The 144179-nt window shown below is 38.3% G+C and overlaps 2 protein-coding genes and 1 non-coding gene across 9 annotated transcripts; 1 reads left to right on the top strand and 2 right to left on the bottom strand.

Annotated features, from left to right (window-relative positions):
- Positions 1-28605: 28605 nt before the first annotated feature.
- On the bottom strand, positions 28606-116659 carry GMPS (guanine monophosphate synthase). Of its 5 annotated transcripts, none has more exons than XM_039236046.1 (16): positions 116479-116659; positions 77754-77935; positions 73695-73809; positions 66789-66886; positions 62058-62161; positions 56689-56882; positions 56282-56447; positions 49458-49609; positions 48802-48975; positions 46442-46547; positions 44347-44462; positions 41598-41723; positions 35083-35198; positions 30946-31076; positions 29806-29978; positions 28606-28728 (listed from the first exon to the last, which is right to left on the bottom strand). In XM_039236046.1, exons 1-16 carry the CDS (start codon positions 116482-116484, stop codon positions 28627-28629), a joined length of 2061 nt encoding a protein of 686 aa, XP_039091977.1. In that variant the 5' UTR covers positions 116485-116659; the 3' UTR covers positions 28606-28626. The 5 variants fall into 5 exon arrangements, with proteins under 5 accessions (XP_039091977.1, XP_039091973.1, XP_039091976.1 ...); XM_039236042.1 differs by lacking the exon at positions 116479-116659 and adding an exon at positions 102992-103081; XM_039236045.1 differs by lacking the exon at positions 116479-116659 and adding an exon at positions 101203-101586.
- Positions 84919-85020, bottom strand: LOC120234283. Its single transcript, XR_005529046.1, has one exon. It is a non-coding gene; the product is annotated as a U6 spliceosomal RNA (small nuclear RNA).
- Positions 116660-122920: 6261 nt separating the features above from the next.
- SLC33A1 (solute carrier family 33 member 1) lies at positions 122921-142499 on the top strand. 3 transcript variants are annotated; one of them, XM_039236053.1, is made up of 7 exons: positions 122932-124388; positions 133011-133201; positions 135594-135778; positions 136055-136172; positions 139182-139397; positions 140650-140845; positions 142199-142499. In XM_039236053.1, the coding sequence occupies exons 1-6, from the start codon at positions 123614-123616 to the stop codon at positions 140815-140817; spliced, it is 1653 nt and encodes a 550-aa protein (XP_039091984.1). In that variant the 5' UTR covers positions 122932-123613; the 3' UTR covers positions 140818-140845; positions 142199-142499. The 3 variants fall into 3 exon arrangements, with proteins under 3 accessions (XP_039091985.1, XP_039091984.1, XP_039091983.1); XM_039236052.1 differs by having other exon boundaries at positions 122933-124388; positions 140650-142499; XM_039236054.1 differs by lacking the exons at positions 133011-133201; positions 136055-136172 and having other exon boundaries at positions 122921-124388; positions 140650-142499.
- Positions 142500-144179: the final 1680 nt, after the last annotated feature.

Here is a 144179-nt window from a genome sequence, read left to right as displayed (position 1 = left end):
TATATGAGGGCCTAACCTACTAAGGAAAGGGAAATAGCCAACCTTGGCCACCCTAGCCTTTCTGTCCCAGCTAAGGTAGGGAGCAGTAGATCTGATACTAAAAAGAACTTGCCATGTTCTCAGCCCAGGGCTACAGGCTCACTTCACGTCCAATCATAGGACTGTAGGACACCTTTCTTACCCCCACACCTCCTATCACCTCACCACCCTATCACTAAAGGCTTATTTGTTGGCATTCTTTTCACTCAGTTCATCATATCTGGCCTTCAACAAAATTATGAGGCATACCCAAAGGCAAACAACACAATTTGAAAATATAGACCGTCAGAACCAGACTCGGATATGGCAAGGGTGTTCAAATTATCAGACCATGAATTTAAAACAAATGTGACTAATATGCGGAGGGCTCTAATGGAAAAAGTAGACAACATGCAAGAACAGATGGGTAAAGTAAGCACAGACATGGAAATTCCAAAAAAGGAATGAAAAAGTAATGCTGAAGACCAAACACAGTAACAGAATGAATAAGCCTTTGATAAGCTTGTTAGTAGACTAGACATGCTTGAGGAAAAAAACTGCTGAGCTTCAAGATACGGCAAGGGTTCTATTATTTAGGGCTTTAAATATAAAAATGTAAATTTTAAGAAAACATAGAAACATCTCTATTTGTATTCTTCGAGTTTCATAGTGTTAGTTTTAGAGGACAGCTTTCATTTGGGCACCATTTAAGAGATGGAAGAATCTGGAAAAAAAAACAAAACAAATACAGCTACAAGGACATTGACATCTTTACCTGCCAGAAGAGAAGTGAGGTTTCCCTTTGCTACTGGATTTGTCACCATCTGGGGTAAAGTAAAGGAGCCAGCAGCACAGTGAAAATGAAGCAGTGAAACACTAGTAAAGTATCTTATTATATTATCCCCAACATCCATTTAGTCCTGAAGCTGAGGATGGACCTGCCAATTAAAGAAGGTTGGGTTCCTCTTAGACAGGTAAAGAAATTCAGGGTATTCACAAGGGAAGTCCGTGTAAATATCTGGAGGTTTCTTTCTTCTGTTCTTATTTCTGAAAACTCTTCCTTACTTCCCATCTGGCTTCCTGGGGAGAAAGGGAGTCCTATGGGCATCTAGTTGTTATAATAAGTATTTTAGCATTCCATAGCTATTTTATCAGGATACTGGATCATGTCCACATTTTGACACTGACATTTCTAAGGTTTATAATATTCAATTGTGCTGAAAGTGGAACACTGAGAAAATATAACTGAGATCATAGCCTGTAATATCATTCAACAGTAAGTAGCACCTGGTTATTGAAAACTTAAAAGGTTTTTTTTCTAGCTCTTAACTTAAAAGACCTTATCATTTGAAGACTTCTGAAAATTGTTTGAGTTTGGGTAATACTGGTCTATTGGCTGCATCACAAACTCATTCTCATAGTACCTAAGAATTATAGCTATGTGACCTATCAACACATAGATATTAGCAACACATCTATCTAACAAAGAATCAATACCAAGAATCACTAAAGAACTCCTACAAATCAATAAAAAAGGACGCAGTAGAAAAATGTGCAATAGACATAAGTAGATATTCAAGGAAGAGGAAGCAAGAATGGTGAATATAAATACAGAAAGATGTTCAATCTTCTCAAGAAAATAAAGTAAAATCACACCAAGACACCATTGTATACCCCCTCATTGACTGCCAGTAGCAAGTATTGGGAAGGAAGTAGACTGAAAATCCTATACCCCTATATGAATATGAGTAGATATACTACATATGCCCCTATACACTATGTGAAACTACAAATTGGTACCAAAAACTATACAAGGTAATTTGACATTATTTTGTAAAGGTAAGCATGTGTGTATCTTACAAACCAGCAATCCCCCCTCTTGGTATATACCCAAGAGAAATTCTTACACAAATGTACCAGGAGACATGTACAACTACTTTGCATATAAGTAGTGTTAATGATAGCAAAAAACTAGGAACACCCAAAGAACCACTGACAAAAGAATGGATAAGTAAATTGTGTATTCATGTTATGGTATACTATACAGCAGTGGAAATGAGTCCTGATTCAGTCAACATGGATGAATCTTAGAAACATAAAGTTGACTGAAAAAAGCATGTTTTAAAACAATAAATATAGTACAAAAACAAAAATATGATTGTTTTATATATATGTATATATATAATAAAAAAATTTTTTTTAAAGCAAGAGTAATAAATTACAATATAGGATACTGTCTACCTCTGAAGGGACAGGCAGAGGGCTAGAATAGAGGAGGTTAAATGGCACGCCGAAGCTTTAGCACTCACATTGGCTTCTGGATTCATCAGTGTTCTTATTATTATGCCTTACAACTTGCATCTATGTTGTACATGTTTGTATATAAATGTTAGTTTAAATAAAATTTTAATTATTAAACTGACTTCTGATTGGCAGTAGCCTTAAGTTCTAGAAGATCTGCATGAAGCATGGCAGCTCCTTAGTCTTTCACCATATAAGACTCTCTAACAGTCTTAACATGTCCTGAGAGTCTTAACTCTTGAATATGTCTTAAATAAGACATGTCATATACTACCTCTAATCTGAATTTTGATTGCTGAGGTTAAGTTCTACTGCTAGGATAAGAAGTTCTAACATTTTCTTTGAAAATTCTACTTCTATTATTGAGATTTTCATGGATATTGTCAACATTTTCTCTTTTTGTGTTCAGATTTTGATACATCTACTTTATAAAGCAGTGTAGTCTATCACACATGCTCTACTGATTTGAGAATATATTGCTTGATTAGCGGCTCCCTCTGGTTTTTGCTTTTTCTACTAGAAGAATAGCTCTTAAAATATGGTTTATATACCTCTGAGAGGGCCAAGACCCTTTCAAGAATTTCATAAGTTCAGGGTGCCTGCGTGGCTCAGTCAGTTAAGCTTCTGACTTCAGCTCAGATCATGATCTCACGGTTCGTGTCCTGACAGCTCACAGCCTGGAGCATGCTTGAATTGTCTTCGCTCTCCCTTTGCCTCATCCAAACACCACCCCCTCCCCCCCACCCCCGCCCACTGGCCCTCTGTCTCTCTCTCTCAAAAATAAATATTTTTTTAAAAAATTTTTAAGAATTTCGTGAGGTCGAAACTAGTTCCATAATAACATTAAAACACTGCATTTTTTCAAATTTGTGTTAACACTAGCAGTGATGGTACAAAAGCCACAGTGAATAAAACTGTTGGCTCTTTAGCATGGATCAGAATAGTGGCACCAAACTACACTAGTAGTCATTGCATTCATCACCAGCAGCAGGTGAAGGCGTGTGGAGAGGAGCTGGTTACAACTACAAATGTCTTTGAGGAAGGAGTTAGATACAATTACATTTTATAGTATCTCATTTCTGAAGTATTATCTCTTACGTACTCTTTGGCATAGAGGTCTTCTGCATCATACCCAAGTTTGATAGTTTTTTCCAGGGAAAACCCTTGTGCATCGGTTTGATTTGCAAGCTGAGCTGCTTTTCACATGGAATACCATTTTTATTTGAAAGGACAGCTGATAGATAAAGTAGGCTTTTCTGATTTGGGTTTGGTAGACATTTCACCAAAAATGAACAGTGAGCCTGTCACTTTGAGACAAACAACTGACAGTTTTGTTGCAAATAATAAAATTCAAGTTTCAAAGATGAAATTTGGACTTTTGAAAACTTGTGATCACAAGTGATCAGAAACTTGACAGTTTCTTAATCCCAAAGACTCTTCTGATGAGATCAGTGGTGATACTAAGAAATGTGACTTTCTTTTATTTTATAATAATGTGCCACATTTGGAAGATCTTCTAAGAACAAGCCGCTATTTTCCAAATGACCAAGGCAGGAGCTTATAAAATGATGCATGAAGAAAAGCTCAATGAAAATTGCAAAGCAGATTAATTAACTGTTTAAATTCATCAAAATAATACCTTAAACAATAAGAAAGGGTATTTCCATTTTACTGGCGGAAATGGAGAAAGTGATAAACAGATTTCACTTAATAAAAATGAAATAAGGAGCATGGAGAATTTTTCTTTCCTGGACCCAGTGGTCCATCTTGGAGGTAGTATATACATAATGGCTAGAAGTTCAGATGCTGGAAATGCAGTCCTAAACCTGAAACCTGGCATTGCCACATACTATTTGTGTGAACTTGGGCAGGTTACTTATTCTTAGCTTCACTTTCTTCATCTGTGAAATGAGAATCAACATAGCACCTACCTCTTTATTTTAAGAAGGTAACATGCATAAAGTGCCCAGACCATACTAAATGCTCAATAACATTAGTATTTACTTTACTGAATATTTAGACACCTGATTGCCTCATGCATATTCCCTTAGATACTTTTATGGGTTGAACTGCGTCCCCCTCAAAAATATGTTGAAGTCCTGACTCTCTGAATATGACCCAGTTTGGAAAGAGAGTCGTTAGAGAGGTAATCAAGTTAATAGGAGGTCATTTTAGAAGTAGGCATTATGACTGATCTCCTTATAAAAAGGAGAGATTTGGACACAAATGCAGACACATACACAGGGAGAATGGCATGTGAACGGAAAGGCAGAGATCAGGATGACGTATCTACAATGTAAGGAACACAAAGTTTGCCAGAACACCAGAAGCTGGAGGAGAGGCCTAGCACAGCTTCTTCCTCACAGCCTCAGAAGGAGCCCACCCTGGCGACACCGTGATCTTAGACATCAGCTTCCAGAATGGGGAGACCACAAATGTCTCTCATTTAAGTCACTTGGTTTGTGGTATTGTTACAGGAGCCCTGACAAAGTAATAAAAATGCTAACTGTGTAAACGCCAGTTTATTATTAACTCAGGTCATCAACTAACTGAAAGAAACTATACAACGTGAACAAAAATGAGTCACTCACTGCAGACAACGAAGGAGCAAAGGAGAGGTACAGAGAGGAGAAAGAGGAAAGGAAAGGTTCAGAAAGAACACAGAAACAATGAGTGGGGCTCCAAGGCAGAAACGGAAATGCTGAGAAGGAAGTCTGCAGTAAGAAGAGGACAGCGCCTGGCTGGCTCAGCCAGTAGAGCTTTCGATTCTTAATCCTGGGGTCCTGAGTTTAAGCCCCACACTGGGCACAGAGCTCACTAAAACACAAGCAAACAGGTGTGCCTCGGTGGCTCAGTTGGTAAAGCATCCAACTTCAGCTCAGATCATGATCTCATGATTTGTGAGTTCGGGGAGATCATGATCTCATGATTTGTGAGTTCGAGGCCCGCATTGGGCTCTGTGCTGACAGTGACTATATATTTTCTCATTTACTTGTTGCTAGTCTCTTACTATTAAAATGCAGGACTTTCATACTTCAGATTCTGTGTTTCCCTCTTTCTCTGCCCCTCCCCCACTCGCACCTCTTTCTCTCTGAAAAGTAAACATTAAAAAAAAATTTTTTTTAAAAAGGGAACCGAGTTTGTGATAGATGTTGGGGAAGATGTGAAGAAAGTTTTGTTCTGGATTCTGTCCTCTCAGGTGGTAGGGGCAATTCTATACTTGGATATTTTGATAATGTGTCTAGGAGGCAGGAGGAACAGAGCAGTGGTCACTCATGGGAGCCATGGGAGGAGATATCTGATATTTTGATACCATGTCCTTATTTTTGTATGTGCTCAGACATGATCACACAGTCTTGTTTTTGTCTTCCTTCATCATGGATGCAGGATGACTTTGACAGACACTGCTGTTTTATAAAGCAATTATATTGTATGTTTTGTATAAATGAAAATTGTAATCACAAAAAGAAAACAAATTTGTAGCACACAATCACTTACAAACCCACCTAAACACACCAAGCAGATCGGTTTCATATTCCCTTCCAGATTTGGTCTATAAGCACTCACATTTTTATCGAGGCATGATGATAAATATAATTTTGAAATTTGCTTTCATTTAATGCTAAATTTTGTAATTTTCCCAATTACAAAACTACATAGCATAATGAAGAACAGCTTTGAATAACAAAGTGTGTCCTTTCAAAGCATCCACTCACTTTGGGTGGCTGTCATTGGGATTCCACACCTAGTATGAAAAAACTGAGGCAGAATTGTAATAGGCCTAGTGGGCTGGGCTAAGTAGGGCTGGTGACTGGCTGAATGACCTCCTCCACATTTCCATACTTCAGAGATCACTATAGATCTTAAGATTCCATAATTGTTTCCTTGAGCTCTACCCTGTGGACCCTGGAACACCTCGATGGGAATCTAAATGCTACCTAGAGGCAAAGATAATCTGAGGATCTTTTCTTCTCTCTCAGAAAACAGCACAAATGCGTGTATGCGTGCACACACACACACACACACAACCAAACACAGAAACAAGACAAAACAACTTAAAGGGAAACCTAAAAGATGATTTCTTCCTTGATAGCAACCAAGAAGAGACTGAATATACTCTGAAGGAGACTGGACTAGGACCACTGGCAGGGAACTCATTTAGGAGCTGCCTCAGCCATGTGAAGGTCAAAATGGAATACAGAATTGTGGGGTCTGTGGGAACCCGGACGCAGAGAAACACTGGCCCCTGGGAACTGAAGACAGGTCTGTGTTTTGGAAATCAACTTCTCAAGAGAATGTCTCCTAGAGGGAACTGTGAGGTGTTTGGGAGCGGATACCATGTCTCCTAATCATCTTCCAGAACTGACTTGTTAGGGTCCCGTTAAATGTTTGCTGAATGAATGCAACTGACCCAACTGGCTGAGGAAAGCACCACTAAGGGCAGGCCCAAAATTAGCTTGCCTGAAGAAGGAGCTGCTGCTCTCCAGCGCCACTTGCGGAAACCCTTGGGAACTCTGACAGAAAGCCCTTGGTCCCCTGCCTAGAAACTCTGACAGGAAGTCTTGCAATCCCTGCCTGGAAGCAGCTCTTAGACCCTGCCGGACAGCTTAGACCCTGCTCAGAAGCTAGGAGGAACAGAGCAGGGGGCTACTGATATAAATGGTAAAGGAACAGAGCAGTGGTCACTCATGGGAGCCAGGTGAGGGGATATTTGATATTTTTGCACCATTTTTGTCTGTGCTATGATTACACAGTGGCCTTGTAATCATGACAAATTACTGACGGGCAGAATACTACAGGCTTTGGGGCTGAAGCAGGGCAGAACTTGTTATCTCTGGTGAGGTTCCTAGTTGTATTTCCCATTGGGATAATAGAAAAGGTAGAATTGATTCTTTTTAACCAATAGATAATGGTAGGGAGGAGGTAGGCAGCATATCCAACTAAGAAATTTTTAAGGAGTCTGGGCTGATAAAGGTGATTGGAAAACTAGATGCAGCATGGGGGCAACCCAGACCCACAGAGTACCATGAAGACTGTTTTAGGGGGAAGGAGGTTCATGGAAAGTATTGAATTCATTGTGATATGTCCTAATATGTTTGCTTCATATTCTGGATGTGTATATACTGGCCACTTTGGCTCTGGCTGCTATGAAAGATATTTACCTTTGTTTGAGATCTGAGATTTCTAGGTGCTTCCCTATGCAGGAAAGAAAAATCCTGAGGGCTGAGCTGGGTAATGAGACACAGAACAGGGGGAAGTTCAAAAAGTTCTCTCTCCCTAGAAGGGAAAGTATTGCCAGTCATGGAACAGGCCAAAGGGGCTTGGTGCTCCAGATTCTTGGGGCTTCTTGTTTTTTAATGTTATATTTTATTTTAGAGTTCGGGTATCTTCTTCAGGCAGAGCTTCTCAAGTGTCTGAGGTAGCTGTATGGAATGGAAAGGCCACAGGACCATTGCAAATTCAGCCAAGTAGGCTGGGCAGGGCAGGAAGATGGAGTGTTGGTTTCTTACTTGTTCATGATAAAGACAAGGTAAAAGGGACAGGGGAGACACATGGCCGTCAAAACCATAAGAAACAGTGGAAGCATGAAACAGTCCAAGACTAACTATTGGAAACATGGCCACTTCCTATTCCAAGGCTGGGACCAGAACATGAGGAACTGGTCTGTTGAATTTGAGGAGAATGGCACTTGTTTTACTCTAATGACTTTCTCTAGTGTCACTTCTAAAACCATGAAGACAAAGGAGGGACAGAGATGAGAAGAGCAGAAAGCAATGAAATGGGATATGAGGGCACAAGGAAAAGGAGAAGCTGCCAGTCAATGGATATTTAACCAGGGTCCTAGTGTTACCCCTTACTGAGTATCACCTAGGGAGCTATTGGGAGGACGTCCAGACATAACGAGATCTGGGAACACTGGACTGGTAAGTGTCAGTACTGGTGAGTGTAGGACAGAAGCTGAGGTCTTAGAAAGGGAGTCTTCCAAGATAGAGAACTAGCCTCTTAATTAGGAAAGAATTGGGTCCCAGAGCTGCTTCTTTATTAGTGTGCTTGAATCCAGAGAGCCAAGTGAGGCCCACATTAGTGAGCACTGAACCCCAGAAAATGTTGGCTTCCCTGCTAATGATAACTACAAGAGTGAAGGAGAAACTACAGACAGATGTAGATTGAGATTGTGGTAGGACAAAGCACATATGACCAATCTTAGTTAACAAAGACGACCCCGGCAGTGTTCACACTGGGTGAGGAACTGGTGCTGGAAAATGTTAGCTCCTTTGCTCATGGTAATTAGAAGTGCTTTACAGTCACCATACAGGAGCCTACAGTGAAACAGATAAAACTTAGCCAAATTTTTTATTCATAGAGACAATCCTACTTTGTAGGCAATTCAATTCAATGTCTACTTTGTAGACAATGTCTACATTGAATGAGGAACAGGGTACAGGAAAACGTTGGTTCCTTTGTTGATGGTAATTAGAAGAGCTTCAGGGTGACTAATGAGATTGGAGTCAAATGGTAAGGCAAAACTTGGATGGCTAGTTATTCATAGGACCAGCTAATCAGTGCCCAAGATTGCAGAGGATCTGGGCCCCTGAAAATGTTAGTTCCTTTGTTGACAGTAACTTGAAGGGCTTTAGGATGAATAAACAGGAAGCCAATGAGAAACTGGTTTAGGATAACACCTAGAAGGCTAAGTTGGAACCAGGTCAAGATTGGGAAAGATTTAATTGCTTAAAACTATTGATTGGGTCAGTGGCCCTGCCCTGCAGGTGGTCAAATGAGAAGGCTTCCCATGAGGTCTGATTCTTTTAATTAAAAAAAAAAAAAATTTTTTTTTAAGACAACAGGGTGAGACAGACCAAAAGTCTGTCGCACAAAAAGCAGCTTCAAAGACAGTTGAAGTTGACATTGAGAATAAAAAGAAATGTAGATACGGGGAAAGAGATGGAGAAAGATGCATACTAGAAGGAAGATCAATGGTATGGAAAATGAAATGAGAAAGGACAAGGAGGCAAGAGGAAAGTACAGGGACACATGGAGGAGAGGCAAAGAAATTAAATTTTTCCTTCCTCCTTTCTCATTCATTCCTGCCTTTGTTTTCCTCTTCTCACAATTAAGAAATGCCTATGATATGTCAGGCTAAGTACTAGAGACAAAACAGAAGACTACACCTCTGCTCCAGGTCATTGCTTGGGAGATTCCAACAGTAAGTTGCTAGTAAAGTGGACTCAAGCTTTTAAGAGGAATTAAGGACTGACATAGTGAGGACAGATTGTATATCCAAGAATTTGGCTACTGGGGATCCTATCCTGTAGATGGAAAAGTGAGCCTGCTGCAGAGAACAGGCAAGGTGAAAAGGATAGGTGGGTAGCTATGAAAGCCACTTCCCAGGGCCCAAAAGCTCTGATGGGCCACAGACTCGCCCTCCCACACTCATCTCACACTCCAAGATCAGTTTTCCAATGGCTGCTATTCCTGGAGTAAACAAATTGGATGGCCCATGCTCCGACACCTGGCCACCAACCTTCCATCATCACAGGAGCAACTGACTCACATCATTCTGCATCTGGTGGCTTGACTACCTCAGGCAGATGCTGCCATCCAAATGCCTTTAGTCAAGGGGATCATTCAACATTGCAGGGTGTGAGGGCAAAAAAGGAGATGCTATATCTGTATTTGTGTCTGGAGTTTGGATTGGGCCAACTAGAGTTATCACCAAGCAAACATTTATGTTACATGAAATTAAGTAGATTATGAAAAATTCGTATTTTTAAGCATTACCAGCTAATACATGGTTACTCTTCAACATATTATTGAAGGATGCTTTGCTTCCAAAGGATTTTGAGGTTGTTTTTTTGTTGGTACCACATTCCCATTTTCACTTAATAGGAAGGAAAACTCCCCAAGAAAGAGAGAAATTTTAATGGGAACAAATGCAGAGACTGAATATTAACATCACAATGGAGTCTCTTCAGAAGTTACGACTAGGCTACTGAAGAAGTGGAGCCCATGTGCTGAGAAAGAAGAATGGGAAAAGGATTTCAAGAGGAAGAAAACTGCTCTTCAGATATCTGCAATATTCCACCCATCTACACAAAATGTAAAAATTATTAAATCCCTAATATGGACTTAAATAATAATACAGAAATAGAAATAATACATAAATTTATTCTCTTTAAAGATTCTAGCATACAGAATACAGATTAAAATGCTGAAACCCCAATTTCCCCCCTCCACTGACCTATCCCAAAGGTAACTAATTTAGACAATTTACAGTTCTTTTTATGCACTTACATAATTGTATTTTTTCAACATAAGCATCACTAAGCTATATATGTTTTTCCTATCAGCACATAGAGCTTTGTATTCTTTTAACAGCTACATGAATACTAGATTATGCATGAACCCTATTTTGTTTGACATCTTCTGGGTGGACAATGAGTTTTTTCCTATCTTATATTAAGTACATTTTACCAAGATAATCCTTATATAAGGATCTATTTGCCATGAGTTATTACATAAACTGAAATATAATTAAAGTCAACTTAAATAGTTTTCCTTTATAAGGAGAATTGTGAAATGTTCCAATAGAATTAAAGCCAAAAAAATAAAAAAAGAAATTAAGACCAAAAAGCACAATTTTTATTAAATATATGTAATTTTAAAAATAAGTGCCATTTCTTTAGCATGCATAGGGAAGAGTTGTGAGGGAGAAAGGAAAGAGACAGGTAAAATCCTTACTCTTTCTGAAGCTCAATGGGCAAGGTATTAATAACACACATAACACATTTTCGAAAACAAAGTTTCTCAGCTTTCGAAAATTTAAAGATATGAATTTGCCAAGTATAAGAATTCCTACTTAAACTATAAAAGCAAAAACTTTCCTCAAATCTCCTATCTTCCTAGTTTTCAAAGAAAAAAAAAAATACCACTGTGGACCAAAGAAAATGGCTTTACAGATTTTAGGAACCAGAAGTTAAATTTCACAGAATAACATCCTTGTCTCACAATCCCCTAAATTCTAGAATATTTTTAGAAAATACTTTGGAAAGTGCATTTTTGTCTGTATAGACAGACCAGCTCATATTAAGCAAAAGTAGAGATCACATGGAGGACAGTTTATCCTCTTCTCTGCTGCAGTCCTAGTCACCAAGCTCGGAATTCTTTTAAGACTGTATTTATTGTGACACCTGGAGGGGGGTGGTGCTCAGTTGGTTAAGGGCCTGACTTCGGCTCAGGTCACGATATCAGGGTTTGTAAGTTGGGGACCCCCATTGGACTCTGCAGTGACAGCGCAGAGCCTGCCTGGGATTCTCTGTCCCTCTCTCTCTGCCCCTCCCTCACACTCTCGCTCTCTTAAAATAAACTTAAAAAAAAAAAACTGTATCAAGAATGTGTAGTATCAAGTGATCAAGAAGCAACTGAAGAACTGGATTTAATTATTAGTCTAGACAACAACTTGACATTAATCATCTTTGATTTCTCAGAGGCTGAAGATTCAAAAACAGACAAGGTCACAGAACATGGTCTTTCAGTCTCCTTTTAATGTATGTATTTATTTAACCAACTCATACAGAACTTCCTATAGTTTACCTCTAAGTTCTTTACACTCTGTCTGTTCCTCATCTATAACCTAGGGGTAATAATATCTACTTTATGGAGTGGTCAGGAGGTTACATTAGGTTAAGTAACTTGTCTGAGGCCATTTATCTAAGGCCATGCTTCATCTCCTTTACAACTGGTTCAACATCTGCTTCCCTTCACTACTGGTTCACTCATTCTACCAATTTATTGCAAAGAATTACACAGGTAGGACATGAGCTAAATGTTCTATTCAATCCCTTTTACTCATCTGCAAGTTTTTAGTACTTGTTCTTAATGGCTGCTCAGTTGAAATTTATGATATAGGAAAACATTTTTAAATATTCGTTTAAATCTTGGCTTAAAATCTCATCATAAATACAAAATCTAAATGACTAAGAAATTTTTTAGTACTTTTGAGAAATTATGAAATCTTCTTTTAACTGTTATCTGACAACAAAATCTGACATTTGGAATAGAAAAGGAATTTGTCCAGGCTTTGGTTGTTTTGGTTGAATGGTAAGCCAGTCTGTGCTTTCCTAAATAAACTTCCCTGGTCTGGGCAATTACTAACCACACATTAGTGATAGCGATCCAACATTAAAAATCAAGAAACAAAGTAACCAAAGACAAAAATTGCATTTCCAAATTATGCATTATGTATTAGCCTCTCATATTAATTCCTCTCTTTACGTGCAACTTCCAGGAGCCACTGTTTTTACCTTCTATGAAATGGCCTGAGCAGCATCTCCCACAGGTGGATGATTCAGGGCTCTCCCCTTTCTAATCCAAGCCCCCAGTTGTACAGCTTCGAGCTGTGGATTTACATTTAAACAAATTATTTAACAGGGAGCTCATTTCACCTTATAGGATGCCCAGGTTCCATAGGCATACTTAGTTTCAAAGACCCGGTTCAATGAGAGCATCAGGCCAAACCACAGGCTGGAGGTTTCCTGTTAGGCAATTGCTTTTCTGTAATGTTCCACCCCCCTGACCGCCCCCCCCCGTTTGTTTGTTTTTTTTTTGGACTTTCTTTGCAACTTATTCCCTTGCAAAGTATCAGCAAGTTTTGCTTTTGGTGTGCCTGAGTGGCTCAGTCAGTTAAGCATCTGACTTCGGCTCAGGACATGATCTCACAGTTCGTGGGTTCGAGCCCCGCGTCAGGCTCTGTGCTGACAGCTAGCTCAGAGCCTGGAGCCTGCATCAGATTCTGTGTCTCCCTCTCTCTCTGACCCTCCCCTACTCATGCTGTCTCTCTCTCTCTCTCAAATAAATAAAACATTAAAAAAAAAGTTTTGCTTTTATCATGACTTGTCCTTTCTCCTATTTAGATTGAAAATCACTTTTAATCCATTAATCTCATTTAAAAGTCCTATTCCTGGTTTCTTTAGTTAATGGCTAAGCAAAGTTACAGTCTAATTAAAGCATTATTAGGCCTTTCTCTAATAAGAGTATCTACTTTTGGGGAGAACTTTTTTCTTACATGCAAGTAGCATGTGTTAAGTAGCATGTGAAGAATTTAGAAAATTCAAACAAAAAGTAGGGAACCAAATCCCCTCTAATCTAACTATCCTGAGTTAACACACTAATAACATTTTAGTGAATATCCTTATAATTTTTCCATATGCATATTCTTTGAAGAAATAGTTCCTTTAGTAATGTTTTATATACAAAAGTATTTTTTAAATTCTTATTGCAATTTTATGTAACACCAATTTTAGTATTCACATGGATGTGCTTCAGTTCATGTAACCAGTGGTGCTTGGAAGAGAATGAACAACCAGAGACCCTGAGAAAAGAAGCCACATGGTATGATGAGAGTTGTCTTCTGATGGGTAGGAAAATACTGCATTTGTGGTTAAATGTGGGGCAGTAATTATTAGGTAGAGGAATCTTTACCACTGTTTCCCCTCTGAAACAAATGGTTCTATGTGACACTAAGCAGCCATAATGTTTAAACATTAAATCTCGCTTGAGGTGTTTACTCATCTCACAGTACATTTCTTTAAAAGTGATCTTCAACAAATATCATATGACTTCACGCATATGAGGACTTTAAGATACAAAGCAGATGAACCTAAGGGAAGGGAAGCAAAAGGAATATAAAAATAGGGAGGGAGACAAAACACAAGAGACTTTCTATATAGAGAACAAACAGAGGGTTGCTGGAGGGATTGTGGAAGGGGGGGATGGGCTAAATGGGTAAGGGGCTTAAGGAATCTACTCCTGAAATCATTGTGGCACCATGTGCTAACTTGGATGTAAATTAGAAAAAAATAAGTAAATTATAGGGAAAAAAAGTGATCTTCAAAGTCATGCTCAGCATTAGACACAGATACCAAAATAATTACAGACACATGTATATATGTGGGCTAAATGGCATATACTTATTTCCTAGTTTTGTACACTGAGAGAACCTAGAAATAGCAACACACACCCCAATAGCAACAAGCACACTCAGCACCCGGATCTGGGTTTCTAATATCTTTCTCCAATAAAATAAACTAGGCTCCTTAAAGAAATGGCTCATTCTAGAGCTGATTTTTGAGGGTGATGAAAATGTTCTAAATCTGACTTTGAAAATGGTTGTACAACTTAGTGGATATATGTAAAGCCATTGAATTGTATACTTTAAATGGTTGGATTTCATATTATGTGAATTCTACAATAAAGCCAGTATTTTTAATGTTTTATTTATTATTATTTTTAATGTTTTATTTATTTCTAGGAGAGAGAGAGAAAGACAGCGTGAGCAGGGGAGGGTCAGAGAGAGAGGGAGTCACAGACTGAAACAGGCTCCAGGCTCTGAGCTGGCAGTCAGCACAGAGCCCGACGCGGGGCTCGAACCCACGAACCGCGAGATCATGACCTAAGCAAAAGTTGGACGCTTAACCAACTAAGCCACCCAAGCGCCCCAAAGCCAGTATTTTTAAAAATGGAGGTATGTTCAACAAAATACCTCATCAGTATGCCTCAAAATCAAGGTAATCCAAAACAGTCTTACATACTGTCACAGATAAGAGGCAGCTGAGGAAACATGAAACTGTATGTACAGTGGTATCTTGGATAGGATCTTAGAACAGAAAAAGGACATTAGGGACAAACCAGTGAAATATGAGTAAAAGACGTTCATAGCAATATACCAATGTTTGTTCCTTAGTTGTGATAAATGTAGCATATAGTAATCCCTCAAGTTTGACTCCAGTCTGGTGTTTTTAACCACTGAACATCCGGTCTCTCTTGTAGCCCTTACTTAAGGGAGCTGAGGCTTGTTCCTGCCTGAGTGCTGCTTCAGTCTAGCATCGCCTCCCATTTTGAGGTTGGGATTCATGGACATGTGGAGATTGGAGATAGCCCTAAACCATGTTAGGTATACTCAGCCAGGCCCTCACAGTGGAAGCTTATCTGTCTCATCCAGGCTTACCACTGAGATACCAGGAGACATCTTGAAAAAAGCTGGACAAGTTTAAAACATAAATATCACTTTTTTCATAGCTCTATCCAGAGATAGATTAAAATATAGAGCAGAATCAAAGTATCTGAGAACCATGTTATGATTCTCTTCTGTTCAAGTAATGAGATGATTCACCATGGAGCAGGCATTCAAATGTTCAATAAATAATTGAACTAATTAGCTTTCAAAGGCATTAAATATCTTTTCTTCAAACATTTAAAAAGTTAAAATCTGCTTTCCCAAAAGACCTCCGAAGATTGAAAACTCACTGTCTATAATCTGATACAAAATATCTTGAAAGAGGAAAAGATCTTGCAAATGGTGGTTCTCTCTCTACTAGAACTCTGGTCCTGCTTCCAAGAAGCACAGTGTGCTTCTAGTTTAAAACTAAATTTGACAGGGATGCCCCAAACATTACTTTTGTGACTCAAGATATAGACAAGACTAATGGGAAGAGGCACTGGCTGTCAAGTGTGGCGGTTCAGGGGTCACAGGTGTGTGGGGGTATGGTTTATCCCTGACCATTAGTATCTGCAGGGTTGAAAGGCAGTCAGTAGCTATGAAGAGAAGTGCCCCCAAAGTGAACTTCTCCACCTTTAACCAGGTGTGCAAACTTCCCACTGCTGGAGCCTGAGCTGCACTTTGGGATTAAACACAACTGTTTCCCCCAGGTCCTTACTGATTCTCATTTTCTACAAACTGAAATGAACCAGAGAGAAGTCTCAAATAACCTTGAGGCCAACAGTACTTCCTCCCCCACTAAACTTCTTCATAGGCTCAAGTTATGAAGCAATAAAATTAACTAGCTTGCGTTTCTATGCCTTTCCCTCTTCTTTCCTTCCCAATGACCAAGATGATAACAAGCAGTTCAGTAGCTGTAGAGTCAGGCGGTAAGAAGACAGGAAGCAGAAAGCATAAATAATTAGGCTTGCATAAAGATGGATAGGGATCAATAAGTATTTTCAACTTAAATTATAATTGTACCAAGTCACGCTACACAAGCTCCGACAGTCTACACCCACCAATTTATATACCCTATTTTTATTTTTCCTAGAGACCAAAAAGCTCCAGAGATAAAACAACTGATAATTGCTTATAAAACAAATTAAAACTGACTTCACATCATTTTGTCCCTAGACATCTGGTTGCAAATGTATTTGAGACAGGGTGACTTCTGGTGCTGAAGAATGAAAAGAGAAAGGAACCAATTAAAATAGGAACTCTTTTCCAGGCTGAGTCAGAAACCTATCTGGTAAAGAAGGGCTGTGCCTCATCTTGGGTGTTGGGAGGAGGGAGAGGAGAGATGGGAGATTCAGGGATTTACTGTGCAAAGAGGACCCTTAGTAAATCTTAACGTTATTTCTGAACTATTAGACCAGAATGGATGGATTGTATTAGACCACAGTTTCATTGCCTAAACTGCAAAACTGAACTAAGATTTCCCCCTTTTGTTCAAATTTTCAACACAGGTAGCATTTAACTTCAGTTGTAAATGGCATAGTCTGTGGACTCCTGCTCTGGTTCAGTTCTTCTGGCTCCTAATGCCAAGCTCCTATCCGACACAGGAGTCATGAGTGTGATCTACCAGCCCAGTGACTTGTACCCTTGTGCCACAGGTGACATTTGAGCCTCCCAGGGAGAACAGACTACCCCTGTCATGCCTCTCCAGTGCAGAAAGGACCTAGAGTGCTGGGAGCAAGTGGACCTAGGGATCACGTTGCAGACAATTCCTCAGTAACTCCCTGTCTGGAGAACCACACCAGGCATCAATTGTGCAGGTACTGTGTGAACCTGCCTGACCAGCTAGAGGATAGGACCTAACAGCCATTAAGCCACATACCACACGACTTGTGTGGCACACCTCTTGTCTTGTGTGGCAACATGCAGAGGGTCACTCATACTTTCCAGAAAGCTATGAAGAGCTACTCAGAACTGAGCTGACATCTCATTCCCAGCATCCCTCCCTGACTGCTGCCCCAGTACAGTATTCCTGCTCCTTTCTGTGTATCCACCTTCTCCTGGCTGCTCGTAACTGCAGCCTCGCACAGGGCCAACACAGCCTCTCAGAATCCAACTTTATTTTACCTTAACTTCCCATGTCCCTACATAACTCATTCTTTTAGAATCGCCTAGCATAATCTACAGCAGGAAATAACGATCCACTATCTAGGAGAAGCCCTTCACGCTTGGACGTGTCTCAGGTCACTGGCCAGCATTTGAACAGGTTGCCCGGCTCTGTTCCTGTCAGTTGCAGCGTGGAACCGGTAAGGTGACATGAGACAAAACCAGTCTACTGAAGCAGCAGAGGCTGCGGGCGGAACAGGCAATGTGTACACATGAGCATTTGCCGGAAAACTGTTATGGGGCAGCATTGCATTGAGTGCTTCATTTCAAATACCTTATTTAGTCTTTATAACAATCCTAGTAGGCAGATATTTTCATTTCACTACAACCAAGGGAAAAGGTTCAGAAAGATTAAGAAACTTCAAGATTATACAGCTGATCACAAATGATGCTGGAGAAATAGTCTCAAGAAATCTCCCTACTCTGCTGCTGACCTGCTTGTCACGTACAAACCACCTCTGACCTGCTTTACCTGACTTTTTAAGTTTGGATGATGAGAGTCTGGTTTCTCTTTCGAGCACAGATAACCGTAATTTATGAAAACTAAGCCAAACAGCAAGAAATTAGAAACACATATAAAGCATAGAATACAACTGAGCACCTGTTACAGGTCAAGCGTCATTACGGGCATTGATGGGACACAAAAATCAAAACCCATTCCCTCCCCTCACAAAGTTTACAACTAAGTATGGGAAATAAGCAAACAACTGCAAATCACAGTAAATAGAAAAATGCCACAGAACACATGTACATAATGTGCTACAGGAATGTAGAGGAGAGCGCTAATGCTCTGACTTAAAGAAACCAAGGGAGGCTTCTAGGAGGTAACTTGAGCTGGGCCCTAAAGCATGAGCTGGCTGCATGTGCCTGGGTACAGCACAGCCTGGACACTCACAGAGAAGGAGAAAGATGCCTCAAGGTTGGGGAATGGCTAGAGATAGTTTTAGAACATAAATCTGGAAATAATTATGTGTAAAGCAGCCAGGATGTTGTTCTGTGAACAGAGGAGGTTATTGATGTCTTCTGAACAAATAAGGCGACCAGAATGTTCTGAGTCCATCATCTGGGTTTTGAAATGGAGGTACTCATTTGGAGAGGGAAGAAACAAAGTGTAGAGAATATTGCTGTCACTGTAATAGCACAGTTCAGAGACAACAGAAGGCCTGGACTGTGGCATCAGCTGGGAATGGGAAGGAGCAGACTGAAGGGCCATCCAGGAAGCAGGAAGCAAACTGGATGTGTGTGTGGAGGGCCGGCCATGGTGAGGAGCCAGAGCAATAGAGCACGACATGACATCCCCGAGGTCTGCAGCCTTGTTCTTGGGAGTCTAGAACAGTGCTGGGCACAGAGCAGTGCTCAATGATTACTGCCACGAATGAACTCACATCTGCTTGGAGGACAGTAAGTCTCAAGTTACATACATCTTCCTCTTATGAAATAAATACAAAAGGTTTAGAGGAATTATGATGGGTAATAAATGTCTCTCACTCTTCTATCATTGAACTACAAACAAATGCAGCCCATGGCTGCCTCATGTTTGCCAAGGCCACACAGCAGCACTGATAAACCCTGTAAGATAAATATCATTCTTTATTTTTGTTGGATAATGAACTAGTGTTCCATGCTACAGCAAAAAGGTGAAAAACACTGAAATCCTAAGACTTGTCTAAACTTTTCTCCAACTCTGCTTTTATCTTTGTCAAGAAGAGTACTTACAAGGTGTCTAAAGAAGAGCTAAAGGGGAGGACAGGTTTCTGAGAGAAACCTGAACTGTCAGTTGGCCAGTCTCACCTTAAGCACCATGGGAACTGCCTAGGCCACCTGACGTCAGGACTACCACCCCACTTTCAATTCTGTGGTTTTCTGCTTACCATACTACCATAACCACCCAACCTCATTAACAGAAAAGACTGAACAAATCCCTAATAACTGCATGTTCTCTAAGCATTGACATTTTAATTTACAATTCAAACAATATGTCAATGAACCACTGTCTGCCGAAAGTTAAAATAGTAATTTTTAAAAGCACAGCAACCTCACTTAGGGTTATAACACAAAATAGCTGAAGCTACACGTAGGTTAGAACATAAGTGGTTTCCCATTTGGTGATTTCAAGTTATGCAGGCGAGGTTACCTGGCTGGGCTTAGTTTCTTCACTTAGGTGTCTGATGCTTGGAATTCTACTATTAGACATTTATTCCTTCGGCATGCCTTGTCCTCTTGCAGGACTTTAAAACGCATTCCATTTTTACACTTTATGAACCAGGCTCTAAAAGTTCAAAGATGAGTAAATTGCTGATCCTATAAACCAAGAAGTTTATAGTCTGAAGAAGTTTTACTCCTAAAACAGAAATAAGAAATAAAATAAACAGCCATGAAATTCCTCAACAGTAGTGGGAGCGGAGAGGAGTACTCCATACTACAGACATGAGGAAATAAGAAGTTTTCATACAGGAAACCTTCACAAATATTGAAAGCTGACTTAATGTTTGCAGAGTGGGGCATGAGGACCCTGGGACTGGCGCTCCAGGCCACAAGAGCAGAAGGGGTCAAGGTGAGAAGTGGAACAGCAAGGGAGGTGAGGCCCCCATAAGGGGATCAGCCTGCCTGCAGAAGGCAGTTTGGCCAGATTGGTGGGCAAGAGTGAGGCTGTGTCTAGCCTCAAACCTACAGCATGTCACTTGAGCCATACAAACAGCATGGGAAAAGTCTACATGACTGACTAGCTTATCATAGATGTTATATACAGCAAAGGAAAAGGGCTGGTGTGACTCTCTCACAAAGTAGCCGGGCCACCACCGAGTGGAGCTTTCTAGTGCTCCTGGCTTATCCAGGGCACACTCCTAACTGGACACAATTCAATCCCTTGGTTGAATCATAGTCCTCCACAATTTTGCACCAACTCTCCAGTTTTACCTTCCCAAACAACCCATGCTAGTCCAAGTTTATTCATCTGGGGGTCCTCCAGTCACCTGGAATACCTCCTACCTCTCAGGAGCCTATCACCAAGACTCAGCTCCAGTCCAGGGGGTGACATAAAGCACTTGAACATCACATGAGCTTGACATATTCTCCCTCACCTCTCAACATTTTATGGAAGGCATTCCCTGAATATTTAATTCTGCAATTATTCACATGCTGACTTATCACTTCCATTTTGTTCCAAACTCCTTTACCCCAACTATGAGATTGAGAGGACAAATGTTTCATTATTGCATACACTACTTGAATCAAAACAGAAAGAAAACTAAGAAAACTAGACACACAATTTGTGTAGTTTTCAAGTGCAAGGTTGGAGATTAGGGGAGACAGTTCTGCTCCCTCTTAGTTAATATCAAGGGACATAAATTCCGCTTAGATGCATACATTCATAGCCATGCCATAGTTGAAAACGGGTTATCCCATCCCACCCCACCCACCCCACCCTGAAAATCTGGAGATCTGACATGGTATAAATTTATCTTGGATTGTTCCAGCTAAATGAGCACAATGGGATTATTAATCCCATATCATTTGTTACATCTGCACTGCTATCTGTTTTAAATAACTGACTGCTTACACCAGCATTTTACAGAGAAGGCGTATTCTCATAAAGCATTCACTTTCCTACATTTTGTCACTTGACCAACCAGGTAAAATATTATTCCTACATCACATTTGAGTTAACCATTGCCCAGGAGACTGCTGCCTTGCCCAAGGCAGCACAGCTACATGGAGTCAGAAATATATCAAGTTTATTAGACTTCAGCTAATGTTTTATCAGCAGAATTAGGAAGAAATATTTCTAAAATAAATTCCTAAAATAACACCTAACAATTGAACTAGGAATCTTACTCTAGGTCATTAATATTTTAAGATTTCATGATAGATTCCTATTCCCGATTCTCAGACGATTTTATTTTTTCTACAATGGTTCCCTTCTGTCACACAAAGGTGAAACTGTATATAAGATAGCTATGCTTTTTCAGTAAGCTTTAAATTTATTCTCAAACTGTAATGAATGTTAATTCCCTCTTTGTGTCTTGATAAGCTTTAAAAATATTCAAGGGATGGCCATCACTGTGTACTTAACAAAAAGATTTGAGTGTTATTTGATTGTTTCCCCTTGTTTTACAAAGAGAAATCAATATAGTAACTAATGTGTACATAGCATATTTGGCACAGTGTAAATCCAGTAAATAAAATATTCACTTTTATACAGTATAAACGGTGTCTAGTCTACATCCTAAAAAGTACAGGATAGTTTTAAGTCTCTGTAGTAACAACTGTTACCAAACAAAGCAAAGCTCCAAAGTGAGTGCAAGTATACATTAAACTTGGATCCAGGCAAATTCTATACATGTTTACTTTATGTAGCATGGTATATCTGTTTTTCTGCTGTGTTAAGATTTTTAAATATCTCTATTTTTGCAAAATATTCCGACTCTTAACATCAAAACCAAGAAAGACAACTTTCTATATTAAGGATACAAGTATATTTTAGATTTATCCTTTGATGTGCAGAAAGAAAGGGAGAAAAAAATCAAAATACTAGACTCCATGGTTCTCAAACTATTCCAAGGCACTCCAAGCCACTGTAGCAAACTCACATACACGCAAGGTGAACTACTAGCTTGTGGTAGGTCCTTTTCAACATAGCAGCATGATGCGTTACTTTTAATGTCTTATCTTTGCAAAGCTAAGTATTCAGTGGCTGCTGTGATAAAAAGTACTGTGCAAAAATCAGCATGGACTAGAAAACGGAGATGACAGTGTTCAATCCATACCAGAGTTTACGAAGGTGCAGTCCCCAACAGATGCATACACCCAATTAGTAATTAACTCCAGTTATTCAAGAATGAAATGTATGGTTTCTTTCAATGTATATGTAATATTTTTTCAAGTGGCTACTACGTTATTAGGGCATAAATATTTTTCAAGTTGTTTCACATTACTATCACTTAAAAAATGGAACCTTGGGTACCTATTTTGCTTTAGGGTCGCTATAAAAAAATCACTAATGGAACTATGAATGGAAAGCATGAAAAACTCTGTACTAAATTCACATCAGTTACTTTTAGAACCTGATGGGGGGGGGGGTGGAGATCTTCCAAAATGGTATTCAATGGTAAATCATTAAATTTCTATTTAAGCAAAAATCTGAAAACAGGCTAGGATGGCAACATAACACTGAACTATTCCAAGATACCACATTTACTTAAAAATCTCTGGGTACTGTAACAAGTTTGGGGAAATTTCAACTATGTGCTATATGGTTTATTCAATAACTAAGGAAAGGCACTATTTTCATTTTTGAATCAGAGTAGATAAGGATATGTAGAGGGTACTATCTGCACGATTTCACTTTTGTGTATGCTTGAAAATTTTTAAGGAGATTCTTGAGCACAAAATGGTCATGATATACATCATTCTTGGCACTCTTTCCTCCAAAACAATAAGCACCATGAACAAGTTCAATTCATTACATTCTCAGCATCCAAAGTGTAAGAGAAGTTGCTTTTGAAAAGAATCAAAAGGTGAAACATTTCTAAATATTTTTTAGTGTGTTCAAACTTTTTTTTTTTTTTTGAGTAATCTCTGCACCCAACAAGGGTCTCAAATTCACAACCCTGAGAGATCAAGAGTTGCACACTACCAACTGAGCCAGCCAGGCGCCCCAGAAGCTTTTTTCTTATTAAGAACAAGTCAATCATATCACAGCAGTGTAGCTACCTGAAAGCAATTACTTAAATCAGTTTCTGAACATGGTTATTTCCCTTAATCATATTAGTGACTCAATACATTTACTTTCATGGCTTTGATCAACTCTCATGGTTCTAAACAAACAGGATCCAACTTTTGCATCAAATTAATAAAGGTAATATATCTTTTAAATAATTGAAAACAGAGTTGATTAAATATAAGTATGAAAGAATTCAAATAAGAGAGAGAGAGAGAGAGAGTGTGTGTGTGTGTGTGTGTATTGGACTTTAATTTTCAAAACATAGACACACTTAACTATTCATTTAAAAAGCCACCTAATATTTTGTCTATCATGTCCACAGCAAAACCCTGATACCCTCCTATACATATACGTATATATATGTGAGTGTACACAGACGTACATATATATATATATATATATGCGACATCAAATTACCCAGAAACTCAACAGAATATGCAATTTATTTCCCATATCCTGATAACATCTGTCCTCTTTGTTCTTCCTTTACTCTCTCATAAACACTGATGTTTAATGACGAATTATGAAAGTCACCATTTCCTCCTTTATGAAGTGTATTGAAAACAAAAAGCATTGAAGTCATGTCATATTAATTTAGCAAAGCTATTTTATGCCAACATTACCACAACATACAAGGTATTCCAATATACCATGAACAATTCACAACTATACTACTTACTCCAATTAACAAAATATTTTATAAAAAAATCTGTTCAAAAGGTTACATTCACTTCTTCATTTAATACCATAAGGTTTTAACAATGTCACAGTAGGTTCAAAGACAGAAAATTACTTACCTTAAATATCTATATTCTCCAAAGGCAATACTTCACTTGGATTATTTAAGGTTCAGGCTTCCTGAACAACTCAGAACATTTTGGAGCTACTGAACCTAGTATACCCAATAAATAACCAAACTCTCCCCGAAGTCTCACAATTTTGCTAATCAAAGAGCCCTTAACAAGGTAAAAAGATGCCACAGGATCCACCAGTAAACAAAGACACTAATGGACAGGTAACTTGAAATGGAGCTGCTCAAAAAGTCCTTCTTCAAGGAACTTAGGTTACAGGTAGGTAATCTCTAGCTAATGAATTATATCCAAAAGACAAAGCTCCAGAAGGATTTCAGTGGGTGCAGTAATAGCTCAGTCTGTTTCATGATCTAGCTCAAGTCAGATTTAGAGAGGTGGCTACAGCATTGGGGTGGATTTCTCCTTTGACAAAAAGCAAAAGCAGTCGTCGAGATCCTAGTTCTGAAGTAATTTAGGTATGAGGTCTTCAGTAAGACACGATCTGTGGCCTTCTCTTAGCATTTCTCTTATAGATTTGACTAAGATTTTAAGCCATAACTAGACAGGCCAGATATGTCCTTCAGCAATACTTTTTTCCAGCGGAGATTTAAAACTATCAATAATGGGGGCCTGCCAAGATTCTATTTCAATTGATTTGATTGTGGGGTGTAGACATTATACAGATTTAATTCCTCAGGTTGAGACTTAATTCCTCTCGAGGGTTGAGAAACACAAAGGGTCCGAGCTGGGTGGAATAGCTGGGCCTCTTTAATATAAAAGATTAAGGTTGAGAGCTGGCATTCTGGTATTCTTTGGGGGATCCCAAATTCTTTTCACTATGTCATTAAATGGTCAGAAACAGAAAAGCCAAGGATACCACCATTACTGCTGTCATAGCCCTACCGTGGTCAAAAAAGATACTCTGGTTCCCTATATTACCTGAATGGCTAAACTACCACAGTGAGAACAAAGGGGGTGCTTTCTAAGGGTAGAGACATCTAGCTTATATTTAATTCCCTATTACTTTCTGATTTGAGCCAATGAAAGGAGTACCCATTAGCTAAGTCGTGTCCTTACCACATTCTAGTGAGAATTCAGGAAACAGTGGGAAAGAGGAGGGTATGGAGAGTGGTAGACAGGAGTAACATGGAATAAAAAACAGAGGTATAACACTGGTCGTGACACAAACTAACCATTCTATTATCATAAGGAGATGATTTACACTTTGTGAATACATTTATCCCTGATGGTCAATTATACGCTGAGAACCTCCTGTTAAGCCTTGCCTTGAAGGGCCTTAGAGCATTACCTCTTCAATACAGAGAAGAGAAAGTCTGGATTCTAGCTCCAGCTCTGCCAACAACTAGCTGTATATAATCGATTATGGGAAACTTATCATTGTCTCGAAGCCAAAGCATATTCCTGGTCAACTTTTCCAGAAACACACAGGGAAGAGACTGCTACCAGGAACATACTAGTGGATAGTTTCCAAGTGTCGTGGTCACAACAGAAGATTCTTAAGTGGTCAAACCTTGCTGATCTATACTACAGCTTTAAAAAACAAGGTAATTAATATTTGATTTTACAATATATTTTGATGTTTACCTATGACGGGGGTAAGGTCATATCTGATGTTAAAAGAACTTAAAAAAAAAAAGGCTCACATTTCTCCATCTGTCTCCTGCTATGGGTTTTTTATTATTATTTATGAAATAAAAATTTATGGCTGGATTTTATTTAAATTTAATCCAACTGCCTCATCTTACAGATAAAGAGGCAGAAATTACTTAACCAAGTTCACACAGCTATTTAATGACAGGACAAAGCATTAAAGATGGACTATCCCACCTGCCTAATTTGAATGCCTTCATTCTCAAAGGGTTTGATTCAATTATTTAGTACAACAGGCTATCAGTGAAGAAGCCAAAACACAGTGAGGAAACAAACTTTTATCATGCTTGTTTGGCTACATGCTAGCAGCTACCACAGGATGAAGAGGCAGCAAAAGATGGGTAAGCCGTTTAACCCTACCTCCCAGATACACATCTAAAGACCTACCTTCAGATATTATGCCAGGCTGTTATTCCCTGCATACTTGACGATTATAAATGGCATCATTAAGGTGAAACTGGGTACCTGAAAATTCTTTTGTGTCTGCCAAATTGGGGAATAAATGATGTTTCCACTGATATGCCTTCCTATGCCTAATCAGTACAAATAAACAAAACATTTAATTAAATAGAAAGGTATCTGAGGCAGGTGGTAAGTGATGGGAATGGAGTCATAATCTACCAAGGTTCATATTTCATTCTGAACTTCACTAGGTAACCATCACTAGGTTGAGCTGGTTTCCCAAATGTAAAATGGACCATAAATCTTAACTTTTCCCGGCTGCCTGGATGAGACTGTGAAGATGCAGAGTAATACTGTACAGCAAAAAGTGCTTTGCAAAGGAAAAGAGGGTACAAAATATCAGGGGATTTCTCAATTCCAAAAAAAAATTAATTTTTTACTTTATCATATCAGGATGTGTTTTGGAGAGACCACTTTTTCCAGTATTAAGAATTATAAAAAGGGTTTAGCAGACAATATCAGGAAAACATGAGGTTAAAGGTTTAAGAACTGCTTTTAACAGCCAAAGTTCTCAGAAATTTGAACATAATGTATACCATGACTTTCCAAGAAAGGACAAGTGAACAGCACCTTCCCAACTGGTATGACCACCTAACCCTTTTGACAAGGTTCATCTTAGTGAGCAGTGTTCCACAGAATGTACATTAGAAAGAAAGCACTCTTATTATATATTCTTCCTAGTTTCCCATTTTGCTTGAATACAAAATCATAAGACACTTCTGCTACAAGAAGAATTTTTTCACACAAATGTAAATGTTTGAAAGCCTTTTGGAAGTTGTCTATTCCTGCTCTAAGATAACATAAGTCCAAATTTGTTAAGGCCAGATCACTTACATTTCCTCTTTCCAAAAGGCCAGTATGAATACCTCAACATCAGGACAGAAAATGAACCCTTCAAGTTCTGTAGAAGTCAAATACTCCTTTGTTTTGGAGAGAGATCTGTTACAATAGACAGAAGTTCTTCCCTTGCGGGTCTGGCAATACAGTTTTCTTGTCCTCTGGGCCAGCCAGAATAAAAAGCAGACTTCTGCCATACATAATTTTACTATTTACCCAACCACTGAATCCCAAAAAAAATTTTGTACCTGACTGATACAAAGGATCTTGAAAAGAAGAGGCAGCAACCTGAAATGGGTTTAGTATGCCAACAGAAACTAATCTAGTATAGTTCAGTTATACCTCAATTAAAAAAAAAAAAAAAAAACAACAGAGGGCACGTGGGATGAGCACTGGGTGTTATCTGGAAACCAACCTGACAAACTATGAAAGAAAAAAATAGAACAAAAACTAATGGTCTTAAATAGTAAGATCAGCTGAATTATTAAGAAATGGTTGCAGAATTTAAGTCTAGTACTATTTTTATAGTGCTTATATGGATGTTATAAAGGATCTGGTAGAAACCAGTGGCAATGGCAACGAGTCCTACACAAGTTCTTGAATCTTTTCTTAGGAATGGCAGAGGATTATAATATTTGGCAATATCTTGCATGGAGCAAGACTGGTCACAAGTCTTCTGAGCAGTGGGTGATAATAAATCCACCTACAGATTACATCTAAGAGTTCCCTTTACAACTCTTTACTAGATGATACAAGCTGTGGGCATGCGTGATGGTTTCTGTAGTCTCAGAGCTGGCCCTCTGACCAAATGAGATTAAAATGCTCAGACTTTATCGATGCTACACCAGAGACAGCCTCTCCTGGGAAAAAGAACAGAAACTTCCTCAGCCAGGCTATGGGAGCTGGCAACACTGGGGTGGGGGCGGAGGGGATAAAGCTCCTAATGAACAGGTTGACGGTGAACACCAAGGCATCTATGTGGAACAGAATTTGAAAACAATTTAAATTGAGACCATTCATAGCTTCTTTCTCCCATGGCCTCCCATGACTGCGATATCATAAAATTCTAAAGTACTTCAACAAATCCCTGGTGTTTTCCATCTGAAGGCAGCTTACATTTGATAGCCCCAGTGTTCTGCAAAAGGGGCTGAAACAACCCACCTACACCTTTCTCTGATATGTTCATCCCTTATCCCCACCTTTGGAGGAGTAAGGTTACTCACAGGGAAATTCAGATTCTCTGAAAGACATACATACTAAGTCACACTGGTAAATAATGGGTGTTTTCTAACAGCTCTTCGAAACTGGAAAGGGGACGGAGGCCCATTACTAACTCCAAACTCACCCACCTTCATACATCTTCATTGACAGAGACATTAATAGCAACAGTGAGTTTATACATAAAGAACAAGTGAGGCAAAGGCAAAAGCAGTGTCAATCTGTCTGAGTGTAGGCAATGGTGCTTTGATTATACCCGTACAAACTCTTCAGTCCCTTTTAGTTATCCCCAACTCAGCTCTTAAAGCCGTAGATATTTGCTGTAGAGAACTCAGATGTGATGTAGCCGCTCCAGTAACTCTTTTCACAGTACCGCATGTCAATACTGGGAATGGTTTCTAATCAATTTAAACTGAACACAATACTTTAATAGAACAAGAAGTTTATTACTCCCACTCGGTAGTTCCTGGGGGCTTTGATGTTAAGTCATACATAATTCGAGAAATACCAGGAATCTTCTTAATCTCAGTGACCATCTTTAACACCACCTGTTATAAAACAAAGATCATAAATAGAAGAACCAGGATCCAGTGCATGTCCAACAGACCTAAAAGGCTTGCATTTACAATTAAAATGTGATCAATCTAATATTACCACCTTCTGTGTATACGGCATGGTCTCTCATTAATTTTATGTGGTGAACCTAATTTCCCTCTGTAGACTGAAGTGACTTAACTCATTACTACTCAAAGTGCAATTGCCAGTCTGCAAGTTATGTTTGTTACTTGTCCATAACAAGTGTTTAGAAACAATGATAGCAATTTGACATTGCTGTGACATCCAAGCACGTGGTGGCTTTATATGTTAATGCCAAGGTGTCACAAATTATGTGTGACTGAAACAAACACCTTGGAGGCCACCAAGGTGGCACATGATGCACTGTAATAATAACCACTACCAAGTGTACATGAGGAGATGAAAGCCTGGTCACTTGAAAGAACGGAGATTTGGCAAATGTGAGCCTAATGGAAAACAGCCACACTCCCCAGCCTAGCTATCCAGCTATAATCAGAGCCTTGCATTAGAGTACGGGTGCAGCGGTCCACCTAATAAAAGTTTCACTTTGGTTCTCATTTGCTATTATGCAAATAGCTGCTTTGGAATACTCCAGTGGAGAGACAGATAACAAGAGAAGAAGATGGTGATTAAAAATAGAGTCAGTAATTAAGTAGACCACGAAGCAATTTATGGGTGTCTAGCCATCATGGCGTCAAATCTCATCCTTATTTCTAATAAATTCTTGACTCCCAGGGCTTTCACCTTTTCTTGGAAAATAATATTTATAAATATTATTATTGACAAGATTAGACAGAATTACATGTTAGAGGTGGATACTCTCCACATAGTAATCAGACATCTGAAGGGGTATAATAAATTTAAGGTCTTTTCTACTATGGTACATTAAAGAATTATGTGGAAATTGAAAAAAATAAATAAAAGCCTTTCTTATAAACAGAAAACCAACCCAAGTAATACCAATTTTGGCACAGCCTATTCCATTCACCTTATTATAAAATGTAAGAGATAGTAAAAATGTGTATGAGAAAAAAATATATATAAATTACCTCTACAGGGATTTCATTGCCAGGTGTTGCAGGAATACCAGTCATAAAATCACTAGTAATAAAGGTTCGAATAACCACAGATCTCTGGCATGAAGGCTGCTTCTGAAGTGGGTCTCGATCAAAATGTAATGGTGTCAAAATCACTGGCATCTGGCTAATTTTCCCAGCATACCCTAGAGAAAGAAGTTAACATGCAGAACTAATCACCATACCATGGAAAAAGCCCTCTAACCTAGTTCCATTAAATCTTCCCAGACAGTATCTAAAATCACACACATAAGCATCACAGTTAAGACTGTCATCATGCATTGTTCTCAACTACTCATATAATATTGTAAGTAAACACAATCACAAATACAAACAATAGAATTTGATGATTATACTGATGTTACAGTGATACGATTTTATATATATGTAAAGTCCATTCTTGTTACTTAAGGTAGTTATGGTCTATTCTGCAAACACTGAATTAGTGAATACTAAATCACTGTCCCTAGAGGAAATACAGAGTTAGGTTCCTGTAAGCCTCTGATCACAACATTTTCATCAACCAATCAATACATAACCTTGTTTTACATGTTTCTGTTTAAAGACACCTTATTTAATATTATTATTTAATATTTATTATTCATTAACATTGAACTCATAGCCAAGTACAGTGTAATTCACACATGAACAAAGCTTATCTAACCCATCCATGTATTTTCTCCATAAGGCACATGACAGTCATTCTGTGCTTAGAAACCCAGACAGCGCCTCAGCACTAAGCTTAGGGGACATTTCAAATAGTAAAATCAGAAACAAAAAGCACAGAAGAGCAAAAAATATGGTACCAAGTAGACTACAAAAGACACTTTACAGAATGAAGTGAAACAAAAAAGGTATCACCTTTCTTAACATAAACTGGGAAACCAGGAGTCAGGCAACTCAAACTTTTTGTCCCTATGTACATGTTTCACAAATGACTCTAAAGGTGAATAATTTTGTATAGCAGGCAACATCACAGAACAATCCACAGAAATGAGTAATAAATATAGAGGCATCTAAAAATTCAAATTTGCATCCTCCTCTAGAAATCATAACGCTACGCTTCCAAATTCTAGTTAGATCATGTAGTGATAAACAAAATGAGCAACTTACCAGACTCCCTGAGAATGTTATGTGCCTCAAAGTCAGCTTGGCGTAAAGTACTGAGTACCCCTGTTGTCAAGAAAGTGGGAGTAACATCTGTAGGAGGTTCTTTAACAGGTGGGCCAAATATATATACAACTCTAGAAGGGGAGGAAATGAAAATGATAGAGAAATTACATTTTAGTAGGAGAAGCAAGGCAAACAGAATATCATTCTTTCCATTTAGAAAGATTTCCATTTAGGGTCCTTTTGGGACCCTAAAAAGGTCCTTCTCCTGCCTACTTCCAGTCACCACGTGGGTAGGACAGGATGTAAGATAATAGAAGGGTCTATGTTCTATGTACCTTCCTGAAAGTGTATTCTTTGGAATAACAGTATCTCAGAACGTACAAAGATATATGGAATTATCACAGTTCTCTTTTCATATAAGGTACTGGATAGATGCGTATCCCCCAAACCTCACAGGGCCTGGAATCTACAGGTGAAAATAGGGTCCCAGCAGATGTAATCAAGTTAAGGGAAGGTCATAATTATCAGGGGTAAGCATTAATCCATGAAGGTGTCCTTCTGAGAAGAGGGAAATTTAGAAACAGACACACACAGAAAAGAGAAGGCCATCAAGGCAAAGACGATTGGAGTTATACTGCCACAAGCCAAGGACTGCCAGTAAATACTAGAAACTAGTAAGAGGCAAGGAAGGATGCTCTTCCAGAGCCCTATGTCATAGGGAGCACAGCCTTGCTACCTCACTGACTTCAAATTTCTAGCCTCCAGAACTGTGAGTGAATAAATTTGTTTTAAGCCTCCGAGTGTATGATAATGTGTTGTAGTACCCCTAAGAAATCAATCCACAGAAGTCTGAGGAAACACTGAATCGAACTAATAAATAGGCTGTTTTATGACAAAACTTCAGAAACTGCACTATGCTAATATGCACTAGAAACCTCCAAGATAAGTTTGGGAAATATACTGTAGCTTTACCTGACTACTCAATTTTTTTTCCATACTTTGGGAAGCACTGATCCCAAAGATTCTCATTTCCCCATTATTAAAGGTGTGACCAGGGGCGCCTGGGTGGCTCAGTTGGTTAAGCGTCCGACTTCGGCTCAGGTCATGACCTCGTGGTTCATGGGTTCGAGCCCCGTGTCGGGCTCTGTGCTGACTATTAGCTCAGAGCCTGGAGCCTGTTTCAGAGTCTGTGACTCCCTCTCTCTCTGACCCTCCCCTGCTCACCCTGTCTCTCTCTCTCTCAGAAATAAATAAAACATTAAAAAAAATGTTTTAAATAAACAAAGGTGTGACCGAAATAGAACCTAGCATCCTACTATTCCCTGCCAAAAGGACTAGCTCACTACTTCTTTAAGTATCTGTTTAAAAGATAGGAAGATATACAGTGCCTATACACTTAAGTTTTATTAACACTTAATAACAGTGCTAATAAAAGTAGCTTATAATAAAAGGAGCAAGGCTTAAGGAAATTAGCATCAGGTAAGTACAACCTGCAGCGTCTTACCACTGGTGGGGAGGATCTCTTCCACAGCCTTCGCCACAGAAACAAGGGCAGTCAGGACATGGACATGAACACATCCTAGCTCTCCCCACTCTGACTTCAGCCAGCACACACTGCCTCTCTTCCCTAGCCCTACCCATCTTCACCGAAGAAAATAAATATCTCTTGGCAACTTCCACGGTGAAGTTTAATATTTTTTTTTCTTAATAAGTACTTGGAATAAAAACAGAGAAGAAAAGAGCATCACATCAAAACCGCCACTACCACCAATTGATTGCCTCCTCCCAAACATATGATAGCAAGCAGGTTTTTGTCCCATGTGTAAAAGCTACACTTCTACTAAACAACATAGTCCTTACAGTTCATAAGTGATCCCTGAGGAAAAAGCAACTAGGAAAAATAATTCCATTTGCTCTTTTCATCTTATTTCTTACAAACAAGAGTGTTCACAGAATGTACAGGAATAGGTGGTCTTTTCCACTGTACAGAACAGTGAAACTGTAGCAGTCCCTCCCTGCACAAAGATTCCATAATGTGAATTAGGAAAATATTTGGCAAAAATAGAAAAAAAAAATGTTTTTAATTATTTAAATTCCAATTCCCAAAAAGTACCCTGGCAAAAAAATCTAAAAGTCACCAAGACTCTCTTGAGGGCTTATGATTCATATTTTAAAAGCTATTTTGGGGGTGCCTGTGTGGCTCAATCAGTTAAGCAAACGACTCTTGATTTCAGTCATGATCTCATGGTTCTTGAGTTTAACTCTTGCATTGGATTCTGTGCTGATAGTACAGAGCCTCCTTGGCAGTCTCTCTCTCTCTCCTCCTCTGTCTTCCTCTATCTCATCCTCTCTCTCTCTCTCAAAATAAACTTTAAAAAACAAAATCTGTTTTTTTGTTTGTTGTTTGATAGACTTTATTTTTTGAGGGGGTGGGGGAAATGTTTGGGAAAGGACGGAGAAACATATGACGAAAGAAGAAGACAGGCAGAGAAACAAGCATACAAAAGACCAGAGATAAAGTTTATAAAGGGTGAGTGCCCTTTAGCAAAAGAAATATAGAGCGAGAGCTAAAACTTAAGAATGCTGTGAAATGAAAACCAAAAACAGTTGCATCAAACTCAGGGAAAGGAAATTTTCTGTATGAGCTAAAAAATTTATTTAGGCATTACATATTCTCCAGAAGATGGATTATGAACAATTATTTTAATCAGGATAATTATCTCAATTCAAAATAGGGAACTACAAATTTACTATTATTTATTAGTTCTTTTCAGTAAGTGCTTCTGTATTTGCAGGCCTTAGATCCACTGCAATAACAGACCTTTTTAGTAAAACGCTGGCTTCCCTGTGACTCCTGCCCATCTCAGCAGGAAATTCTAGAGCTATACACACCCTGCCGGGTGAACACCAAAGGGGAGGTTCTTAATTACTGCAGCAAACTTGAGTAAACTGAAACCTCCAGAATTCTTTTTGGTTGTGAACTGCTTCATATTCATGCAGAAAACAAAAAAGAGTACCCAAGAGCAAAACTGAAACATCTAATCAGCAACCTGGTACTAAAGAAGTGATACTTTTTGAACTTTATAGGAGACAATGCAATTGGGTATTACACATAGATCATAAATCAGCTGTTGGTACACCCAACATAAGAAATTACTATGCAAACGCAAATTACTGTGCAAAAGAAAAACTGATCTGAAAAAACCAAAATCAACATAAATTTTACATGTAATTTTAGTGATAATCTGTCCAACATATGCCTATTTGTGCTCTTTGATTTCCCCTGGGATTATAATTAATAAAGTCTCTATTGGAAATTGTATAACCTGTACATATTCCTTCCAGTAGAAGAAACCCTGGGAGAAATCCTGGAAGAAAACATATTATCATAAACCAAGAGCTAATAAGCTGCTAATATGGAAGACAGGTTTTCTTTTCAAGTTTATTTTGATAGACAGTGTGAGTGCAAGTGGAGTGGGGGGTGGGAATGGAGGGAGGGAGGGAGCAAGAGCAAATCCCAAACAGGCTCCACACTGTCAGCACAGAGCCCAGTGCAGGCCTTGAACTCACAAACCATGAGCTCATGACCTGAGCTGAGATCAAGAATCAGCCACAATCAACTGAGTTACCCAGCTGCCCCTGGAACACAAGTGTTAAAAGTGCCTTTACTATTTTATATTAGATAAAAAATCCTTCCCTAATTTTCCTTTTTTTTTTTAATGTATTTTATTTTGAGAGACAGAGACAGAGAGCAAGCCGGGGAGGGGCAGAGAGCGAGGGAGACACAGAATCTGAAGCAGACTCCAGGCTCTGAGCTGTCAGCACAGAGCCTGACACAGGGCTCGAACCCACAGACTGTGAGATCATGACCTGAGCCAAATTGGACACTTAACCGACTAAGCCACCCAGGCACCCCCTCTAATTTTCCTTTAAACAACAATATAAAGCTTTTTAATAAGCCAATGACTATACTGTGATGAAGGAACAAAATACAAGGTATTATTAGTATCTGTTCAATTGTTATCTGTGTGCATGCCTGGAACTATATTTTGAGTCTTTCGGTCTCTCAATAGTAAGAAGATCTTAAAAAGCACATCTTCCCATTTCACCTCACTGCCTGTCCCCTGCAGAACATACCTGTTAATGTTGTGACACATGCGAGGTATCAGTCTAGCCAGGAAAATAAGAGATTCCCAGTCAGGCTCATCTTTACTGGAGATTCCACACACGTAACTGTAGGAACGACAGTCACCCTGAAAATAAAAATACAATCAATAATTTTTAATGGTTTTACAGAAGTCAAAAGATGATTGGAAAATATTTTTGGAAATATTGGAAAAACAAAAACAAAAAATTGGAAAACAATCATTTTCTTGTCTTTTTTTAAACGAAAACATGCTTGAATAAAAGCAGATTTAGATATTTCTCTAATGATATAAATAAATCCTAAATTGGGGCGCCTGGGTGGCTTAGTCGGTTAAGCGTCCGACTTTCGCTTGGGTCATGATCTTGCGGTTCGTGGGTTCGAGCCCCGCATTGGGCTCTGTGCTGACTGCCAGCTCAGAGCCTGGAGCCTGTTTCAGTCTGTGACTCCCTCTCTCTCTGACCCTCCCCTGCTCACGCTGTCTCTTTCTCTCTCTAGAAATAAAAAAAACCTTAAAAAAAAAAATTTAAAAAAAAATAAAAAATAAAAAAATAAATCCTAAATTAAAATCCCATATTAACTTCTACCTCAATCAACTCAGACAAAGTATCTTGGTAATTTTAAAAATTCATTCAACGCAGGGGCACCTGGGTGGCTCAGTTGGTTGAACATCTGACTCTTGATTCTGGCTCAGGTCATGATCTCAAGATTCATGAGATCAAACCCCACATCCTACTTCAGATTCTCTCTTTCCCTCTTTCCCCTCCCCTGCTTAAGCCCTCTCTCAAAATAAATAAATAAGTATTAAAAAATAATTATTCAACACATGCCAGAGGCCCACTAGGATTTCATTCCAAATATCTGCCCACCTGTATATAACCAGCATACTTAATCTGGCAGACAAGATTTGCCCATGTTTTACCTCAACATAATAAAGGCCATATATGGAAAAACCTCAGCTAACATCATCCTCAATGGTGAAAAACTAACAGCTTTTCCTATAAGAGTAGGAACAAGACAAGTATGTCCACTCTCACCACTTTTTTTCAACATAGTACTAGAAGCCCTGACCACAGCAATCAGAGAGGGTAAAAAAATGTTGTCAATATTGGTAAAGAAGTTAAGCTGTCTAGTGACACGTGTCTGAAGACAACGTGATGCTATACATAGAAAATCCTAAGGACTCCATCAAATAACTACTAAAAGTAATAAATGAATTCAGTAAAGTTGCAGGATTCAAATTAATGCCCAGAAATTAGTAGCATTTCTATACACTTCCAATGAAATAGCATCAAGAGAAATTAAGAAATTACAATTAAGAATTGTAAGCAACACTTACAATTATACCAAAAAGAATTAAACACCTATGGATAAACTTAAAGGGGTGAAACACCTAGCTCTGAAATCTATAAAATACTCATGAAAGAAACTGAAGATGACATAGATAAACAGGATTCCATGTCATGAACTAAAGAATTACTATTGTTAAAATGTCCATACTACCCAGAAATATCTCCACATTCAATGCAATTCTTTTCAAGGTGCCAACAGTATTTTTCCACAGGACTAGAACAAGTAATACTAGAATTTGTATGGAAACACAAAAGACCCTGGATAACTAAAACAATCTTGAGAAAGAAGAACAAGGTATTACAATTCCAGATTGCAAGATATACTACAAAGCTATAGTAATCAAAACAGTACGATACTGGCACAAAAACAGACACACAGATCAGTGGAAAAGAAATGAGGCTAGAAATAAACCCACACTTATATGAACAATTAACCATGACAAAGGAGGCACAAAGGAAAAGACAGTCTTTTCAATTAATGGCGACGCAAAAACTGGACAGCTACATGGAAAAGAATAAAACTGGGTCACTAACACCATTTGCAAAAAGGAATTCAAAAAGGATTAAAGACCTACCTAAATGTGAGACCTGAAAACCCTAGAAGAGAACACAGGCAGTAATATCTCTGGTATTGGCCACAGCAACATTTTTCTAGACATATCTCCTGAGGCAAGGAAAACAAAAGCAAAAATAAACTACTGGGACTACACTGAAATAAAAAGCTTTTGCACAGTTAAGAAAACTGACAAAAAACCACAAAAGGCAACCTACTGAATGGGAGAAGATATTTGCAAACAATATATTCAGTAAGGGGTGAATATCCAAAATATGTAAAGAACTCATACAACTCAACACCAAAAACACCAAATAATCCAATTAAAACATGGGCAGAGGACCTCAACAGTTATTTTTTCAAAGATCTACAGATGGCAATAGACACATGAAAAGATGCATCACTAACCAGTAGGGAAATACAAATCAAAACCACAATAAGATATCCCCTATGCCTGGTCAGAATGGCTATAATCAAAAAGAAAAATAAAAGTGTTGGCAAAGATGTGGAGAAAAAGGAACCCTCATGCCCCACTGGTGGGAATGTAAATTGATAGAGTCAATGTGGAAAACAGGTCCTCAAAAAATTTAAAATGGAAATGCCGTATGATCCAATAATTCTAATGGGTATTTACCCAAAGAAAATGAAAACAATTTAAAAAGATATACACCTCGATGTTTACAGCAGCATTATTTACAATCAACAAGATACAGAAGAAACCTAAGAGTCCATCAAAAGACAAACAGATAAGGAAGATGTGGTATCTACATGTACACACACACACAGAGAATATTATGTAGCCATAAAAAAGAGTGAGATTTTGCCGTTTGCAAAACATGGATAGGCCTAAAGGATATTTTGGAGGTGGGGAATAGACCTAGAGGTTATTTTGCTAAGCAAAGTCAGTCTGAGAAAGACAAATACCATATGATTTCACTCATCTGTGAATCTGAAAAACAAATAAGACAGCAGAATCAGACCTATGAATACAGGAACAAACTGATGATTGCCAGAGGGAAGGGTAGTGGGAGGATGGGCAAAATGGGTGAAGGGAGAGTGGGATACAAGCTTTCCAGTTAGAAAGAATAAATCACAGGAATAAGAAGCCCAGGATAGGGAATATAGTTAATGATATTATTACAGGGATATATAGTGACACATAGTAGCCACATTTGTAATGAGCATAGCATAGCATATAGAGAAGTTGAATCACTATGCTGTACACCTGAAAATAATATAATGTTGTGTGTCAACTATACTCTCCCCAAAAAAAACCATTAAAAAAATCTGCCCATTAGGTGGATAAAGCATTCCTAAGTCAGAGATAAAAGCAAGTTCTTAAACATTTACTATCAACGAGAGAGAGAGAGAGAGAGAGGGAGAGAGAGAGAGAGAGAGAGAGGGAGAATCTTAAGCAGGTTCCACACTTGGCACACCCCCTGATGTGGGCTGGGACCATGGGATCATGACCTGAGCCAAAATCAAGAGTTGGACACTCAAATGACTGAGCCACTGGGTTGAGCATCCAACTCTTGGTTTCAGCTTAGATAATGATCTCACGGTTCATGGGTTTGAGCCCCGCATCAGGCTCTTTGCTGTCAGGGCAGAGGAGCCAGCATGGGATTTTTTTCTCTCCCTCTGGCCCTCCCTGCAGACTCTCTCTCCCTCTCTCTCAAAATAAATGAATAAACTTAAAGAAAATTAAAAAAAAAAAATTAAGGGGCGCCTGGCTGGCTCAGTCAGAAGAGTATGTAACTCTTGATCTTGGAGTCGTTGAGTTCGAGCCCCATGCTGAGGGTAGAGATTACTAAAAAAATAAACAAAACTTTAAAAAATTTAAACTAATATAAACAATTTAAAAAAATTCATCAACTAACTACCTATGAGCCAGTATACTGAGAATATGAGAATTCTGACTACATGACGGCTAATTTGATAGTATTATCAAAGTTCAAAACGTACATGCTCTTTAATCTAAACCATGATCCTATAGAAGCATGAATAACTGCTTAAAAATTATAATACTTGCTGAAATCAATATTATAATGAAAAACTGAAACAGTTTAAATGTCCACTGGTAGGGGGATGATTAAATTATGGTATGGCCATACATGAAATGCAAGGCAATAGTTAAGAATAATCATCTACCTAGGGGTGCCTGGGTGGCTCAGTCGGTTAAGCAGCCGACTTCGGCTCAGGTCATGATCTCATGGTCTGCTCTGTGCTAACAGCTCAGAACCTAGAGCTGCGTCCGATTCTATGTCTCCCTCTCTCTGTCCATCCCCTGCTTGTGCCCTCTCTCTCTCTCTCAAAATAAACATTAAAAAAAAAAGAAAATAAAGAACAGTAATCTACAAGGGGGTCCTGTGTGGCTAAGTTGGTTGAGTGTCTGACTCTGGCTCAGGTCATGATCTCACAGTTCATGAGTTTGAGTCCTGCACTGGACTCTCCACTGTCAGTGCAGAGACCACTCTGGATCCTCTGTCCTCTCTCTCTGCACCTCCCCTGCTCCTGCTCTCTCTGAAATAAACATTTCTAAAAATGTTTTAAAAAGAATAATAATCTACTTGTAATGACATGTAATAAGAAGTCCATGATGTCAAGTTAAAGGGAAAAAGGTGACAAACAATGTGCGCCTATAATTCCCTTTTACTTTTTAAAATAAATGTTTCTGTAAGAACGCATACAATGCAACTGGAGAAAAGGAGGAGGGAAAATTACTCTCTAATGTACTGCATTTTGACCTTTTTGTTTTTTACAAGTATGGTTCATTTTGGTATTTAGAAAATAAACTTCATTGCTGTAGTAACTATGAATTATGATTTTTATCTAGTCTTCCAGGGGTTTCATCTTCAAAAACATAAAACACTAAAATAAAGTAAGATATCTAACAAAAGAAACTTTTATTTTGATGGAAAAAGTAGTGGAACCTGAATAAGCTTCATTTTTAAAAAAGAATTCATCCAACAAACTGCCTCAAACATCTATTCATATAACAGTATATCTAAATGCTTATCTAAAAGCAGTAGTAGTGAACTAATTCAATTCATCTTCCTGCCTAGCAGGAGTTAGTATACAGAGACAGAAATTCTCTGTAAGAGATCCACTTAGGACTGGAAAAACTTTTACAAATGAATTAACTTGTCTGTTGTTTTTGTTTTTTATTTAATAGTAGGGCAACAGCTGACTGAAGTATCAAAACATAAATTTCAAAATCAATCTGTAGGGGCGCCTGGGTGGCTCAGTCGGTTAAGTATCTGACTTTGGCTCAGATCATGATCTTGTGATTCGTGAGTTCAAGCCCTGCATCGGGCTCTGTGCTAACAGCTCAGAGCCTGGAGCCTGCTTTGGATCCTGTGTCTCCCTCTCTCTCTGCCCCTGCCCCGCTCACATGGTCTCTCTCTCTCCTTAAAAAATAAACATTAAAAAAAAAAAAGAATCTGTTTATGATAAGATAACCAAACACCACTGAAGGAAAATTATTTCTATAATTCCAGAAAGGGTTATTTTAATAGTGATTTTTTAAAACATATATATATATATATATATATATATGCTTTATATATAAATATATATATATATCTTACAGATATAGCCTTTAAAAAGAGGGGAAGAGGGAACAAGGTGGGTGAGAGAACAAGTTCAAAATAACTGGACCAATCATTTGAATGAACTAAAACATTTTAAGGGCAACAAATTTTTACTGTCGCATTTACAAACAGAGCTATATGGATTCAAGAGAATAAAGAATTTAAACTGATGATTCAGATTCATGTACTTCACAAAAAGTATACTTCCTAGTTTTAGATGAATAATCTATAAAACAGTTAATTTCATTCCATACCCAATGGCCCCAAAACTGGCACTCAAACCATTTTGAGTTGAACTACTGACACCTTTTCTACTTCTCACTTAACCACAAACCCTAACCGAAAAGAAACTTCCCTCTACTCTACCCTCCCAAGCTTTTCCCCAGAAACTCACTTGAGGATCATAAAAAGAAGAACTTAATAGAATTTATTTATCAGTAGCATTTTAAAAGTGAAAACTAGGAGCACCTGGCGGCTCAGTCTGTTATGTGTCCAACTCTTGATTTCAGCTCCGGTCATGATCTCACAGTTTGTAAGTTCAAGCCCCCCAGTCAGGCTCTGTGCCTACAGTGTGGAGCCGGACTGGAATTCTTGCTCTCTCTCTCTCTCTGCTTCTCCCCTGCTCACTCGCTCTCTCTCTCAAAAAAATAAATAAAACATTAAAATACATAAAAATGTATTTCCACACATTTCCACACCAAGAAGCATACAGGGCGACATGACTTCCTGGTACCTGCCCTTCAAGGCAGAAGCAAGCAAGCCAACTGGATAGCAAATCACTGTTCAAAGTTTTACTTTTAGTTGGAGAGGGCAGATGTTCCTAAACTACAAAATCTCAGCCTGAATTTCTACTTCCTATAACATTATTTACTCCATAAACATTTACATTTCTAAATTTGATGTATAAACTTACTTACATATTTCTTTTTCCTAAGTCATTCCTATTTCAGTAACAATGGAAAGAACAAACTGCAGAAAGTTTTGTCACAGGTCAGTGGATCCACACAACTCACCTGCACACCTACAGTTTTAATTGGCAGCAGGAAGGCATTCAACGAATGCATACTTGTTATCTGCATCAGCTTCTCCTGATCCTCTTCTGTTGTACAAGCTTTGACTCTTTGTAATAGCGTATGTGGCTGAGAAAAACAAAATAGATTATTTCTTAGAGTTTCAAGAAATAAGGTATTCTTTTGGTATCTATTACTCGCTTATGTATCTACACCTGCTGGTTTACAGCAATAGATCCTATTTGATATTTCTCTTTGACCTGTGTGTGTCATACAATATATCAGAATTCCACTCCTAAGGGCCAGGGCTGTGAAAAGTTAAGTATCAGGGTGAGAAATACAGAGTATATACTTTGAGGATTTAATCTTCATCATCAGCCAAGGGACATACCTCACGTGACTCAAACTTTTTCCTCATATTAAAACTTTTTACCATAGTTACTTTTGCCTAAAATTAGTATTATCTTCACCTGTTTCCTTTTTGGGTGTATTTGCCTGGTATATGCTCCTTCATTCTTTTACTTTCATTCCTTCTATCTCTAAGTAAATAGACTATAATTAGATTTTACTTCTCAATCTAGTTTGACAATCTATATCATAACTAGAAATGTTAGTCCTTTTAACTGTGGGTTAAAAACATGGTTGGATTTCATTCTACCATTTTATTTAGTAATTTCCATTTGTCCCACTCTTTCTTCTTTCTTACATTTTTCTAAACTATTTCCCCCACCTATTTCTCTTTCCTGGTTTTGAAGTTATCTCCCATATTTTTATTCTTTTAGCAGTTCCCCTTAAGTGTTAACATGGATACTTAACAAAAGAGAATCAATCTCTCTGTCCTAGCACAATACAAGCATCTTTGAATGCTTTAATTCAAATCCCTAGGGCTTATATGCTATTTTAGATGTATACTGTTATAGTATCTTTAAACAAACAACAGGGGCGCCTGGGTGGTTCAGTCGGTTGGGCGTCCAACTTCGGCTCAGGACATGATCTCACAGTCTGTGGGTTCGTGCCCTGCGTTGGGCTCTGTGCCGACAGCCGGCTCAGAGCCTGGAGCCTGTTTCGGATTCTGTGTCTCCCTCTCTCTTTGACCCTCCCCTGCTCACGCTGTCTGTCTGTCTGTCTCTCTCTCTCAGAAATAAATAAGACATTAAAAAAAATTAAACAACAAAAATTAGAGACCATTATTTTTATTATATAGCCTATGTTTATTTCAGGTTGAGAAGCAATGCTTTTAGTTCCTTAAGTAACGGACTGTTAGTAGTAAATTCATTTTATATAAAAATGTCTTTATGTTGCCCTAGTTCTTAGAAGACAGGTCATCTTGGGGCGCCTGGGTGGCTTAGTCGGTTAAGTGTCCGACTTTCGCTTAGGTCATGATCTCGTGGTTCGTGGGTTCGAGCCCCGCTTCGGGCTCTGTGCTGACTGCTAGCTCAGAGCCTGGAGCCTGCTTTGGATTCTGTGTCTCCCTCTCTCTGACCCTCCCCTGCTCACGCTGTCTCTCTCTCCTAGAAATAAATAAAACATTTAAAAAAAAAAAAAAAAAAGAAGAAGAAGACAGCTCATCTGTTCACTATTCAGGATTATTTTCTCTTGGCACTTTGAAATCTTCTTGCTGTTACCATTACTTTCAGTGTAAGCCTTTACATTTGAGGGTAATCCATCTTTTCTCTATAGCTGCTCTGTCTTTGGCAGACTGCTGTTTTGCTAGATATGTCTATGAAGTATCAGGTTTTCTTCCCATTATTCTAATTGAGATGTGTTACATTTCCTCAAACTGAGGCATGGGGTCTTCCACCAGTGTGGAGGAATTCAAATACTTTCATCTATTATCTCCTCCTTGGACATATGTTCAAGTTGACCTTCTCATTCTATTTTAACCTCTTCTATCCATATTTTCTCTTTGATACTCTGTTCTAATTTCTGGACAATTTCTTAACATCGGTCTTTGAGTTCATGACTTCTTTCTTTAGGTGTTTTTAATTTCAGTTATTTTCATTCCTAGAAATTAATTTTTTTTCAAAGCTGCCCAGTCATTTATCATATACCTTATTCTTATTATTCTGTGCTTCTTTCAATTCTACATATTTTACACTATCTACAAACACCAGTATCCAAACAGTGTTTGAAAGTCTTGTTCTGGCAGTTATTTCCACTAGCTTTCATTTATGTTGCCTTACTTTGATATATACTTTGCAATTTTAAAAAATTTTAAGTTCATATATATTTGTTGGAACTATATATGCATCAATCTTTTAAGGTCCAGTTGAAGACACTGCAAAGAGAATTTATGCTAAGCCTGACACCTGGAAGCACGAGCAATCAAGCTTCACTTTAAATTGGAATTCTTGCCTGCAGTTTTTCAGACCACACAGATTATGATTTGAGGCACCAAATCTATGGAAGGACTGGGAGACTTAGTCTCAGTTTGGAGTTAAAATGTCTTTCCGTATTTTCTTGTACTATGTATAAAACATTTTTAAACACCCTCTTATATCTAGCAGGTATAGCGATTCAAGCTGTCTAATCTGTTATATGGCTGAACAGAGAAGTCTGCATTTGAGAGTCTCTGTAGAATATTTTCTTTAGAGTCACTTAACATTTTAAATTACTCTGAATTTTCAAAAAATGAAACTAACAAATTCACTGTAATTACCACAGTACTGTGAGAATCCATCCAATTCCTTATACTGATTAGCTGTGTCTATTTAAAACTCCTATAATATAGAAACTCAATGCAAATTATTACCTTCTTAACACTTGCAGAAAAATCAGCTACTATTTTCAAAATATTGTTGGTTTCAGGAAAATCCTTACAAATATAAGGTTCTTCAGCACATATTACTCTGATTGCCAAGCCAGGACCTAAAGACAATAGTAACAGTGGCATTTAATATAAATTTTATTTTATATAAATATTTAATATAAAAATATCAGTTCTAATATAAAATCCTTCCAAATATTAAAATCCATTGGCCATTGTTTTTTCGAAATTTACTGAATTATAACTGACATATAACCACAGTTTAGTTTTTTTAAAGTGTTTAATTTCAAATGTGACTATGAAGTTCCCATCCAACTCATCATTTTTTAGAACGCTTCAATTCTCTTTACATCAAGGATTTTTATCTATTTTTGATAGTCCACTATTGTCATAATAATCTCCAATGAAAATTTTTAATTCACAGTGTATGTGCCAATCTTTTTTTATAAACTTATTAGAAATTTTTTAAACATACAAAAATAAAGAGTAGTGTGTAATGAACCACCTTATTACTCATCACCCAGGTTCAACTACCAATCTACTTTTAGGAAGAAGAGTATGTTGTTTAAAAAAAAAAAAGTACAACAGAGTGTTTAATTACAAAAATGTGAACTGGTGTTTCTATTTCATCAAATACTTAAAAGGATAAAAACAAAGTATGCATTTTTTTTATAGCAGCACAATATTTTTTACTAAAGAAATCTTACATAATAAAAAAATTCCAATATATAAAATAGATTTTTACAAGTCAAGTGAATCTATGGGGCGCCTGGGTGGCTCAGTCAGTTAAGCATTCAACTCTTCATCTCAGTTCAGGTCATGATCTCACAGTTCATGGGTTCAAGCCCTTGGGTCAGGCTCTGTACTATCAGCAAGGAGCCTGTTTGGGATTCTCATTCTCTCTCTCTCTCTCTCTCTCTCTCTCTCGCCAATTGTATGCTCTCTCTCTCAAAAAAAATAAATAAACTTAAAAATAAAAAAGTCAAGTGAATCTAATGAAATGATAACCAAGGACACAGGACCACTTGGCCTCCCTCCATTACATTCATACATAATCCTTTGCCAACACAAAGGTTAGGAGCTGAGCATCTGGAATTCCTAGATTTGAAGTTTATTGACACAAACAACATGAATTACCACAGGAGTTATACCTCTGTCACACAGTTTATGGGACCACTGTGGTATTCAAAAGTACAAGCTCTGAGGCGAGGCCATCGGGGCTAGAATCCTGGCTCCACACCTAATCTGTATTAACTTTGGGCAAACTGGGCTCTGCCCCTAAAATTTCCTCCTTTATGAAAAAGAATAATGGTGGTTTCTATTGTGAGGATCAAATGAGACAGTATATGTAAATTATTTAGCAGAATGCCTAGCACTCACTAGTATTTAAGAAATGTTAACCTTTACTGTCTTTTTTAATTTGACTATCTTGTAACTCATCACCTAATAACTATTATAATGAGCCAGAAACTGAGGTACAAGACTTACCCAAGGTCAAGAACTTATAACAAAAACAGTTTAAGACTCTCTGTCCTAAATTTAAACAAATACCACCTCTAATTAGTTATTTTTCTATGTGACAGCAGCAAATGGCTATTTAAACAATGTACTTTTTATTTGGTCACAGATTAGTTACATACAGCACTATGCAAAGAAGTAACTCATCCATTCAGCCATAGAATTAGGATTTAAGAGAACCACATTTTAACCTTTAAATGATGAGTTTAATACATCATGGTACAGTAGAAAGAACATATAAATTGCAGCTCTTGTGTGGCAATGTTATTAAAATATCTCTATGCCTTGTATTTCTCATCTGATGGCAACATCATAGGCCAGACTCATTGGGCTGGTGCAATATATATAAATACAATGGAAAATGATTATGTAAGAACATGAAGTATATACAATAGATACTAAGAAGAATTTTATTCCCTACACACCCTTTCCTTTCTCTAAAGTTACATATTCCCTGAGATGATAAATTATTTCAAAATTGTCTGAATTGATCTTTCTTCAACATGAAGGTCTAATGGCAAATTGAGAAATTCAAGTGTCTTTTTTTTGTTGTTTTTTTTACCTGGAAATGGATGCCTGGAAACTAACTCTTCTGGAAGTCCAAGTTCTCTGCCTAAAATTCTTACTTCATCTTTATGAAAGTCTTTCAGAGGTTCTATTACTTTTCCCTACAGAAGCAGAAAGCCAATTAATACAAATTAGTAACCAAAATGACATGGAAAATAAGGAGTGACAAATTATTGGCCTTTCCTGTTGTCTTTTACATTAGATTAAAATATCATCTAAAATTTCATATTTTAAAGGGTCTCCTCCCATATGCTTATAAGAAAACAGATGAATATTCTACTGATCTTTAAAACACATTTTAAACATAAAACTTGCAAATATAAATAAATCAGAGCAGTCCTACCCACCATCTCTGATCTAGTTCTCATTACCAAGCTGGGGCGCCTGAGTGGCTCAGTAGGTTAAGCATCCGACTTCGGCTCAGGTCATGATCCCACAGTTCATGAGCCCGTGCGTCGGGCTCTGTGCTGACAATTCAGGGCCTGGAGCCTGCTTCGGATTTTGTGTCTCCCTCTCTCTCTGCCCCTCACCCTCTCATGCTGTCTCTCACTCTCAAAAATAAACATTAAAAAAAAAATTTAACGGGCGCCTGGGTGGCTCAGTCAGTTGAGCATCTGACTTCAGCTCAGATCACGATCTCACGGTTTGTGAGTCTAAGCCCTGCGTCAGGCTCTGTGCTGCTGACAGCTTGGAGCCTGGAGCCTGTTTCAGATTCTGTATCTCCTTCTCTCTCTGCCCCTCCTCTGCTCATGCTCTGTCTCTATCACCTAAGAATAAACAAACATTAAAAAAAATTTTTTTAATAAAAAACAAAAATACATTACTAGTGTTTCAAAATTAAAGTTCTCCAAATGATACTATCAAGTAAGTGAAAAGACAACCTAATCATACCTGACAAAGGATCTACAATTAGAGTGCATAAAGAACACTTACAATTCAGTAATAAAAAGACAAACCAATTAAAAGTGTGCAGAAGATCTGGGGGAACCTGGATGGCTCAGTAATTTAAGCTCAGATCATGATCTCACGGTTTGTGCGACTGAGCCCTGCTTGTGATTCTTTCTCTGTCCTTCCATTATTCACATTCATGTGCATGCGCATGCTCTCTCTCTCTCTCAAAAATAAACTTTTGGGGCACCTGCACTGCTCCATCAGTTAAATGCCTGATTCTCAATTTCAGCTCAGGTCATAATCTCATGGTTCATGAGTTCAAGCCCCACACTGGACTCTGTGCTGTCAGCTTGGGATTCTCTCTGTCCCTTCCCTGGTCACTTTCTCTCAAAATGAATATATAAACTTTAAAAAAAATAAATAAATAAACAAACTTTTTAAAAAATGTGCAAAAGTTCTGGATATTTCTCCTAAGAAGACATACAAATATCTAGTAAGCACATAAAAAGATGCTTAACATCATTAGTTATTAAGAAAATACAAATCAAAATCACAATGAGATACCACTTCTCATCCACTAAAATGACTAAAATAAAGAGAGATAATAGCCATCTTAATAGTATGAATTATCAAAATAAAAAGCAGGGAGAATAACAATTGTTGACAACTCTGTGGGTTAAATAGAAACACTTATGCACTGGTGGTGGATTATAATATGGTGTAACTGTCATGGAACTATTACGAAGTTCCTTTTAAAAATTAAAAAAAAGAACAATGGAGCACTTAGCTGGCTCACTTAGCAGAGCATGCAACTCTTGATTTTAGGGTCAGAAGTTCAAGCCCCATGATGGGGTTAGATATCACTTAAAAATAACGTCTTTAGAAAAATAGAGCTACTATGATCCAGCACTTCTTGTATATAGCCAAAACTACTGAAAGCAGGGTCTCCAAGAGATATTTGCCAACTCATGTGCATAGCAGCACAATTCACAATAGCCAAAAAGTGGAAGCAACCCAAATGTCCATTGACAGCTAAATGAACAAAATGTGTTAAATGAACAAAATGTGTACACATACAATAAAATGTTATTTAGCCTTAAAAAGGAAAGAAATTCTGTCACATGCTACAACACAGATGAACCCTGAGGACGCAAGCTAAATGAAATAAGCCAGCTACAAAAAGACAAATACTATATGATTTCACTTAGATGGAGTATCTAAAGCAGTCAGATTTATGGAGACGGGAAGTAGAATGGTTGATTACCAGGTGTTGGGAAGAGGAAGAAGAGGGTAGCTGTTGTTCAGTGGGTATATAAAGTTTCAGTTTTACAAGATGAAAACATTATGGAGCTCTGTCTCACAACAATGCAAATATACTTAATATTACTGAGCTGTACAATTAAAAATGATTCGGGGAGGGGTGAGGGAGAAAGGCTTTATGGTAAAGTTCTCAGAAGCTCTTACCTCTTCTCTCAACTTTCTGATAAGCTCTGTGTCATTGTGATGAGTTTTGATGAGTTCAGCTTTACCACTTGCAACAAGGGAAGCACTTTCAATTAAATCAGGCCGTAAAGTACCTTGGGCAAGGAAAACCTCCTCTGGTTTCAGGTTCATTTCTCCAATCACTTCATTGGCAATCTATAACGAAGAAGAGAAAAACAGCCTTTTAAGAGACAAATCTTTTAAAAAGGTAGCAGTCTTTTTTATCCTTTCAGCAAAATTCCTCAGAGTCCTTTTGCAATCCTGACCAAGAAATAAAATCCATACCAACTCTCAAAAGTAAATTAAGAACATCTGCTTTAGAAAGATTCAAAACATCAGGCATTCAAAAGCCTAAAAAGTAGCCACTGAAATATCCAAAGAACAAAAGTCCAGTATCAGTTGAAAATATCTATTCGTAAATAGTTAAAATAATAGCCTGGCAACATAAGTATACATGTTTCTTAAGACATAAAATAATTTCTACCAGTCAGTAGAACAGCAACACGCACTAAAATTCTTAACCTAAAAAATAAATAAAATTAGGTAGTAAACTTGATTATTTGATGTAATAACAAGGAAAAACAAATACGAAAATTCACACCAAAATTAGTATACAATGTGGATATTAAAAAAACTACCTTAACAAAAGTATCTCCAATAATCTTTCTTTTCTCTTCAGGACTTGTAGTCATATTTAACGTTTTGCTAATTCTTTTTCGTGGAGTTCTATCTTCATCTGATATTGGTAGAGTTGTTGTTCCGTTGTAGAAAGAATGAGCAGCATTTATCACTGAAGGAGAAGGGAGAAGCACGTATTAAAATAGAACATTTTAAAAAACATAAATAACAGGTCAAACTACAGAAAGAAAACCTAGGTGGATCTTTTGATCACCCTTACACCCTGCCTCCATATTACAAAACTACCAACAAACCATGATTAACAGTGTCTAGACACAGGCACTCATTAAATTTTGTTCTTTTGAGAATCTTGTGCCATTTAAAAATCTAAGGTGATGACTTTATAAATTATGCTGGCTGCTTTCTCTGTATTCAATGCCCCATCAGAGCAACATGGAAATGCTAAAGGAAAAAGCACAGCCCCAAGGGAATTGAAAGCAATGGTTCACATACGGGGATCAAAGTCCTCAGGACTGCACACTGAATTAACTAGTCTCTTGAAATACTGATGTTTATCAACATATATGTAACAATCTCTGGTTGTCCTTCTATTTTTAAAGAGCAAGCTACTTAAAAATTAACTAAGATCTCATTTGGAAGGCTGAACAATTGGTGAGCTTCACTGAAATACAACTGGCTATTTCACTGGGACACAGCCATGAATTTGCAGCTCTGTCTCTTAAACTGGTCAATTACCCCAAAAAGACACCCCCAATCTCCTATCAGCATTCTGACAACAGAACATAGAAAGTGGCAAGGAGAGAGAGTAGCCATTCAGTATACAGATTTTTGCTTAACCTTACTGTTTGTTATGTAGAATCTTACTTCTACCCTCAACTATGCCTGGAATTGATATGCCCAAATCTAAAGTGTCTTTTATTTAGCCTCTCTAAAGAATAAATCCAGTCTTCTGATGCAGAAAAATAGCAGCAGTTTATTCCTATGTAAAGGAAAAGGATCTCCTTCTCAGATTTTCAACCAATCTGTTTTAGGATCACCCAGAAAACTACACCACACAGGGAAGTCAAATCCTGAGCCTCCCCACAACTCTCACCTTTATTAGCTTCCTCCCCTGTGCTGTGCTAACAGCTCAGAGCCTGGAGCCTGCTTCTGATTCTGTGTTTCCCTCTCTCTCTAATGACCCTTCCCTGCTCACACTCTTTCTCTCAAAAACAAGTAAACATTAAAAAAAATTTTTTTTAAAGAAAATCAGTAACACTAAGGTATTTTTTAAAATCACAAGGATGGCTAACACAAACTTAACCACACACAAAACACAAAAATTATTACAAATCACATTTATGCCACTAAACCCAAAGTAAATGTGTCCAACTGAACTTTTTCTTAGCCTAATTCCAAAATTCCTGCAGTCACTTCGACACCACCAAAAAAGCTCCAGTTAGGGTGGAAAGACAAAATGAATTTAATTAATAACAAATTATTAAAAGATCTTACTTGCATCTTTCACAACAATATAAGACTATGTGAAGACACTACTAGGATCCATTCCAGCGTTTTGGAAAAAGCTTGGCTAGTGAGGGATCCTGGTTAAGGACCAGTAGTTTATCAGAGAAAATCCACATTATCCATCTGCTTTCCACCTTCCAAATTTTGTTACACCAGGAGACTGCTATCACCTCCACTATTCCTTGCCCTGTGGCATTATATTTGTTTTATGCCTATAATGTTATTTTAGTGAAGTTTCAAAAGAAAAAGAAATAGGGGCGCCTGGGTGGCTTAGTCGGTTAAGCGTCCAACTTTCGCTTAGGTCATGATCTTGCGGTTCGTGGGTTCGAGCCCCGTGTCGGGCTCTGAGCTGACTGCCAGCTCAGAGCCTGGAGCCTGTTTCAGAGTCTGTGTCTCCCTCTCTCTCTGACCCTCCCCTGCTCACGCTCTCTCTCTCTCTCCTAGAAATAAATAAAAATATTAAAAAAAAAAAAAAAGAGAAAGAAATAGACTCATCTACACTTCATGTTTAACTACAAGTTTTCGTTTTACATTCAACCTTCTAGCATCAATTTCAACTAATTCAATAATATGCATGGTTTGTATCATTGAAGTATGGACTTGATTCCAATGTAACTATTGATTACACCCTGTTTTTAAAAAGTATTAAGGGGCGCCTGGGTGGCTTAGTCGGTTAAGCATCCGACTTTCCGACTTTCGCTTGGGTCATGATCTCGCGGTTTGTGGGTTCAAGCCCCGCGTTAAGCTCTGTGCTGACTGCCAGCTCAGAGCCTGGAGCCTGTTTCAGTCTGTGACTCCCTCTCTCTCTGACCCTCCCCTGCTCACGCTGTCTCTCTCTCCTAGAAATAAATAAAACATTTTAAAAAAATAAATAAAAAAATAAAAAAAAATAAATAAATAAAAAGTATTAAAGACAGGGGCTCCTGGGTGGCTCAGCTGGTGAAGCCTCTGACTTCAGCTCACGTCATGATCTCAACAGTTCATAGGTTTGAGGCCCGCATAGGGCTCTGTGCTGACAGCTCAGAGCCTGGAACCTGCTTCAGATTCTGTGTCTCCTTCTTTCTCTGCCCTTCCCCTGCTCATGTTCACTTGTGCTCTCGCTCGCTCTATCTTTCTCTCTCTCAAAAATAAACATTAAAAAAATTTTTTTAAGTATTAAAGATAGCCACAAATGTAAATGCAGTCAAGACTTAAAAAGTTTAGGGTGTCTCAGTCAGTTAAACATTGGACTTCGGGTCACAATTGGATGATCTCCAGCCCCGCGTCAGCTCTGTGCTGACAGCTCAGAGCCTGGAGCCTGCTTCAGATTCTGTCTTCCCCTCTCTCTGCCCCTCCCCCACTCATGCTCACTCGTGCTCTCCCTCTCTCTCAAAACAAATAAGCATTAAAAAAAATTTTATTTAGAAGTTTACTAGTGGACTTAAAAAAGTGACTAGGTTTCTCAAAAAGTTAAAAACAGAACTACCCTAAGACCCAGCAACTGCACTACTAGGTATTTACCCAAAGGATATAGGTATACTGTTTTGAAGGGGCATATGCAGTCCAGTGTTTACAGCAGCACTATCAACAATAGCCAAAGTATGGAAAGAGCTCAAATGCTCATTGATGGATAAATGGATAAAGATGATGTGGTATACATATACACAACTGAGTATTACTCGCCAATCAAAAAGAATGAAATCTTGCCATTTGCAACTACGTGGATGGAACCAGAAGGTATTACCCTAAATGAAATTAGTCAGAGAAAGACAAATATCATATGACTTCACTCACGTGAGGACTTTAAGATACAAAACAGATTAATATAAGGGAAGGAAAGCAAAAATAATATAAAAACAGGGAGGGGACAAAACATAAGAGACTCTTAAATACAGAGAACAAACTGGGGGTTACTGGAGGGGTGGTGGGGGGATGGGCTAAATGGGCAAGGAGCATTAAGGAGGACACTTGTTGGGATGAGCACTGGGTGTTACACATAGGGGATGAATCACTGGAATCTGTTCAATCTGGAAACCATTATAGCAGTATGCTAACTTAGATGTAAATTTTAAAAATAAAAAAAAATTAAAAGTGACTATACTCTTAACAAATTAGGCACAGGAGTTAACATATCTCACCATAACAAAGGCCACATACAACAAGTCCACAGTTATATCATACTCAATGGTGTTAAGTTAAGCTTTCCCTCTAATACCAGGAACAAGACAAGGGTGCCCACTCTCACCAATCCTATTCAATGTAAGTACTACAAGTCCTAGCTAGAAAAGTCAGTCAAGAAAAGGAAATAAAAGGTATCAGAATTGGAAAGGGGAAAAACAAACTGTCAGGATTTGCAGATGACAGGACTTTATACTGAGAAAACCCTAAAGATTCAACCAAAAAACTATTACAAAGGATCACTGAACTCAGTAAAGTTGCGAGATACAAAACTAACATACAAAAATCGGTAGTTTCTATACATTAACAAATTTTCCAAAAAAAAAAAAAAGAAACCATACAGAAATCAATCCCACTTACAACAGTATCAAAAACAATAATTCTTTTTTTTTTTTTAAATTTTTTTTAATGGTTTATTTATTTCTAGGAGAGAGAGAGAGAGAGAGAGAGACAGTGTGAGCAGGGGAGGGTCAGAGAGAGGGAGTCACAGACTCTGAAACAGGCTCCAGGCCCTGAGCTGGCAGTCAGCACAGAGCCCGACGCGGGGCTTGAACCCACGAACCGCGAGATCATGACCTGAGCGAAAGTCGGACGCTTAACCGACTAAGCCACCCGGGCGCCCCTCAAAAACAATAATTCTTAGAAGTAAATTTAAGAAAGCAAAAAATCTCTACTATGAAATCTACAAGATACTGATAATAAGAAATCAAAGGAGACACAAAGAAATGGAAAAATAATGGATAAATGGGTTAGAAAAATACTGTTAAAATGTCAATACTACCAAAAGCCATCTATGGCTTCACTGCAACCCTTACCAAGAATTCAATAGGATTTTTTTTAAACAGAACTAGAATATATGTGTAACCTAAAATATATGTGTAACCACAAAAGACCCCAAATAGCTAAAGAAATCCTGAGAAAGAAGAGCAAAGGAGGAAGTATCACACTTCCTGATTTCTAGCTATACTATAAAACTATAATCATCCAAACAGTATGGTATTGGCATAAACAGACAAATGTAACAGAATCAAGAGTCCAGAAATAAACCCAAGCATAGTCAACTAATATTTGATAAGGGAGCCAACAACACTCAACAGAGAAAAGACAGTCTGTTCAATAAATGGTGATAGACTAAATGGTGATGGAATATATAAATGTAAAAATAAGAAACTGGACCCCTACCTTTCACTACTCAGAAAAGTTAACTCAACATAGATTAAAAACCTCAATATAAGACCTGAAATCATGAAAGCCCTAGGAAAAAACACAGAAATAAAGTTCTTTTCCTGCGTCTTGTTAATGAATTTTTGGACAGGACCCTTAAAGCACAAGCAACAGATAAAAAACGAACAGGTGGGGCAACATCCAACTAAGAGCTTCTGCACAGAAAAAGAAATCCATCAATAAAGTAAAAGCACAACTAACAGGGGTTTCTGGGTGGCTCAGTCAGTTAACCATCCAACTCAACTTGGCTCAGGTAATTATCTCACCGTTGTGAGATCGAGCCCCACAGCTTGGTTCCATGCGGAGCAGAGATTTATGCTGTTTGGGATTCTCTGTCTTCCCCACTTTCTCTCTACCTCTCCGTGGCTCATGCTCACTCACTCTCTCAAAATAAATAAATAAACATTATTAAAAAAGAAAAAAAAGACAATCTACAAAATGGGAAAAAATGTTTGCAAACCATTTAAGTGATAAGGGGTTAATAACCAAAATATATAAAGAACTTCTACAACTCAACAGCAAAAACACAAGAAGTTCAATCAAAAAATGGACAGAGGATCTGAATGGACATTTCTCCAAAAAAGATATACAAAAGGCCAACAGGTACATAGAAAGAAGCTCAGTGTCACCAGCTATTAGATTAATGCTAATTAAAATGACAATGAGGTATCACCTCATTCCTGTCAGAACGGCCATCATCAAAAAGATAAGAGATAGCAAATGTGAGGGTGTGGAGAAAAGGGAATCCTTGTGTAATGCTGGTAGAATTGTAAATTGGTATAGCGCGATATAAAAGAGTTTGGAGGATCCTCAAAAAATTAAAAATAAAACTGTCATGTGATCCAGGAATTCCATTTCTGGGAATATATCCAAAGGAAATGTAAGCACTCAAAAGGTTATCTGAATTCCCATGTTCACAGCAGCATTAATTCCAATAGCTAAGATATGAAGACAACCAAAGTGTCCATCAATGAGTGAATAATAAAAATGTGGTGTATATATATATATATATATATATATATATATATATACACACACACAATGGAAATTATTCTTCCATAAAAAAATCCTACCATATGTGACAACATGCGTGGACCCTAAAGGTATTAACATTAAGAGAAATAAGTCAGATAGAGAAAGACAAATACAGTATGATCTCACTTATATGTAGAATCTAAAAAACCAAACCCAAAGAAAAAGAGATCAGACTTACTATCAGAGGTGGAGAGTGGGGAGAAGGGGAATTGGACGAAGGTGGTTAAAAGATACAAACTTCCAGTTACAAGATGAGTAAGGCTATACTATACAACATGACCAATATAGCTAATACTGCTAACTAATACACAGAGTAGTTAAAAAAGTAAATCCTAGGAGTTCACATCATAAAAATTTTTCCCTTTTATTTTAATGTCCCTATATGAGAAGATGGATATAAACTGGAACTACTGTGATAATCTTGTCAAGATGTATATAAAATCATCATGCTATAGTTTTATACAGTGATGTATATCAATTATTTCTCAATAAAACTAGGAAAAAAGTTGACTACAGACTCTTCACTCCTCTATATAAGTCTTTCAGTTTGTAAAATAATCTGTATATCCATACTTTTAGAAACACTTGGAAATTTTCATCCATAAATAATATTATAGATGGGAAAAGATAACTCAAAAAGAGATATGAACAGAAGAGAACAAAACGGTAGCTGGAATTTTAGTTATTTGTATATAACACTAGGAATAATCAAGTTTTAAAATTTATACTGGGAACCCTCTTGAAACAGGTAATTATAATGTAAAAGTAAAAAATGTCCTCATAAGCTTACTGGGGAAACCTGTACTTAGTTAAGGCAATGAGCTCACTCATACCATAAGGCTAGTTTGATTTGATAATAAGTCCTTACATATATATTAACTCTTCTGGGGTTCATCAATACCTTTGACCTGGATCCCAAGCTTTTTGAGGGCCTCTTCTACAGACTGGCTTTCTCGTTTTCTCATAAAGCCATTATCAATGTGCACAGCAATGACTTGATCTTGGTTCAAAGCACGATTCAGCAAAGCTGTACAAACTGTCGAGTCAACTCCACCACTGAGTAAAACCTACAAGGTGAGATTAAAAGAAAAATCAAATTGAGTAGAAAAAAACCTATCACCTTAAATCATTACCTTTAAAAACAGTTTTTAGCACAATGTATGTATGGTCATTGAAAAAGCACTCTGAACCAGCTCAACTCACAAAGCACCCAATCATCCAGGCAACATTTAAGGGCTGTGGTGAGAAGCCAGCTCTGAGTTCTATTATCGACATAAATTTGTTGACTTTCAGATGTAAATTCCTTACCAAAACTTTTGATGTGCCTACTCTCTCTTTGATCTCTCGAATGCACTCAAGCTCTCTGTTCTGCACAGTGAAGGTCCCACTGCAGCCAGCTATATCATAGAGGAAGTTCTTCAGTATTACTTTCCCATTTTCTGTAAGGCCAACTTCAGGATGGAACTGTGCTCCATATAATTTTTTAGACTCGTTTGCTATACCTTTAAAGAGAAAATAATCACAAATTAAAATTTTTTCATGTTGAAGACTCAACTAAGTACCCATAGTTTTCTTCATAATATCTTCCTCTATAAATATGAAAACTGATACAAAATTACTGCATTTTTAGCTACAGGGGGAAAAAACACATAAAACAAAAACTACACTGCCATAATTCTTAAAAGGTCTTTATTTGTGACAGTGAAAAATCCTAGAGATTATTTCATAGTACCTTCAACTTCACCCAGATTATTTTGTCTACTTCATACAATAACAACTCAATTTTGGCTCTCAGATGCAATGTGCAGCTACCAATTTTATGTGTTAAAAAAAATTCATGTATTAGGCCTGTGAGAATATTCTAACTACTCCTTTCTTAGATACTATTAACCACAGATGTAACTTCACTGATTTGGCTAATGTGTTTCTGAAATTATTGATTACCTACTAAGCAACAGGCATTAGGCTAAATGTTTTCCATGGACAAGTATTACTCCTGTTTACGGCTCTGAGATATCAAGAAACGTACACCTAGTTAAGTAGTTAAATCAGGCCTAGCAAGCTAACTCATACTTGTTCTACTACACCAAGGAACCACACATTTTTTTTAAATTTATTCAGTTTTGAGAGAGACAGAGACAGAGCCTGAGCAGGGGAGGGAAAGAGAGGGAGGGAGACAGAATCCAAAGCAGCCTCCAGGCTCTGAGCTGTCAGCACAGAGCCCAATGCGGATCTTGAACTCACAAACCCTGAGATCATGACCCGAGCCGAAGTCAGACGCTTAACCACGTGAGCCACCCAGGCTCCCCAGAACCTCACACCTTCTTTGCTTGGGTTCTATTCCACGACACCATTCTCTCGTGGTTCATTACTTATTTCACTGCTCCTTCTCAATCTTTGTTGGTTCCTCCTCATCTTATCCGTTTCTACACATGAAAGCTGCCCAGTACCCAGCACTTAAATCTCTTCTCTATACATGGAGTGATCTATCACTCATGGCTTTAAATTCTACCCATATGATGGTACACCACCAAATTTATACCTCCAGCCCAATTTTCTACTCTATAGTCTAGATTTACATATATACAACTGTTTACTCATATCTTTATTTCTATGATTAATAAGGCATCTTGAATTTAATACACAAATCCACATGACTGCATTCTTACCCATCAGGTAAACAAAAAACTTGCCTTTCTGGATGCTCAGACCATACATAAAACTTGGGAGTTAAAGCCCAATTATACCCTTTGTTCCCCACTTCACATGCAATCCAACAGCAATTCCTTTGTCTCTCCTTTCAAAACCTATCAGAATCCAGTCTCACTTCCAGTATCCAGTCCAGCACGTAAGAACCTAAAGGACATTGCTATGTCCTAACAATAAACGGAAAGCTAACCACTGCCCTTGGAGAGACTGCAGATGAGCACAGAGAATTCATAACTTACCCATGAGTGCAAACATCCACAGGAACCACTGCTGAGGTAGGGAAACTTGACCTATAATCAGTGAATTGCTAGAGGTTTAGTGTAAAAATCTGAGAGATAAAAATTCCAGGATGACCCAGTCATCACGGGCCCCCCACACCTTTGTGAATTTTACCTACAGGAGATCAACCAAGTTCTCACAGTAAATATCAGGGAGAGGGGAAAAGGAACCATTTTGAAACATACCAGGACATTCAGTTCTTCTTAACTAAGTCTACTCTCAGGAGAAACTATTTCATCTATTTAACCTGCTAGCCTTCTATCAGAGCCCACTGACCTGTGAGAAGGGAAATATCCTAATCTAGCCCACTCTAGTCATCACATTCCATCTAACAGGGAGAAAAATGTTCCATAGCTCAGGGACACAGATTTACTAAAAAACTGAGAGCTGCTCTTCCTACCCCACACCTTACTATCTCATACTAAGTCTATTTACAACAATTCCTTTTAACAAGTACATCATGTATGACGATCAAAAAGAAAAAAAAAGTTACAAGGCATCCTAAAGGCAAAGAACACAGTTTGAAGAGATAAAGCAAGCATCAGAACCAGATTAAGATATTGCAGAGATGTTGGCATGATCAGATAAGGGATTTAAAGCAACTATGATTGGGATACCTGGGTAACTCAGTCGGTTAAGCATCTGACTTCAGCTCAGGTTATGATCTCATAGTTTTTGAGTTCTAGCCCAACATCTGGCTCTGTCTCCCTCTCTCTGCTCCTCCCTCACTCGTTCTTTCTCCCAAACATAAACATTTTTAAAAAACTATGATTAAGCCGCTAAGACTCTAATGGATAAAGCAGACAGCATTCAAAAAAAAAAAAAAAAAAAACAAAAAACAGGCAATGGAAGCAAAGGAATGGAAAGTCTAAGAAGGGATCAAAAAGAAATGCCTTTGATGGGCTCATTAGTAGACTGGACAGAGCTGAGGAAAGAAGCTCTCAGCTACAGGGTATCTCAACAGAAATAACCAAAACTGAAAACCAATGACAAAAAACACTGTAAAAAACACTATGGAAATAAAAAGGATACAGGTTAAGAAAGAAGAAATAAAAAGGATACAGGTTAAGAAAGAAGAAATAAAACGGTCTTTGTTCTCAGATGAAATGATCATCTATACAGAAAATCTAAAAAAAAACATCAACAGAAAAACTCTAGGAAGTAATAAGTGATTATAGCAGGGTTGCAGAATCTAAGGGTAATACACAAAAGTTCACTGCTTTCCTATATACCAGCAATGAACATGTGGAATTTGAAACTGAAAATAGAATTAGCACCCAAATAAATGAAATACTTCGGTATAAATCTAACAAAATATGTACAAAATCTATATGAGAAACCAGTAACTTATGACCACTTGTACCTCTATCACACTATACCTTACACTGTTCTCTCCTCTTGCTGCAATAGATTCCTAACTGATCTCCATACTTCTACATTTGACCCTTTCCTCTTTTCTCTTCATTGCTGCCAAGGTAATCCTGAAATTAAATTTATCCTTTGTTCAAAACTCTACCTCACTACAAGTAAAGCCAACAATTTCATAGTGGCCTCAAAGGACCTGTGTTCTGGCCCCCAAAACCTCCCTAACCTCATCTTCTACCACTCTCCCCCAGGCTTATTCTGCTGCAACCACATAGTCTCCCTGCTGTTCCTCAAACATGGTCCCATTCCAGGAGCTTTGTACTGCTATTTCCTCTTCCCTCTTCATGCCCCATAACATTTTATAGGAATGCCTTCCCTGAATATCCTATATATAAATAGTAACCACCTTAATCACACATATCTGCAACACTCCTCTTCTCCCTGTATTTTTTTTCAATGCACTCAAACACTAACACTTGACATAGTCTGTATTTGTGTTATGTCTGTCCCATTCCTCCTTCTAACTAGAATGTTAAACAGAGACTTTTCTCCAGTTTGTTCATCACTCTATCTTTGGCACCTAGATCTGTGACTGTCACAAAGTAGGTATACGAATATTTGCTGAAAGAATAAAAATACATAAGCCATCTACCACTGTTGATCTTTCAGATTAAATAAAAACATTCCAAGATGAAAACCATTCTCAACCATTCCTTTGTTAATGTACTAGTCTATTAAGTAATTGCAGGCAGATTACTCCATTCAGTTTATCCATGACAAATCTTTTTTTCAACTTATTGTGTAGGTGTGGCATTTCAAACAAAAATAACTTTATTGATAAATCTACTTTCTTCTACTGACTTCCAGGATTATTGATAATTCAACTAATCGAGTAAGCATGTCAAAAATCACAAACTTCCAGAAAATCAATTACTCTTCCTCAAAAAAGTCAAGAATAAAAATGGATTTAAAGCAAGGATTGGCAAATTTCTACAAAGGGCTAAACAGTAAAAATTTTAGGCCCTGATGGACACATACATACATGGGACACAGTACCTGTCTTTTATTATAACTCCTTAATAACATAAACCTCATTTAGCTCCTGAACACCCACAGAAACTGGCTATAGGACACAGTCTGCCAATCCTGCCTCAGAGAAATATCCTAAGTGCTTAGACTGGTATTTTGCAAATGTCCAAGATACATGCCCATATATACCTAAGGAAGGCATTTAAAAACCCAATTATGAAAAAAGCACAATAAACAAAATAGACCATTCTCAAATTTTTCCTGAGCTCTAAAAGCAGTGTCTTGCATCTGGAGAACTTTTAATGCTTGACATCACTCATCATCAGAGAAATACAAATCAAAACCACAATGAGATACCACCTCACACCTGTCAGAATGGCTACCATTAACAACTCAAGCAACAGATATTGGAGAGAATGCAGAGAAAAAGGATCTCTTTCGCACTCCTGGTGGAAATGCAAACTGGTGCAGCCACTCTGGAAAACAGCATGGAGGTACCTCAAAAAATTAAAAATAGAACTACCCTACAACCCAGTAATTGCCCTATTAGGTATTTACCCAAGGGATACAGGTGTGCTGTTTCAAAGGACACAGGCACCCCACTGTTTATAGCAGCACTATCAACAATAACCAAAGTATGGAAAGAGCCCAAATGTCCATTGATGAATGAATGGATAAAGAAGATGTGGTCTATATATACAATGGAGTTATTACTTGGCAATCAAAAAGAATGAAATCTTGCCATTTGCAACTACATGGATGGAACTAGAGGGTATTATGTTAAGCGAAATTAGTCAGAGAAACACAAATATCATAGGACTTCACTCCTATGAGGGCATTAAAATACTAAACAGATGAACATAAGGAAAGGGAAGCAAAAGGAATATAAAAACATGGAGGGGGACAAAATATAAGAGACTCTTATATACAGAAAACAGAGGGTTACTGGAGGGGTTGTGGGACAGGAGATGAGCTAAATGGGTAAGGGGCATTAAGGAATCTACTCCTGAAATCACTGTTGCACTATATGCGAACTAAATTGGATGTAAATTAAACAGTAAGTAAATTTTAAAATTTTAAAATAAATAAAAGAGAAAAAAATGAAAATTTTTTAAGTATTTCAGAGCAAACCAGTGACTTCTAAATAATCTAATATTGAATTCTTCATAAATTAATATTCAATCTTACATTTACAATAACTCTTAAAAAAATTTTAAGTGCCTTATACAGAAACATATTCTTAGACTTCAGATAAAGTTTTTTAAAATGAGATCTGCAAAGGTTAAAATTTTCACCTGCCACAATGTTTCCAGAACGTGCCACAACCTTGAATCCATCAGCTACTTTGTCTACACTATCTCCATGGGTAAGCAAAACAATTTCTTCCTTCTGAAGGCCCCTAAACATACAAAAAATAAAACACAACACACAGATATCTTAATTAAAGCTATGATCAATGGGATTTTATGCTTTATTTTCCAGCTTTATTGAAATGTAATTGACATATAACATTGTGTAAGTTAAAGATGTACAACCTGATGATTTGATATATATATGTATTATGACATAATTACCACAATAAAGTTAGTTAACACATATCACTTCACATAGTTACCATTCTTTTTTATCTATGGTGAAAACATTTGAGATCTACTCTCTTAGCAACTTTCAAGTATACAATACAGTGTTAAGTGTAGTCACCATCTCTGAACATTAGACCCCCAGAACTTACTCATCTTATCACTAAAGTTTGTTTTTTTTCCTTTAGAAATACTAGCTCACCATACATTTAAATCAAAACATTCAGAAACAAGTATGTAACTGTGCAACAGTGCTGAATTTAAGTTTATTCTATGCATTATAAAAAAAAAAGCCAAGAGCATTAAATCTCATAAAAGGTACTCTCTTGGGGCGCTGAGGTGGTACAGTCGGTTAAGTGTCTGACTTCAGCTCAGGTCATAGTATCACGGTTCATGGATTTGAGCCCTGCATCTGGCTCCATGCTGACAGCTCAGAGCCTGGAACCTGCTTTGGATTCTGTGTCCCCCCCTCTCTCTGCCCCTCACCTGCTCATCCTGTCTCTCAAAAAAATAAATGTAAAAAAACGTCAATTTGTAAAATTAATTTTTTTAAATTTTTTTAATGTTAATTTATTCTTGGTAGACAGAGAGAACACAAGCAGGAGAGAAGACAGAGGGGGAGAAGCAGAATCTGAAGCAGGCCTCAGGCTCTGAGCTATCAGCACAGAGCCCGATGCGGGGCTCGAACCCACAGACCATGAGATCATGACCTGAGCTGAAGTCAGACGGCCAACCGACTGAGCCACCCAGGCACCACATCAATCTGTAAAATTCAAAAACTGAAAAGAATAAAGAGAAAACTTGGTGATATAACCACATACATAAAAAATAATTTCAAGAAGCTACAAATTAGGAATTTCAAAATTTAACCTATTAGGATTTATCTTAAGAACAATAGGCATTTCAGAGCACTAAATATTCAGTAGTTTTATATCAAAAAGTAATAGTACTAATACTGATAGTGTTATCAGCTATACAGAGTATACATACATATCATAGGTTAAAACAAATATTAAATAATTAATATAATTAGTAATTGAGATTTTCAGCCTCAGAGTAAGGAGATATAAAATCAAAGGAGTTAGATAAAAACTCTATACACTTTCATTTTAATTGGAAATGAAAGTGTACACTGATTTTGCTTTTTCTAAAAGAATACATTTGACTAACTTCGTTCATTGAAAAGGCCTAGAAACAAAGACAATCCAGTAGCAATGTGGATCTCTACTTCTCATGCCAAACAAATTAAAGGCACGGATTAATGAAGATGTCACATTTATCAAATGCAACACGTAGACTTTCTCTGACCCTGATTCAGACAACTATAAAAAGACATTTTTTTTATATTATAAGAAAACCTGAAAGAGGATTGAATATTAAGAAGTAAAAAAAAAAAAATAAATTAAAAATAAAGCAAAAAGATAAACTATATTAAAGCCAAAACAATGTTTTGAGTTTACTAACTGCTGTCATCATTGTTGTTTACTATTAACGGAGGTGAGTTCCAGAATTTTAGAACTAGGAAGGCAGACAGAAAAACTAAACAGATCTTTAGATTTAAAACTTCTTGCAGAATCATACAGCATCATGATTCCTAAAATGGTTCTCAAGACTAGTCACTTGAGATACAGATGAATGTAAGCAATCTCTCCATTATGAAGTAGATAAGCAATGGATTTAAAATGTATTTTGGCATTGAATAGCTTCAGTTCGTAAAATTATTTTGAGCCACCTTCACTGTTTTATTAATCTTATTTTGAAAAATGAGGATCTTTGAACAGATACACTTATTTTTGCTCTTCCTCAAAATTAAAGAGGAGCCAGCCACAGCCAGTTTCATGTATAAATTGGGATTATGTCTCTATTTTAGATAAAAATAAGTTTGTAACTTGGATTTTAAAGTTTCTGATCTGTCCAATTTGGAGAACACTATTAAGAATTAATTGAGGCACAAATCAATGGAGCCTTTAAAAACATTATACACATTATGATCAAAAAGAATGAAATCTTACCATTTGCAACAACATGGACGGAACTACAGTGTATTATGCTAAGCGAAATAAGTCAGAGAAAAATAAATACTGTATGATTTCACTCATATGTGGAATTTAAAAAACAAATCAGATGAACATAGGGGAAGTAAGAATAAAGTAAGATAAAAATAGAGGGAAGCAAACCCTAAGAGACTCTTAAATACAGAGAACAAACTGAGGGTTACTGGAGGGGAGGGCTAAATGGGTGATGGGAATTAAGGAGAGTACTTGTGACAAGCACTGCGTGTTACATGTAAGTGATGAATCACTGGATTCTACTCCTGAAATCAATACTACACTATATGTTAACTAACTCAAATTCAAATTTAAAAAAAAAAAAAAAAGAACCTTATATGTTAATAAACAAAACAAACCCATAACTAAAAATAGTTAGCAGATAAAAGAAATGATAATAAGGAGCACCTGGGTGGCTCAGTCAGTACCTAAGCAACTGACTTCCGCTCAGGTCATGATCTTCTGGCTCCTGAATTGAAGCCCCTAGTGGGGCTCTGTTCATAGCTCAGAGCCTGGAGCCTGCTTAGGATTCTGGGTCTCCCTCCCTCTCTGCCCTCCCTCATTCATGCTCTCTCAAAAATAAATTAAAAAAGAAAGAACAGGGGCGCCTGGGTGGTTTAGTCGGTTAAGCGTCCGACTTTCACTTAGGTCATGATCTCGCGGTTCGTGGGTTCGAGCCCCGCGTCGGGCTCTGTGCTGACTGCCAGCTCTGAGCCTGGAGCCTGTTTCATTCTGTGTCTCCCTCTCTCTCTGACCCTCCCCTGCTCACGCTTTCTCTCTCTCTCTCTCTCTCTCTCTCTCTCTCTCCTATAAATAAATAAAAACATTAAAAAAAATAAAAAATAAAAAAATAAAAAAGAAAGAACAAAGGAAGGAAGGAAGGAAGGACGGACGGAAATGTAATTAAGTACTGCATCATGGATAGACTTGTACACAAATATATGTTGTACACTTGGAACTAATGTAACATTGTGTCAACTACACCTCAATTATAAATAAAAATAGACTTAATGGATATGCCAGAAAAAAAGGGGGGACACCTGGGTCTGACTCCAGCCCAGGTCATGATCTCAAGGTTCATGAGTTTGAACCCCACATCTGGCTCTGCGCTGACAGCTCTGAGTCTGGAACCTGCTTCCAATTCTGTCTCCATCGCTCTCTGCCCCACCCCCTCTCCTGCTGTCTCTGTCTCAAAAATAAATAAAACATTTTAAAAAAAGATTATATCTCAGTAAAGATATAGTAAAGATATAAGTAAAGTCTCTCTCAAAAATAAACAAGCATTAAAAAAAAAATCTTTTAAAAGGTAACTCTGTTAATTGACATCAGCCTGCACTTTACAGATTTAATGCAGTAAGGGGGAAATGGCATTTTAAAGTAAAAATGAAATTTAAGGGGCGCCTGACTGGCTCAGTCAGTAAAGCATGTATGTAACTCTGGATCTCAGGGTTGTTAAGTTTGAGCCTCATGATGGGTGTAGAGATTACCTAAAATCTTTAAGGAAATAGATAAATAAGAATAAAAATGAAATTTAAGTCAAAATGAAGTTAAGTGAGAGGGGCCCCTGGCTGGCTCAGTCTGTGGAGCATGCAACTCTTGATTTTGGAGTCATGAGTTTGAGACCCACACTGGGTATAGAGATGACTTTAAAAAAATGAAGCAAGTAAGTAACACTATTAATAGTCTACCAAAGTGAGCTTTACCCAAAACATGAAAAAAAACCCAAAAAAGGAAAGTTTCTAGTCTTTTAGAAAACTGAATGAAAACTCAATAATTTTTTTTAACACAAGCAGAAGATAAATGATTATAGGAAGTTATGAATAGCTCATTCACCTATCTTATAATAGATTAGAGCTTTAGCACCTTATCTATTATCACCTAGCAACAAAATCAGTTAATACATTCACTATATTAAAAGACAGTACACTAGGTACAGTTACGCTCAACACAGAGAAAGAGAGGAGGAAAACATAACACATAGTTAGTAATGAGTCCAACAATTTGGCTGTTTGTTAAGTACCCAGCAAAAAACATGAGGGAAGAGCGATACAAACACATTTGGTAGATACAAGATAGTTTAAAACATCATCGATTTGCCACACTTGGCACTAGTGTTTAAAATCAAACTCCAAAAAGTAAAAAAAGAAAACCCAGAAATGCACAGGTGTCTCTAAATTAGGTCGTAAGTGCCTGCCTTGTTCCTAATTAGCCTCACCACCACCGTCTGCTGTCCTGACACTCAAATGGAAAACCAATATGACAATTACACTGATGGCCACTAGTATGGCCTCATTATGATTAAGAATTACAGATTTTCTAATTCTGAAGAATAACAATCCCAACTTTAAATTAGGTGCTCTACTAACCGTTCTTATTCATCTAAAAATAGCTATAATACCTGAACAACGAGCATGTGTTGTCCACACTAATACTGAAGACTCCATCTTCTCTAACACTTTTTTTGTGCACAGTACCTCCAAATACCTTATTCATCATCTGTTCAAAAAAGAATAAATTGACATTAATGTAAATCAAAAGAAAATTACCCAGTCATTTTCTTATGCTAATTTAGTAATTTTTATTTCTTATTTTCAGGATATCTGCTTTGTGCCCCCAAAAATCAAAGAGTTAGATAAATATAGATAACTTGGTATTATCATATGAAATTATACAGTTATTAAGAAGAATAGTTATAAAACAAAACTAGATTAAAAATCTGATCTGAGGTTAATTTCTATTAAATGCAGATTTTCCATTTACTGTACTTTAATTCATCTGTTAAAAATGGAGATTTAATACTTACATCTGAGTTTAATTTAAAAGCATTTCATAAGGTACTTTGAGCTTAGAAAAAGAGCAGACAATAGGAGAGCTGTGGTATTAAAACTAGACAGGTATAAATTTTGCCAAGTGGTTGAATCTTTGGCCCCAAAGGAATAGTCTGAAAGCCTGCAGAAGGCTATGGTGTGGAGACAGCATAAGCAAGAATATCTGGTCTTTCAATTAAATGCATTTGTACAAATCCCATACACCTACAGACTCTTATTTCAAATGGTCTCTTCATTCTGCCCCTCCTTGTGTCAGTCTTCTAATTTGTCATTCACGTTTGCCCAACCTCCTCCCCAACACCAAATAAATACACAGATTCTTACAAGCACTATTTCTGACTGATGTAACCACTACAACTCATCTGGGTTTGTCTGTTCCAGAACAGGTGTCATAAGATATATGTAACCAAGCAGGTTACAGGGTGACCCAGCTCCCAACACAAAAGCAGGCAGAGGGCTAAATAAATGTTCGTTCTTATAGTGCACAGTGGAATATTCCTCAAAATCATCAACAAATGCTGCCCTCTTCATTCTCCTCTGAAGACATTTAAAATAAAACTTCCTAAAATAAAGGTTTGGGTTAAGCCCAGAAGGAAAAATTTGTTAACCCATTTAGTCCAGTATTTCCCAAACTAAAAACCCACATATTAAACACTTTCTGGAGCGCATTAACTACCATATAGTTTAGGAAACACTGCTACAGTCTAACCAGTCTCCTTGCCTCTAGTCTTGCCCACCTTTCAGCCTATATTCTAGAGATCTACCATTGTCAGCTATGATTGTGTTTGTCCATGATTAATTTCTTCAATGGCTCTCTACCATCTACAGCAGAGTTGGTAAACTTTTCCTGTAAAAAGTAGGTATTTTAGTCTTTGCAGGTCCTGCTGCCTCTGAAGCAACTAGGCAATTCTTGCCATTATTGTAGCACAAAAGCTATAGATCCACAGACAACATTTAAAGAAATGGATACGGCTATGTTCCAATAAAACTTTCTTCACAGACACTGAAATCTGATTTCATTTAATTTTCACATCACAAAGTGTAATTCTCTTTAAAAAAAAAAAAAAAATTATTCCAGGGCACCTGGGTGGCTCAGTCGGTTAAGCATCCAACTCTTGGTTTCGGCTCAGGTCATGACTTCACAGTTCATGAGACAGAGCCCCAAGTAGGGCTCTGTGCCGAAAGTACGGAGCTTGCTTGGAATTCTCTCTCCCCCTCTCTCCCTGTCCCCTCCCCAAATAAATAAACATTAAAATAAACACAGTTTAGAAAATTTATTTCAAGTCTTTAAAACAGTAAAAACTGGAGTGCTAGGGTGACTCAGTTGATTGAGCAACTGACTCCTGATTTCAGCTCAGGTCATGATCCCAGGATCATGAGATCAGCCTTGGCATTGGGGCTCTGTGCTGAGCATGGAGTCTTCTTGAGGCTCTATCTCTGTCCCTCTCCCTGGCTTACACTAAAATAAATAAAAATGAAAAATAAAAAATAAACACAACTATTCTTAGGTTGCAGGTCATACAAAAAGAGGCAATGGGCCAGATTTGGAGGCAGGCTATAGTTTGCTGACCCTCTGTCTACAGGATAAAGGCCAAGTCACTTATATTAATAAAAGCTTTCATTACATGGTCCCTATCTAATATCACCTCTTTTCCCCACCTCCCACCCCCAATTCTCTACTCCAGTCATTCAAACAAGTGTAACTGCCAAAAGAGACCATGTTCTCTCCCTCATATCTTCAGATTTCCTCACAGTCCCAGAGGCCTAATAAATCATGTGGCCCAAAGTAGTCATTAAAATTTGCTGAATGAAAAATAAATGCTTTCTTTTATATACTCAGTGAAACTTGTGCTCCTCTACCTCCTTTAATTTGCTATTCTTAATTAAAAGACAGCTGAATGATCAAGAAAACTAAAGTTGTTGAAACTTAACACAACTTAAAAGTCCACAAAATCTAAATTAAATGCTTTAACATAGCCAAAGGCATGCCCTAAAATTTGAAGTTATCTTACCTGTTGAGGCAGCTTTCATGTGGTTTGTTTTTTTGGGGGTTTTTTGGCACGGGGTTGGGGGGGCAAGGGGGCAGGGTGTTCTTGATTATGCTACTTAAGGTTGAAATGCAAAGAGCTGACAACCAGTTAAGCTTGTGTTTGTGAGAAGAAGGGATAACTTTACCTATCGTAAAACAATTGGCTTTCTTGTTAAATTCTTGTTTTAATATTCTATTTTGACTTAAGGAAAGGATTTTCAGTATGGATTCCTCATAACCCCAATGTCCCAAATACTTCAAAAGAAACTCAGGCAGTACTCCAGATCTACCACCCAATCAGATCAGCATCTGTCTTATTTAACCAGTTTTACAACAAGGTTTAGATTTGGGAGGAAGAAAGGGAAGGAAATTCCCTTTTAATAAAAGTAATTTGACAACACCTCATCGACGTGTGTAAAGAAACCAAACACTTATAATAAAGATGTTTCTTGGGATTAAAAAAGAAAAGAAAAAAAAAAAAAACAAAAAAACGGAAACCAAGTGAAATTACAACAGTGAAGAGCCAAGTCACAATCTAGAAGGTATCTGCTATATATAATTGGCTAATGTTTAGTATCCAACATATACAAACACAGTAAAATAAAACAATGTAATAGAAATATGGGCAAAAATCATTAACATGCTTCTATACTAAAGCAGATACTACTGGCAAGTAAACATACAAATCTTACAATAATAAAGAAAATGAACGCTAAGGCTACAATGTGATCCCATTTAATGCCTCTTCAGATAGGCAAATCAAAAAAGAAATCTGACAATGTTAAAGGCCTGGCAGGAATATAGAGCACAAGGAATATAGAGCAGCAGTATATGCTGCTACAGGAATGAAAACTGGAGGGAAATATTACTAGTAAAGCTGAGATTCAGCATTTCAATTCAGTTACCCTAGAGAAAAGTTAGAGTATGTAGAATGCCAGAAGACAAGTACAAAAATATTCATGGCAGTATAATCTGTAAGAGCAAAAAACTGGAAAAAGATCAGCAATACTAATAGTGAAATGTATAATTAATCTGTACTATTCAAACAAAAAATTCAGTAGTGAAAATGAGTAACTTACAATTAAATGTATTAACATGCAAAATTTCACGTATATAAAGATCAAGAGGCAAACTAAATAACATTATTTAAAGATATAAGCTTATGCATAAAGCTGTAAGGAAAAGAGAATGAATAATAAAATTCAGGAAAAGTGCTGCCTCTGGTAGGAAAAGAGAAGAGTATGCATGGAGAAAAGTATAAAGAGAGTTTCAAAAGTTGTACTAATATTTCTTATGCTGAGCAGAGGGTAATAGAGATAAATGGAGCAATGAGCAGGACAAACTTTTTTCTTCTAAAGAAAAGAATTACCAGAAAGCAATTAGAAAGGCTCTGACAAGAGAATCCCATGAATGGGAAAAGATGGGACACAAGACACTGAAATTAGTAAAATTTCAGAATGCTATTGGGGGCAAAAGTACACCCCACAGTAAGACTTTTAGTGCTAATCTTACCCAACTAACAGCCACTAAGAAATAGAAGTCAGTCCTTTATAGACAACATTATTAGCTAGATGTGTCACCTACACCAACATTTTATGGAAAGACAATTTTTGTCTAAAGGACCACGATCAGCCTATTCCATTGTCCTACTATGTAAGTTTAGAGGACAAAAAGGCAATCTGCTGTACACATTGAACCTGAGCAGGCCTGGCTCTGGCTACAATAAGATCTCTACTAAATAACAGAAAAATTAGGCCTTACAGTTATATGGAGGACTGGCATAAGGGAGAAACAACCACTAGCACTTAAATTAAGGCAACACTTTCCACATGTATTTCACTGTAAGTGGGTCCTGAGAAAAGGTATCTGTGAGAGTCTTCCTTACAGAATGTTATAATGCCTCTCAATCTACTAAAAACCATTGAACTTAAGTTGTGCTATATGATTAATATTGACTACACTAGCATGGGAAATCAATCATGTAAATACATTACATCCTAGTGTGAAGATTATATTAAAAAAAAAAAAGAGTCATCCAAATATCAACTAAATCAAGATGCAGGCTCTTCTAAGAAAATGCATTCATTAGAATACTATATAAGAAAATCTAAAAATAAGTTATTATCCAAGTCAAATTCATAATCACCAGTTGGCATTTCAGAGAACATTAACAGGGGAAAAAGAGCCTTTTGCTGAAAAATGCTTGTTGCCTAGAGAAGAAAGTAACTATTGTTGTAGCTTCTGTACCTTGTACGTCACATATTTTTAGTGATCAGTGTTTCCTCTAAATCAAAGTGGAAAACTATAACAAACAATTAGCAAGAAACGAAATCTGGTAAAGCTGTTTTATAGACCAATGATTCCTAATATTCTGCTCTTGTAATCAAGCACTGGAATAAAATATATTCACATTCTTTGCTTGAATAATTTATTTTTTAACTTATATCCAAGTTAGTTAGAATATATTCACATTCTTATGTGTTGATTCATATTTTTTTACTTTGCTAAATGCTCCAGAGGTAGCTTAAAGAAAATATACTGGTCTGCTCACCTTCTACCTTTTACACATTAGCCTCCTTCTGTATAAAATTCATATTAAAGTACAAAGGATTCAACCAGATTGTTTAAAAAAAAAAAAAGACTCCCTCTGTTTTGCCCACTTACTAAAATTTCAAATTATCTTCAATCCAAAAACTTAAAACAACTCAGTCATTGGAAGAAAGAACACATCATCTTAATTATTAAGCTACACAGGCAAGTAATCAAAAATTAATAGGCATTCTCAATAATCAATTAGGAAGGAACAGAGTATCATGGGTAAGTAAAAAGTATCTGAATTAACACCAATTCCGTCTAGTTAATCAAGATCTTGCAATTAGATTAATTCCCCTTGTATCCTGACCCTCTCCTCCCTTCCACTTTAGTACATGCTAAAGCCAAAAGGTGGGCAAATGGAAAAAGAGATCAAGACAATCCACAAGCAAGTGAAGCTAGTCACCGTATTTATTTGGCTATTCTCATCATAGCAGAGAATTCTAAGTATAACAAAAAGTATCTTGCTTCTGACATTACAAAAGTCAAAATACTGTAACATGTTCCTTAGTAATTACTATTACTCAGGGAATATCTTCCTAGCTAATTTTAAGATGACATGGTTATATAAGACACATTGTTAAAAATTATCTCAATTAGAAAATCATTTCGCTTACAAGCACTAGGGGTAACTTTTCCTAAATGTATTTATTTCTATTTCCACCTCCTTAGTAAATAGATCTTACTAAACAAATCATTCTAAGTTAACAGCAGGTTACTGGTTCAGTATTATCTTCCCCATTATCGTATTCAGTAATCACATTCTACTAGTCTAATAAACTTAATACTACTTAAAAATAAAGTAACCAAGAAAGTATCAAAACAGCCAAAATAGATTTCTAAACACCTAACTTATATAAGAATAGCTAATATCTAGACCTCAGTCCCTATTTATTCTTGGTTTTGATATAATTCCAAGATGTATATACTTATTAACAATACAGTAGAGACACTCGGCAGACACCAACTTAACAAAATAATCAAAATTAACACTGTCTGTAATGGTACACACAGACATCGCGTGCCTCCTAACTAGATGCTCTGAGGAGAACACAGCATCACTTCTGTGGTACTCCTGCCAAAAAACAACAACAACAACAACAACAAAAAACAAAAAACTAAATCTAACAATGAGGAAATAGCAAACAAACCAAAATTGTAGGATAATCTACAAAGAGCTAGAATATCTTTTTTTTTTTTTTTTTTTTTTTTTTCAAACTGTCAAGGTCATGAAAGAAGGAAAAGACTGAGGAATGGTTCCAAAGTAAAGGTCTGATAATAAAGAGACATGACAACTAAATACACATGGTCCTGGACTGGATCCAGGACTTATAAGGGGCATTATTAATGAGAAAAACAGTACAATGTAAAGTCACTCTGTGGATTAGAAGCAAAAGTGAATCAGTGTTAACTTCCTGATTTTGTTATTTGTACTGTGGTTACACAGGAGAGAGCCCTAGCCCTTAAGAAATACAACAAGTAACAGGACATCATGTGTGCAACTTACTCTCAAAGGTTAAAAGTGTCAATAAGGGAACTGAATGAAAATATACAGAAGCTCTGTGTACTATTTCTATAACATGTAAATCTGAATGTCTAAGTTTTTTCTTTTTGTTTTTTTTACAATGGGTGGTGTTAATGTATGCAGTAATACAGTTATTTTTTCTACAAAGTGATTTCCACTCAGGTCAGTTCTGCCATGCTATTGTAGCAATTTGTTAACAGTTGTAATATGCACAAATTAGCTCATACAACTAAATATCCTACACACTCTAAAGACAGAAAATACTAATATAGTACGAGTCACAAACAGGATAAAATTAAATCAACTCTTAAGGCAAATTCACAGATGTACCTGCATGCCATAGCAAATTCCAAGAACAGGCTTGCCAATAGTGAATATTGCTGGATCAAACCAGGGAGCATCTTCTGCATACACAGAATTAGGGCCTCCAGAGATGATAATCGCACTGTGGATTTAAGGTGGAGAGTCAGTGAAGAATCTCTAACAGCTGATTATTTTTATTTTATTTTATTTTATTGAGAGAGAGAGAGAGAGAGAGAGAGAGAGAGAGAGAAAGTGCATGAGCGGAGGAAAGAGGCAGAGGGAGAAAGACAATCTCAAGCAGGCTCCACACTCAGTACAGAGCCTGATGATGGGCTTCATCCCACAACCCTGGGATCATGACCTGAGCCATGGGTCATGATCTCTGGTGTCAAATCAGATGGTCAGCCAACTAAGCCACCCAGGCACCCTCTAACCACTAATTTTTATGCAAAGTCTATAGTCTCTCTCCTTTGAAGCACTGAGAGAGACTCAATACAGATTCAGGGATTCTGCTGTTTCCAATATATTATAGCAAATCCAACCTCCTACACAGCTTAATCATTTTTACTCTATTGCAATGTGTGAAAGTCTATTCATTCAATATTCAGTTATTAATAAGTACAAACGTCTAATACAAAAACGCTAATGTTTCTATCTGTGAAGATTTAGGGTGAATTTGTTTTGTCTTCTTCATTCACAAAGTAAATGAGAATGCTAAAGGGAGGAGGAAAAATACAGACCTTCTGGGACACAAAGGAGTAAAGCACGTCACAGAAAGACCCTGGATGACTCAAAGCAAGATACATCAAAGGATGACAGAATATGAATAATAACCTAACTTTTGGCTGAAGACCTGTTCCAACATTCCCAACTGTTTTACCTAAGATAGGGAACTAACATATGACTTTTGCCCATATGGCATTCTCTCAGAACCCAGTCAATATTACATCTTCGCTATATCACAATTTACAGAGCATTCTATGGGTTAACTTGGGAGTCCAACTGTTATTATGAAAAAGGCTGCAAACTGAGGCCTATGCTCCTCACATGGCCACTGATAAATCCAATTTGGCCTTCAGAATTCATTCAAAAAATTTAGAACATTTTAATATTGAAAATTTTACATAAAAATCTACATTTTGGGTTTTCTTTAGGAAGGGGGCGGGGGAATCTGGCATCACCTGAACTTCACTCTCACATGGCTACAAATACCAGAATCACAGAGACCTGCACCTCCAGTAAAGATTTAATTGTATAAGAAGCTGCTAAAGGGGTGACTGGGTGGCTCAGTCGGTTAAATGTCCGACTTCTGCTCTGGTCATGAACTCATGGTACGCTGGGTTCAAGCCCCACATTGGGCTCTGTGCTGACAGCTAAGGGCCTGGAGCCTGATTCAGATTCTGTGTCTCCCTTGCTCTCTGCCCCTCCCTTGTCTCTCCCCTGCTTCATATTCTGTCTCTCTCAAGAATAAACATTAAAAAATTTATTTTAATTCCTAAGCTAAAACTCTATAAAATATACTCAATAATCAAGACCCTAAAATTGCAGTATACTTAGTTTTATAAAATATAACCACTGCGGGACTGCTCAGCATCCTTCAATAATCTGCTAAACAACTCAGGACTGTAAGATTTTTTTTCCTCATGTTTGCTTATTTTTGAGAAAAAGAGAGACAGTGTTAGCAAGGGCAGGGGCAGCAGAGAGAGAGGGAGACACAGAATCCAAAGTAGGCTCCAGGCTCTGAGCTGTCAGCACAGACCCCAACACGGGGCTCAAACTCATAAGCTGTGAGATCATGGCCTGAGTAAAGTTGGCCACTTAATGGACTGAGCCACCCAGGTGCTCCAGGACTGTAAGATTCTTTTTTTTTTTTTTTTAAACTTTTTTTAAATATATTTTTTATTTATTTCTAGGAGAGAGAGAGAGAGAGAGAGAGAGCGTGAGCAGGGGAGGGTCAGAGAGAGAGGGAGTCACAGACTGAAACAGGCTCCAGGCTCTGAGCTGGCAGTCAGCACAGAGCCCGACGCGGGGCTCGAACCCACGAACCGCGAGATCATGACCTAAGCGAAAGTCGGACGCTTAACCGACTAAGCCACCCAGGCGCCCCTAGGACTGTAAGATTCTTAATACTATTAACAAGAATAGACAATGGACTTAGTCAAAGATGAAACACAAGGAGTATTTAAGCCAATTATGAAAATTCTTATCTCAATAACTCTCAAGAAGAGCTAATCATTCTGAGTCTTAAATTTCTACCCTGCAATTATTTTGAAACTAACTTGCAATTACAAAGCCCAATAAACCATAAGGCATTCCAGATACCAATTTTATGTATCAAGCAGGTCTAGCTTACAAAAACAAGAAGGTTAAGAGGTCTCCTCTGTCACAGTACTAACATTCTAGGAAAAGGGTGATCAAATAGATCTCTCAGCAGACAGGATTACAGTAATCAAAGCCACAGTGCTATAGTTCCTATACTCCTACAAAGAAAGAACCTCTGGACATAAGCAAGACTTAGGAATCGCTTGTGATCAGGGGGCAGGAAAAACAATTAACATTCTATTGCCAAGGATTTGGCTATCATATTTTTAAACTAAGACTAGGTTAGCTTGTTGGAGATTTTTTTGTTTGTTTTGGGTGAAGGGAATGAAGGAGCCTAGTTAGATATGACAGAGAATTCAGAATTCTTGCACCATTTTTTTTGATTCCCTAAAACTGGTTCTCACTGGCATACAGAGACTGTTCCATTAGATAAACTCAAGGGTCCCTTCTTAATCTAAAAATTCTACAGTTTAAAATATAGTTTTATCTATATTCTAAGACTAGTACAGAGTTAAATTTAAACCTGTCTATTCTGATGTCCAATTCATTCTATTTCAGAAATAAAAATCACAGGAATAACATATCTGTGAAGTCTTTAAAAGTTAAACATTTCTCTCATGGAAAAAATGTTTTTAAGATAAATTAAACATCTTGTATTTTGGAGGAAACATAGCAATCATGTTTTAGAGCCGATTAAGGTTACAAATTGCAGTTCCTTGCTTCTGGCAACACTTTTAATAAGGGAAAAAAACATTAATTACATGAGAAAAGGCATAGCATTAACCAGAAATTGTTAAAAGGAAGAGACTATAGAGAAGCTGGCTGTCATTTTGACTAGTTCTGAGCATATAAGCTGTTGAGCCAGACCTTATATTAGACTTGAGAAATCTTCATATTTTAGAAACTTAAGTCTTTTGGGATAGGAAGCAAGAGAGACTCATTGGACACAGAATTCTTCTCATTTAGGTATTCTAGCCACAGTATACATTCCTTTGATCAAATGCTCTGGGATGAATGAAAGAATGACCATAATAGCCAAATACAAGTATGACCCCAAAATCCTATAAAATATAAAATATTCTAAGGAAAAGTTCTTGTAACTATGCAATTAAAATTAAGGCAATCTTTGGGGCATCTGGGTGGCTCAGTCAGTTGAGCATCTGACTTTGGCTCAGGTCATGATCTCACGGTTTGTGAGTTCGAGGCCCGAATCGGGCTCTGTGCGGACAGCTCAGAGTCTGGAGCCTGCTTCAGATTGTGTCTCCCTCTCACTGTGTCTTCCCATGATCATGCTCTGTCTCTGTCTCTCGATGGTAAATAAACGTTAAAGAATAATAATAAAAAAAATAAATTAAGGCAATCTTTTTAACTAAAAAAGAAAATTAAGGTGACTTAGTCAGTAAAGCATCCAACTTTGCATCTGGTCATGATTTCATGGATTGTGAGTTTGAGCCCCACACTGGGCTCTCTGCTGTCAACACAGAGCCAGCTTTGAATCCTCTGTCCCCTTCTCTCCGTCCCTCCCCTACCTCTGCACGCGCTCTCTCAAAAATAAACATTAAAAATAAATAAAAATAAAATACAAATATGGTTTTTCAAAGAAAAATTTCCTTTAATTTTTTAAAAATCAGAACCATGGAAAATTTCTTGTAAAACCACTGCATGTCTTATATTCATTCAAAAAATTCACTGCCTAAGCAAATTAATAAAAATCTCCTACAATCTAAGCTCAATCTCCTTAGAAAACATAAGTGAAAAGTCTACCGGAATCCTTGCTCTTTTATAGCAAATGCTGGTGTTTCCAAGGGGAAGATTTCCGACTGCACGAACAGTTCTCGCACTCTTCGGTCTATGACTTTCCCGTACTGGGCACCAGCATCCAGAATGACAACAGCTCCTTCATAGTGGTGGCGGCCGTCCTTAAGGTCTCCTCCAGCATTCTCCAGCTGCAATTATTAAGACAAAGGTCTGCTTAATTATGAAAAGTAGAGCTACCTTTAAAACCAAGGGTCACTGTCAGCTCCAAAAACAGAAACAAAAAATTTAGGGCTTTGCCAATTCAAAGCACTTTTTTTTTTTATTTTTTTTAATGTTTTATTTATTTCTGAGAGAGAGAGCGAGAGAGAGCGCGAATGTGAGCAGGGGAGGGGCAGAGAGAGAGGGAGATACAGAATCTGAAGCAGGCTCCAGGCTCTAAGCTAGCTGTCAGCACAGAGCCCGACGTGGGGCTCAAACCCACGAACCGAACCGTGAAATCATGACCTGAGCTTAACTGACTGAGCCACTCAGGTGGCCCTCAAAGCACTTTTTTTAAAGGGAAGATTTTTAAGGTCGCCTAGGTGGCTCAGTAGGTTAAACGTCCGACTTTGGCTCAGGTCATCTCACAGTTCTTGAGTTCAAGCTCCACATCGGGCTCTGCACAGACAGCCTAGAGCCTAGAGCCTGCTTCAGATTCTGTCTCCTGCTCTTTCTGCCCCGCCCCCTTTCTCTCTCTCAAATAAAACATAAAAAAAAATTTAAGGGGAAGATTTTTATACATATCCATACATGGGCACACATAAACACTTTAATAGAGGCTACCATTTATTGGCTACCTGATATAACCACTTTACATATAAATGTATTAAGTGTGTTGTTATCTAATACAGTGGGCATACAACTCAGCTGTGCCAAAATACAGTCCTGGTTTATGCCTGTTACACTGGTATTATTAGGAGTGCCTTCTTTGAATCTCAAAAGCATCCTAGCTTGAACAATAAATAATTATATGGTCACCCTATCTAACAGTCACAGCAGTCCTATGAGGGATTTTCTGATGAGGAACTGAAAGTTTGCTGCCAGAGTACAACATGCTCAAACTCACTTCATCAGGACTTTTTTTGTATTACCTGAGGAAATGCTATATATGTACATCTAGCCCTTAACAATAAAATTGTGTTAAGTTTTTTAACCTTATGTCTATCAAGTATACATTGATTACACTTTTCTAGAAAGCAACCTGGCAAAATGTAAAATTTTTAACTATATCTGCTGAAATAGTTACGTGGAACTGGCTTCAAATAATGCAGGAGTAGGTGGGTATGCACGAAACAAGACTGCCTATGCACTGAAATCATTGAAGTTAGATGATAAGTACACAGTGTTCATTTTAGTCCAGTCTCTATTCTGTTTTTGTACATTTCACATAAGAAAAAACTAAAAGCTGTGTTTTTACTCTGGAAATCCACTTGTAGGAAGCATATTAAAATGTTTTTTTAATCCCATTTTAAAATACTTTATCAAGTAAAAGAATGTTATGTGCATGTATGAAAAAGAACATATGAACATAATAGGGACAGCTTTACACAAAAATATTAACAGAGGTTATATCTGAGTAATGAGCAATAGTGACTTAAAATTTTATTTCCTGGGGTGCCTCAGTGGTTCAGTCAGTTAAGTGAAATCCTGATTTCAGCTCAGGTCATGATCTCAAGATTCCTGAGATCGAGCCCCACAACACATTCTGCTCAAAGTGAAGAGCCTGCTTGGGGTTCTCTCTCTCTTCCTCTCTCTCTGCCCCTCCCCTGCTTGCATGCGTGCTCTCTTAAAACTTTAAAAATAATAAAATTTTTCTTATAACTCTTCAGTACATTTTAAAGGTTTATAATAAACATTTTTGGAGTTTTCCCACCTCCAGTTGTAAAATTTTCACATAAAAAAGCATAAGCCAGTCCTTCAGACACTTCTGTAATCCTTTCCATCTCTCTTCCTTTTCCATTTATGTGAAAAAATAAATGCAGACCTCACAACTTCACCAACACTTCCACTGCAGTAATGAAAAAAGCAACAATCGCAGCCATCTACAAAAGACTTGAGAAGGACCAAACCACAGGCCAGAAAGGATTATTCAGATCACAAAATGGATATTTTAATCATATGAATACTAACAACGTAGAAAAATCAGATCACACAAAGAAGTTTATAGACTATACTAGAATAAAAGAAGTGCTAAAACTTTTTCCTTCCAGACTTTTGCCCTTAGTCAGATTATACACATGCAGGTGCATACACGCTACCCCTTAAAGAATTTGTCTAAATGAAGTGCCTGGGTGGCTCAGTCAGTTGAGCATCAGACTTCGGCTCAGGTCATGATCTCTCGGTTTGTGAGTTCAAGCCCCACATCAGGATCACTGTGTCAGTACAGAGCCGACTTCAGGTCCTGACTCTCCCTCTCTCTGTCACCCCGCTCCCCCAGTCTCAAATATAAATAAACATTTAAAAAAATTTTTTTAAGAATTTGTCTAAAATTCCTTAATCTTAATTGGGGCGCCTGGGTGGCTAGGTTGGCTGAGCGTCCCAACTTTGGCTAAGATAATGATCTCACGGTTCGTGAGTTCGAGCCCCACGGTAGAACATCTGCTGTCACCACAGAGTCCACTTTAGATCCTCTGTTCCCCTCTCTTAACCTAATTTTTTAAAATGTTTTATTTATTTCTAATAGAAACTGCATGAGCAGGGATGGTCAGAGAGGGCGACAGAATCCGAAGCAGGCTCCAGGCTCCGAGGTAGCCGTCAGCACAGAGCCCGACACCACGTTGGAACCCACAAACCATGTGATCATGACCTGAGCCGAAGTTGAACACTTAACCGACTGAGCCACCCAGGCGCCCCAACCTAATTTTTATAAAGAATAGAAAGTGTTTTTGAATGACCACTTTGTTACTGTGTAAATTTCTCAGATTTCAGTCCTCTTATCACAGTCATAATTTTTATCAAATCCAAGTACTAACCTGTTTTTTTACATTGCAGGCAGAGTTCTCCCTTTGCATGATTCAGACATGTACGAATCCACCATTGTTTATATCAAAGTTCAGTTAATTAACACCAGTTTGCAACAACATGGCTCAAATTTCAGTTACCATATATTAACTGTGAGTAATTATACAAAGCACAAACTTCATTGCCAGCTCTTCAATCCACAAGTTATCACATAAAGAACAAATATTATGATGAGTTACCGATATGTCCCTTCTTTCAAAGTTTATTAGCAACTGGTCACTGCAAAACAAAACAGCTAGAGTACAGTTGTGTTACTGCCTTGTTGCCCAGTGATAAATCCACATGACATTTTACTCCTATGGGGATAATCCAAAGAGGGGACTGACCAATAAAGATGAAAGTGCAGCAGGGGCACCTGGGTGGCTAAGTCGGTTCAGCGTCCAATTTTTGGTTTTGGCTCGGACCATGATCTCATGGTTCATGGGTTCAAGCCCTGCACCAGGTTCCACACTAGCAGCACAAAGCCTGCTTTGGATTCTCTTTTCTTTTCTCCTCCTCTCTCTGGCCCTCCTCCCCCTCAAAATAAACAAACATTTTTTTTTTAATTTTTTTAAATGTTTTTATTTATTTCTAGGAGAGATAGAGAGAGACAGCGTGAGCAGGGGAGGGTCAGAGAGAGAGGGAGTCACAGACTGAAACAGGCTCCAGGCTCTGAGCTGGCAGTCAGCACAGAGCCCGACGCGGGGCCCGAACCCACGAACCGCGAGATCATGACCTAAGCGAAAGTCGGACGCTTAACCGACTAAGCCACCCAGGCGCCCCAATAAATAAACATTTTTTAAAAAGTGTGGCAAAGAAATGGAAAGTGATACTCTGGAAGTGAAATATGAATTCAATGTAAATGAAGGTGTGGAAGAAATTAGTGGCCATTGCCGTGTTGACGCTGCTGTGGTTCGAGCGCCTCTTGGTTAGATGTGTGGCCAGAAGAACTTGGTGAAGGTGGACTTACCAACATTGATGAGCACTGTGATGTAAAGGATGACAGGACTTACTAACACTGATGAGGACTATGATGAAAAGGATGACAATGTACCAGAGAAAGTGACCCATTAAAGAAACTCTTGGAGATACTTCATGACATTTCAAAGTGTGAAGGGTAAAATATTGAAAGCCATCAAGGCATAGAAAAGATGCAAAGAGAAGCACTGTTTATTTTTTTTTAATATTTTTATTTATTTCTAGGAGAGAGAGAGAAACAGCATGAGCAGGGGAGGGTCAGAGAGAGAGGGAGTCACAGACTGAAACAGGCTCCAGGCTCTGAGCTGGCAGTCACCACAGAGCCCGACGCGGGGCCCGAACCCACGAACCGCGAGATCATGACCTAAGTGAAAGTCAGACGCTTAACCGACTAAGCCACCCAGGCGCCCCGAGAAGCACTGTTTAAACTACTCTTAATCAGTATTTACAAAAAAAAAATTCTCACTGTATCTAGTATTTTAAGTTCTACTAAAGAGCAGTTTCAGGGGCGCCTGGGTGGCTCAGTCGGTTAAACATCCAACTTCAGCTCAGGTCATGATCTCACGGTTCATGAGTTTGAGCCCCGTGCTGAGTTCTGTGCTGACAGCTCAGAGCCTGGAGCCTGTTTCAGATTCTGTGTCTCCCTCTCTCTCTACCCCTTCCCCACCCATTCTGTTTCTCTCTTTCTCAATAATAAATTTTAAAAAAACATTGAAAAAAGCAGTTTCAGTATTTTATTTCTCAATACTTCTACAATGGTTAAGATTAATGTTTTGACAAAATATTTCAAAGGTTACAAACCACTGTAATCTCCCCATTGATTAAACTGCTTTGCATAATCTCAGCTTGCACATTTTTACGGTCGTTTTACTATTATACAGTGAGGACTGTCTGTACGTCTTTAAATCAACTAATGTTTACTTAAATGCATTTTAAAAGAAAAATGTATACTGTTTTCTTATCAACTTTTGAAAATGTTCAATCATACGTCATCAGAGGTCACTGAGGAAAATACTGAATCCTTGCCTCATTTCTTTCTACCTTGGCTATCAATCTGTCTATATCCAGTATAAAGCTGCAACAACTCAGGGAAAGCAAAAAAGACCACAAGAAATGAAAGCAAAAGTTCCTTTCTCTCAAAACCTTGAACCTCATTACTCCTATTTCACACAGAGTTGTAAAGTTTGATAATCAAACTTCCAAAGCTTAAGAGATTAGAAAAAAGGACCCTAATGAGAAAAGAAGCTATCAGTCACATCAACAGTAGAGTCAAATGAAATTCAACACTACACAACAGAAAAATTACGCCTATTTGTAAAATCTATTAAAAAGTAAATACAAAAGCCTGAAAGCTTAATACCCCTTTTAACTCACCTGAGGTCTGTCATTTTATTTTATTATGACACCTTTTAAAACATAAATAAAACAATACTAAGGAAAAGACCAAATCATATCAGTACCCTAACTTAACATTAAGACAAAAAAATCTAGAGATTCTCATAAGATAGAGATGGTTATCATTTTTGTATCATCCTAAATTCCCATCTATCAATGAACAACTAGGTAGCAAAACTAAACAGTAAATGACAAGATATTCCCCCCAAGAACTCCAAAATACAAGCTTGTGGGACAAACTACAATAGTCACAAACTGTGGTGTTACAGCATTTGTGTGGGAAACAACCTAGCTTCAGTGAAGATCTTGAGAATTCTAGAATAGTCAACAAGTAGAAGGCACAGGGCCAATACGAGAACAGCAGCTACACTGGGAGGTGTGTGGACTCCATCCAATAGTGCACGGGTAGCAGGAGAACCAAGGTAAGGCTTAAAGGAATGGAAGTAATTTAATACCCATGAACCTTCTAAACTAATGGGCCAAGGCTCCCTTGTAGGACAAGGTTCACAAATGAGGAGCAACTGCTGGGAGCAGAATCAAAATTAAGCAGGACAAAAAAAGATGAGGAAGGAAAATAGAAGGGTCAAACTAAAGTAGTGGGAGGGATCAGAGCAAGGACTCCAGAGAAAACAAGCTGCCATAATTTTAACAGAAGGAGCTCTATAAAGTTACAAAAGTTATATAAACAAAGATTCCTTCTAAAAACTCAGGAAAATTAAATTCACATAAAAGAGAAACAGAAATTATACAATCAAATCCCATACAAAGTTACTAAAAGTAAAAAAGAGATAAGGAATAAAACAATATCCCTACAAGAGCAAGCCGAAAAGAAAAACAGATCAAAACTGGGAAGTACTAATTTTTTTTAATTTATTAAAAATGTTTATTTATGGGGCACCTAGGTGGCTCAGTCAGTTGAATGTCCAACTTCGGCGCAGGCCATGATCTCATGGTTCGTGGGTTCAAGCCCCGCATAGGGCTCTGTGCTGACAGCTAGCTCAGAGCCTGGAGCCTGTTTCAGATTCTGTGTTTCCCTCTCTCTCTCTGATCCTCCCCTGTCCACGCTGTCTGTCTCTCTCAGAAATAAATAAAAACGTTTAAAATTAAAAAATTTTTTTAAATGTTTATTTATTTTTGAAAGAGCAGGGAAGGGGCAGAGAGAGAGAAAGACAGAGGATCTGAGGCTGGCTCTGCCTTAACAACAGAAGGGCCAATGTGGGGCTTGAACTCACAAACCATGAGATCATGACCTGAGCTAAAGTTGGAAGCTTCACTGAGTCACCCAGGCACCCCTGGAAAGTACTGTTTCTAAAGGAACTAAAAAATATTAAGAAAATTATACAGGACATAAAAGAATATGAATCAAAATTAGACTCTGAACCCAGAATGACCAATCTCAACACATATTCTTTTTTTATTTAAATTCCAGTTAGCATACAATGTAAAATTCGCCTCAGGTATACAATACAGTGATTCAACACTTCCATACAACACACAGTGCTTATTACCGTAAGTGCACTCCTTAATCGCTATCACCTATTTCACCCATCCCTCACTTATGTACCCATTGGTAACCATCTGTTTGTTCTCTATATAATTAAGAGTCTGTCTCTCGGTTTGCCTTTTTTTTTCCGCTTTGCTCCTTTGTTTTGTTCTTTAAATTCCATCTATGAGTGAAATCAAATGGTATTTGTTTTTCTCTGATTATTTTGCTTATTAGCACAATACTCTCTAGCTCCATCCACATCGTTGCAAATGGAAAAACATGGACCACTTCACACATTTGTGTGTCATCCTTGCAAAGGAGCCATGATAATCTGCTCTGTATGAACACATGTGCATAACAAAATTATATGACTTTAAAGAAAAGAAACTTTCGGGGCACCTGGGTGGCTCAGTCAGTTAAGCGTCCGACTTCGGCTCTGGTCATGATCTCACGGTTCGTGGGTTCAAGCCCCGCATCGGGCTCTGTGCTGACAGCCAACTCAAGCCTGATGAAGCCTGTTTCAGATTCTGTATCTCCCTCTCTCTCTGACCCTCCCCTGCTCATGCTGTCTGTCTGTCTCTCTCTCTCTCAGAAATAAATGAAACGTTAAAAAATTTTTTTAAAAAAAGAAAAAACTTTCAATATTTTGAATAAAAAGCACACAATTTATATAATTCATTCAACTATACATTTGTTGTATGTAGTTTTCTGTGCCCATGTTTTATTTTACAATAAGTTTTTTAATTTTTTCATTGTTTATTTTTGAGAGAGAGAGAGAGAGAGAACGCAAATATGAGTAGGGGAAGGGCAGAGAGACAGAGACACAGAATCCAAAGCAGGCTCCAGGCTCTGAGCTGTCAGCACTGAGCCCGATGTGGGGCCTCAACCCACGAGCAGTAAGATCATGACCTGAGCCAAGGTCGGATGCTTAACCGACTAAGCCACCCAGGCACCCCAATAAGATTTTTTTAAATAAAACAAAGGGGAACTAGCATTTACTTTGCACCTAGTATTTCATGTGCTTTACATGTTTTCTTATTCATAATGTTCTATGTTTCTATTTTACAGATGGAAGAATGAGATTCAGCTACTATGTCACTTGCCTAGGGAAAAAATGGCAAAAGCAGGATGTAAATGTAGTATTTTTAAACCAAAAAACAATCAGCACTATAGAAGGAAAGTGGGTAAATATGCATGGTATTTTTGGAAGACTACTTTCATTTTATTTTTGAATATTTTGGTACTTAAAGGAAGTAAGCTTTATTACTTTAGAAAGATTGCTTTCATGAATGAAATAATGGTCCACTGATACCTAAGAAAAGTAGTATTATACCTTATAAATGATTTTGGAAACTGGATTTTTGTTAAGTACTAAACTTACTCAGGAGTTGCTCTTCAAAAAGACATTTTAGGGGGCACCTGGATAACTCAGTGAATTAAGCGTCCAACTTCAGCTGAGGTCATGATCTCACAGTTCTTGAGTTTGAGCCCCACACAGGACTCTATGCTGGCAGCTTGGAGCCTGGAATTGGCTTCAGATTCTATGTCTCTCTCTCTCTCTCTCTCTGACCCTCCCTGACTTGCACACTGTGTCTGTCTGTCTCTCTCTTCAAAAAAAAAGAAAGAAAATAAAAAAGACATTTTAGGATCCTTCAGTTTCCAAAATAAAAGTTTTAGGGTTAAAGAGATTTTAAACACTCCCCCCCCACCAACACACACACACACACACACACACACACACACACACACACACACACACACATTTTAGTCATCTGGGATACTCGATTACCCAGAATAATCCTTTCATTACCCAAAGGCTACTGGAAGTTTGAGCATATTTACTTACTGAATCTCACTACACCTATACTCTGGAAAAATTGTACATCATCTTCACAAAATTATCCAACACCTTAGGTACTTTAGAAATGCCAACAGACTTTACTACAACTAAAGGGTTAAAGAGAGAGATCTTCTAGCTGTTGACCTTATCATATGCTTGTTCTACCCTCCTTTTCTTTTTGAAAACTTTTAAACCTACAGAAAGGATGCAAATATGGCACAAGGATACTTGTCCAGCTCAAAGGAGCATGCAACTCTTGATCTCAGGGTCTTGAGTTCAAGCTCCACACTGGGTGTCAGATAAACTTAAAAAAAAATAAAAATGGCAAAATAAAATACCACTCTCTACATAAATTCAACAATTAGTAACATTTTGCCACATTTGGATTATTCCTATCTATATATACTTCTTCCCCTGAACCACTGGGAAAAAAATTATAGACATTTCTCTCCTCCAAAAACTTTTCAGCATGTACTTCCTACCAACAGGGACATTCTCCTACATAACTACACATAACTGCTATATTATCACACCCAAAAAATTTAACTCTGATAGTATCTACACACAAATTTCCCCAAATGTCACCAAATAATGTCTTATATGGCTTTTTTTAAATTTCCAGAACCCTATCTAAAGCCACACACTTTGCACTCACATTCTCATGTCACTGTCTCCTTTAATCAGTAACTATGTATCTATTCACCTTTTTATGATCTTTTATGACTGACATTTTTTAAAAGTTCAGATCAGCTTTTTGTAGAACATGCCTCAAGCAGGATCTACGTGTTGTCTTGTGATTCCAGATAAATATTTTTTGGCAACAATCCTACACTGGTGATGTAATCATGCCTCTTCCTGATAGAACACTGTGGCAAGGACACAATGTCATTTTGTTCCATTACCAGTGATACTGACTTTGATCAGGTGGTTAACAAGCCTGGGTGCTTGAAAGGAAAGAAATCGGATTTAAGTCCTCCTCCTGCTTAAAATCCAATAGTGACTTTCCCTTAGAATAAAGGTCACTTAAGTCCAAAATACCTTCCAAGCCCTATAAGGAAGGCCTTGACCGACTCTTTAAACTCTCCATGGTCCCACAGAGTGGTATACCATGTCTTCTTTGGCTGAAAACTCCCAACATGGATAAATCAATCTCAGACATGCCAAACGAAAGCCAGACATCTCGAAAATCACACACTATCTTAAATTTTGCATTAGCTCAATGACACAGCTGTCACTGCCTTGGTCATAGTTATGTACAATTTGACATAAAATCCCTTAAGGGAAAGAAATTCCCTGGAGTCTCTTAGAAAATTTCCTTCAGGCAGAAAAATGCCCCAAGGATTCAGCAAAAGGAAAATGGCTGAACTTGGCTGAAATTTCTAAGATTTCATTATCCAAAACTAGGATAGACATTCTGGAGCTTTATGTAATTCACCAATTACATCATTGCTCTATGTTTTCTATAAACACTTGAGTAAGGCCTCTGGAAAGTGCAGTGGCTTATTACTCCTAGTAGTATCTTTGGACAAGGTTTCAACCCCTTAACATTTGGTCAGCAAAACATTTGAAGAACTGAGTCCTTGTTATTACCTGAAAAACTTCCATTGACATCTTCTGGTAAGATCAAGGAAGTACCAGCATTAAAACTTGCAGAATGAGTTGTTAATGGCCTTGAAAAAAATCCCAGAAGTAATTGAGCACTCAAGAAATGCTGAATTATCACAATTCTTGATGGCATGGAAGATGTGCGGAAAAACAATTCCTGGACAACTCAAGTCAAAAAGTAATTTCTTAGAGGAATCAGACTGAACATGAAGAAAGTTTAGCAATACTAAAACTAATTTATTTGATATACATATATTTTTATCTGTATGTAAGTGCTATAGGCTTCTCAAAAAAGCCTCTCTAAATAAATCTCTAATGAAATATATAAAAAGTTCTAGGTGCAATTATTGAATACAGGTGACAGTTATGCAGTTCATTTTATGTAACAAATGTATAAAATGCCCTCAGGAAATGGCTTTACATCTGAGAAAAATCTACAAGTCCTAGGACATCCCAATATGATAATATACAATACTGCATTTACATTTAGTTGTACATGCAATGCTTACCAAGCTTCTGCTTCGTGTTGCTTAAATTATGATTACTGACTTTGTTCTATTTATCTTAGAATTTCTCATGTGCAGGTATTAAGCATCGTGAACAAAAATTATGATCACTCAGTTAACTGGCGTTCGTTTTTATCTATCTCCCTTAATCTATGTAACCTATAAGCTTATACTGGAATTCCCTCAATAAATTACTACATTTTTTAAGTTTTCAATGTTCAACAGGTCTGGGAAATACAAGGCCCTAGAGACATAAATTTTTTGTCTTAGCATTTTACTGCTCTTGGTTTGCCAATAATTTCGTACACTGAGAAAATTCTTTCCCCTAATGAAATTTCAAGCACTTACTAGGTATATTCATCACTCCTGCTTTATTTCTACATGTTAGATAAGGACCAAGCCACCACCATCTCCATATTGTTTTTTTTCTCCTTTACCGAATCAATTTGTACTTCTGACCCAAACTTCATCTTCTTTTGAATAACCAACTATGTCTCTGGATTCTTCAAAATCATTACAAATCTTCTTCTACCCTATATTTACGGTGCCAACAGCTCCTTTCAAGTTCAAGAGCATCACTGCTAAACATAATGAACACAGTCTGAATGAACTACCTAAAATCAATGAATTAAAAAATAAAAAGCAGGTAAGCTTGGACTCTACTACTACTTCCAGCATCCACTTAAACACTGTCAGACTCCCATATATAAACCCTAACCACAGGAATAGTTGAGGAAGTTCATCTTCTCAGATAACTAAATACAGATCTAATGGATTTCATTTATACATATGAACACTGAGTAAGAAAATAAAACCACAAGTCTATATTCTATCTCATCTAACTTGCAGGGAAATAAAAACTTAGTCCAACATTAAAATTGCTAATACCAATGTTTAAACCCTCTGAAATCATTAATTATTTTCCCCTCAGATTCCAATTATCCTAAAAGAGGTCTTTTCAGAAAGCTATGGCAATGTTACCTGATGGATAAACTATACTTATGTAACCAGTACTAAATTAAGAAAACTTGCACTGTTGATGAAAATCAGAGTATTATTTACCTCACGATTTTCAAATCCTTTAAAGTTTTATTACAGTTTTTCCATTCAGTGGTGAACATTAGCCAACTGAGAAACGAACAAGGTTATCTCTAGGTAAATCTAAGCCACTATGAATCAGCTCAAATCAACCTATTTCTAAAAGTTAGACAACATTCAGTAACAACTGTTCTCACACTATTAAAATAGTGAAACGAAAAGTTCTGAACTGTGTTTACCTCTGTTCATCCTCCTCACAGATTTTTTTCTTTGCATTTACCCTTAATTTTCCCTACCTATTCTGCATTCTTATTGTGACTCAGATCAATCATTTTAACAAAAAGTACGTCTTTTGAAGGTGATTTCAGGTGTGAGCATGTGTGGACCTATTCACATAAACAAGCACCAAAGGTTCTTTGCAAAGACATAATCAAAGAAAAAGAAATAATACAGGGGTCTCCGGGTGGCTCAGTCAGTTAAGCGACTGACTCTGACCTAGGTCATGATCTCACCATTCCAGAGTTTGAGCCCTAAGTCAGGCTGTGCTGACAGCTAAGAGCCTGAAGCCTGTTTCAGATTCTGTGTCTCCCTCTCTTTTTGCCTCTCCCCCACTCATACTCTCTCTCTCAAAACTAAACATTAAAAAAAGGAAGAAATAATATTTATCCCCAAACTTCCCTGCCTTTCTTCTGATGACTTCAAAATAACACTTTCACTTACAGATGAAAGATAATCAAAAAGCTATCTCTTCATACTGAGTTCGTGAAGAGATTTAATTTTGTCTCTTGCATTATTACTCCTAAAATACCTTTGAGAATTTTAGCTTAGAAAGAACCTATACATTTTTTAAGAAAAAAATTGTGACATTTAAGCAGATGTCACAATTTCACAAGTATTTAGCATATGGTCCATTTTTCAAGATGCTTCTATTATACTTTATAAACACAATCTCCATTCTATATGTGGTCTTTTCTACTGTAATATGTGCCTGACCTACACTTTATTACAAATAATAAAACTTGAAAAAACTATTAACAGATTTGGTCAAAGTAATGGGAGGGAATCAAGCATGCATTCTGCCTTCCCAGTATGAACTCTACAAGTGACCATATAGTTAATGAGAGATAGTTTTTATAAATCAATTCCAGCTAAGGGGTGCCTGGGTGGCTCAGTCGGTTGAGCATCTGTCTTCAGCTCAGTTCATGATTTCACGGTTCATGAGTTCGAGCCCCATGTCAGGCACTGTGCTGACAGCTCAGAGCCTAGAGCCTGTTCAGATTTTTTTGTCTCCATCTCTCTCTGTCCCTCCCCCACTCGCTCGTGTGCTCTCTCTTTCTCACTCTCTCTCTCAAAAATAAACAAAGATTTTTTAAAAAATATTTTTAGGGGCACCTGAGTGGCTCAGACACTTGAGCATCCGACTCTGGCCCAACTCATGATCTCATGCCCTGTGAGTTCAAGCCCTGTGTCAGGCTCTGTGCTGACAGCTCAGAGACTGGAGCCTGGTTTAGATTCAGTCTCCTTTCTCTGCCCCTCTTCTGCTCGTGCTCTCTCAAAAGTAAATAAAAACTTTTTAAAGAATTCCAGGTGAAACAGAATTAAAGCATCACCATTTTGCAATCCCTAATAAAATAAAGGATCTAAACTATTGTGGTTCACAAAAGGGTACCAGTGCTGATCTGCAAACTGTGATCAGTTCATAACAAAAGGTACATAAGTTCTACATAGCATTCATATACTTCTATAACAAGTTGATAAAAATAATTTTATTTCTGCTGAGTCTACAATAAAAATTGGTGGTCTTCATGTATGAGGTCTTAGATTTTTAAATTTCATTTGTCTATAAATTTATTGTATTAGCAGCATCAGTGGGTCAAAAATTTAAAAACTGGTTCTTTACAGCCAATGTGTGAGCAGCACTAAACTAGCCATTGGTTATTAAAATCATTAAGTGAAAGATTAATGGGAACCTTGATAATTAATGGCTATGGTGGCAATACCTGAATCAACTGATTAATCTTAACATACAAAATAGAGAACATATATGTAATCTTACTGTGAGGCACTAAGTAAAAATATATGAAGAAAGACTGACCACATGCTTATAACTCTTTAGCTAGATAGGGACTTTATACTCAATGCTCTACTTACGCAGGTTTTTAATATTCTGTATGTAACCGACTGTATTACTGGCCCTAATTCTTCACTATTCCCTACATCCATGCCATTTCTCATGTGACTTTGCAGTTCATCATCCTGTTTTAGGCAGCATATGTTTCTTTATTCTTGACATTGGACTCTACCATAAGACTTGTTTTGGCTTATGTAATGAGGGCAGAAGTGAGAGTGCCATGCCGTAAGACATCTTGTCTTAGGCAAAATGATGAAAGCAGTAGAGCTCAACAATGCTGAGCTGACCCACAAACTTGTCAAACATAAATCAGCATCACATATTCTTCTGAAAATGTCTACTACCACCTAACATGAAATTTTACAAAAAATTAACACCAAAGCATCCATGGCAGGTTCTAAATCAATAACATACTATGATCCTGCTTTCCCTGGCCATATATAGCAAAAATACATAAGGACATAGGGCCAAATCATATAAAATGGCTTAACTATAATCATGCTTAACTCTCTGTGACCCTGTCTTTAATATACACATTACACTTGGAGCTCCTGGGTGGCTCAGTCAGTTAAGCATCTGAATATTGGTTTCAGCTTAGGCCATGATCTCACAGCTTCCTGGGTCCCAGACCTGCATCAGGGTCTGTGCTGGCAGACAAAATAAACTTTAAAAAATATACATTATACTGATTCTCTAGCTTTGTAAATTTAGAACATAAATGCATATTTTTTTTTTTTTTAAGATGGTAACTAATGAAGTAAAGACATTAGGGAAGAGGAACCACTTAGAGGCACTATTAATTAGCCTCTGGAGAGCTAGGCCTGGTGAATCCAAGATTTGCCATATGAAGATAATATGCCTCACAGACAAACTGATAGAAATTTTCTATCAAACATCTGAAAATGTTTTTTTTTAATTTTTTTTAACATTTATTTAGTTTTGAGAGAGAGAAAGAGACAGAGTGCAAGCAGGGTAGGGTCAGACAGAGAGGGAGACACAGAAATGGAAGCAGTCTCCATCCAGGCTCTGAGCAGTCAGCACAGTGGAATTCCACACAGTGAAATACTATGCAATGATAAAAAGGAATAGCTACTGACACAACAACATGGATAAGTCTCAAAAACATCATGAAAGATGCCAAAATTACTATATGATTCCATTTATATAAAGTTTAAAAGTAGACAAAAGTAATGTTTGGTTATATAAATGGGAACAGTGGTTGCTGCTAGAAGAGTAGAGGGATTAACTGTCAAAAGGGCACACAGGAACTTTGGAGCGATAGAATTTTTGTTTGTTTGTTTGTTTATTTCAAGGTAGAGAGCATGAGTGGGAAGGGGCAGAGAAAGAGGGAGAGAGAGAATCCCAAGAGGGTTCTGACAGTGCAGAGCCCAATGCAAGGCTCGGACTCATGAACCATGAGATCATGACCCTAGCGTAAGTCGGACGCTTAACCAACTGAGCCACCCAGGCGACCCGATAGAAATGTTTTAGATCTTGATTGGAGAAGTAGTTACATGGTGGGTGTGTGTGTGTGTGTGTGTGTGTGTGTGTGTGTGTGTCTCTCAAATCCAAATTGTACACTGGAACACCTGGTGCAGAGCCTACTTGGGACTGTCTCTCTTCCTCTCTCTCTGCCCCTCCTCTGCTTGTGGTCACTCTCTCAAAATAAACAAACTTAAAAATAATTCAAATTATACACTTACAGATTTGTGTACTTCAACTATGTACATTTTGCCTCAATAAAAACAAGCAAAACAAAATGCCTATTAGTGACCTTTTCAAAACCATTTGCCTCCACAAACTGAAAAACAATGCTACAATAAGCAACTGTTTACCCTCAGCCTTCAGGGGGGGAACCAGATGGTCAAGTTCTGCCATGGTGTCAAAAACAAGGCCAACATTCAGTCAAATCTAAGAGCCACTCCATTACAAAACCAAAAATCTATCAGGTTAAATCCATTAAGTGGATTAAGCATCCAATTAACCATCCATTAAAAGTTTATACTTGGGGCGCCTGGGTGGCTTAGTCGGTTAAGTGTCCGACTTTCGCTTGGGTCATGATCTTGCGGTTCGTGAGTTCGAGCCCCGCGTCGGGCTCTGTGCTGACTGCCAGCTCGGAGCCTGGATCCTGTTTCAGAGTCTGTGACTCCCTCTCTCTCTGACCCTCCCCGGCTCACACTGTCTCTCTCTCTCTCCTAGAAATAAATAAAACATTAAAAAATAAAATAAAATAAAATAAAAGTTTATACTTTATTCCTAATTACCTTTAATTAATTTTTTAAAAAAAGTTATCTTCTCAGTCTAAAACTATAAATCTGGTACCTTATTTCACCCAGTCAGATGTTGGAGTTGGAAGGAACAGATTTCACAGTTCATGACAATAATGCAGTAATATAGCAATGTTCCACCAAATTATAACTTAGGGTCTCATAACAAAACAGATCAAAGACCTAAATATAAGAGCTAAAGTTACAAAGCTTTTAGAAGAAAACACAGGCAATTTTTACAAGATTCAAGATCATTGCTCCTTAGGAGGCAAACTACAAAACAAGTAGTAGAGAACAAACTGAGGATTGCTGGAGGGGAGGTGGGGAGGGGAAATGTGCTAAATGGGTGATGGGTATTCTACTTAATATATTTGTTATGATGAGCACTGGGTATTATATGTAAGTGACCAATTAATTACTAAATTCTACTCCCAAAACTAGTACTATACCATATGTTAACTGGAATTTAAATAAAAACCTGAAAGGGGGGGGGGTGGAGTTAATGCTCCTTAGGTGAGATACCAAAAGCAAAAGTGACAAAAGGAAATACATAAGTTGAACTTCATCAAAATTATAATCTTTTATGCATCAGAAGACACCATTAAGAAAGTAAAAACTCAGAGGATGGCAGAAAATATCTGCAAAGCATATTTCTGATAAGAGACTTGTCACTAAAAGAACTCTTACAACTCAGTAAAAAGACAAGTAACTTACTTTCAAAAACCGGCAAATGATCTTAACAGACATTTCTCCAAAGAAAATATACAAATGGACAATAAGCTCGTTCAACATCATCAGTCGTTAGGGAAATGGAAATCAAAACCATAATAAGATACCAGTTCACACCCACTATGATGGCTATAATCGAAAAGACAAGTGATGGCAAAAATGTGGGGAAATAAGAACCTTATGCACTACTGACAAAAAATGGAAAATACTATAGCCACTTTGGAAAACAGTCTAACAGTTCACCAAATGGTTAGACACAGAATCACTATATGACCCAGCAATTCCACTCCTGCTATACATCTAAAAGAAATGCAAACGTATGTCTACACAAACACTTGTATAGGAATATTCATAGCACCGCTATCCATAATATCTCAAGTGTAAAAAACCCTGTGTCCATCAACTGATGAAAGGATAAAAGGTGGTACATCCAAACGATACAGCATTATTTGGTAACAAAAAAAGAATATGGTACTTAACACGTGCTACAAGACAGATGAACTTTGAAGGCATTACATGAAGTAAAAGCCAGTCACAAGACTACACATTTTAAGATTCCAGTCATATAAAAAGTTCAGAAAGGCAAATCTATAGAGACAAAAAAGATTAGCAGTTCTCTAGGATTAGGAGAAAAAGGCAGATGGGGGAAAGGAAGACTGACTGTTAAAAGGTACAGGATTTCTTTCGAGGGTGATGAGAATGTTTTAAAATGGACTGTGGTGACGGTAATACAAATCTGTGAATATACTAAAAATCACTGAATTGTGCGCTTAATATTGGCATAATTTTATGGTATGTGAATTATATTTCAATAAAGCTGTTTTAAGAAACGTGAGTAGAATCTAGGTATATGCCTAAATGGTGACTAAAATTTCTTTTAACTTGTCCGCTTGAAAATTTTTCATAAAATGTTAAAAGAGGAAAACTCACAAAATAAAAAGTTTCACTATTACGAATAAACATACCAAAACAATGATTTATCTGTATTTTTATATTCATCTAAATTTTCCCAATTAGGGATTGTTTATCCAAAATTTGTCCAAAGCAGCATTTTAGAATTCTAGAGTCTTAAATTTATAGTCATAATGAGACTCAGAGGATAAGAATTACTAAGACTAGTTCTCCAAATTGCAGACAAGGTAAGGGTAATTTAAATTTACACAGATCCAGGGTGCCTGGGTGGCTTAGTCGGTTAAGCGTCCGACTTTCGCTTAGGTCATGATCTCGCGGTTCGCGGGTTCGAGCCCCGCATCGGGCTCTGTGCTGACTGCCAGCTCAGAGCCTGGAGCCTGTTTCAGTCTGTGACTCCCTCTCTCTCTGACCCTCCCCTGCTCACGCTGTCTCTCTCTCTCTCTCTTAGAAATAAATAAAACTTCAAAAAAAATTTAAAAAAAATAAATAAACTTACACAGATCATTAAATTTTAAGAGACAAAAAGAATTCTATTCTCCTGGTGACAAACAGGAATAAAAGAAGTGTGCAACTCCAGGCAGCTTTAAAAGTTTGGGAAACCTCTGTTATGGTAGATTAGAGCAGATTATTTTACCTTTTGGTCAGTTTCAACCCTGCTGGTTCTTATTTTTTACAAAACAAGCAATTCGACACTCCATTTTTAAGAATTTCATAACTCTCTTAACAGAAGTATTAACCCAAAAGTAATTATTCTAATATATACATTAGGATTAAATTTAGCCAAATTTTAAATACCTTAACTGGTGAAATCAAGATCCAGACTCAGGACAATATATGCTCTATAACTGAAGTGACCAGATGGCCCAGTTTGCCCAGAAGAATCCTAATTTACACCTGTTATTCCAACATCCCACCCAGCTTAACATTTACCTCATACTCTTCATTTTTACACATATGCTTATGAATAACTGCATTTAAGTAACATAGGATGAGTTTATTATACTTTCATATTACCACCTTCTGACATGGTTTTATCTAGTTCTGCAGAGTGCAGGTGCAGTAAACAGTTCTCACTTCTAACTTCGGATTCATTAGAAAGCCAACTGCTGATAACGCACTTCTTTACCCCTTTCTGATAAAATGAAGTACACTTGGACACCGGCAACTCGGGATAGCTAACTCTACCCTGTTTTGGATGCTCAGTTGTGCCACACAGCCACTGAGCAGTTTGCAAGATCCTCCGAACCTGCAGGCCACCATCAGCTAGGTCAGTGGGAAATGTGAATAAGGGTGTTGGTGAAGTATATGCAGAAAAGAGAGGTCGTGTATTCCTGCCCATAATGTTCAGAGACAGTAATCTGAGCACTCTTGCTACAGTTTTGCCATTTATTTACTATATTGCATAAATCCAAAATTATCTGTTTGGTAATATTTCATTCTACAGCAATTACAGACTTATTTTCAGCAACTTCTTTTATGTTCCTTTAGGTCCTTATGTGCCCCAGTTTAGACAAAGAGAATACATGGTCGCACTATTATAACCAAACACTTTACTTCCTATCACATTATAATGGCTTGTATCAGGGAATGTACATACATAACTATATAATGATGTCCTTAATCCTCAAACATGAACCTGAACCATGGCAAGAGTCCACCAATAACAAAACCAACTAATATCACATTATAACTATAGTAAAGCTATTTTTTTGAACCACTATGATTCTTAAGCAAATACAGAAATGTCTCTATTCTACAAAACGCATGAAAAAACAGTCTATTCTACACAACCCAAAATTATATATGCTATGCAAATATTCATATTTCTATGAAACTTTTCTGTTGATTCACAAAGTGCTTCAGAATTATGTTTTATCCCTGAGGACTTCATTCACCTTGAACATCTAACAGTTTTAGAAGAAAACATGAAGACAATTTAAGCACCATAGTAGAGGTAAATTTTATTGTTTTGTATAGCAAAAAATTATTCTTTACTTCAAACAGCCTCCTTTGGAATGTAATTCATTAAACAGCCTTTTGAAAAGTATCAAATACATTTGAACAAGTATAGGACAAGTCTACATTTTTAAAAACTTCTTAAAAGACAATTATCTACCTTAACAAGTTGGCCCAGCTATAAAGACAAGGCTATCTGAGATTCCTGGAGGAATTTCAAAATCTTCCAAGCCTCAAAACCTTCCATGTCTAACAACAGGAAAATAATAAAAGCTATTCTTTTTGTAACAGCTCTTACATTCTAGATGAATACCTTCATGAATATCTGAATAAAATCTGAAGCCAAAAAAATCATCTTTGACCTTTCAAAAAAATGTACTATATAAGGGATTACCATGAAAGGACAGTTGTTTAATACTCAATGAGTCCCAGGTAAAAAATCTTATCTTTCAACTCAATTCAAAAACTTAAATTTAAAAGTGCCAAATTTGGGGGACCTGTGTGGCTCAGTTGGTTAAGCATCCGACTTTGGCTCAGGTCATGATCTCGTGGTTTGAGTTTGAGTCCAGCATCGGGCTGTGCTGACAGCTCAGAGCCTGGAGCCTGCATTGGATTTTGTTTCTCCCTCTCTCTCTGCCCCTCCCCTGCTCATGCTCTGTCTCTTACTGTCAACAGTAAATAAATGTTAAAAAAATTTTTTTTAATAATGCCAAATCGAAAAGTTTAACATTAGACGTCATTAAAGATTCTATATCACATGCAATCAACTTAAAAAACACATTTAATTCAAGTATGATTTACCCTAGTCAACATCTCAGGAAAGGTGATGGAGCAGGTCCCACCTCTACTCCAACCAAGAGACTGAGGCTTAGATAAGGGGGGAGAGGGGGAGGGAAGGAAACTTGACAAGTAGTCCAAAGAACAATATTCTGATAATCCTGCCTCAGTAAAACAGAAAATAGTTACTATTCTCATACTTGACCTATATACTATTCATGTACAATATCAAGTAGCTGTAAAAAGTTTTTAAAGACATTATTAAATAAGATCTTAACTTCTTAATTAAATAACATATCAACTCCTTAACCAAGAAAACAATAACCTCTGCTTTGGGTGGTTAATCATTCAGCCCAAATGCTTTTATAGATTTTAGGTCTCTCCCTAATTTCTATCATACAAAAATGTCATTTTAGAAAATCCTGATACAGGGACACCTAGCTGGCTCAGTCAGGAGAACTTACAACTCTTGATCTTCGGTTATTAAATTCGAGGCCCACAGTGGGTGTAGAGACTACTCAAAAAAAAAAAAATCTTAAAAAAGAAGAAAAAAAAGAAAAAATCCTAACACAAACTGAAATGTTCCAGGATAGGAATCAAAATCACCTCTTTAATTTACGAACTAGGATTTACATAGAACTGTCAGAGTCATAATCTATGTACAATGTAAGGGAGGGGCCGGTACTTGTATTTCACCTGAGAGAAGGGTAATTCAGTGGTAAACTATGGAAAAGAAATACCTACTCAGATTTCCAGGTAGATCTCTTAGAAATATCTTATTTCACCTACTTATACATCTCTTTACTTGCAATGTTTCTTATGATCAATAACATATCATGGTTTAATTGTGGGGCGCTTTTTTTTTCTCCTGAGGCATACATGAAATAATAGATTTGATGATATGTTATTTCCCTAAAGGCTCTTCCTTGAAATCCATTTGGTTCACATCTATTGTCCAAAATAAAAGTACACATGCTTGAGTATGCTATAAAACATAAAGGACCTTGAAGTAAAATAAAATCAGCAATTCACTTGAAGCTCAATTATATCAAAGTGATCAAGACTCTCTTTAAAATGCAAGTTAAATAAAAATATCAACTAGAAAAAAAGTTTATGTTCCATACTCCTGAGACAAATAAATTTGGAAACAATCTTTAACTTTCTGTTGACAGTTTATTTTGTGGAAATACTCTTATCACTAGTCTTCAAAGTCTGTAAATTAGGTTTGAGTTCTGTTAGTGCAGTCATTTCTTCTATGAGCACAAAGATAAGTTTCAAGTTTCAAAAGAAAATTGCTTTTTCAAGTGTACAGGAAAGAGCTATACAATGAGGTTTACATTAGCTTCTGAGGTCTGAAACTACTTGGGTGTCTTCACTGAGTTTTATAATCCTGAGAAAAGAGCTTCACGTAGGCGAAGCATCAGTTTCCCCGGTTTAAAAGAGCAGATCGCTACCTTTCTATCTTTTCTCATCTGTTCAATAAATAGTTTTTGAATGTTTACGAGGTACTAAGCAATCGTTAGCGAAAAAATGACCTCCTAACATGGGACGCTTAGGCACCGCCATTGAGAGAGACTACCACCAGAGGAAGGCACTACTATCTTGACTTAGAACACCGATTCCCACCTGACTTTTAAAATGCCACACACCTAAATAAAATATCAAGTAATTTCTCCAAGCCAGGCTCTAAACAGCACACAGGAGGTACATCTTGCTCAAGTTAATCGCAATCCAAAACTGCAGTTCCCCGCTGACAAAAACGACACTGTGAGTGTCTCAAAGAACTCCAAGCCAACGAAAATTTTAATACAGAAGTGAAAGCGAAGGTGCTCAATTTCAGAAGCGAGACGAAGAGGGTCTGAAGAAAAAAGTGAGTTGGAGGCGACGAGCAGCGCAGCGGCGGCCCAAACGTGCTCTCCCCGCATCAAGTTAGCAACTTTTCCAGCACGCCGGGACACCCCACTTCCCCAGCCCTCGGAGGCGGCGGCGGCGGCTCGCGTCCCGAAGAGGGATCCTCACCGCGGGAAGGGGGATCCACCGCCAACAAACGAGCAAAGCAGTCAGCGACTGGGGGCGGGGTTAGACCCACGCTTCAGCCCTCGGAGCAGGCTGAGGGGGGAGGGCGGAGGAGTAAGCGACCCTCGCTCGGGCCGCGGGCCCGGACCAGGGCTGACCTGGAGACCCGGGCTGGAGAAAGGGGGAGGCGAGGGGAGCTGCAGTCACGCGGCCTCGCCGCCGCGGACCCCAAGGCTGGCGTTGGGGAACGCGGAGGGCCCCGCCGAAGGCAGGCGGGAAATGGGGTGGCGGGAAGACGGGAGGCCCGCACCGCTCGAAAGCCGCACGCGAGGCCCCGACCCTGCTCTGCCTTCGGCGGGCCCCCGGAGGTCCACAAAAGGCTCCCAGCCTCTCGAAGGGACGAGGGTGAGGGCTGGGGAAACAAACACACACCCGCTTGCCTCCCTACCTCCACCCTCCGGCCGCGCTCCCCGAGCTCCGGCGCGGGGGAGGCGGGGGCCAGCGGCGCGGCCGCGGGGAGCTGACGCCCTCCCCGACGCCCGGAGACCGGCGGCCGCAGGAACCCCGACACGCAGACAAAAATCAACAAAGCACCTGCCGCTCCCGAGGAGAAAACATGCCACAGGCCCCGACCAGGGACTCTACGACGCGCAGCTGCCCGGGCCGCAGGGCTGCGCTGACGGGCTGGGGGGAGGGGGGGTCGAGCGGTGGTTCCCCGGCCCCGGAGGCTCGCCTGCCCCCGGAAGCGGTGAGGCATGGACCCCCAGGCGAAAGACTGACCTTGGAGTCTCCGTTGCACAGAGCCATCGGGGCTGGGGCCGCGGCAGCGGTGGCCACACTATGAGACGGGGCGGGAGAGGGCTGGCGGGGTCGACGCCGCGGGCCGGGGCTTGAGGAAGAGGCCTGGTCTAGAAGCCGGCGGACGCTGAGAGGAGCTGGCCGACTGCGAAGCGCCGAATCCAGCAGCAGCCGCGGAACGCGGGCCCCAACGCCGCGGGAGAGGAGACCAGCAGCGCGCACGCTGCCCCCGCCTCCTGCTTCCGCCCCGGCCGGCCACTGGGAGGAGCCAGAGCCCGTTTGGCTAGGCAGCCAAACCGCGGACACCCCGCAGCTGCAGCCACCGCCAAACAAGCCCGCCTCGGAAGGAGGGGCCTTCGGAGCCTGGCCCCGCCCCCCGGTCCGTTCGCGTTGCCGAGGGCCGCCCCCGTGAAAAGAAACCGGCCGTTTCTCCGGCCAGCCGGCCCACGAGAAGAAGGGCCCGCGGCGCCTGGCCCCGCCTCCGCCGCCAAAGCCCGCCCCACTCTAGGAACCTGCCCCGCCTCCGCCTCCCCTGGCCTGCCCTTGGGAGGAGGAGCCCGCAGCTAGCAGCCCGGCTCCGCCCTTCCCACCCCCGCACCCGGCAACCGGCCGCGGGAGGAGGGGCCCTTGGTGGGCGGCCCCACCTCCGCCACCAAGGCCCACCTCCGAGAAAGCCCCAACCCTCGGAGAGCTTGTTGTAGGCCTGCATGCCGGCATCCTTTAACCACTGTGAGAGGCCGGAGGCGCGGAGGAGGAAGCCTCCCAGGGCTGGGCCCCTGGGGAAGCTCTTAGTCCTTTCCGCGGCCTCGTCTCAAGTTGAGGGACGTTGAAGAGGCCAAGGCTACTGTGAAGTTTTGTGGTAACATATCCAGGGACATCAAAGCGAGATTTGATCACATAGGTTCCCAAAAGTTCTACAACAGGTGCAGATTTTCAAAAGGAAGAGGTTTGGGAGCGGCAATCTGCTGAGATGGTGGGCCAGGGGACTGGCCATGAAGGTCTGTTTGCACAGCCCCCAATGTTTTTATTTACTGTGGGGAGGGGGGCTAGAGTCCTTCCAGCTACTCTTTAGCACCCGTCAAGATGAGTTGTTTAAGGGGCGCCTGGGTGGCTTAGTAGGTCATGGTCTCGTGGTTTGTGGGTTCGAGCCCCGTTTGTGGGTTCGAGCCCCGTTTGTGGGTTCGAGCCCCGCGTCGGGCTCTGTGCTGACTGCCAGCTCAGAGCCTGGAGCCTGTTTCAGTCTGTGACTCCCTCTCTCTCTGACCCTCCCCTGCTCATGCTGTCTCTCTGTCTCTCCTAGAAATAAATAAAAACATTTAAAAAAAAAAAAAAAGATGAGTTGTTTAAATTTGGTCACCTGGGAGCCTAAATCAGGGTTGGAGCATAAGTAACACTTTGAACAATTTCCAGATTAACAAAGCCTTCTAACAAATATTCAGTCGTTACAATACAGCCATTTGCTGAGCTCATGCTTTGTGTCAGACAGACTTTAGTCTAGGTGTCAAGGAGCCTGAGTAAGACAACCCTGACTTACAAAATCTCATTTTATTCTAACCAATTACACGAAAGTAGTGAGGTCGGATTTATGTTCTTATACACTTTTTACTAATAAAAAAAAATTGAGGCTCAGTGAGATAGTGTTCCTCTCTGCCTCTCATTATAGGACGTAAGTGGTACCTTATCTGGGAAAGGATAGACGGTTTATTAGTTTCAGGAACAAAAAGGCCAAAATCCTAGTGGGCCTTGGCCTCAATGAAAGTATTTCACTTACCATTTTTTGAGCTGAAAAATGGACACTCGAACTTTCTAAAGCCATGGATAGTGGGCTCTCTTCGTAGGTCTCCATGAACAATCAAGAGAACAGTGTAGTATCCAATAAGACTCGGTTGCATCAATATCCACCCAGAATGGAATGGAATGGAATATGATGTACCAGGATCAATGATTGGCTAAAGCCCATCTATACTAGATAATGCCTATTTTAAATATGTTCTGATGGTCACCTATGTGGTAAGCATATCAGAATGTACCAGAATCCTTAAATCTGAAAGTCCTCTGCAACTTTTGACTTGACCCCTCCCTCTTTCTTGAAACTGGATTTCTCTTACAGACACACCATAGAGGTGTCTTTTGACTTGTAAGATTGTTCTTGATCACTTTTTTTTTTTTGGATAGCTGACCTTGTTTGGTCACCTTTTCTTGCCTCTCTTCCTATATCCTACAGGAGAAGCCTTCAGTGTTTTCTTCAGCATTTCCATTCCTAACCCTCTTCTCATCTTACTTTTCACCTGTTTTTTTCTAAGGTTTTTAAAAATATAAATTTGTTTTAAAATATCCATTAACAGGTTCTATGACAGCTTTCTCTTCTGAGCTCCAGATCCATATTGCTTTGTAAATCCCCAGTTAGATGTTCAATGGCATGTTGGGCCCCCAAATCAACAATTCCAAAACAAAACTTCCCAAATGTGTGTGCCCAGTCTCACTGGAACTATGATATTAGAGGGAAAACACTCAGTCTTTCACCCGTAAGCTATAGGTTTTTCATAGATAGATGAAGGCATCAAGTTGAGGAGGTTCCCCTCTGTTCCTGTTTTGGTGAGAGTTTTGATCAGGAATGGATGTTGTCAAATGCTTTTTCTGTGTCTATTGAGATTTTTATATGCCTTTTTATTTTATGTGGTAAACTACACTGATTAGTTGATTTGTAAATGTCAAACCAGCCCTACATTCTTGGGACAAGCTTGAAGGAATCATGATATATTTTCCTTTTTATATATTGGATTGGATTTGCTAAATCTTGATTTCAAATTTTTGTATCTATTTTAAAGAAGAATATTAGCTTGTAGCTTTCTTGTAATGTCTTTGGATTTGGTATCAGGGTAATGCTGGCCTCAAAGAATAAAGTTGAAAGTTTGTGTAGAATTATTTTTTAAGTTTATATATATATATATATTTAACATTTATTCATTTTTGAGAGACAGAGAGAGATGGGGTGAGTGGGGAAGAGGCAGAGAGAGAGGGAAACACAGAATCTGAAGCAGGCTCCAGGCTCTGAGCTGTTACACAGAGCCCAACCCAGGGCTCAAACTCAGATCATGACCTGAGCTGATGCCTGACACTTAACCCACTGAGCCACTCAGGAGCCCTGAGTTTATTTATTTATTTATTTTGGGAGAGACAGAGACAGTGCAAGCAGGGAAGGGAAGACAGAATCCCAAGCAGGCTCCACACTGTCAGCGTGAAACCCGATGTACTGTTTGAACCTACAAATCATGAGATCATGACCTGAGCTGAAACAGAGAGTCAGATGCTTAACCAACTGAGCCACTCCCTGAAAGTTTACACAGAATTATTGTTTCTGAAAGAGTTGGTATAGAATTCATTCTATTTCTCTCTTAAATATTTGGTTGAATTCACCAATAAAGCCATCTGAGCCTGAGGTTTTCTTGGCAGTAAGGTTTTTAACTACCAAATAAAATTTTAAAAAGATATAGGGTTCTTCAGGTTGTTTTTTCTTGATTGGTCTTTGGCAATTTGTTTTTCAAAGAATTTGTCAGTTTTGTCTAAGTTGTTAAATTCATAGGCGAAGTGTTATTCATAATATTCTCTTAATATCCTTTTAATATCTAGACTCTGTGGTGATGTCAAATTTCTCATTCCTAATATTGGTAATTTTGTATTCTGCTTTTCCTCCACAGTCTGGCTAGATAGGAGTTTATCAATTCTATTGATCCTCTCAACAGCTCTTAGTTTTATTTACTGTTTTTCGGCTTTCTATTTCACTGATTTCCCCTTTAATCTTTATTATTTATTTTCTTCTTCTTATTTTGTGTTTAGTTTGCTCTTTTCCTACTTTTCTAAGTTGGAATCTGAGATCATCAATTTGAGATATTTTTTTTCTTTTTTTTTTTCCTTTCTAATATAGTTAGCTCTATAAATCTCTTACTGATATCCCACAAATTCTTATATATGGTATTTTAATTTTCATTTGGTTCTAAATAGTGTCTAATTTCTTTTGATTTCTTCTTTGACCCATGGGTTATCTAAAAGCCTGTTGTTCCATTTCCAAACATTAGAGGATTTTTCAGAGATCTGTTATTGGTTTCTAAGTTAATTCCATTGTGGTCAGAGAATATATTTTGTGATACATTTTGTATGATTCAAATCCTTTTAAATTTACTGAGGTTTGTTTTATGACTTAGCATATAGTCTATCTTGGTGAATGTTCTCTGTGTACTTGAAAAGAATGTGTATTCTGCTGTTGTCATGTAAAGTGTCCTATAAATGGCAAATAGGTCAAGTTGTTTGATAGTATTGTTCAAGACTATTAAATCTTTTTTTAAGTTTATGTATTTATTTTTAGAGAGAGAGCACAAGCAGGGGAGGGGCAGAAAGAGAGGAAGAGAGAGAGAATCCCAAGCAGGCTCCACACTGTCAGCATAGAGCCTGATGCAGGGCTTTAACTCACAAACTGTGAGATTATGACCTGAGCTGAACCCAAGAGTCATATGCTTAACTGATTAAGCCACCCAGGCACCCCAAGACTATTATATTCTTGATTTTCTGTTTATTTGTTCTATCAGTTATTAAGAGAGGGTCCTAAAATCTCCAATTATAATTGTGATTTTTATCAACTTCTTATAGTTCTATCAGTTTTTGCTTCATGTATTTTGAATCTCTGCTGTTAGGGTCCTAAATGTTTAAATTGTTATTGATCACTTTATGTTTATTTCACATTATGAAATCACAGTCTTTATCCCTGGTAATATTCTTTACTCTGACATTTACTTTGTCCATTATTAAAATAGCATGCTTGAACTCTCCACAATAGCTAAAACATGGAAAGAGCCTAAGTGTCCATCAACAGATGAATGGGTCAAGAAGATGTGGTTTATCTATACCATGGAATACTACATGGCAATGAGAAACAATGAAATCTGGCCATGTGTAGCAACATGGATGGACCTTGAGGGTGTGATGCTGAGCGAAATAAGTCAGGCAGAGAAGGACAAATATATGTTTGCACGTATAGGAGAATTAGGAAGAACTTGACGGAGGAACAAGGGGGAGAAGAAGGGCAGAAATGGTGGGGGAAAGGGAGAGAGGCAAACCATGAGAGACTCTTGAATGCTGACAAAAACTGAGGACTGATGGATGTGGGGGGGAGGGGGGAGGGGGATGGAGAAGGACACTTGTGGGGATGAGCACTGGGTGTTATGTGGAAACTAATTTGACAATAAACTATTTGTAAAAAAAAATAAAATAAAATAAATATAATAAAATAGCATGCTTGAGGTGCCTGGCTGGCTCAGTCAGAATGGGACTCTTGATATCAGGGTTCTGAGTTCAAAGCCCATATTGGGCCTAGAGCTTAGCTAAAAAGTAAATTAAAAAAAATTAAATAGTAGGGGCACCTGGGTGGCTTAGTCAGTTAAGTGTCTCCCTCTCTCTCTGACCCTCCCCTGTTCACGCTGTCTCTCTCTCTCAGAAATAAATAAAACATTTAAAAAAATTAAATAGTATGCTTGCTTTCTTGACTCATTGTTGGCATATCTTTTACAACTCTTTAACCTGTCTCTGTATTTATGTTTAAAGTGTTTCTTATAGGCAGCAAATAATTGGGTCTGGCTTTTATTGTCTGATCTGCCAATTTCTCTTAATTGGAGTATTTAGATCATTTCCACTTTACATGATTATTAATACAGTTAAGTTTATGTCTACAACTTAGAAACTCTCAAGGCAGTAAGCTGGGGTAACTGAAGGGCTCATCTCATTTGTCTCTTGTCTCTCAGGGGTACTGTCCTTTGATGCTTGATATCCTGTACTTAGAAATCATTGCTTCATATATTTTGTCTGAATTGCTATTGTTTCAGCAGGAGGGTAAATCCAGTTCCTGTTACTCCATCTTTGGCAGGAAGGGAAGTCTGAACACCTCTTAATGAGTAATTGAAGCATCTGAAACCTACAAGACCTTCACCTGTCTCCCACATAGTTTTGTTAATAAGCATGAAAGTTGCCCTGCATTCAGAACAACTGAGGCAACACAAACTAGAGATGCTAATACTTACATATGTAATTTTGTGGTTTCTGGAGCCAATAATACATTTTTGAGGTAATAATATTTGATAAAATCCACAGATAGAAATTTTACATGACTTTTCAGATTTGGCGAGTATCAAATGATAAAATACTTAATTCAGGTACAATCCAAGGTCATTTCAAGTTTCAAAATGTAAACAAACCTTGGCACTTGGGTGCCTCAGTCAGTTGAAAGTCTGACTTTGGCTCAGATCATGATCTCACAGTTTGTGAGTTCAAGCCCCGCGTGAGGCTCACTACTGTCAGCGCAGAGCCTGGAGCCTACCTCACGTTCTCTGTCCCCTTCTCTCTTGGCCTCTCCCACACTCGCGTGCATGCTCTCTCTCAAAAATAAACATTTAAAAAATAAATACATAAAAATTAAAAAATTAACTTTAACTCATGAAAAGTAGTAAATGCCAGCTTAAAATGTGGAAGGAAGTACACCTTTTCAAAATCCTTTTAGGATGGTATGTAAGTTTTTTTTTTTTTTTAATTGAAGGTAACTGTTCTAAAATGTTTTTTAAATTTTTTTAAATTTTGAGAGAGTGTGAGAGCAAGGAAGGAAGGTACAGGTAGAGAGAGAGAGAGAGAGAGAGAGAAAGAAAGAATCCCAAGCAGGCTCCACACCATCAGTGCAGAGCCCAATGCAGGGCTCGAACTCACAAACCATGAGATCATGCCCTCAGCCAAAATTGGCTTAAACAACTGAGCCACTCAGATGCTCCAGCTGTTCTGAAATTATTTTTAATCATATATCCCTTGCTCAGAATCTTCTTAATAGTTCCCCCTTGCTCTCAGGATGAACTTAAAACTTCTAACATTGTTTATTTGTTTCTTGGAGATTTGACTACCCCCTGTTTACTATGTATCCTGCTCTCTTACCAAGGCCACCTCACTCTACTCTAGCCATATTAAACTGCTTTAGTTCCTTAAACATGACATGTTCTCTCTTGACACAGGCCATTTGTACATAAATATCTTCTGTCTGGATTATTTCTCTTCCCATCCCCAAAACTCTGAAGCCTTGGGGTAGATATCTCTTCCTTTTTTGTGACTTTATATCCCTTTCCTTTCATTAGTATCACCGCCCTCTACTGTATATACTTGTCTCTGTCCACAGAAAAGACCTGGAAGCAGTATATACCAGTAGCAACAGCAAACATAGCCACTAGGTAGTGGTTTCTAAATACTATTTTCCAACAAGAACAGGTCTTCTTGGAGAAAAGGTTAATTTAGGATCAAAGCAGGGATTGGATGACGAGGAACATCTTTTTGTGCCAGGAAGTGTTCAGAAAATAATGGAGACATGTCAGAGAGACACAGAAGTCAGTTTGAAAAGACTTCTGGTAGCCAAATCTGGGACAACATATCAAAACAGTGACAGGAAACAAATTACATCACTAATTATGAGCCCATCAGTCTATGATGGCATAAATAAACAAATGATTTAATAGAAAACCCTTGTAACAGAATGTCAACTAATAAAAGTCAAAAGAATAGATTATAAAATTATCATTTTGCAACCCTCAAAAATAATAAATTCAGTCAAGAAACAAGTGGATTATAAAACTTGTGAATGAAAGATGGATCAAGAACAGGTGTTATTTACATTGTCTCAAAGTATATCTCTAGAAAATAATTATATAGGAAAAAAGAGTAACTTCATTGTGGAGAATCCTTCATGAAGTGATCAAAGTTAACATCAACAGTGGTAGAACAAATCGACATCATAACTCTGTGAGTAAACATCAGGCAAACCCAAATATAGCTGCATTCCACAAAACAACAGGCCTGCTATTGTTTCAGTTATCTAATGGTTTGCAGCAAACACCCGAAAACCTAGTGGTTTAAAACAGCATTACTTATTTCAGTACAATCTGGGCAAGGTTCAGCAGGGACAGCTCTTCCCCATCCTAAGGTGTCAGCGGGTACAGCCCAGAGCCTGGCTCCACTAGGCCTTACCTAGTGTGGCTCAAAGGCTGAGAGCTAGAATCACATGAAGGCTTTTGCACACTCACATCTATTACACCTGACCTGGAAGATTCAAAGAGCTGAGGGCTGGAATGTCCGCGGCCCATCTGACATCTCTACCTCTCTATAGTCTCTTCATCACCACCGCCTCAGGGTAACTGAATTTCCTATATGTGCACTCAGGGCTTCCCAGGGAGTGTGTGTATGTGTCTGTGTGTGAGGCAGAGGCAAATAGAAGATTGTGTGGCCTTTTCTAACCTAGCCTCATAAGTGGTGGCACAGGTCTACTTCTCTAAATTCTATTCATGGACGGAGGCACAGAGTTTGTCTGGATTAAGAGACAGAGTTCTAGAAGAGCATGTGGAATTAGAAATGTGCAATTCTGGGAAAAATACAGTTAGCAAAATAATCTTAGAAAATGAAGGCTGAAGAACTGTTCTAGATTGAAGGAGAAGAGAGCTGAGTAAATACATGCTCCTGGATTGACTCCTCTTGCTATAAAGGATATGGGATAATTGGCAAAACTTGAATGCCCTCCTTAAGTGAACGGTATATGGGAGCTCTTGGTACTGTTATTGCAACTTTGCTATAAATATGAAAATACTTCACAATTTTAAAAGATAATATATACCATAAAAGCTCATTTAAAAAAATCTTGCAGTTAATCCTTTCATGAAGAATGATTATGTAATAAAAATAACCACCCGTATAGGATACATTCACATTTTTAAATATCATTAAAGCAGACCATTGAATATTATTATCATAATTATATTTTTATTGATCATCCCTGCTATGCCTTCTGTCCCAACTGTGTTCTCTTATAGCTGAACTGACATCCTGCTGGGAGGAACTGATTCAGCCAAATCCTGCCCCATCTCCACATCTAGGAGAAAGAGGTGTACAACTTTTAGCGTCTTGCCTTTGAAAAGTTTCTGAAGCTGATGGTGTTAGAACCCCCTAATGATAAGAATGGTAGTAATATGGTTGTTGTAGTAGTGGTGATGGTAGTGGTGTTTATAGAGCACTTTCTGTGTCAAGGCACTATTCTAAATTCTTTACATATATGTTACGCATTTAATACCACAGTCTTATGACATGGATACTGCTATTATCCCCTTGTCTTCTTTTCATGATTGAGAAAACGGAGAGAGAAACTAACTAGCATAAGGTATATAGCCAATAAACTAGAGAACTGAGATTCAAACCAGGGCGACTGAGGCTAGCCTTTTTATTGTTTATTAAGCATTCGAAATACACTTTGCTAAATAATTCGTAAAGCCACATGTTTAATATATACAGAGGGTGTGTATTAAAGCAGAGATCAAGGCACCTGGGTGACTCAGTCAGTTTAAAAATTCCAGGGGCGGGGCGCCTGGGTGGCTTAGTCGGTTAGGCATCCGACTTTCGCTTAGGTCATGATCTCGCGGTTCGTGGGTTCGAGCCCCGCGTCGGGCTCTGTGCTGACTGCCAGCTCAGAGCCTGGAGCCTGTTTCAGAGTCTGTGTCTCCCTCTCTCTCTGACCCTCCCCTGCTCATGCTGTGTCTCTCTCTCCCAGAAATAAATAAAACATTAAAAATAAAAAATAAAAAAAATAAAAATTCCAGGGGCACCTGGGTGGTTCAGTCGGTTTTGCCTCGGACTTCGTCTCAGGTCATGATCTCACGGTTCGTGGGTTCAAGCCCCGCGTTGGGCTCTCTGCTGACAACTATCTCAGAGCCTGGAGCCTGTTTCAGATTCTGTGTCTCCCTCTCTCTCTGACCCTCCCCTGTTCACACTGTCTCCCTCTCTCAGAAATAATTAAAAATATTAAAAAAAAAATTCCATGAGCATCCAACTTTGGCTCAGGTCACAATCTCATGGTTCGTGAGTTTATGCCCCACAATCGGGCTCTGCACTGGTGGTTCAGAGCCTGCTTGGGATTCTCCCTCTCTCTCTGTCCCTTTCCCACGTGTTCTCTCTCTCTCTCAAAATAAATAAACTTAAAAAAAAAAAAAGAGCAATGGCCCTGTTTCCACGGTTTCTTCCATCTATTTGCAGAACTATGATTTTGATGGATTCTTTTAATTGGTTATCCTTTATAAAATTCATGGTACACATTCACTGGGTGTTTATATATTTAATTATGGTAAAGACACATAATGGAAAATTTACCATCTTAGCAATTTTTTTTTTCTTTTTTAAGATTTATTTATTTTTAAGACAGCACAAGCAAGGAAAGGGCAGAGAGAGAAGGGGACAGAAGATCCAAACTGGGCTCTGCACTGACAGCAGCAAGCCCAATGCAGAGCTAGAACACATGAGCCATGAGATCATGACCTGAGCTGAAGTCAGATGCCAACCAACTGAGCCACCCAGGTGCCCCACCTTAGCCATTTTCAAGTGGACAGTTCAGTAGTGCTAAGTATATTCACATTGTGTACAGCAGATATCCATTACTTTTTTATCTTACAAAACTGAAAATCTACCCAATGAACAACTCCCCATGTCCCCCTCCTCTCAGCTCTACTTTCTGTTTCTGTGAATGTGACTACTTTAGATACATCATATAAGTAAAATCATACAGTATTTGCCCTTTTTACGACTGGCTTGTTTACTTATCATAATGTCCTCAAGTTTCATCCATATTGTAACATGGGACAGGCTTTCCTTCCTTTTTAAGGCTAAATAATACTCTGTTGTGAATAGTATTGCTATTGGAGTGTTTGTGTATTAAAAACAAAAAATGTAAGAATGAAACACAATAACCATAAAATAGCTTGCAGTAAGGGTGAAGAAAATGGAGTCCTCCAGGTTTTGAAATGCAATATGCTTTCTATTTTTATACAAGTAATGTTAACACTTTCCATGGAGTTTTTAAACTTAGGACTTTAGGCTGTTTTCCTATATTATAATCACTTATCTTCACATAATGTCCATGAATTTCATAGTGTTTCGGCAATAGGCATCATAATACTTATACAAATACAGGGTGCTCCACTTGTAACCAATAATTTGATGATTTTGTAAAAAAAAAAATAATAATGTTTATTTTTAAGAAAGAGAGTGCAAGTGGGGGAGGGGCAGAGAGAGGGAGACACAGAATCTGAAGTAGATCAGGTTCTGAGCTGTCAGCACAGAGCCCGACTTGGGGCTCAAACCTATGAACCATGAGATCATGACCTGAGCCCCAGGAGGATGCTCAGCTGACTGAGCCACCCAGGGCCCCAATAGTTTTATGTTTTTATTTCAACCTCTTCCTAGTAATCAGCTCTTCATTCAGAGCCTCAGTTCAACCAAGATGCCACAAATCTGAGGTTAGTAGAAGAAAGCAGCATGACCCAACTTCACTTTAGGCCCATTACGAGAATAGATGCTTTTCCTGAAAGGAGAAAGTTGACAAAGTTTGCCTTTCCATACCTACTCCTATTTTATCTAAGATTTCTTTCCTGATTAGTGATATTGCCAAAAGTAAAATTCCTTCTTGGGAACAGCTACTTGGAAGAGGTAGGTAAGCTTTCCTGATTAGTGATATTGCCCAAAGTAAAATTCCTTCTTGGGAGCAACTACTTGGAAAAGGTAGGTAAGCAGCTAATTAGCATTTCAAAAGACCATAAAGAAATGTGAAGATGCACATCAAGACACCCAAGGGAATTTCAGGGTGGGACATAGTTACCCAATATAGTGCTCATTGAATGGCCTTCCTTTCTCCACCTCCCAACCTCCCCCTCACACATTTTTACCTCTTTCTCCAGATTTCTCCATCTCTTAGCCAATTAAAATCAGCTTCCATTTGTTCTTTTATCATTCATTCTAATATTTCTCTCTGCCCTTTAACTAGTCACTATATATGTAATATATATACATATAGAATGAATGGTTGTGGGTGGTTGTGTTTCTTTTAACTTACATAGAATTAAAAAATTTATAAGAAAGCACTTTGTACATAATAAAAGGCAATACAAACTTAGTTATTTTCAGAATATAGTCCCATGACTAAGCACATTGTAGGTACCCAATACAGTAAAACCTTGGACTGAGTAACTGTTCTGCAAGTGTTCTGCAAGGCGAGCAAACATTTCTTATAAATTAAAAAAAATATATTTATTCACTTTTGACAGAGAGAGAGAGAGGGCATGGGGAGGGACAGAGAGAGAAAGAGAGGATCCCAAGCAGGCAGAGGATCCTAAGCAGGCTCCTAGCTGAGAGCAGACAGCCCCATACGGGGCTCAAACTCACAAACCTAGAGATCATGACCTGAGCCGAAGTCAGCAGCTTAATGGACTGAGCCCCAAGACGCTCCCGTTTCTAATATATTTTAACTTGATAAAGGAGCGATGTCTTGTAGTACGAGTAGTATGTGAAACTGAACATCACATGATCACAACTGAGCCAATGGTTCTTGAAATTTGCTTTGATATACAAGTGCTTTGAATTACAAGCATGTTTCCAGAATGAATTATGCTACCAAAGCAAAGTTTTTACTGTATATGCTTGTGAAATCATTTACTAAAGTATTATGTACTCTGTTCTTATTTTAAAAATCATGTATATTAAAATATGACAAGATATGGGGAAATTTTTACAGCAAAATAACAAGCATACAATTTCTAAAACATTAAACAATATTAAGACCACAATCATGACAGGTGGAGATAAAATTTTAAAATTAGTAACTACAGATAGTTAATAAACATAATATGCTACTTAAAAATATATTTTGGTGTCATTTTCCCAGTCACCTGAAAATCCTATAAAATAACAAAAGAAAAAATTCAGAAGTAAAACATGGCAATATTGGAAAACCAGGTAGGATGTCATAGGCAGAAAAAAAATCTGCTAGTTGGAGTGCAAAATGGCAGAACCACTTTAGAAAACATACTGGTAGTTTCCTATAAAGTTAAATATACATATATTATACAACTCAGCCATCCTATTCTAGGCAATTGCCCAAGAGAAATGAAAACTTCTGTTTACACAAAAACCTGTACACAGTGTTTATAGTGACTTTATTCATAATTGCCCAAAGTGGAAATAATCTAAATATCCCTGAACAGGCGAATGACTAATAAACACATGCTAGCATATCCATACACTGAAATACTACTCAGCTAAAACCAAAAAAGGGGGTGAGGAGAGGGGAAAACTATCAATACAGGCAACAACATAGATGAAACTCAATGTGTTTTGCCAACTGCAAGAGGCCAGACTCAAAAAGCTACATATTGAATGATTCCATTTATATGACATTTTAGAAAAGTGAAACTATAGGGAGAGAAAACAGATCAGTGGAGGCTGGGGGATGGGTGGAGAGACTGTCCCCCCAAAAAATCTATGAAAAAATTCTGAGGGATATATGGAAGATATAATTCAGATGATAGGGAGCTGGGAAACGAGTCTAGAAATCTGTAAGAAGGAGCCACTAGATGGTGGTGTTCATTTTTCTATCAGAGCCCAGGATAGACTTGAAGCTCAAAGATCACAGGCCTGTCATTGGACCAGTTTTTTTGAAAATTTCCTGTAATCCGTATCTGTAACTCCTTCTGTCTGGCCTTGACCTGCACTGGTTTCTGTGTTTTTGCTAAGCCATTTCTCCCAGCCTTCCACTGATTCCAAGAAGTCATTAATACCCTTCCAGTAAAACTCTCTGCTTTTTTGTTTTTTTGAAACAGACTAAATAGCACAACTAATAACAGCTGTTAACCAATTCATTTTTTGCCTGCTTTTCTTCATTATGGAGAATTTTGAATATATTTGGAATAAACAGAATGGTAAAATGATCCCCCAGTAAACCCATCAGCTTTGAGTCATTCATAATCTGCTGCTCTTAATTCATCAAATTTCCAACCACCCACTATCCCCATGCAAATTATTTTCTACAGTTCTTTTTAATGAGATAAAATTTACATATTTTAAAATACTTACTAATAAATGTTTTAATGTTTATTTTTGAGAGAGAGAGACAGAGTGTGAGCAGGGAAGGGGGAATAGAGAGAGGGAGACACAGAATCCGAAGCAGGGTCCAGGCTCTGAGCTGTCAGCACAGAACCCAACGTGGGGTTTGAACTCACGAACCATCAGATCATGACCTGAGCCAATGCTGGATGCTTAACCAACTGAGCCACCCAGGTACCCCCAAAATTGACACGCTTTTAAAAGCAATTTTAGGTTCATTGCAAAATTAAGGAGAAAGTACAGAGATTTCCCATATACTCCTGACCTCACTCATGCATAGCCTCCCCCGACCCCTGCAACATCCCCTACCAAAGTAGTTCATTTGTTATAACTAATGTACCTATATTGAACGTCATTATCACCCAACGTTCATAGTTTACATCAGGGCTGACTCTTGGGGTGTATTTCTATGGGTTTGGACAAATATATTACTACTTGTTACCACCATTGTAGTATATACAGCAGTTTCCTCTAAACATGTGCTATGTTCTACCTATTCATCCCTTCCTTACCCTAAGCCCTGCCAAAGTGAAAAATTTTATTAAAAAAATTTTTTTAATGTTTTATTTATTTCTGAGAGAGAGAGAGAAAGATACAGAATCTGAAGCAGTCTCCAGGCTCTGAGCTAGCTGTCAGCACAGAGCCTGACGCAGGGCTCGAACCCATGAACCGTGAGATCATGACCTGAGCCGAGGTTGGACGCTTAACTGACTGGGCCACCCAGGTGCCCCTAAAGTGAACAAATTTTAACTGAACAATCCCAATTTGTCTTTGAAGGACTTGGTTTAGAAATTCCCAATAACATGGGGCACCTGGGTGGCTCAGTCGGTTAAGCATCCAACTTCGGCTCAGGTCATGATCTCACGGGTTTGTAGGTTCGAGCCCTGTATCAGGCTCTGTGCTGACCTCCAGCCTTGAGCCTGTTTCGGATTCTATGTCTCTCTCTCTCTCTGACCCTCCCCTACTGTCTGTCTCTCTCTCTCTCTCAGAAATAAATAAAAAACATTTAAAAAAAACATTAAAAAAAAGAAATTCCCAATAACATACAGCAAAAAGAAAAAAACATTATTAGAGAAAACTTAAGAAATAAATCCAGTCAACAAACTAAAAGTTTACTAGGATTTTCAGGAGTTAATAAAGAGGAAAGAAAGAATGGAAAAATCAAATATATTTTAAAAGACAATTTCCCTTAATTCAAGAAAGATTTGGAACTTTATTCAAAGGCCTAAAAAGTGTTTATCAAGAATCATAGAAAAACATACGTGCACTTACCTTCATACATCATCGTGAAAATTCTGAACTTTAAGGAAAAGAAAATTCCACGGCTTCCAAATGGAAAGGCAGGATATCAGGATAGGGGAAAATAGGATGAAATAGGCAGAGAAGGAAAGGATTAGGACCTGAGGTCCTGGGTGGGGAAAGACACATATTTTGGAACAATGCTGGGAGCGTCTGACCACAGCAAACCCCCTGGGGCTTAAGGTTCCTCTTAAGCAAGTAACTTACGCCACCTACTCCTCCTCAGGTTTCCCTCAGGAATTTGGCAAAAGACCTAAGCATGGCCCTAGACCAGCCCTCGTACAATGGAAACAAGCCAGTCAGGGATGGACAAACCAGCACCTAGAGTTGTCCAGCCAATGAGGGTAGGACCTGAGAAGGAACAAGGGGGAAGGGAGGTACGAACAGAACCTTATAAAACAAGGACCCTTGCCGTTCACTTTGCAGTGTCCCCTCTCTGTAAAGAGAGCCTTCCTACTCGTCTTACTTTCTTTTCTAAAAATTTTTTTTTTAATGTTTTTATTTATTTCTAGGAGAGAGAGAGAGAGACAGTGTGAGCAGGGGAGGGTCAGAGAGAGAGGGAGTCAGAGACTGAAACAGGCTCCAGGCTCTGAGCTGGCAGTCAGCACAGAGCCCGACGCGGGGCTTGAACCCACGAACCGCGAGATCATGACCGAAGCGAAAGTTGGATGCTCAACCGACTAAGCCACCCAGGCGCCCCTACTCGTCTTACTTTCTAATCTTCTACTCAATAAACTTTTGCCTGCTGCTCATTTTGTGTCCACCTCTTCATTCTTCAATCTTGAGTCCTGAGGTAAAAAAAAAAAATCCTGCAACAATACCTGAAAAGGAAAAAAAACAGGGTTGATATTAACTAACAATAATATAATAATATGAAAACTTTTTTTTTAATTTTAATTTTTATTTTTGAGAGACAGAGCATGAGCAGGGGAGGGTCAGAGAGAAAGGGAGACACAGAATCTGAAGCAGGCTCCAGGCTCTGAGCTGTCGGCACAGAGCCTGACGTGGGGCTCGAACCCACGAACCGTGAGATCATGACCTGAGTGGAAGTCAGATGCTCAACTGACTGAGCCACACAGGCGCCCCAATATGAAAACATTTTTTGATGTAATTTGTACCTTATTTTTGAGACATTCAGCCTCAGATCACAGGAAAAATAAATGAAAATGTTTTAAAATGTATACATATATAATAAATGTGAACACATGTTTCTATCATTAAAAGAATACAAATTAAAATAATATCACATTTTTGTACTTGTCATATTGGTGTAGACTGACATATATATATATAAAAGGTTAATAAGGGGGCACCTGGGTGGCTCAGTTAGTAATACCTCTGACTCTTGGTTTCAGGTCATGATCTCACAGTTCATGAGTTCGAGCTCCAGCATCAGGCTCTGCACTGAAAGGATGGAGCCTGTTTGGGATTTCTTTCTCCTTCTCTCTCTTTGCCCTCCCAGCTTGCTCTCTCTCTCTCTCTCTCTCTCTCTCTCAAAAATAAACAAACATCAAAAAGTTTTTTAATTAGGGGCGCCTGGGTGGCTTAGTTGGTTAAGCGTCCGACTTTCGCTTAGGTCATGATCTTGCGGTTCGGGAGTTCGAGCCCCGGGTCGGGCTCTGTGCTGACTGCCAGCTCAGAGCCTGGAGCCTATTTCAGAGTCTGTGTCTCCCTCTCTCTCTGACCCTCCTCTGCTCATCCTGTCTCTCTCTCTCTCTCCCCTAGAAATAAATAAAAATATTAAAAAAAAAGTTTTTTAATTAATAAAGGGTTAATGAGGATAAGCAGATGCAATTAATCAAAGTTAAACCATGTAAACTGGCACAAAGATTTTTGTAGGACCATTGACAATATTATCATGTTTTATTTTTTAATGTTTATTTTTGAGAGACAGAGACAGAGTGCAAGCAGGGGAGGGGCACAGAGAGAGGGAGACACAGAATTCGAAGCAGGTTCCAGGCTCTGAGCTGTCAGCACACAGGCGCCACTATCCGAGTGCCCCTTGCCACATTTAGAAAATATGTTTTCGGGGCACCTAGGTGGCTCAGGCTGTTAAGTGTCTGACTTCAGCTTAGGTCGTGATCTCATGGTTTGTGGGTTCAAGCCCCCCATCGGGCTCTGTGCTGACAGCTCAGAGCCTGGAGCCTGCTTCGGATTCTGTGTCTCTCTGTCTTAAAAATAAATAAACATTAAAAATTTTAAATACATTTTCACCCAGAAATTTTACTTCTTAAATAGATACATGTATGTTTATGTTATATATTATTATTGTATTATGTGTAAAATACTATATATTAGATATATCGTTATAATATACATATATATAAATAATTTGGAGGAGAATAGTGAAAACAAGCCATCAAACTAGAAAGAACCTAAATGGACAGTATTATCAATATGAGACAGTTGGAAATTGTAACAAATCCATACAGTAGGGTAGGACTAAAATGGACCCTGTGTTCACTCTCTGGTTGTTCAAGCATGTGCAGTGGAGAATGGGAAAGCAGGGAGTGGAGCAGTTGAAAGCAAGAAGGGGCCGTGGCTACCACCAGGAGGGGTTGTGTTTGGCAGTTTCACCACCTTCACCAGGACACATCAATCAGGGTAGACCAGGAAAAAGAATGATACTAACAAAAGTGAGTTAAGGGGCACTGAGTGTGCAAAAAGAATAGCTATTCATAACAGTACTGGCTAAATGTCCCATGCAGTATCGGTCTTGGTTTCACAGTGAGAAGTTGGTCCACATTTGCTGAGGAACACTGAGAGCCTGGTGGGGAAACATGCTGGGGGTTGCAGAGGAGTGTCTCACTCGGCCTGTCCCACAAGGCTACCACAAGGTCTTCTGAGAAAGAAACAGTAATGTGGGCATGGCTTAGCAGTGAAGACTTGTCTCTGCTTCATGTGGCATGAGCAAGCATAGCTTAAACTGGGGCTGGAGGATTCACTTCCAAGATAACTTACCTACATGGCAACCACACTGGTGCTGCTGACTGGGAGGTCAGCTGGCAACTGAGAGTCATGGACCTTAGCTCTCAAAAATAAGTTTATTTTTGAGAGAGAGATAGAGACAGCATGAGCAGTGGAGGGGCAGAGAGAGAGGGAGACACAGAATCCAAAGACAGGCTCCAGGCTCTGAGCTAGCTGCCAGCACAGAGCCCGATGCAGGGCTTGAACCCACAAACCATGAGATCATGACCTGAGCCAAAGCCGGATGCTTGACCAACTGAGCCACGGAGGCGCCCCAAAAAAACTTCTTAAAAAGGGAGAAATGATAAAGACTTTGGAAGCTATGTTTTAAAAGTGCCACATTATGGAACACCCGGATGGCTCAGTCACTTAAGCATCCAACTTTGGCTGAGGTCATGATCTTCTCACTGTTTATGAATTTGAGCCCCACATCGGGCTCTGTGCTGACAGCCCAGGGACTGGAGCCTGATTCAGATTCTGTGTCTCCCTCTCTCTCTGCCCCATTCTTGCTCTGTCTCTCAAAAATTAATAAACATTAAAATTTTAAAAAATTAATTCATTTTTGAGAGAGAGGTAGAGACAGCATGAGCAGGGGAGGGTAAGAGAGAGAGACACACACGCAGAATCCAAAGTAGGCTCCAGGCTCTGAGCTAGCTGTCAGCGCAGAGCCCGACGTGGGGCTCAAACCCACGAACCGTGAGATCATGACCTAAGCTGAAGTTGGACGCTCAACCGACTGAGCCACCCAGGTGCCCCTAAAATTAAAATTTTTTTAAAAATAAAACTGCCACATTGGGTTAAAGGAAATCAGTTTGTTATTTATGAATCCTCTAAAAAGCCTTGAGAGTTTAAAGGTGAAGAACATATTATGTATGACCAGCTGACTTACTATGTGTAATATCTGGCATCACATTACATTGCCTCCTATACCCTTAGTTAAGCCAAGATTACACCATAGTCCATATCAGAATTTCCTGACCCATCCCTCACCTCAACTTGTTTTTGGTTAAAATTAAGCTCCTATAGAAAAGCACTTGACTGGGGCGCCTGGGTGGCTTAGTCGGTTAAGCGTCTGACTTTCGCTTGGGTCATGATCTCGCGGTTCGTGGGTTCGAGCCCCGCGTCGGGCTCTGTGCTGACTGCCAGCTCAGAGCCTGGAGCCTGTTTCAGNTGCTGGGTGGCTTAGTCGGTTAAGCATCCGACTTTAGCTTAGGTCACGGTCTCACGGTTCGTGGGTTCGAGCCCTGCGTCAGGCTCTGTGCTGACTGCCAGCTCAGAGCCTGGAGCCTGTTTCAGTCTGTGACTCCCTCTCTCTCTGACCCTCCCCTGCTCACGCTGTCTCTCTCTCTCTCCTAGAAATAAATAAAAAACATTTAAAAAAATTAAAAAAAAAAAAAGAAAAGCACTTGACTGAAAATGATTTGGTCTCTTTTTGAAGCAAATGTCAGCTTTGGATAGACATATGGTAACATTTAAACTCTGGTATGGGGCACATAGCTGGCTCAGTCAGTAGGGCATGAAACTCTTGGTCATAGGGTCTTCAGTTCAAGCCCTGCTTTGGGTGTGTAGTTTACTTAAAACAAAAACAAAAACAACCAAGGCACCTGGGTGGTTCAGTGGGTTCAGCCTCAGATTCTTGATTTTGGCTCAGGTCATGATCACCAGGGTCATGGGATTAAGCCCCAAGTTGGGTTCCACAGTGAATGTGGAACCTGTTTAAGATTCTCTCTCTCTCCCTTTGTCCCCTTCTCCCGCTCCTCTCTCTCTCTCTCTCAAAAAAAAAAAAAAAGAAAGAAAGAAAGAAAAAGAAATCTTTAAAAATAAATAAAAATGGAAGTTACTCATGACTCTAAGACCCTAGGATAAGGTAAAGAATACAGAAAAAGCTGTTTTTCAATATTTAAGTAGATAGAGACAGTATGAATTGTGACATGCTATGAGTCTTGAAATAGAAATAACTTCCATTTACATATCTTAGTATTAAACTTTCTAATACATTAATCCATTATCCAAAAAGTTATTTACCATGCATATGTACTTAAAAAATAGGACAGCAAGTTCCTTGAACTTTGAAGCCATTCTTTGAAGAATGCAGGCTCATAGACTACTCCTTAAAGAGTTGCAAAATTTGGGGTGCCTGAGTGGCTTAGTCGGTTAAGCATCCGACTTTCGCTTAGGTCATGATCTCATGGTTCATGGGTTCAAGCCCCGCATCGGGGTCTGTGCTGACTGCCAGCTCGGGGCCTGGAGCCTGTTTCAGAGTCTGTGTCTCCCTCTCTCTCTGACCCTTCCCTGCTCATGCTGTCTCTCTCTCTCGCCTAGAAATAAATAAAACATTAAAAAAAAAAGTTGCAAAATTTTCCTGAAACATTGCATGAAATTAGTTTCCAGAAATGTAATATTTGTATAATTTGGTTTCCTGTCTAACATCAGGCTGCATTTACCAAATGTATAATTTTTCATATTAAAACTTTAATGTCCATCTTCAGGAAACCAACCTTTTTCTTAATAATTTTGAGATAGAGGGGTGCCTGAGTGGCTCAGTTGGTTAAGCCACGGACTTTTGGTTTCTGCTCAGGTCACGTTCTCAGGATTCATGAGAGTTCAGATGCTGTGTCCGACTCTGTGCTGACAGTCCAAGAGCCTGATTGGGATTCTCTCTCTCCCTCAAAATAAATAAACAAAAAAAAAATAATTTTGAGATGGAGAAGTTATTACAACATTTGACTACATTTGGGAGAGGCCGGCAGTAACATGTTTTATCTTTTAAACAGTGTGAGGTTTGGTACGTTTTTTCTAAAGTATAGGTCGTTTTTGTTTATAGTATTAGTTGTCCAATGGAAAACAATACGGAATATAAGTAAATAGTCCATGTAAAACTTTACAGGTTATTTTCTATGCATTACAAATAATGCTGTTGGTGCTCTGAGGTAATTTTCTCTTATACATATTGAGTTAACATGAAACGAAATTTTAATATTTGGCTCTTATAAAACTGTTTAAGTCGCTCAAAAATAAGAGGGATGTTATGAATTTTTAATTCCAGTCCGCCACACGTAACGAACTAATGATCTGACCCCCGTTCCACTACACTGGAAAAGACGCAGTACAGAGAAACCTAGCACCTCTGAGCAGTTTCATTCATTCCATAAATATTCAGGCACTATGAAGCTTGCACTTCTCAAATTAGCCAGGCCTTTTATTCCCCTTTTTGGGGCACTCCTGCCTGCTGATGAAGACGTTCATAAACTTCAGCCCTTCTCTACTCCGTTTCTGCCTAGCGCACGAAAGCAAGGGCATCACACAATTACCGGCCCCAAGTTTGGGCATCACTTGTCCCCACCCTAACGACAAACCCCAGCGCCACCGCGTTAAATTCAGAGGCTGCCGGGTGTGATCAGCGTGCAGCCTGCGCAGGCCTGGCTCAATCAGCCCTCACTCACGTGGCCGCTCGGGCCCAATGACCGAGGCCCACGCTTTCCAGCCGGCCGCATGCGCTCACAGACCCAGAGCTCGCGCGGCGCCCCGCCCAGGCCTCAAAGTGCTCCAGCGTTAATCCTCCCATGAGGTCCTGGTCGCCAGAGTTTCGGGTTCCTACCAATCGTTGTTTCCGAACTCGGTCTCGGGAGCATTCCCTGATTGGCTTACTCGGGAGGCGGGGACAGGACTCATTTGAGCCTAGGACCACTTCCTGAGGCGCGAGGCAGGAAGTTACCGGGTCTCTCCGGGGTCCTGGAGAGAAAGTGCTGTCGGCTGCAGCGCTGGCGGCGAGAACTGGAGGTGGGTCGGGACGCTGGCCGTTCGGTGTCGCTGAAGCTAAGAGCCCGTATCCATCGTGGCACCACGGCCCTCTCCTCCAGCCCCGAGCCCGGCGCGGATGCCCGGGGGACTCCTTCAGGCTCCTTGACGCCGCTGCAAGGGCCACCTACCTGGGCATCGCCTGGGTCTCCAGCCAGGGGACTGGCTCCTGGCTTCAGTACTCGGGGCCGCTGTAAGAAGTGCCCTTATCACCCCTCGCCCTGTCCTCCTCCCTGAACTATCGAGACCCTGGTCCAGAGCGGCAGCCTTGGACCCGGGGCTAGGACGATCCAAGACGCTCAGTCCCGGCACCCCACAGACGGGGCTCTGCATCGTCTCTGATATGTCACCCACCATCTCCCACAAGGACAACAGTCGGCAACGACGCCCAGGGACTTTCAACCACTCTCTGGATATGAAGAGCGGTCCTCTGCCGCCAGGCGGCTGGGATGACAGTCATCCGGAATTGGTGGGTGGGGAAGGGGACAAAGAAGCTCTTTTGCGGGATACCGGCACTGGTGACTTCTCAAAACCCCCACGGAGCTGCCGGGCGGAATTAAGCAGCATTTTGCTGTTGCTTTTTCTTTACGTGCTTCAGGGCATTCCACTGGGCCTGGCCGGAAGCATCCCACTCATTTTGCAGAGCAAAAATGTTAGCTATACAGATCAAGCTTTCTTCAGTTTCGTCTTTTGGCCCTTCAGTCTCAAATTGCTCTGGGCCCCGTTGGTTGATGCAGTTTACTTTAGGAACTTTGGTCGTCGTAAATCTTGGCTTGTTCCTACACAGTATATACTGGGACTGTTCATGATATATTTATCCACTCAGGTGGACCATTTGCTCGGGAACACTGATGGCAGAAGCCCCGACGTGATTGCTCTCACTGTGACATTCTTTTTATTTGAATTCCTGGCCGCCACTCAGGACATCGCTGTGGATGGTTGGGCGTTAACTATGTTATCCCGGGAAAACGTGGGTTATGCTTCCACTTGCAATTCAGTGGGCCAAACAGCGGGCTACTTTTTGGGCAATGTTTTGTTTTTGGCCCTTGAATCTGCCGACTTTTGTAACAAATATTTGCGGTTTCAGCCTCAACCCAGGGGAATCGTTACTCTTTCAGGTAGTGTATTTAAACTATTATGCGGTGAGGATTGTTTTACGTTTATGAATCCTTTTGACAGAGGGTGTGACGTCGGAGGCAGTCTCATAATTTAATTTACTGGAAATGATTTTCTGGGAGGTTACCCGAGGTTAAGTTTTCTGCTAAAATGAGCTTGAGCCAGAACGACTACATCAGAGCAGTCATAATTGATGAGTACTGGGCAATGAGCAGGGAGAGGTAGCTCATCCAATAACATTGTTGTGTAATGACACACAAAACTCTCAGTCTAGGGAACTGTTGACACTTGACTAATACACAGATTCACATTCTTAAAAAGTTTGGCTAGTGTGTAGGCATAAATCCAGCCTGATTCCTGTGGTTCACATTTTCCTTTTCTCTTGTTGGATTGAGATTTCTAGTTCCATGCTTTCTGGTTCACTTCTTCCTCTACTCTTAAACCAAAAGTCCTCTTCTAGCCTTCTGGTGAAAAGAATAGGTTTAATTTATTCAGCACTAATGAGCTGACAGAGTGACAGAGTTCTGAGGGTGCCCTATGAATTAAGCAGAGTCCAATCCACAAAGATGGGAGAAATGAACATTTACGGGGAGCTCAGGGTTGCCAGCCACTAACTGCTTGTGAGAGTCAGGCTTCACACTACAGGTAACAATTGACCCTGTTGAATTATAAAATTCCATGAAGTGGTAAAGTGGAATTCCAGAATGCACAACACCAGGTGTGGAGACTGGGTTTGGGAGATGGTGCTGAGAGAAAAACTGTGACCTAATTAGTAAGAGTTTCTTGAAATGCTAGAAGAGTTTGAAGTTTAATCCAGTAAGTAATTTTGTGTAAGTTCTACAGAATCTCTCCTTCTTCATGAGTAAAATATATGTCCCTGGAAAGCTTTTCTTTTCTTCTCTTTCTTTTATGCTTTCCTAACAATTAGGAAACAGAAGTAAAATTACCAATGACAGGAATAATGGACATCAGGAATGTGGTAATACCAGCCTTCCTCATTCTGGTAATGATGATGGATTTCAGAGATTCTCTTCAAATTTAAGCAGTTAAACTTTCTTTCATCTTTCCAGTAATAGCCTGGGGATTCCCAACAGTGGAAATGTCGGGTAGTTGCGTGGTGAGGGAAGTGTAAGGGTTATGGAATAATATTTAGAGAGTGTGGAGGATGGAGGGATTCACAACTGCACTACTCATCATGAAATCTTACACACCCCCTCTATACCCTTAGGCCCTATAAGGGACTCCCTTTTCTTTTCTTTTTTTTTTTAATATTTATTTTTGAGAGACAGAGGGTGAGCGGGGAAGGGGCAGAGAGAGGGAGACATCGAATCTGAAGCAGGTTCCAGGATCTGAACTGTCAGCACAGAGCCTGATGTGGGACTCAAACTCACAAACCTTGAGATCATGACCTGAGCTGAAGTCAGATGCTTAACAAACTGAGCCACCCAGGTGTTCCAGGAACCCCCTTTTCTACCTCCTCAATCTGCTAGTGAGCTACTGCTACTGATGAAATGATAACTATCCTTTTCCTTAGTTGGTTTGAAGCCAAAAATGTTTGAGACCTATTGCTTTGCACTTAAACAGATTTGTCTCGAAGTGTTCTGGAGTCCTGCTCCTTCTCTATGGATAATTCTCTGCCTAGAAATACTTTTGAGTGCATTGCATTAGCATCTTACTGCTTTTTATGTATCTTTTCATTTGGTATTGGGACTGTTCATGTCACCAGGAAGGACTAATGAAATGATGTGTTACTTAACATGGGAAAAAGCCTCAGAAGAGAAATCAAGATTTTAGAGGCTGTGGAAAATAAATTACTAACTACGTAAATTAGCACTTTCTTTTAAGTATAAGAGTGATTGATAAAACATCATTCCAGGGAATGATGTAATTTTTGTTATTTTGTTATTTTGAATAGCTGTTAGTTCTGTGGAATTTGAACTTTGAGCTCCAGGAAATTGTAAAAATAGCTTACTTTTTAATTTAACATTTTCTGTCTGTAGTAGACTATTATTTTTAGTTAAAACACTTTAGTAAGTTAAGAGTTGAAGAATTTTCATTCACTTTTTTATGATTGTACATATCATATTTATAGCTTTGATCTTTCTGGAACGTAGTAGCAGTTTAACTTAAAAAAAAGTGGGGTTTTTTTTGGAATTTCAAGAGCATAGAAAGAATAATGAAGGAAATAAAATTGCTTAGGTAATAAAAGAAGAGCCAAACACTGAGGCAGATGTTTAGAAAGATCAGAAAATTAAAAAGCATAATAATTTTTTAGAATTTTAAAATATATTCTCTGATTAAGACTTTGTTTTGAATACAGATGAATAGAAATTGAATACGTTGAGAAAAGCCAGTTTCTGCCATTTGGAAAGCAGCAGTCTAAATAATAAATTTAGAACATGAAGGATAAGATGAGAATGGAATCCTTTGGAAACAAAGACTTGATTATGCTGAGATTGGCTTTTTGGCCCCTTCAGGGATCCAAGGCAGTCCTGAACTCAGAAGCGAGCTTTTTCTGTCCTGCCCCATTTGGTTTTCAAGGATTTTGGGGGAGCAAAAAGAGACAACCTTTTAAGTTGCAAGAGATGATGAAAGTAACCCAGAAGAACACAGGGATTAGAACATAGTTTTATGTTCTTCTCTCTCTCTTTTATTTATTTATTTATTTTTGTAATTTAGATTCTGATTTGTATTTGTGGGAACTGATATTTTTAATTGAGGTAAAATTGGTATATGTCAATATTAGTTTCAGGTGTACAATATAATTCTTTTTTTTTTAATATCACTTTATTACTATTAAGTCTGATGTAAAGAAGGCGGTTCTTTTTTTTGGAAAAATTTTTAATGTTTTTTATTTACTTCTGAGAGAGAGAGAGACAGCATGAGCAGGGGGAGATCAGAGAGAGAGGGAGACACAGAATCTGAAGCAGGCTCCAGGCTCTGAGCTAGCTGTCAGCACAGAGCCCGACGCGGGGCTCAAACCCACAAACTGTGAGATCATGACCTGTGCTGAAGTTGGACGCTCAACTGACTGAGGCACCCAGGGGCCCCAACATAATTCAATTCTTGTATGTACTACAAAGTGTTCATGGTTAGTCTGGTTACCATCTCAATTTATTCATATAGATGAAGAAACTGAGGTCAGGCGCCTAGTTGGAGACTGATACAGAACTCCCCCCACTATCTGAACATAGAGCATTCTTAGGAAACTTGTAAGCCAAATCATGTAAAGCAAAGAGTATCCACACTTTCTTTTACAAAAGACTTACTAGTGTCTTTCTTAAAGTTGGTAGGAAACTAGAAAAAAACTCAGGAAAAACCTTAAAACCTGAATATAATTTGTGCCAATTGGGCTTTTCTACTAGAGAAAAGTAGCACTCTGACTGCTGATGTCTGAAAATGTCAGCCCAGTAAGCCCTCTTCTGGAACGTCTGATGGCCTAGAAATGACAGACTAAAATTTTTTGTTTTGTTTCTTTAAGTAACCTGTAGCATTCATTCACTCAGTGCCTGGTACTAGCGGTATGATAGATGTTAAAATTTGATGAATAAGACCTGGGAATTCTCGGCTCCCAGGGAATTTATAATGGAAGTTTGCAAACCAAAATGATGGACTGGATAGATGGACAGTGGAAATGAATCAAGTGAGTTGGTACAAGACTGTAGGGTTTGGAGGGGACAGTGGTGACCTGAAGAACTCATGCCCATCTCGAGTTGGGGGTTTCAGTTTCAAAAAATTGTTGTCTTTGGCAATAGGATCCTACGATTGCTAGATCTTATGAGAGAAGCTAGAAATCCCTTTTTTGTCTATTTTGCCATTTTAAAAACATTTATTAGATTTGTATGAATTCTGTCTTTAGGCCAGAACCAATCTGAACTGGTATTTGCAGCCCATTCCTCTAGAAGCAGTGGTAACAACAGTGAACAGAAGAAGCGATTGGGATAGGGAGCAGGGTATTTGGGTTGGGGCAGGAAGCGGGTTAGTCTGATACTGGAGAAGAGAGCTAAACATACTAGAGCTTATGGATTGGTTTGTCTATAGTTAGGCATGCACAGAGAAGAGTCAATCAGAAAAAGAGGAAATGTTGTTTTGAAAAAAATGGTGCTGAAAGAATCTAATCAAACTGGCAATGAATAAAAATAGTATTTGTAAGTCATTCTTTGAACTAGAAAGAGAATAGGATCAATTAATTCTTTTTTTAAATTGTCAATGTTTTATTTATTTCTGAGAGAGTTCAGTTAAAACTACAGAATAAATGATTTCAACATACCTAAATATTTCTTTTTTGGTTGTTTTATATTATCTTATATTTGAGACCTACATTTCTTATTCCTAGCACAGTTTTATAACTTTTGCATTCTTATTTATTTATTTATTTATTTCTGAGAGAGAGATAGCATGAGCAGGGGAGGGTCAGAGAGAGAGAGGGAGATACAGAATCTGAAACAGGCTTCATGCTCTGAGCTGGCTATCAGCACAGAGCCCGACGCCGGGCTAGAACCCACGAACCGTGAGATCATGACCTGCGCCGAAGTTAGACGCTTAACTGACTGGACCACCCAGGCCCCCCAACTTTCTCATTCTTAAAAAAAAATGAAAAAATAATTTTTGTGTTCTTAAATTTTCCAATAATTTTTAAATTTTTTTGGTTTTAAAATAATTATAGATTCACAGTAGATTGCAAAGAAATGTTTAAGGAAATCCCATGCACCCTTCCCCAGTCTCTCCCATTGTTAACATCTTACATAACTAGAGGACAGTCTCAAAACCAAGAATTGACATTGGTACAATCAATACCACTATTCAGGTTTTACCAATTATACGCATACTTATTTGTCTTTGCTTGTGTGTATGCATGTGAGCAGCTCTGTGTAATTTCATCATGTGTAGCCTTGCAACCACCATCACTACAATGAAGATACTCAAGTGTACCATCTCAAGACTCCTTTGTGTTGCCTGTTTATAGCTATACCCATTTCCTCTTCTCCATCCCTAACCCCTGGAAGCTACTAACCTGTTTTCCATCTTTATAGCTATGTTATTTCAGAAATGTTACACAAATGAAATCATGTAGTATATGTTCTTCAGAGATTAGCTCTTTTCACTTAGCATAATTTCTTTGAGGTTCATCCAAGTTGGTGCATGTATCAGTGATCTGTTGCTTTTTTTATTGCTGAGAAGTATTCTGTTTATTTGATATACCATGGTTTATTTCACCACTCATCCATTGAAGGGGATTTGAGTAATTTCTAGTCTGGGGCTTTTTTTATGTGAAAGTAAGTCTTCATTATTCTGAGATGAATGCCCCAAGTATGCAAACACTGGTTTCTGGTAAGTCCACTTTTATTTTGAAAGGAGTTGCCAAACTTTTTTCCAGATTGTCATGGATACACCATTTTATCTTCCTACTTACAATATGTGAATGATTCTGTTTCTCAATCCTTGTCAGCATTTGATGTTATCATTATTTTTCATTTAAACTATTCTGATATACTCTGCACCTTCATGTGGTAGCTTGGAATGTTCATTGTCTACTGTTTTATAAAAGTCTAAATTCAGCTTACAAAAAATGATTTAGGGGTGTCAAGATATAGGTTAAACAAAAGTTGAATGTAAGAACCTATCATAGCATCAGTGTAGAGACATATGTGTTTAAGTAAAAAGGATAAGTACCTGACCAGAACATATTTTAAAAAACTAAAAGAGTGATTCCCTTCCATCCATTCAGTGATAGAGGCCCAGAGTTAGCATGAGATGGGAGCACTGAATCTATCGGCTTCCCACCCTCAGCCTTGCACATTGGGCTGAGTTTGAACCCAAATTTTGGGACAAGATGGCCCGTAATAGCAAGAAAGCTGCTTAATCCAGTGCTTGATTGAAGAAACAATCTCTTCTACCCCAGAGGAAAACCTAACACTGGAGTTAATGAAAAGGTATATGATCTCAAAGATGGCTTTATCTTCCTAAGGGATTAGGAAGATTTCAAAATTCGATTTGTATTGACTTGATTTTTGCATTACATTGCTGTCTTTTAAAAATCTAATCCCCAAATCAGATATGACTATATTGTATAATCAAATAGCATTTTCTGGGGGCCTCTGACAGCGTGGATATTTTGAGCAAATGCTTCAGAGAGAGATTTGAGGCATAGAAAGGTCTGTTTCTACTAAGACTCAGCTCGTGACCCAGGGCCAAACACACTATTTAATTTCCGTTTCCTTCTCTGTGACAATGAGAGCATTGGACTGGATGATGTGTGTCTAAAGTCCCTTCATGCTCTAATGCGTGAAATAGAGAGCTGTGCCAAAAGCAAGAAGGTGAAAGGAAGGCCAGACATTTAGAACAAAGTGAAAGTTTGCTTTCCTGTCACTGACTTCTGAAGGGCTTACGTTAGTTTCCATAGTGTGAAAGTTGGAGAGAGAATCTCATCTGAGCCAAGGATGGTTGTATCAGACAATGCTTCTTAATTCTTCTGTTTCTTGTGATGGTGGCAGAGAGTGAATCTACACTTAGGCCACAGCTGTCTGAGGACCCAATCCAAAGCCTTGAAAGTGTGAAAGCTTTTTGAAGTCTGATATTTTATCGTAAAAATTCCTGGAAAATTTGCCTTCCCTATAATTTTTTTTTTCTTCATTAAAAAGGCTTCCTTCTAGGGGCACCTGGGTGGCTCAGCCAGTTGAGCATCCGACTTCAGCTCAAGGCATGATCTCACAGTTTGTGAGTTTGAGCCTCACATCAGGCTCGCTTCTGTCAGCCTGTCAGCACGGAGCCCCCTTCAGATCTTCTGACCTTGTCTCTCTGACCCTCCCTCTCTTTTTCTCTCTCTCTCTCAAAAAGGCTTCCCTCTAAACTATTGAGTAAAATGAATTCTTTAGGAAGATATACCATGCTTATTTATTCTATGGGTTTGCATACTACCATATAGGGCGATGGAAGTGAGGAAGGGGGATAGCCAGATTAAAGAAGTCTACTGAAGGATCTATGTTCCAGACTTCATGGTTGGAGCTAAAATGAGTATCTTCTCAGGCATATCTGGTTGATATGAAAGAGCCTAATTGCTGTAGACAGGTGTATCTGAGCATCTGGGTAGTAAAATGAGAAACATTATTGCTTTAGAATCAGATCTAGTTTAGACTCACCCCTGGCACTTTGTGGACTGCGATCCTGTTTCATTGTGTATAAAGTGGGAATAATAATACTTGTCTTGGAGAGTGACTTTTGAGATTTATTGCACTGTCCTATGTTTTGCTTTGGCATAATAGACACTTATGTGCTAGCTATTATATCTTTCTTGGTTACTGGTGAATTGGCACATACTCTTAAATTTTACGTTTATGGGAGCACCAGATAATATTTAGTTGCCACTTCAGAATATTTAGTTTGTCCTATAGGTCTTTGCCCAAAAATCATGTTTATGAAACATCAGCTTTGATATCTTAATTTTATATTATATGTGTAGACAGACAGACACACACATACACACACACACACACACCATATTGTGTTACAGATAAAACACATAAATCAAAATTAACCAAAATGTTAGAAATGAAATATTTAGGGGCACCTGGGTGGCTCAGTCAGTTAAGTGACTTCGGTTCAGATCATGATCAGACAGTTCGTGAGTTCGAGCCCTACAACGGGCTCTGTGCTGACATCTCAGAGCCTGGAGCCTGGTTCAGATCCTGTGTTCCCTCTTTCTCTTTCCCCTCCCCTGCTGACACTCTGTCTCTGTTTCTCTCTCTCAAAAATAAATAAACATTAAAAATTTTTTAAAAGAAAAAAAATATATGTATTTTGGTAACAATATCTTTATAATGGTTGGTATATCAGACTATGGATGTTCTCTAGCATCAAAGCAATGTTAATAAATAATAGCCAGTAGTCTAATGGTAATTACTATTTATGGTAATTGCTTTCATAAAAATATATTTTCTGGCAGTGGCTAAGCCTCTTTTTCTGAGCTATTAGCTCCATTCTCTCCATGTGAACTATTGGAAAGCCTTTGAATTAGGGCTCTGAAATGATGTGTTCTCACTACTTCCTCCTTTTTATGTATTGTTATTTTATCTAGAGAACACAAAGGAATTAGAAATAATCTTATCTGGGGTGCCTGGGTAGCTCGGTTAAGTGTCCAACTTCGGCTCAGGTCATGCTCTCACAGTTCGTGAGTTTGAGGCCTGGGACAGGCTTTGTGCGGACAGCTCAGAGCCTGGAGCCTGCTTCAGATTCTGTGTCTGCCTCTTGCTCTCTTCCTCTCCCACTTGTGCTCTGTCTCTCTCTCAAAAATAAATAAGCATTAAAAAACAAAACATTTAATTGCAGTAAAGTTGTACACAGAATTATTTAGTATCAACGCAGATATGTCATTTCAAAAGTTAGGTACCAAGGATGCCTGGGTGGCTCTCGATTGAACATCCGACTTCAGCTCAGGTCATGATCTCACAGTTTGTGAGTTCAAGCCCTGCATGGGGCTCTGTGCTGACAGCTCGGAGCCCAGAGCCTGCTTCCTATTCTGGGTCTCCTTTCTCTCTGCCCCTCCCCTGCTCACACTCTGTCTCTTTCTCTTAAACAAACAAACAAAAATTGTTTTAAGTTAATAGATTTTAACCTTTTAATTTCAGATTTCCTTTTTTTCTGGGGAACTGTATTTTTGATAACAACAACTCTAGTTGCCCTTTTGAAAAAAGAAAACAAAGAAGTATCAATAGGAAAAGAAGAAACTCAAGGGATCACAGATACTTACAAGCTGCTTTTTGCAATTATAAGAATGCCAGCAGTTCTGACATTTTGCCTTCTGATTCTAACTGCAAAGGTAAGAGATTTATAAAGCAAAATTTACCACTCTGCTATAAAATTACCAATATCATGGAACACTTCCTTTGCCGTTTCATATAAGGTCCTTCCTACTACTATTAGAATTTAACAATAAAAAGTAGTATTTTCTCTTTATTAAATTTGTTTTAAAAGGTGTGATGATATCAAATGTAATTTCAAAGTAGGCTGACTCTTAGGATCTTGAAAAGAATTATGCCAATTTGAAGTACCTCTAAAAATGTGAAATTTTATTTAATAAATGATATTAATGCTTGGTATGCAAATGAATGCCTTGAAAAAAATGATTCCCTATTGTTATAATGAACATACATTTACTATCAGAAGTGTTATAATTATTTACACAGAATGTGATTTACAAAGATATGGAAATATATAAGCATTGGAAGTCTATTTAAAAATCAGTTGACATTTAAAATAAAATTTTTTTTTAATGTTTTTTCTTTATTTCTGAGAGAGAGAGAGAAAGACAGCGTGTGCAGGGGAGGGTCAGAGAGAGAGGGAGACACAGAATCTGAAACAGCCTCCAGGCTCTGAGCTGGCTGTCAGCACAAAGCCTGACGCGGGGCTTGAACCCACAAACCGTAGGATTATGACCTGAGCCAAAGTTGGACGCTTAACCGACTGAGCCACCCAGGCGCCCCAACTTATTTTTTTTTTGACGTTGGAAAGAAATATATCATAAATAAATGGGTATTTTGGTGACTTTTATTTTCTTTATGTTTTCTGTATTAAGATGTCCTACCTTTATAGTCCAAAAACATTTTTAAAGATATTATGCTAGAGCAAAGGTAAGTACGTGTATTTTGTTATAGTGAAATATTGCTAGTGTTAAAATTAATATTCCTAAAATCTGAAATCAGTTATAGGAGTTTCATATTATATATCTAAAGCTATCTACATAAATAGTTTACAGGTATCTTTTGATATCCCGAAGTAAAATTTGGAGCCTCATTATTTTTGAAATAGTGAATTTTTCTTCCTCCCTAGTGTAGGGAAGGTTACATTTTAAGGAAACATTGGGAAGGTTAAACTTAAGATTCAACTTCAGGAAATGATGATACGTTCAAGGAAGATATTATCTAATTCCGTCATTTATTAAAAAAAATATTTTTTGATGTTTTATTTACTTCTGAGAGAGAGAGAGACAGCATGAACAGGGGAGGCTCAGAGAGAGAGGGAGACACAGAATCCTAAACAGGCTTCAGGCTCTGTGCTAGCTGTCAGCACAGAGCCTGACGTGGGGCGCGAACCCAGGAACCATGAGATCATGACCTGAGCTGAAGTTGGATGCTTAACCGACTGAGCCACCCAGGCACCCCTAATTACATCATTTAGAGATAATCCTTGCTAACACTTTGGTATCTTTTCTTCCAGCACTCTTTTTTCCGTGTGTGTGTACTTTCATATGTGAATATAATTAATAAGTTATAATCAACAAATTAATAATAATATAGATGTATGTATACACATACAAATATGCATGTAAATAAAAGGAATTGGATCACATCATATATAACTTTTATCTTGTTTTTGGCTTAATACTCCATATTCCTTATCATTAAATAATTTTTGAAAAGTGTCTGGGTGGCTCAGTTGGTTGAAAAAATGTATAATGTTTTCTTGGAATTACTTTTGAAATGTTAAATACTTTTGGAAATTTTATAATCAGTCAGAAATCATCAAAATGTGTATGTGTGGCAGTGATGCTTCACTTTATTTTTTTATTTTTATTCAAAAAATTTTTAAGTTTTTTTTGAGAGAGAGCATGAGTGGGGTAGGGTGTGGGGCGGGGTGGGGGAAGAGAGAGAGAGAGAGAGAGAAAGAAAGAGAAAGAATTCCAAGCAGGCTCCATGCTGTCAGTGCAGATCCCAATGCGGGGCTTGAACCATGAGATCATGACCTGGGCCAAAACCAAGAGTCAGACGCTTAACGCACTGAGCCACCCAGGCGCTCTAGTGATTCTTCATTTTACTAGATTTTATTTGGAGTCAATTAAAGGCTTTTTTAAAAACTTAAAACATAGAAAAAAAAAAAACAAAAAAAAAAAACTTAAAACATAGAAATCAATAAGTTTGGGTTTGAACACTGTTTATTGTTAGAGATTGAAGTTTTTGAAATTTAGTTGTTGTTACAGGCATCTGCATTTCCTAAAAGTCCTGCATTTTCAGTTGTTTTCACTGAATATTGTTAGTAGACCATAGAACAAAGTGTGCCTTCCATAATTTGATTGTTACACCGATAGAATAATATGTTTTCCTGTAAATGGTGTAAATCAGTAATGAGATTGAGGTCTTGGAGAACTTACATATGCTTGGGGGAAAATATTTTGTAAACCACAAATTAAAATACTTTCTGTTTTTATATTGCAGATTGGTTTTTCAGCAGCAGATGCAGTAACAGGACTGAAATTGGTAGAAGAGGGAGTACCCAAAGAACATTTAGCCTTATTGGCAGTTCCAATGGTTCCTTTGCAGATAATATTACCTCTGATTATCAGCAAATACACTGCAGGTCCCCAGCCACTAAATATATTTTACAAAGCCATGCCCTACAGGTAACAATGAAATAAAACCTAACTCAATAAGAAAAGGTTAAATGAGGAATATTCATCAGTGTCACTAATACTTGTGTGTAAAGTATATACAGAAAAAGACTTGAAAAACATCTTTAACTTCAGTATCATTTCTATGCACTTTTATCTCTTTTTAACTTCTTAACAGGTTTTAGATAGCAGGCTTCTTTCACATAGTAAGTGTACAGCTTTCTGTTTTTGTTACTATTTTTTAACCTAAAATGGAAGTCAACTCCATGTGTCTTTCTTTGTCTATAGGTTATTGCTTGGATTAGAATATGCTCTACTAGTTTGGTGGACTCCCAAAGTAGAGCATCAAGGAGGATTCCCTATCTATTACTATATCATAGTGCTGCTGAGTTATGCGTTACATCAGGTAAGTTTGCTGTGGTTTTCTCAGGAAGTAAACTGTTTTTGGCAAATAAAGAAGACATTTTTCTACAGTTGCCGTGAAATAATGATAATAAATTTTAAGACTGAAGCATGAATCTGACATTGAAGCAATTATTTAACAATGAACTTTAAACCTGTTGCTTTAGATTTATTGAGCTCTATTTGTAGAAAGTTTCTTCATTTCATTTTTTTTTTTTTGTCCATTCAACAGTGTTTATTACATTACAGAATTTATTCCAAAGCCAGTAATTCTACCCTTGCTAAGTATCCATCAGTCCATCCCTAGACTTGGATTCTTTACTTCCTGTATTCTATATGCCTTTTCTTTCTGAAAGTACTGAGAAATAATGATGGCTCCTGAGCTAGAGATCCCAGGTTCTCAGTTTCTATTCTGTATTGAAATTTGTGTATTGTTTGTGATTTTGGAAGTTGTGTGTTAATCAGCTTTCTCTTTCTTTATTAGCTACATTTGGCCATCACTAGCCTCTCCTAACTGCTGTTGCACAATGAGCTTGTGTTCTGGGGCAAGTGACTCAAAGATTTCCAGGAGGAAACCGTTGGGACTTGACTGTAGTTTTTTAATTTAAGAGTCAGTCACCTTGGATTTTTCTCTGGAACCTAGTTTAAATTCTTTGAAAGTTATATTTACAAATTCCTCACTCGTTTTTCTAACTAAAACCTAAAAATATGGCTACCAAGTAATCTCAATAATTTTTTGCATACAGTTCATTTAGGAGAACTCCATAATGGATCTGTCCAACTAATTATATGTTTTTATTTATTTATTTATTTATTTACTTATTTATTAAAAAAATTTTTTTTAATATTTTTATTTATTTCTAGGAGAGAGAGAGAGACAGCGTGAACAGGGGAGGGTCAGAGGGAGAGGGAGACACAGACTCTGAAACAGGCTCCAGAGCCCGACGCGGGGCTCGAACCCACGAACCGCGAGATCATGACCTAAGTGAAAGTCGGACGCTTAACCGACTAAGCCACCCAGGCGCCCCTTATTAAAAATTTTTTTAATGTTTATTTTGAGAGAGAGAGTGTGTGTGTGTGTGTGTGCTAGCAGGGGAGGGGCAGAGAGAGAGGGAGAGAAAGAATCCCAAGCAGGTCCCATGCTGCCAGTGCAGAGTCCAGCACAGGGCTTAAACTCACGAACTGTGAGATCATGACTTGAGCTGAAATCAAGTCGGACTCTTAACTGACTGAGCCACCCAGGCGCCCCAAATAAGTCTGTGTTTAAAGAAGTACTTTAACGGGCACCTGAGTGGCTCAGTCAGTTAAATGTCTGACTTCGACTCAGGTCATGATCTCATGGTTTGTGAGTTCCAGCTGTGCTGACAGCTCAGAGCCTGGAGCCTGCTTCCAATTCTTTGTCTCCCTCTCTCTGCCCCTCCCCCACACACAATCTGTCTTTCTTTCAAAAATAAATAAAACATTAAAAAGATTTAAAGTAGTACTTTAGCTTAGTAAATGTTTCACTATCTGTGTAAGTAAAGGCAAACAACAGTGAAGTAATTCACAATCATTTGTTTGGCTTTGGATTTCATAAGAAAATTTTCTAAAGTGTTGTTGATGTTCAGGCAGCCAGATGCTTTCTGGGAAAAATAGTACAATGCCAAGTAATTTTGAGAAGTGAGTGATACATGACATAACCTCTATGTAGCATCTTAATCATTCTTTCTACAAATACTAATTGATCATCTATTCCATGGCAGGAACCATTCTAAGCACTAAAATATAACAGTGCATAAATCATGCCAAAATCCCTGCCCTGAAGGCGTTTAAAATCCTAAAGGCTTTCAGGGGCCAGTAGTGAAAGAGACCTGTTTATTTTTTTTATAACTTAGTGTTTCTCAGTCTTTTTTTTTTTTTTTAATATTTTTATTTCTAGGAGAGAGAGAGAGACAGCGTGAGCAGGGGAGGGTCAGAGAGAGAGGGAGTCACAGACTGAAACAGGCTCCAGGCTCTGAGCTGGCAGTCAGCACAGAGCCCGAAGCGGTTCTCGAACCCACGAACCGCGATTTCATGATCTAAGCGGAAGTCGCGCGCGCACACACACACACACACACACACACACACACCCTCCCCCATGAGCAGGGGAGGGTCAGAGAGAGAGGGAGATACAGACTCTGAAACAGGCTCCATGCTTGGAGCTAGTTGTCAGCACAGAGCCCGACACAGGGCTTGAACCCACGAACTGTGAGATCATGACCTGAGCCGACGTCAGACGCTTAACTGACTGAGCTACTCAGGCGCCCCTAGTGTTTCTCAGTCTTATTTGACTTTGGAACTCCTTTTTTTCTATGAACATACCATGGAACAGTATTCAAAGTAATGAAATTTTGTAAACATGGTTTGTTTCTATGTTCCTAAATGGAGGGTTAATTCTTACCTTTTAAGTACTTTTTGCCTCTTAAGGAGATTTTTCTCTTTAGTTTGTCTCATAAATTCTGCAATGTCATTTTTCTATCATATATAAAATAAAATTACATACATATATGTATATAATTATATATTCATGTTCCTTTGGATATTTGAGTGCTTACATGTGTAATGTATATGTGTGTGTGTATGAGGAACAGTACAAATATGGGGTTTTGTATCCTTAGATGCCACCCTATCTTGTCATTTTCTCTATTGAGCCTTCCTTGACTACTTATTGTAGAATTAATCTCATTTATTTAGGCCCTGGTAGCACAAAGGTGTCCTTCTCCTTACTTCATTTCATTGTAACTATTTATTTCTTATTTTCCCAGTCTAGAATAAGTTCTTCAAGGGGATAGAGAGACTGTTGTCTTATTCATCTTTTTATGGATGAATAAAAGATGGCTTGGCCTATAATGGGTGCTACATACATCATTGTTAACTTGAGTTTACTAAGGGTTCATGAAAATTAATTTTCAGTTCGTGATTTTGATGTTCTTAATTCAGCCCATAGTTTTTCAAGGTCTTTTTATGCTAAAGATATTTCATATTTTCCTTGTAGGTTACCTTGTATAGCATGTATGTCTCCATAATGGCTTTCAATGCAAAGGTTAGTGATCCACTTATTGGAGGAACATATATGACCCTTTTAAACACCGTGTCCAATCTGGGAGGAAACTGGCCTTCTACAGTAGCTCTTTGGCTGGTAGACCCCCTTACAGTGAAAGAGTGTGTAGGAGCATCAAACCAGAATTGTCGAACACCTGATGCTGTTGAGGTAAGTATGTTGTAACTGTAGATAAAATTAAGCTAATATTAATATATTAATTTTCTAAAAATCTTTTTATGGTTTCTTTATTTTTGAGACAGAGCATGAGCAGGAGAGGAGCAGAGAGAGAGGGAGACACAGAATCTGAAACAGGCTCCAGGCTCTGATCTGCCAGCACAGAACCCGATGAGGAGCTCGAACCCACGAACCATGAGATCATGACCTGAGGCGAAGTTGGACGCTTAACCGACTGAGCCACCCAGGCGCCCCAATATATTAATTTTCAAGGGTGTCTGACTGGCTCAGTCCATTGAGTATGCAACTCTTGATCTCAGGGTTGTAAGTTGTACATTGGGTATAGAGATTAGTTTAAAAAATAAAATCTTAGGGTTGCCTAGGTGGCTCAGATGGTTAAGCATCTGACTTTTGGTTTTGGCCTAGGTCATGATCTCATGGTTCTTCAGTTTGAGCCCCACACTGGGCTCTTTGCTGGCAGTGCAGAGCCTGTCTTGGATCTCTGTCTCTTTCTCTTTCTTTCTCCCCCCGCGCCCCCTCCCCCCGCTCACACACTCTCTCTCCCTTTCAAAATAAATAAAACTTTAAAAAGTAAATAAAATCTTTAAATAAAGATATTTTCTTATTTTGTCTCTAGAGGTACGGTATTTTTTTAAAAAATTATGTCTGGGAGCACCTGGGTGACTCAGTCAGTTAGATAACCGATAACCGACTTCGGCTCAGGTCATAATCTCACATTCTGTGCTGACAGCTCAGAGCCTAGAGCCTGCTTCAGATTCTTTATCTCCCTTTCTCTCTGCCCCTCCCCCACTCACACTCTGTCTTGGTCTCTCAAAAATGAATAAATGTTTAAAAAAAAGAAAAAAAGAAAAGTATATTTTGAGAGGTAGAGCCTGTGATCAATCTCCAGGTCATTCGTTCAAGCCCCACATTGGATTATTTAAAATATAATAATAAAAAAATAAGGGCTCCTGGCGGCTCAGTCGGTTAAGTGTCCGACTTCAGCTCAGGTCATGATCTCACAGTTTGTGGGTTTGAGCCCCGTGTCAGGCTTTGTGCTGACAGCTAGCTCAGAGCCTGGAGCCTGTCTTCGGATTCTGTATCTCCCTTTCTCTGACTTCCCCTGTTCGCTCTCTCTCTCAAAAATAAATAAAACATTAAAAATATTACAAAGTAGAAACAACTAAATTGCTGAATACTTCTATTTTGAAATTATGAAATACTTATTACAATTTTATTTTTGCAGCTTTGCAAAAAACTTGGTGGCTCATGTGTTACAGTGCTGGATGGTTATTATGTAGAATCCATCATTTGTGTTTTTATTGGATTTTGTTGGTGGTTCTTTCTTGGTCCACAATTGAAAAAATTACAGGATGAAGGACCATCTTCATGGAAGTGCAAAAGAAGCAACTAATGCATTCACTACTGGACATTCTAGGAAGGTAACTGCAGTTTTGTTTTAATTCAGACAGCTATGATAATCAGTGCACAGGAGTATAAAATGTTATTTTAAACACGGAAATTATTAATATAAAATGCCAAATGGTTAAAAAATAGAGACCTCTCTGTATAGTTGATTATATTTTCCTTGCCTTGTTGATGTATTTAAAGTTTACTTAAGGTCAGGACATTGGTACTAAAACAAATTATCTGGCCTTGTTATTTGATTTATATCTTTTTAATTTACTGACCAAAGTATATTTTAACCTGCAGTGCAGTAGTCATGGGTGATAACCATGCAGTCAAGTATTGTTATCAGTACCTATCATTGAGCTGTATTTAAAATTTTGGTACAATATATTAAATAGAACAAAGCTTGATATTCAGGTACTAATTACAACTAGTCTGGCTTTGTTGGCAGTTAAATCTTATTTTGAATTGCAAATTGGTTAAATTCTAAGTGGAATTTGCTGGGAAGAGAATGTAGACTACTGAAATGCCTTTTTAGTTGTTATTCTTCTGACTGTAACCACATTGTACTAATGAATCTGTGTTAAAAAGACTATCTTAAATGTATTTCCTGCTTTTGTAAGCGTTAAAGATTTATAAGAAGATTATTCAAACTATTTTTTATAAAGTGAAAGCTATGATTTTTAATTTAATGCTTCCCCTATCCCCCCTTTTTGGAAGCTATTTTGATTCCGTGCTAAGTCTTACCCTAAAGCTTACATGTGTTTTTTTGTCATAAGTGTTTCATGGCATACAGACAGCTTATGAAGGGATCTAAATTAATTAGTGTCGTATGTATGTTCATGGGAAAGTTTTGAAAATAAAAAATGTTTTTCTTCAAGCAGTTTTTTTTCATTACTGAGAGGAAAAAAAAAACCAGTAAGCTTTCTGGTTAAGTGAAATGTAAATGAATAATTTAACCATAATTTTAAAGACTAATGCATTAGAGAGAGAAAGACATTTTGTGCCTTTGACAAGTTAAATCGTGTTGTGGACAATTGTTTCTCAGTTAAGCACTTTACTAGTGAGAAAACATCTCACAATTTATATGAAATCAGGTACTGTATTTCCACTTATGAAAACACAACCATCTGTTTGTAAACTGTAATTTCCAGTGGAGGATTGGTATCCCAGGAGAAGTACGCTTTTGAATACGTTAGCAACTCCCAACATATTATGTATACTCAGTAACAAGGTTCTTTTCTTATTTTGTGTTGTGCATTACTCGGACTCTAGAGATTATGTGAATCCTTCCAAAGTTATAGAAAAAGAAAGATTAAGTTGAGACTTAATTTTGTCTTTGTGGGAAAATACTAATTTTTGATTTTGTTAATTTTATAACATAGGTTGAATTTTAGAGTGGGGTTTTTTGTAAGTAACGGAGGATAAAATGGGTGGGAGAAAATGGCACTCAGCATCTGAAGAAAGGTGGAGGCAATGATCGCTAGAATTCATGCATTGCCATTGGAAAGCCTGTGCTGGGTATCGATGCCAGATCCTGAAGAATCACCTGGGAAAACATCCTAAAAAGAAGGAGGCTACACCAAACCATAGTCTACCATACTTTGTCACATGGGTTGTCCATTATCATGTATTATAATCAAAATGTTTACTTGAATAAAGAAAAAAACCCACTTAACTCTCAAATGTGAAATGTATTTTATTTTTTAATTTTTGGATTAAGGTCACATTGCTATAATTACCTTTCATTTCTTACCCACTCCTAAATTTTACCTACTTTCAAACATACTTTGAAGTCGACAAATCTTTAGTGACTTGAAGTATTAAAATATATTTTAAGCCTTTAACTATAAGATGAAAGCCATTAATTGCATTTGCTCTAGAAATGAACAATTGTTTTGCTTTATAGTTGTTTGGTACATGCTTTTAATGCGTGCCAAAAATGACTTCTTAATAGCTATGTGCAACTGTCCTACATACATTGACCACTGATGGCATCTTACAAATGATCTACTTGAATCTGAGGATCTGTTCATGGTAAATCAGTAGGTACCAGAAAAATACTACCTATTTTTACTATCTTTTTCTTTCCTGATAGATCTGATAAACTCTGCCCACAAGTATGAACATTAACTTTTCCAGTTAATAATAGATTTACTAGCTAATATTCTTATAAATCTTGTAAGATTAGCTAAAACTAAAAGCAAAAATTTCTTCCTTTGTAATTAATTTTGCCTGATCAATCATAAACAAATTGTTCACCTAAAATCAATTCCTCTATTTTTTAACATTAAACTTTTGAGATGTAAACCTACAGTTTGATTTCATCAAGGATGATGTAATCCTTTATTACAAGGATTTTTATCCTCAACAGGTGTCAGTGGGGTCTTGAAACCTCTGAATTGTTAGCAAAACTGGATATGTAATTTTTTGTCTTTCTGGAGAGAGCTCTTGTTAAAATCTTAAATGCTCTGTGATCTAAAAAAGTGTGAAAGCTATGCCTTATTGAATGTGGGCTGATTCTGAATTATAAACATAAATTTGAAATGATAGTTTTGAATCTAATTGGTTAAAGCATCCCAGAAACAATGTTAAAAGAAAAATCCATGATGAAAACTAGAAAATGTCTGCATTTGTAGTGAACTTGAAGGGATTAGAGGAGGTAAGACACTACTGATAGGGGAGGGACATGAGGGTAAATTCTCCCCCAGAAAAGATATATCTTAGTAATTGAATCCTTTTTCTTATGAATAATTTCTGTTTGCCCTGTTAACAGATACCCAAAAAAGTATATTGTTTTATATTAAGTGGCTAAGATCATTATTTATTATAACATAGGACCAGACTTGTGTTTTGTATTTTGGGGGGTCATGTTTTTATATGTGCTTGAAAGAATGAGTAAAACTGTAACACAGACTTATGCTAAAACTAAAGAACCAATTTGTTGAGGACATTCCATGCAGATTTCCAAAATGCATTTTACCTTAGTATTAGAGAAAGAAAATAAATTTTAAAAAATGATTCCATTATAACTAGGATTAATATACTTAATAGCATTTTCATTAGAGAAAGAAAGGTGATATAGTGCATTGCACTACTGAGACTCTTTAACCAATGTCTTCGGTAGATAGCAAGCATTAATTATTTGATTTTTCTCTTAGCAGATTTAAAATAACTATTATATACCTTGTTGGGTTTTTTCCCACTACAGCTTAATCTCTGCCTGATTTGACAGTGCCAAAATTTTAATGTAATCACTATTTAATTCGAGACTAGGGGTCTTTCCCTTTCCTACCTTCAAAACTGCTATTAGAATCTTCATTTTACTCCTTTAAATTGTGAGCAAGGTAAATGGGCCTGGAGAGT

Source organism: Hyaena hyaena, unplaced genomic scaffold (genome assembly GCF_003009895.1).
Source record: "Hyaena hyaena isolate Hyena2069 unplaced genomic scaffold, ASM300989v1 scaffold_105, whole genome shotgun sequence".
NCBI lineage: Eukaryota > Metazoa > Chordata > Mammalia > Carnivora > Hyaenidae > Hyaena > Hyaena hyaena.
Note: the sequence above shows the minus strand (reverse complement) of the source record. Positions and strands in the feature narration are given on the sequence as shown.

Excerpts from the sequence above, each read along its gene's own strand:
- GMPS (XM_039236042.1), bottom strand. The coding sequence starts at position 103,066 with ATGGAGACCTACGAAGAGAGCCCACTATCCATGGCTTTAGAAAGTTCG. Across the intron at positions 62,162-66,788 it reads AACACATGCTCGTTGTTCAG|GGGCCTTCAGAAGGAAGAAA; the intron begins GTATTATAGCTA and ends TTGTATGTTTAG. Across the intron at positions 29,979-30,945 it reads TAACATTCTCAGGGAGTCTG|GGTATGCTGGGAAAATTAGC; the intron begins GTAAGTTGCTCA and ends TTCTTTCTCTAG.
- SLC33A1 (XM_039236053.1), top strand. The coding sequence starts at position 123,614 with ATGTCACCCACCATCTCCCACAAGGACAACAGTCGGCAACGACGCCCA. Across the intron at positions 135,779-136,054 it reads TACAAAGCCATGCCCTACAG|GTTATTGCTTGGATTAGAAT; the intron begins GTAACAATGAAA and ends CTTTGTCTATAG. Across the intron at positions 139,398-140,649 it reads GAACACCTGATGCTGTTGAG|CTTTGCAAAAAACTTGGTGG; the intron begins GTAAGTATGTTG and ends TTATTTTTGCAG.